This window comes from Chelmon rostratus, chromosome 20 (assembly GCF_017976325.1).
Source record: "Chelmon rostratus isolate fCheRos1 chromosome 20, fCheRos1.pri, whole genome shotgun sequence".
Lineage (NCBI taxonomy): Eukaryota > Metazoa > Chordata > Actinopteri > Chaetodontiformes > Chaetodontidae > Chelmon > Chelmon rostratus.
In genome coordinates this window covers 7,460,555-7,604,733 of record NC_055677.1, presented here as the reverse complement: position 1 = coordinate 7,604,733, position 144,179 = coordinate 7,460,555, and the positions used below count along the sequence as shown (strand labels likewise).

Genomic DNA, 144,179 nt, shown 5'->3' with positions numbered 1-144,179 from the left:
TCCCGTGTGGCTGACCTCCCTGTTCATTTCACTGAGGAAACCTGGGTTTTCCCTTTCCCCCACTTACTAATGGCGATTCATCAGTCAATCAAGACGTCCTATTAATAGATTTTCCTCTCCCTGTGGTGCTGCTGTAAAGAAGTGGGAACACAGTTAAAACACGTGTGGAGGCTACCCTGAAAGCAAGGATGGCTTCTAAGTGTAAATGTAGGTTACACTGGATTTATAGGGTAATTTTGGTTTAGTAGCCACAGCTAGGATCTTGTTTTTAAAGGTTTACTGTTTCTGTTGGTCATAATAACATGGTGGGTAGCATTTAGATGATCATATAGGTTTTAAACAAATCCCCAGGTTAGAGGGCATAAAAGAGAAAGTAATGGTTGAAATTATTACCTTAAGCTACCTAAATATCAATCACAGATGACTTCCTGTTTGACTTTTGTCTTACCGTGCTTACTGGTTATATGAAAGTTTATGTGCTATGAACTAATAAAGTGACTTGCATTATTAGACTAATGTGTTGGCTTGGTTAAAACCACTGTTTGACACCATGGAAAACACTCATATCAGTTTTCTTAAAGTTGGATACCGCTCTAATGTGTGTAAGATACGGTAAATGTGAGCTAATTAGCTTAGCTCATCATAAATCCTGGAAACGAAGAAACAGCTAGCATGGCTCACTGCAGAGGTAACAAAATCCATGTAATAGCATCACTAAAGATCACTAATTAACAGGTTGTATCTCTTTTGTTTTATCTGTACAAACATTTGAAGGTAATCCAAGGTAGACAGATTTCGTAGCTGCTCCTCTGTTTCCAGTTTTTATGCTAGGCGAAGCTAAAGGTCTGCAAACTGTAGCTTCATCTACCATAGCTGACAGAAATTATGGCCAAAACTAATAAAATACCCAAGTTGTAAAACAAACAGTAAACCTCAATTATTACCTGAGGAATAATCAGAAAAACACTTGTGATATTTTCTCATAAAACATGATTTATGGGAATAAAATAACTTTATTTTCATATTTTACATACACATGTACTTTCTTATCATTTAGAAATATGTATAAACCACTTTCTGACAGATGATACATCCTCAAAGGCCTCCTCTAATATTTGATGCCACTGATTTAAAGCCTAACACATTATCCTCGACATTATAATTTTGTATTTCTGTATCCTCTAAGTCGCCTGACTGAAACTACAGCACTATGGATGTTCTCAGGAAAGAGACTGATTATTTTAGTTGTTGCTTCCGTTTTATTGTTGGCTGACCCCTGGCAGCTCGCAAACCCTGAGGTCACCACAACTTGTGGTGAAAAGTTTCCAAACATCCTCATGCTAGCATGACTAAAGGCATATTTAAGATTTGTCTTGGACGCAGTCTTCAGTTTAGTAAAACAGACAGAGAATGAAGACGAGAAGATAAGGCGGATACGCTCATCTCCAAGTTGAGCAGCGCAGACAAACAAGGAATTGTTTTATCGTCAGAACATCTTCATGGGGCGGGGGCAGGATGGTGCTGCAGAGGGGTACAGGGTGAAGATGTCCTCTTCGCTCAACGTGGAATGAACCAGCCAATAAACACAAGAGGGCCGAGCAGATTCCCACCTGATTCCCAGCAGATCCCTGACAGATTAACGCCTCCAGAACAATGAGACCAGAGTGGAGACGGCTTCCTCTGTGTCCCCGTTTGTCTGTAGCAGACAACATCCCAGTGCTGCTCTTTCTGCAGGGTTGCGGTGTGTGTTCCCGGGCAAGGAAACTTTCCCAGCAATCCCCTGGGGGAGGGGGGAGACCATACCATCAATAACACATAAAAACATATGTGTGCGCAGGTGAATGAAAGGCAATGCTATCGACGGCGTGACCTGTTTCTATCATTTTGTATTGTGTCATGTGCAAGAATTTCAAGTCCCCAGTTTCTGTGACCAAAGAGGGGAAAAACATTACCAAACATAGACTCTCATATCCTTTATGTGGACACACTTAAACCACAAACCTGTGGATGATCTCTCATATCTGTAATCTCCCTTATGGGGTGATATACATGTTACTAAAAATCTTGGCTTCTGTACAGTTTTGACTGACAGCTGAAGGCAGAATAGAAACTCCTGTTGAATTTCTGAGCGACATTATTAGTGCTGAAACCTGAAATGTTCCAGCTTCGGGAAAACTGTGTGATTTCTATTTACAGAATCAATCTCAGACAAGACGTTTCTCTCCTCCTTTCTCTTCCGCACACCTGTTATGTGCTCACCTCCTTAACCCCCTCGTTCTCTCAACCTGATGAGCCCCTTCCCCCATCCCGAAACACCTCCCGCTCTCCAGAGCAGGTGTTGGAGGAAGTCATAGTCTAATCAGACAATCTAAACAATCACTATCTCACCACTGATAATGACAAAATGTATACACACTTCAAACTGGGTCCAAGACTGTATAGAACTAAAACCTTTGATGTAGAGCTGCAACTATGATTTTTGCTGCAGATGAATCTATGATATTTATTTTTGTTAACTCTTTAACACCAACCCAAGCTTAACTGTTTTAAAAGTACGAAAATCCTTTAATTTTTAAAGTGGCACTAATCAACATTTTTACATGAACAATGGTTCAAATGTGTAATGTGACAGGGTTGCATGTAGCAATGAAGCTACGCATAATTACCATGCAACTCTGTAGTTTCCCTCAACTGTAAAGCATTTTAGCGTCTTTAATCTCATTGTTTTGGTTGTCGGGCCCACAGTTTTTCTGTTCTTATTCAGTCTCACAGCTCTCATCAAGAGTTATATATATTTCCCTCAGGAGTTGGTGGAGACCAAAAACAGAGCTACAAGGGAGTGAATATTGGATTTACAATCTCCAGAGGGGCAGAGACATGACTCCAAATGAATGGTAATATTGCTCTATGTCAGCTGGATGTGCAAATGGGCAACCGTTTGCTAACACGTTAACCATTATAAGGTGATAATATGTCATTGCTGTTGTTACGGCTTGTTGCTCAGCTCCCAACTGGCCAAAAATATCCATGAATGCAGGTTTATGGTTTCCGTTATATACCAAAAAGACCAGAGTGACCAGAAAACTAGACAAGTCTAATCTATTACAAATGTTTAATTTTTAGAATCATGTAGCATTACATAGCACTAGCAATTCATGACATTACCATATAGTAAATGGTTAATAAGTTAATTTTGTCCAATCCAGCTGTCCACAACCCAAAAAGCTTAAATCAGCAACGACATCAGACATAGAAAAAGAGCAAATCCTCTCATATGAGACAGAGGCAAATGTTTTTTTCATGATAAATGGATTAAATTATTCACTGATTGTCTGTTGATTGTCCACTCCATTAATACACTACACATTCTTGAAGGACGGTAAGATTTCAAGAATACCCAAACATTTGCTACTAATTAGCAGAGTATTGTTTAAAGTCAGAACATTATGACCTTCTGTGTCTTTGTCCAGCTCAGGCCTTCACAGCTCAGGGGATCAGCGCAGAGTGCTAACATATATATACTTTCCGTCCCTGTGATTTAAACTAACACCACTGCCCAGCACTGCTCAGCACAAAGGAGCCAGCAAACACATTGTGCAATTCCCAAGAAAGCCACCCACAGACATTTGTACAGCAAGACTGGCGACCAGCAGCTCAACTGCGTTTCAGAACTCACTTGGAAGGCGGACAGTTTGTGCTGCTACGCCAAGGACAGGAAGTGCTTGCAGAGGGACAGGAAGTGCTCACCGCTGCAGTAGCCGAGGCTGGAACTGAGATAATGCCATTGTGTAAGCAAGCCAAGTGACCTCTCCCTGAGCGCAGAGTCCTGAGGCTGGCGTCGAGAGCCCTGGCCCCCACCCAGCCCCAGACTCCCCAGGCACGGGGTGGGGGACGTGTTGTAGGGACAGGGGGAGGAATGGAGGGAGGGGGGGTGTGAGGCGTGTCAACTCCCCCTTATCCACAACCACCACCACCACCTCCCCTCCACTCCTTTGGGTTGACTCTGAACCTCACCTTGTAGAGGAAATGTGGCTACGACTCCAGACTTTATGACTTCTCCCATCAAAAGCCAGGATTTTTCACTCCCACACAGCAAAAAAAAAAAAGAGAGAGAGGTGGCCAGGACACACTTATACCCACGCCCATGTCAACACACACACACAGTCTCTCTTTCTCCACTCTCTTCGGATCGGAGGGGGAAAACCTTATCAGGTCATCGGCGGTAAAATAGATGATGACAGTATTATAGTCCAGATCCTGTCCCATGCAGCGCTTGCCTGGACCTCCATCCAAAACACCCTCCCACCAACCCCTAGAGGGTCATCCAGCGTGCTCGGGAGTCCCCGCTGGTGTCTGCACGGGGCACAAAAAGGTTGCATAAGCATCCCTCGTATTTCTGTCAGCCGCTTTTGACGTGTCGGAGGGACCCGTAACCCACAACGAGATGGGAACAGTCCGAGAAAAGACGGAGCTGACAGGTTGAGGTCTGCTTGCTCTGATAAGAACCCCTGCAGCCTGTGGGTGATGTTTGGATTTCTGGCCACAAACAGGGGGCTTCATTCTCTGCTACACAAACACTCCAAGTCTGGATGTTTGAGGTGCAACAGGTTGCTTTAACCTTTCCCCCCCTGTGCCACCATCCTGGGCTGGCACAGCTGCTCCAAAAACAAGGAAACACATTCTCACACATTTCTGTAGCTTGCACGCGTGTCACAGAGTTAACAGAGTTTATATTTGACTGCTGGCTGATGTCATCTATTCCATCAAGCATCATGATTGCTGCTCAGTGGTAAAGTTTCACCTCAAACTCAGGGTGACGCGGTGACATGTTGTCAAGTCTGAGGGACGGCTAAATATATTCGTATTTGTCCAATAAGCCTTATTATAACTTTTAAAAACTCAGAGGAGGGTTATAAAGCATACAATGAAGTGAATGAGCATCTAATGAGGTAAAAATAATTTGACTGAGACAGATATTTTAGGGTGAAATGCACCTTAAAGCTTTGTTGAAAGAAGTATAATAGCTGGGAATCAAATCCTGAGCGCATAAAAATAATCAAATACTTTCTGATTCTTTTAAACACCCTGTTTTATTTTTAGTCGCCACAGACTTGGCATTATTCCCACTATGTCCCTGTATTATGTCATTGCGGTAAAAATAAGTTAAGACAAAGGCGTTTGGGCTTTTTTCCAGACATGAGCTGTTCTCTACATAAATGTGATGCTGTTTTACGCTCTCAAACTGTTTGTTTGGGTCATTAACATCCCAGACCGACGTCTGATCGGGCAAAGACACTAAATAAACTGTTTTGACTTTTGAAGGTCACAGCCTGAGACACCAGTATCACCACATTTTACAGTTTTTGTGTGAGAGGCCTCATCGCTTTACAGCTATCTGATGGGAGTTTATTTAAGCTTTCTTCACTCTTACTGATTTCACTTGTCGGGCGTTTAAGTCGAGGATTAACGCCTTTCGTCCAGCGCGTCTCATTTGGCTGCGCTCAAAGAAAGTCTCAGACCAAATGAATCAAATGATCGCGCGTAAAAGTTGCGAATGAGGGAGCCATTAGGTCCACGCGTAAACCTGATATTCAAGATTTTTAACGCCGTTAACCCGCCAATACACAGACCGGCGATCGGGTGCATTGATGTCTGAGTATTAGTGTCGGTCTAATGCGAGGGTGAGAATTAAAACTGCACCACGTGACTGTTTAAATAAACGTTATTGTGGATTAGAGTTCATCAGTTTCACCTCTCTTAAACACACAGGCATTTTAAAACCTGGAGCCTATATCTAAGTGTTTAATCTCACTTTAAATTATTATTATTATTTATTTATTAATGCGCACAGGAGCGCGTATTCTCATCAGTCACAGTTTTGCATCAATTTGAAATCTCTCCGCGTCTTTCCTCAGAGGGTCCCAGCTCTGGAGCGAGGGTCGGAGGCGGGGTACTCGAAACTTTTTTACACCTTTGTAGTAGTGGGCACTCCCACCACATGGTGATTGGCTGCCTGTGAGTTTATAGCGCACCAACCTTCACATCCAGCGCTGAGTAGTCGGAACCGTTCAGTCAGCGGGAGTCCTGGAACTGGCCAATGGATGTGACTAATTATATTCTGTTCCATCTTGAAAGCCAGAACCCTTGTTAAGTTTTTTTTAATATATCTGCAGGCTGTTCTTAGTAGTCGTGCGTTGTCGCCTCTGCGAGCTGTCTGGTGGCTCTCCAAAACCTCCCAGGTGGACAGAGATGAGCAGTCCCGATGCGGGTTACGCCAGCGACGATCAGACCCAGGCAAGGTGTACGATGTCAGTCATGATGCCTGGAATGGGACATTGCCAGTGGGCCGACCCTCTCAGTCCTCTTGGGGACACCAAAGTGAAAAACGAGCCGTGCGCCTCCGGCTCCGGCAGCCAGAATCGCGGGAAGAGCGAGCCGCGGATCCGACGGCCCATGAACGCTTTCATGGTCTGGGCGAAGGATGAGCGCAAGAGACTGGCGCAGCAAAACCCGGACCTGCACAACGCGGAGCTGAGCAAAATGCTGGGTAAGTAATTTTAAGCTTTATTGAATCAACCTCATGCTGCTTGCCTACGAGCCAGAGCGGTGCAGTTTATCACACAGTGATTCTATTATTTTTCTCGCTGTTTCTGAATTTTAGATGCTTATTGTCTTAATTTCATGTTTTTATTCTGCTCAAAAACACATAAATGCTTTTTTCTCAATTGCTGTAGTGGCCGTTTGGGCAGCAGGTCATGTTGCTCAGATATTAAAAGTTACTGTGTCAGAGTTAAGCTGCACATGTAACCTGAAAAACCTGTCCCTGCCCCCTAAAATGCCAACAAGCTATTTTTGTGTGCATCACCAGGCTGCACACAGTATCTGCTGACATATCATTGATGTGCACTCTCCTCTTGACCTGCAGGGAAATCGTGGAAAGCCCTTCCTGTCACAGAAAAGCAGCCCTTTGTGGAGGAGGCCGAGCGGCTGCGGGTTCAGCACATGCAGGATCACCCGAACTACAAGTACAGGCCCCGGCGGCGGAAGCAGGTGAAGAGGATTAAGAGGCTGGACTCTGGTTTTCTAGTCCATGGCGTGTCCGATCACCAGGCCCAGTCCATGTCCGGGGACGGCCGTGTGTGCGTGGAGAGTCTGGGCCTGGGCTACCACGAGCATGGCTTCCAGCTTCCCCCACAGCCGCTCAGCCACTATCGAGATGCTCAGGCTCTTGGGGGCCCCTCTTATGAAACCTACAGCCTCCCTACGCCTGACACCTCTCCTCTGGACGCTGTGGAGTCAGACTCCATGTTCTTCCCTCCACATTCACAAGAGGACTGCCACATGATGCCCGCGTATGCTTGCCACTCCCAGGCGCCAGAGTACCAGCCCCAGGACCCCCTCTCCAACCACCACAGCAACCCCATCCTGCACCGACACCCCACCTCAGCTCCAGAGCAGCCCCCTCAGCCGGCCGCCCTCCCCCCTTCCTACATGGGATGCCCAAACCCTCTGGCCATGTATTACACTCAGCACTGCAGTCCCAGCCACCCCAAGAGGCATCCTGGCGGGGCAGGACAGCTCTCCCCCCCTCCCGACTCCCACCCTCACCCAGACAGCGTGGAGCAGATGCACCACTCTGAGCTGCTGGCCGAGGTGGACCGCAGCGAGTTCGAGCAGTATTTGAGTTCCTCTTCGGCGCGTGCGGACATGACAGGCTTGCCGTACGGGCCACACGAGGCTGGCATGCAAGGACCTGAAAGCCTCATATCATCGGTGCTGTCAGACGCCAGCACAGCTGTGTATTACTGTAGCTACAACAACTCCTAACCTCCTGCCTGGCCTGTCACCCTGCTGCAAGGACACATGATCTGACCTCAAATCTCTGCAGCTAAATTTGAACAAAAATGTTTTTATTTTTTTTAAACCTGTTTTGTCACTGCTAGCACAGGAGGTCCATGAGATTTTGAAATGAAACTTTGGAGAAGACTGTTGTACTGTATCTGTCTACTGTCTATGAACACTGGTTTTAAGTTTTTTCTTCCACCCTTGCAGGGATATGAATTCATTTTGTGATAATAAATATTGTACAGCCACTATTTTAAAGTTTATGTATATACTGAAGGTGTTTTTTTTATACTTTTTGCACTTTTGAGAAATAAATTTTTGCAAATATACTTTTCCTCTCTTGTATTTATTATTCCACATTCTTTTAAATTTCAGTCAGAGTGAAGCTTTCCTTATTATTCTTATTTGTAGGTTAGTTTGACTTTCTAAATCAAAAGCTCTATCACTTAAAGGCAGACTCTGCTGTTGGTCAGTGAGTTTACAATGAAAAAAAGAATCCTGAACAAATTCACTTTTCAGATGTTTTTCCACGTGGAACGACATTACCATTCATTCAGTGCTGGCTCCGTATTACATGGCGCTATCTCTGTTGGTTTTTCCCACTTCCACATGGAGCTGAATGGGCTCCCAGCAGCACCAGTTGCTCACCTGGAAGCAGGGCAGCGACCCGGCTTCCTGGCCCGGACGGAGTGGAGGTAATCTCAGTGTCTGCGTTACACATGGCGCCTTGTTTTCGCAGCATGGGAGCGCAGTTTATGCTCCGGACATCCTGCCTGTAAATGATTTAGTCTCCTCTGATTAATGCTAGGGGCCATTAAAATTCACTGCGGTCTACTTCACCTCTGTCAAACAATGGTGACACTTTATTTTGTGTATTTTCACAGCTGAACTAAGCTGAGGCATAGTTCAATATCCATCCTCCAGCTATGCATAATAACAGCCATGACATCAGGTTTTATTTCTGTGAGTCTGCTGATATACCCTGCGATATATTTATCCACTAACGCCTGTCTGTTGCCTCATCATATATCAAATTTATCAGGTAAAAATCTATAAGAGACCAGACCAAGCCTTGAGGATAATTCCTAGTATTTATAGCCCAGAAAGAGTCCCATTTTATAAATAGAGATCTTCCCGATTTTGAAAGGAAGAGGTTCTTCGCTGCGGGGTCAATCACCCTGACCTTGCGATCCATTTTTAGCACTTCAGAGGAAACATGTTCCAGAAGTGTATATGTTCATGTGCTTTGTTCATGCTGAATGTTTTTAAATATTCTCTTATTTCAGAGAAGTAATGGTGCTCAGGGTAAATACTGCCGCTTCTTCCCACAGTTGTAATAATGATGTCAGCCCTTGTTTGAATCAAGGAAATCTGCAAAACATGGATTACTTTGTCCCATTTATGCCAACAGCTACTTTTTTTTGACTTCGACCTACACCACTGACAATCTGTAATTCTGATATGTGTAAGATGTTACGTCTTCTTACGTCCCTCACACTCAGATTGACTTACGTCCCTCCGGGCCGTGCGGGACAATCCACTGTAAGTAGTGTGAATGTGTTTAAATTCAGTCTGCAGCTGAGTGGCAGGTTTATCCTCCCTGTTGTTACAGCTAATGGGTGCATAACAACAGGCTCAGGCCACGATCCCCGAGGCATCAGCAGAGTGGGTGGGGGTCACCTGTGCAGATTTAGGGAGAGACAGACCCCCCATGTCAGCCGTGATATTATCTCCTCACGCTAATTGATCTGGGCTAATTGACAAGGAAGACCTCACTGAGTGACTTGGGCATTTCAAAGTTTCTAAAGTATGTTGTAAATATTAGTGCAAGACTTCTAATGTTGTGGGAGGGAAATGATTGTTTGGTCTTTTCTTCTCTTGAATTAAGCTGATTTTATCATTTAAATGGAAGTGAATTGACATGAAATTATTTCTCACATAAACAATATGTGCAGATACTCTCAAGGCTAGTTTGGCAAATAAGAATCTGAAAAATGTGCATATGTCACAATTTAGGGAAGACTACGGCGTTACACTTTGTACAAGGATTCACGATGTATCAAAATAAGATAAAAAGTACAATTTTAAAATTCATATATGTTGCAAAGTGCAAAATTGAAGAAAATATGTATAGGAACACACAGTATGAATCTTTTTCTGTTGGTATCATGGCCATTTTCACACAGGTTTTCATGTTACATATACAAAACAATGCTAAATACTATAATGGTTGTTTAGTCTTGTTTGCAAGACTAAACAACCAGTGCGTTTACTAAATTAAATGATATTGTTAATAGTAGTTACCTCGTATATATTCCACGAGAAAGGCCATAATAATGTCAGACAAGCAACACAAACTTGCAAATATTGTATATTTAAACTGTCTATAAAGTATGTTTTACACACTGCTCATTTACCACAATAAAACTCACTTTTCATATAAATCAACACATCTTTTTTTTTCTTTGTCCGTGTTTGAGGCTATTTACAGTATTTACATTTGCGTTACTGTAAGCAGCCCTCAGGTGTTTCCAGGTAAAATACATTCAGCCAGAGCAGAGAGAGCACAGCTCAAAGCTCAGGAAGTCAGGGCTTTCATGGTGTTCCCATCGCTGTGGTTGTGCATGTGTGTGTGTGTTTGTGTGTGTGTGTGTGTGTGTGTGTGTGTGTGTGTGTGTCCCGGGGCCTCGCTGCCAGCAGTCTGCAGAGAGCCACTCAGAGATTACAGCAGGGCGGTCGGCTACATTAACACAGCAGCACTTAATCATGGCACTGCCCTAATCTCATCTCAGGTAGCTGCCTTTCACAAACACAGCTTGATTTACCCACAGAGGCAGCTGCAGTTTATTCCATTCAGCCCCCAATAAACCATCAATATCAGACACAAACACAGTGAAGCTCAGTTGGAGGTTTTATTAGTCGTTATAATGTCATGCTAACTGCAGTTGAATATACTGTACATCATAAATAAACGCTGAACGTCCAGATAAAAACCGCCCTCCTTATGAGCTGACTTCAGGTGCGAGCAATTATGTCTAATTGTTTTCTCTTTCTCTTAACTTTGCACCGTTTAGAAACAAGGCAAGTGAATAAAAACCCTGCATTTTTAAACAGTGATTTTTAATTTTGGAAGCAGTAGAGGTGTGAATTGTTCAAAAACAGTGTTAAAACAAGAATAGTGCAAAAGCAATTACACAATCAAGCAATCAATCAACAGAGGGGAAATTAATTTACTATAATTTTGATAACATATTAATTCTACAGGTTAATTGAGATCTGTTATAAGACATTAATAAGAGCAAATTTTTGGTTGCCAGGCTGTGAAAAATCCCTTTGGACCCTCTGGAAAAGGGCTGCAGAGGATCTGGACTGAAATATATAGCTGCATTATTACCACAAAGGAAGAACAAACACTGATCAATGGGATGTTACGCAATCTGGCAACCACAAATTTGCTTCCATCAATGGCTTATAGCTTATCTAAGTAAATGATTTATTAACCCTGAATAAAACTATTTGTTACAACTTATCCTCATATATCAATTATCACTGTCAGCAAATAAGTCAACATCAAAGGTCACGATATTTAGTGATTGCAACAACAAGACAGGCCTCGTCCGAAGTTACTATGACAATAAAACACGCGTGCCCATCAAACAACCTCAAAATCTCCACGTGCGTTTGAAAAGTGTTTGGTTTCCTCATAAATGCCACCCGGTAATGCACACACATAAATAAAAACGCTGGTTGAGGTGGAGATTCCCCTGTCCACTTTCAGGGACAGACGCAGAGAGGCCGCGAGGGCCCAAACTGATTAAGTCATTGATAGCAGATTGCAAATACAGCATGCGAGACAGCTGCAGGAGAGGGTGTGTCCCTTGTCTAAAGCAGGGCTGGTTGCTCATAATCCCAGGCATATGCTGTCCCTCTCTGGCCTGCTTTTATGGTCCCTGCCTGTCACACCACCGTCCAGTTGTGCCTCCACTATATATAGTGGATCCAGTCAATCTCCACTCAATGCTGCGTCTCAATACTTTACTTTTCTTCTGATTCCAGCTCTGCGGTTGTCACACATTCAGCTATAAATAGCTGATACGTTGAACAGGTACCCCCACCTTTTGTGCCAGGATGTCAGCTGCTGTGTCAGAGTTCACAAGGATTATTCACAAATGGTTTTTGAGGTATTTTTATTGCACAGCAGTTATGGTACAACAACATAAGGCGCAACACGGTTTAACAACTTTGCATCAGAACTTGTTTTTCATTTCTAATGGAAAACTTTATCTTCTACACCCTGAAGACGCTTTGGTGGGTCCATCATGTTGTGAGACAAAGTATTTGGTTTTATTCTCAGTTATTAGTTTGTACGTAAGTTAGCTCTTTTATTTATGGGGTTGTGCACGAAGGAGTTCCCGGGCGATATGGACATTAATTGCAAATGAAGAACTTTTTGTCAATTTACAATGAAATCTGCCAAAAAGGTTCTCTTCCTAAAACAGAACTTAGGTGTTTTATAATCAAGCACCAAAATGTAGCCAAAAATCAAATGTGAGCAATAAAACTTTATCATCAGTCTCATCTGAAGCACATAACAAACAAAGCCTTTTTATTTTTCCATTACAGTCGCTAATGAAACACCTGAGCACAACACATAACACACAAAAATCTTTGGCTTTTGGTTAAAGTCTGTTTCATTTGAGGTTTTATGCTGTAGTTGTCTTTGATGAGAAAATTCATTACGAAGTAAATATTAACAGACTGTCAGATTATTTAATCTGTCTTCTGAAATACAAGGAAAGCTGTTCAAAATGATGTATTACACATCAAGGTTTCTGTTTAATGTAATGTTGCAGCCATAAAAATGACCGATGATGTGTTCATTTTTATATTTCACACAATGGGCCCATGGCCTCAAACATTTAATCTACCTTTGAAGCTATTTAAGGGGAAATTTAAAGGTGACAAATGGGGGGGGGAAAAAACTGAGTTTATGTCTAAAACAGGACTTGATTTAACAGAAAAGGACTTCATAGTGAATTAAAGTATAAAATAACATGCAGATATCATAAACTGTCGCAGCACAAATTAATGTAAGCAGAGAAAGAGAGGCTAGGACTGATTATAAAATGTTTGTCTGGTGCCAGGGAACATTTTTCAAGCTGGCTGGCACATTTGTTTCACAGTCAGGAATTGAGTCAGGGAGCTGAATCAACTCCAGGCCTCTCCTGATCAGCTCAGCGCTCCCTGTTCTTTTGTTTGAATCCCCTTGTGGCATCCAGGACAATTTTTAGCTCGTGTCCAGGCGGGTAGTGAGTATAAGATGACTACCTCAGCAGTCAGTTTCCTCTCCGCTGTGTTTTTCTTTGGGAGGCTGAAAGGTGTTGGCAGAGTACAGCCACATTTCGCTCTTGTGTCCCCTTATTAGAGGATTCCCTGTTGGTTCTGGACCTCCCTTCTTAGGAAACATGTGAGGAAAGTGAGCAATGCTGTCTCATAAGAAAGAACACTATGCACTGTGACTAACTGAACGTCATGCTAAACATCATTAATGACTAACTGAACTTCATAGGCATTGCCAAGGAAAAGGACAGGAAAGGGAGCAATTGTTTATGTTTGAATGAAAACAAAGACATACATCCTATAGAGCTAATGACTGGCCTATATTATTTAACAGTTCATTTATTTCAGTGTGTAGCCTACATGGAAAGACGTGGCATAGCTCAGTTATTTAAAAAAAAAACCCAAAAAAACAGTTTTAATACAAAACATATTGAATATTTGAGCCAGCTGTAACATGTCAGCACAATTGAGAGTGCATCAAAACTTGCTAGCAAGCAAGCAAGCAGAGAAGTTAGCTAAATAAAAGAAATGGAAGAGCAGTTGAAATGGTAGCTAAAATTGTTAGCTAGCTAATGGAAAATGGTGAAAAAGCTAGAATAGAAATGGAATAGTTAGCCAAAAATTGGCCTAATGGACTAACTGCTGAAACAGCTACAAGTGGCTAATGGATAAATGGTGAAATAGCTGAAAGTTATAGAAGGAGTTGAATTAGTCGCTAAGTAATGGATAAACTGTTCAAACAGTGAGCTAATGGATCAGTGGTGAAATAGCCAAAGTGTTTTCATGGATAAACTGTTAAAACAGCAAATTGTAGCTAAATAATATATTTTTGAAAGGTTAGCAAATGGATAAATGATGAAATAGCTAAAAGTAATAGAAAGAGTTGTAATGGTTACCAAAAGTAAAGTGTTGAAATAGTGTGGCTAATGGATAGGCTAAATTGTTGAAATACCATAGATATCTAAGGGATAAATGACATAGCAAAAAGTAGTTAATGGATAAACAGTTAGCCTAAAAGTAATGGACAAATAGCTAGCTAATGGATAAATTGTGAAATCGCTTAAAGTAGGCCAATGGTTGAGTTACATAAAAGTAATAGCTATAGTAAGCTAATGGATAAATGGTTGAGATAGATAGCTAATGAATGTTGCAATACCATTAGCTAAAACAATGGCTAAGCAGTTAATATAGTTAGCTAAATGAAAATAATGTTTGAACCAAATGGCGTTGTGAATCAAGGTATGTCCAACAAAATTGCTGGATTTTATTTTATTAAAAACTGGATGACTAGTGATGAAAGTGAATTAATTTAATGACAGTAAAAATACTCAGAGGCTCGGCCGAGTTGCACTTCACAAGATAAATGTGGACCATTGTCTGTTTGTGTTTTTTTCTTTCTGTGGATCTTTGAATCTTCCAGCGAGCACCTGTCTCCACTTCCTCGTTCCGATGACTCCTGTTTGCTCCATCCATGAAAGATTGGCTGGGAACATCCTCTATCCGACAGGAAGCCACGCTCTGTGAAATTCACACCATTTTGGGAATCACCGGTAGGACTTCCTAAAAAATAGAAATACATAAAAATATATTCTAAATAAAGATGGGAGAGGGCAGAGTGTCATGACCCGGGTCAACTACCCTTTGTTGTCTCATTGTTTCTCAATGAATCTGTATGTGCATGCCTTTGTGTGTGAGCAGGAGACACTTTTTTCGTCCCTTCTTATTGACATTTAATAAAAACACTATACTTGCTGTTTATGTGTTCATTATATACTACATAAATGACACCACATTTGTGTAAACTTCTCTTTGCTGTTGAACTCTCTATTATGTTTAATTTTTGTACACAGTCTCTCCATCTGTCAGGATCCCATGTTGTTTGATAAGGGATCACAGGAAATATGAAAAACTAATCTATTAATATACTGCATTTCTAATAAAATGCTAAATCAAAGCATCAGCTTTAAGTGGCACTTTCATCCTTTTGAAAGTAAGAAACTTGCATGACAACTTCCAAACTCTCAAATTTCTAGTGTTATGAGAATTTTGCCACCAAAAAAATGGGTAAGAAAATGTGAGTAAACTAAGTTCCAGTATCATATATTTAGATAAATGTTTAAGTTGAGTGAACCTACATCCAGAACAATGTCTAGACACTGTTTGGTATTTTTCTGTTTCAATAACACAATCCGTCTGAAACTGTCTCTTACACAGGAAGTGTATTTGTGCTCATGTTATTGGATTATGAACTTCAAACAAATATCAAACACATTTCCACCGAAATAGCAAACAGTCTACTTCCAGTTCCCCAAAAGCTGACAGTGTGTTCCTCCCTCCTGTCTCCTCTCTGTGGGCCTGGTCTGTCAGCAACAGATAACAATCTGTAACACAGTCGTACTCACAAATACTCACACTGCACATGTCTACAAATTTAATGTTCTCTTAATTTAAAAGTGGCTGGACTGTTTCAGTTTTCTACCTGCTAATAAGAAGTCAGTTGCACTGTCCGTTGTTGCCACCAGGGGTCACCTGTGCACAGGAATACATGAAGCTCACTGTGAAATTAAACCTTTACCAGGTGTGGGTTTGTAAAAAGTAATCATGTAATAACTGACAGGTAATGTGATAACTTTTAGAAAAACAATAAAGATATTACTCTAATTAGGCTGACATGTATCATGCAACACTTATTATGTGTTCTATTTACACACTAAAATCCCAGATATATTAAGAACATTATATTAAAAGATTAATTTACATTAATAAATAATAAAGTAAATATAGAATTGTTTGATTGTGCAACAGCAGAGGTTAGTCAATTTTTATTTCATGTTGGCTTATTGATGGAATCAATAATCAATTATGATATGAATTATAATATGATTTGAATTGTAAAAATGCATAAAGCCTTACTTATCAGCTAAAAAGTTTGATTAGATTAACAGACCATTTAAAGGGATATCTTTCTTATGTTGCGACAAATATTATATAACCAGTGATTATGTAATATTCTTTACCTTTCCTGGGAATCAGAAATAAACCTGAACATTTTCTCAGTAAATACCCTGCTTACTTTTGCATAGCCTTTAAAATAAATGTAGTTGTAGTAATAGTTAAATGTATATGACATACATCGGATAACAGGTTTTGGTCATGTGAGCCGGAGCTTCATTTGTTACTTCACTGCTGCTTCAGTTATATGAAGTTATTTCAGTGTTGCCAATGTGTAGATGTATAGAGGTGGACTTAAGTGAAAAGCTGCCACTGACTTTTTAACGCTGGAGCTGCAGAGCGAGGTCAGTCCGGAGTCCTTGGGGGAGAGCAAGAGAGTGAGGGAAGGTGAGAGCACGTGAGCCTGCTGTGAGTCCCATGAATCCAGGTGAGGTGACGTGGCCCTGTAATCCCTGACAGAGGTCCTGCTGTGCAGTCACGCACAGCCACGTTCAAGCTCCAGCTCTGCTGTCATTACTACCATTACTGATGCAGTAACAAGTCACTGACATGCTTGTTATGGTACGCTCGAAGTCTTCATAAACACGAGACAACTAAATCATAATTACATGATAGGTGAATTATAAAATGTCATAATGTGTATTAATTAATTAAGTCATTAAGCAACAAGATGGCAAATGCTGCAAGACACATGTTTGAAATGCATAACTTATAGCAGCCTTACAAGATTATCATAATGTATAATAAGTGTATTATCACATATTCTGATACCGTGCAATGTGCATAACGCCCACCTCTATTATCATGGTCATTGCTATTTATTTTTTTAAAATAGTCTGATGTAACACTGTCTTTTTTAACTACGGATTTTTTCATAGACATGGTTGTAGGATCCCTAACAATTGAATGTTTTCCTATAAAATAATTTTACTGTACATCTAGAGCATTATTGTATTGCTCTGCAGTTAAAATGCTGTATTTCTCATAAGGCTCATGTCACAAATCTGCAATAACCAGTCATTATTTTCAGGTAAAATCTTGCCAAATCAGGTATTAATCAGATCACTAATGCTTGTCTTTGTTTCTGCGTACAGAAGTTCACTCCAGTGTTGCTTCTTTATTAATTTAATATCTGAAATATGGAGAGGTGTGTGTATCTGGTCGGGTGTGTGTACATTCTCTGGCTGTCTCTGATTATTGTCTGATGATACTTGAGCGGCTCGATCTACGGTGAGGACGGTAGGCAATACTGTGTGCCGTTAAAAGTCTGCTTTGATTGAGTTCCTTAACCACATAAAGGGCTAAAAAAAACTCATAGAAATGTGGAGTAAGGTCCTCTGAATATTGTAAAATTTTGTGACATCTGACACCATCAAGCATGTTTCCAGGTTTTGTCCTGTGATTTCCTGAATGTTGTAAAAATCAGAGGGAGGTTGTAACCATAAAATCCATGAACAGATTGTATTGTGTATTGTTAAAATTTTAATCTGCACAGATGATCTGTACAACTTACCATTTCCCTTCATGGCTGTGAAACTATTTCTGTCCATTTTGTTGTGTGAAAATCTGTGCTACTCTCCCAGACTCAATAGTCTTGGTGATTTTTTATTTTAAAGATTCACATTAGCCCAAAATATTTGAGCAAATTCTGCAATAAGAAAAAACAATTCAAGTAATTTATTTTAAATGGCTGTCTGGCAGAGGGGAGATCATCTTTCAGCAGCTCACAATTACCCACAGGGATTAATAAAATGTCACATTACATACAAGTGTCACAAAACAAGATGCAAACTGTTCCCTTGTTAGTTTTCATGTAAATCCTGGGTAAAACAGAAACATTTCTTTCAGTCCACAATTCAACAGCTGAACTGGAAAGAGAAGCTGCATTTTTTTTTTTTTTTGCTCAAGCAGAAGTACTGAACATGATTTAAATACTAGTTAAAGAGTCAAAGCAACAGCTACTTAGTCACAGGTGTTCACTGTGAAAGAGCCACTGTGGCTCACACAGCAACAATAACTACAACAAAGGAAACCAAAGAAAAAGAAGCCAGCACAGGACATCTCAGGGCACGGGAGGAGTGAGGCGTTAATGCACGAATATCACCAATGCAAGTTCATACAAGAGAAGTGGCAGCTGGGCATGTGGCACATTGTATCATGCAAGGGTTTAACATTTGGACGGATTTATAGGACTGAAATTGTGCGATATCTAAATGTGTGAGGCGTAGCAGAAAACAGGCAACAGCTCTCAAGATAATTAATGAATGGGACCAACAGACGCTTTCATATTGTAATTAGCGCTACATGAAAGCACCTACCAACCGATCTCTGTGATTGTCCCCAAATAATGCCCATCTTTTCTTTACAAGAGCTGCCTCATAGATTTCCTTACCTAAAAAAAGTCAGGATTTTGCTATAACTGTCTGTTAATCAGTAGTGGTTGAGTCCAATAATTGATTTTTTTTTTTACTTCAAAACAAATATGAGGGCAAGAAAGAGTAACATAAAGGGAAAATTCCCTCACAGTATATGCATACAACAGACACCATCTCCACTGAAATTGATGGAGGTGGTAACCTGTTTGTGAACCCTGAGCAGCAGGAACACTGATCTTTAACAGCCCACAGAGACAAGTCAAACAGTGGGCGACTCAGATTCACCACATCCTTTTGTTGTCGGGTCGAGCGAATGTCAAGGCCAGCTCAGTAAGTCTTTATCTTGGCTCTGGCGTGTGTGTTTATGTGTGTGTAAGTCAGTTAGCGTATATGAATAAAAGACAGGGGAGAAGCAACGACTACGTGCACAATCCTGTGCCTATGCCCACTTTTAAATGTGTGTGTGAGTGTGTGTGTTCACTGCAGACACACAGCACAGTGCATGTGCTGTTTGCAGCGTCTGGAAAGTCCATTTGTGTGGCGGTCAGGATGCCAGTGTCTCACACGGGGAGGCCGCCTGTCTCGCCCTCTCCACTCCACTCGGCTCTGTCGCTCAGTGACTGACCCTTAATCAGAGGAAGGCTGTCTGATGCGAGCACAGACGGATAAATCACTCCTCACCCCGGGCTGCTATCTGGCTCGCGGGTAGCCAGGTTGTCCCGTCAGCGGACTGGCCCTCCGCCCGGGCCCTCCAAAGCTAACAGCCACGCGGTATTGAGCCCTTTGGTGAGGAGGACCCTGCCTGCCACTGTCCTCTGGAGAATAATAGTCCACATTCTGTGCATATCAGTATTTATATTGCTGCTGAGAGGCTTGATCGTTGATATACTGTAACCTCATTGAAAAGACACTGACATTGCCACACGATTTTTTAAAATCTCATCTTGTATTTTGCCTTTGTTCCCTTCATGTATTTATTTTTTCAGTCCACAGTGTCTCCTGTAGCCTTTATGATGGTGACAGCATGCTGTGGTTATATTGTCTTGAAACTGTGTTGTATTTTGGCCAAGACAAGACTACTGCTTCAGTGTGTCAGCTATTTCAGTTAAGGCTACCCATTAGCTAGCTTATCAATGCTAGTTAAACTTATAACTAAAGTTAACAGTCAACAGAAAATTTCGAGCTCGCTGTAACATGGGTCACCAAGAAGCAAAAGGTGAGGATAATAATGTAAAACTGGCTTCACAAGTACAACATTAAGAAAAATATTTTTTTTTCCGAGAATGTAGACGTAGCTTATTTAGGCCAATGCTAACATCAGCTAACATTAGCTAACATTAGCCATGCTGGTAAGCCAGTGAAGCTGGGTGCTATGTATATCAGCCCTTTACTAATGTTAGCTTACGTAACATTACTCAAAGTCATTGCAATATAAGTGTATTAGGCTAACACTGCTCTAAACAAAACAAACCTCACCAGCAGCATAACGTAAGCATAATAATGTAAAAACAGCTTCACAAGTACAAGATGTATATATATATATATATATATATATATATATATATATATATATATATCTTAATTGGCGATGATTGGTGCTGTTAGCTAAAATTAGCCATGCTGGTAAGCCAATATAGCTAGCTCATTTTACTAGCTAATCTTATATGTGTAACATAGTCAAAATAAATAGTGATTTGACAAACTGCAACTTTTCAGTTAATGTAGCTCAGTTTATGTGAGTGCCTTTTCTTTGTATCAGTGTCTCTTTGTTCTTATTTCTTAGATTCCTGAAGAACTTAACTTTTTTAAGGTACTTTTCTAAAGTATAACTGGGTACTTGATTATGAAGTATAAAGTATTCCCCAATAATATAATAATTCAAGATGTGCTCAGTTACTTTCCCCCATTCACAAAACCGAAAAAAAATCTTAATGTTTGCCATTGAACAATTAAAACAGATGTCAGTAAGAGAAGAAAGGGGCGAAGAAAATCAAAATAATGGGAAAATAGTCGCCAAGCCTCTGTAATTACCGAGAACTGTGGTCAGTTTGAGTGCAGCCTAATTGAATAATGGTCATATCAGTGAACGAGTGGGAGTGTGGAGTGATTTACCGCACAGAGAAGCGTGCTTATCTTTCCCTCTGTCCCATGCAGGAAACACTGGGATGTCACCAGGCAGATTAAAAGCTTGGCACAGCTGATACTGAGTGCTCAAAATGGATGGGGTGGGGACCTCTGACTGCTGTGCGAGGGGTTTTGGCGGGGAGGGGACAGGCGGTGGTGTGACCTTATGAGTCCTGTTTGGCAGGGATTCATTCAAAACCTGGGAATTCCACTGGAAGTTAAGAGGGGAAAAAAGATGTATCATCATGCAACTTGAATGGAATTTTGAATAGTAAGCATATTTTTGGCTCAACGTCTGCCAAGCCACAATTTTTTGATCGCACATTCAAGTGGCCTCAAAGGAAAAATGGAATTTATCAACATTATTGTATGTATTCAAGAATTCTGGAAGAATACAAAGTGATTTGGGGCACAAGAAAAGTTCAAAAGAGGTCATATTTGCAGGATCAGCTGCCTTGATTTTAATTGAGGTGAATATTTAAAACTGCTGTTGGTCACAGTGCAGCTGTATCACTTATAATTGAATTCCTGACAGCTGCAATGCTTGGAATTTTAACCAGTTCTTACAAGGGCTACAGAACAAGCTGGGCATTTTATTTCAAATGACCCTGCAGAGGCTGAACGCGACACAACATCAGAGCGAACTGCTGTTATTTGCTATGTAGCCACCAAATTATTTCTGTCCTTTTAAGCATGAGCCGACTGGGGCTAGCTGAGACTCTTTGCCTCTCGAATTGAGGCAATATGTGCAGACTGAAGAGAGGTGTTTGATGGGAACACAGGCAGACAGATCTGGAGGAGCAGCTGCATAGAGGACGCTGAGCCAAATATAGAAAGGGGACAAGGGCCAAAACATATCACACATTTTTTCCCATTAACAGCATAGGTTTGAATCTAACTTGGCGCCAATTAGTTGAAGTATAGGCGCAAGGACTTAAAAATAGAGCATGGAAGGGGTGACAATACACCCGGAACGCAGAGACAGATATCTCTGTCATGGCGGCGTGTGATTTCACATGTAATCATGTGAAGGAAAAATAACAGTATTCATATCACCAGCTGGTTCGGTATAACTCTGGGACGTGGAAGGTTATGTGACAAATGGAGCTTCAGACATTTGTTGCTATTACCTGTCATGCTACTTTGAGTGCAGAGCTTCAGCTCAGGCCTATTTTCAGTCTGATTCGCGTATGTTTGGCAGGATCTGTGCCGCTGTATCAGTGTGACCAGACGTTTCTACCCGCTTGGTTTCGACATTTGCTTCTCTCTTATCTCTGGAGTAGAGGGCTGGAATGAGGGGCATGCAGGCTTCAGGCCTACCTGTTTACTCTGAGGGCTTCCTCCATTGTTCACCCCCGGCTTCCTTTCAAGGATTTTTCACATTTTTGTGCTCGTTGTTGTTTTGGGAACGGGTCATGGGCTAGGCGCATGGGAGCCTCCTGTGGCATTCCTGAATCTCTGTCGGGTTCAGCTGGAATTCTTTCCTACAGCACATATCGTCCCTCTCGTACACACCTGAGATATTTTTACAGCAGCAAACTAAACAGTATGACAGCGTGTCATCACTTTATCCTTTTATACTGCACTGAAACCTGATAACTTTTGTATATTCCTTTGATTCCTTAACTTCAGCCCCAGGTTTACTGTGGAATGAAGTTATCCCTTGTCGGCTAATCCCTTTCACTACAGAAATAGACTTGGTTTTGGTAACTGTTATGCAACTCGTGATAGTTCATGGTTAAGCGTATACATGACCAGCTAATACCCCCAGTAATACGGTTCAACCTAATCTACTGGACTCCACTACCCTTCTAAACTTAATTGTATTTCTAGAACGAGCTTGTGTGTCTTTGCTATTAAAGGAATGTCCATGTTATTTATAAATGTGTTATTATATTTTATACTAACATGTACTGCATGTTCAGATCACACCGTCTCATCCTCCAAAGACAAAACTAATCTCTGATATACCTTACTTGTTGATAATCTGTCTGATTTCTCTTTATTTCTAGGTGTTAAGGTGAATGTTTACTCCTTTCATTGAAAATAAGTGCTCCTCTCTCAGGGTCCTGCCAATGGAGAGCCCCTTAATCCTTATTATCTGAAGAGTTCGTAAATTAGATTACGACCCTGCATGGATATTAGAGCTGGACTCCATTTTACCATCTGCTGCTCTCATTTTAATTCGTGCTTTGTGCTCTTGTTTAGGTCTCAATTAAAAGCAAACACAAGTGCAGAAAACATTAAAAGATGCTTTGTTATACTGCAATGCAACTGGACCAATTTTTTTAAAAAAATTCTCCATTGTATCTCACAGCAAGAGTGACTTTTTTTATTTTTTGGAAAAATATTAAGTACTTTAGTAAGTTGTAAAAATTGTTTTGGTTCTGCAAAAAAGACCCTATTGCCAATATAGTCCCAGGGAAAAACTTCCCCACAAATGTGTTTCAGGTCTATTTAACATAAAATGTGTAATTAATCAATGTCAGGTCCTTAGTCCACTTCTCTGCCCTGCTATGAGAGCTCTACATGCATCTGTGTGACACACCTTTCTGAAGAGGATTTCCAAGCGCTGCACTTGCAGTGGAGATTAACTTTAAGCAAAGATTAAGCAAATTAACCATGCTGGTGTCTCCCGAAATAAACTGTTGCTGTGCACTTAGTTCAACGGCAGTCATCATGTAGAGCACGGAATAACATTTCATGGATCCTTTCAAAACTGCTGGGAAACTCGTGATGCCGACGTAGGTGAGTCCACTTTGAAATCCTGCAATTTGTGTTGTTTTGCAATTTGTTTGCTCACTGTGTTTAACTTGAATCTTCAGTTATAGTCTGTAGTTATGTGTTACTTTTGCAGCATTAGAAATGCTATGACCATATATTTTAATCAGGCCTGTTGTTTTTTGTTGTTTTGTTTTTTTGCAAGCAACAATTACTTCTAATTTTTTTTATTATTATTTCTATTTCATGTGTCTATTGACAAATAATACTGATAGGGTTAACAAGTAATACTAAATAATACATCTAAAATGTCTTTATCAACTTTTCAAATTAAATACAACATTATTTAAATCACATTTAATAAAATCAGTTATAATTAATAATATTTTATATGAATAACAATTTTTCATGTGAAGTGCACAATAATTCAGAAATTCAGTGTTAAAAAAGTTTTGATTGATTGACTTGAAGTGTTGAGACATCAGTTAGTTATCTGATTCACCAAAGGGTTTCTGTTTTTATAGATCCCATCAATTCCATTCTTGAATATTCTTATATACAATTTCTATATTAAAAGCATAATACTAAAATGTGTTATAAAATAATTCACATAAACTAATAATTATGCTAAAAGAAATACTGGTTGCAGTAAATACTGGTCAAAGAGAAGAATCTGCCAAACAGTTGCGTATCACTTGTTCGCCACAGTGTCGTTAAAACCCAGGTAATCAAATAATTGAAGGTGCAATTCACATGGCAAGGTTCCCAGAAGTGAGGCCACGTTACCTGATGGCCGCACTCGTAAGAAGTAAACAACATATGCTTGCAAGACGTCATTCAGCTGTTTGCACATCATAAATTATTTAAGTTGTCTTGAACGAGGTGTTATGTTCAGCCTGCTTATGTTTGTGTGTTGACCCAGTTACAGAAGTCTTATGAGCACAGATGTCTCAAACCATTTTATTCTTCTCATGGTTATTTGTTACTGCATCACAGGCAGCAATTAGGCTTTAATTATACCCTCTACTTTGTATATTTATAAAATTGGACAAAATAAATGGACAATATCTGTGAGGATTATTGTTTACTGTAAAAAATTGGCAATGCTTTATGTGTAGAAGCAACTTAAGGAACATTTTAGACCTCCTCATTATTGATTCTGTGGAGGAAGCTTTGCTACTGAGGAATCAAAAACATTGTTTTCACCATTTTCTGTGCCACACCATGGAGAACCTTTATGTTTCTACTGAACAGCTAATTCTTGACTTCTCCTTTGCTCCCCTTCCAGCCAATCAACAATGATGAATGAGACGGGGCTTCGGAGGATCCTCCCTGACCAGTCATCAGGGAGTGGGCACTCCTTTGGCACCCCACGCCACCCAAGCATCATTGACCCTATCCTATCCAAGCGGGTCTGCTTTTACAAAAGTGGAGATCCTCAGTTCAGCGGTCTGCGCATGGTCATCAACAACCGCACCTTTAAGACATTTGATGCACTCCTGGACAGTCTCTCTAAAAAGGTTCCCCTGCCGTTTGGGGTGAGGAACATCACCACTCCTCGGGGGGTTCATGCGATCTATACTTTGGATGAACTGGAAGATGGGAAATCCTACATCTGCTCTGACAGCCGTAAGGTAAAACCGATCAACCTGGCACTGGCCAGGAAGAAGCTGCCGCCCTGGTACCATGCCAGGCCTGTTAGCTCCCGCCGCCGGACTGTACAGCAGGCCAGGTTTTTCCCCGGCCAGAACATCCACAAGAAGGAACTGGTGGTTATGCGCACACCAAAAAGGCTACTGGTTTTTCAGAATGGTGACCCCATTGTAAAACACACTGTGGTGCTTAATAAGAGGACTACACCCACTTTTGAGTCCATCCTGGAATATATTTCAGAGCTATTGCAGTTCCATGTGGTGAAATTACACACATCTGATGGCAGACGGGTGAGTGTTCTCCTCTGTCAATACAACACATGCAGCACAATTCATTTCTAAGAAACAGGGTTTTGCAAGCATTTCATACAGAGTAATTTCCCATTATATATACACCCAATCTTCACTTCTAATGCCCAATCTGAAATCTGAAAGCACACTCAAGTATAGCCTCATTTTACAAAACTATGACAATATTATTACATAGTAGTTTTATTTCTTAAGAATATTTTTGACCAGATACATGGTGTGCAATATAGTTTTCAAAGTTAAAGCACTTAAAAATGCATAGACATTGCCCTGAAATGATTATTTTCAAATACAACGCTAATATAGAGGTTTTAGGTTTTAGTAGCTCCATTATTGACCCATGATCGACTGGTTCAAACCTTGCCCGTAAATAACTGTCACATGAGGAGAGAAAGTTTTAAGCTTCTTTAGCAACTCACCTAATACGCAGAAAGGCATTCTGGGACACTTCACTGTCAGGCTTTGGGCCCAGAATATATTGTAAATTCAGCACCTGGCAGGGTGCCATTTTAACAAACAATAATACAGACTTGCCATATATGTGCATGCATGTACTTCTCAATTCTATACATATCTAACAAATGTGGATTCAAGGTTCTATCTGGTGCTAACGCAGTAAAATGCCTTAGGAGGGATAAATCCTTTTATTTTTCTGTCTCCTGCAGGTGGATGGTCTTCCAGGTTTGATATTGTGCTCTGGGATAGTCGTGGCTGCAGGCAGGGAGCCATTCAGGCCTGCAACCTACAATGTACAGAAATCACCAGCTCCAACAATGCTGCCTACCAGTCGAATGCATCTCAGAAGACTAAAGGCTTTCAACCGTAAGTTTCCATAGGAATCTGCTTTTTTGATGGATACCTATGCTATCATTTTTATTTAGTTGATGAGAACATTTATTCTCATTAATAGACCCTTAGTCGACTTACACGTACAGTGTGTCTGCAGTAATCTACCTGCTCTCATGGGATGAAGACTGGCAAAGTGCTGAGGCAATGATATCATGCATAATACCGTAGATGACCTACATACACCGTCTACGTGGCTGTTGGCTATTGTTCTTCATGAGCTGTGACTAGTTGTATTATCTTTGTAACGTTTCTTTCTTCTCTGTCTTCTTCTTTCATGCTTCCTGGGTTTCCACTTCAATTCTTGCCTTAAATCATTGAACATTTCTACTTGAACCTTTTTTGTGCCTCGCTGACTGACTTAAAAGGCAAAAAGAAGTCTCTGTCATATACTTCAAAGTCAAGAAAGTTCTCTCCCTCATCTGAGCGGTACATTGTGAATCGGATCCATGACTCCATCGCAGAAAGTTCATGTGACCTGCCCAGTTACCCCACAAACTCTATGGAGTTGGAGTCAGGTCATATGTTGGAGTCAGTAGCAGAAACAGAGGGTGACATCTGCCTTGGTGATGGAGCTGGAGGGCAGGACTGCTTGCTGCCCACAGAGGACGACATTGAGAAGTCCTTTCGAGTTAACCAAGATGGTAGCATGACAGTGGAGATGAAGGTGCGTCTGACAATTAAGGAAGAGGAAACCATCCATTGGACGACCACTCTGACACGCTCAAGTGTAGCCAATCAGCTTAATGCGACTTGTTTACCACAGCCTGAAGCAGAACAGGAGATCAGCTCACTTAAATCTAATATACTGGATTTACAAAGCCCTGCTGCCTCCATCGACACCATCAACAAGGACAAAACTGAGGATAACAATGATGAGGATCCACCATCACTGGGCAATGGAACTTTCAGTGAGAGTGGTAATGAAGAAGATAATGTCAAAGAACAGACAGTGGTGGTGTCCCCTAAGAGAGCTCCTACACCAGGGCACAAGCAAATTAGAAAAAAGCAAGCATCTGTGGAGAGCATAAAATCACTGACAGCAGAGGGGTTTCAGGAAGGCTACTGCTACAGAGAGCACACAGAACATGGAGCCATGACTGAGCAGTACTGCATGTTCAAACAGAGCAGCACTAAACCAGTGCCCAAACCTAGAAGATTTGGCTCTGTGGATGCCAACAATATAAACTGCAGAAATGTATCCACATTCAAATCAGCAGGGATGACTGAAATCCTACAGACTGAATCCAGCAGAGAGGAGGTCACCGAAACTGTCTTACACATATATGAACAGCAGACCTGTCAGGATAACTTCTTTGCAAACCTTTGTGCACAGGGTGTGTCTGCTCCTGGGATTCCTTTTTGCAGGCCAGCTACCTCTGGAACTGGACAGCTCTCCTCCAATAATGAGTTTGAAGCCGAGGTCTGGAGACCATCGACAGCTTCTGAGTCAATCAGCATCTGGAGAACTGAGAGCATGTCAGTAACATCTGATTTAACATTGCCCCCGCTGAACACCGATGAAATTCAAGCAGCAACTGCTCAGCAACAATTCCCAAAACCCAATGAAAGCAAAGACAAGCATCAACAAAGAGAGGTCAATAAAGATAAGAGGGTATCTTCAAAACCCAAAGTGAGTAACAAACATGGTCGTCGACTTATATCACCAGGGAAAAGACCAAAAACAAATTATGCAGAAGCAACCCAGAAACATAAGAAAGTGAAAACTTTCTCCAGTGCTGGGTTCATCAAGAAAATTTATGGGAGTAAATCAAAATCAGCAAAAAGCACAATGAAGCTGAAAAAGGGACCAACACAAAATGGAGACGGGGGTGTTTCAACAAAGAGCACACAGCAGTCGGATGACACAATGAAATGTATTCTCAAAGACCCAAATATAAAATCAGAATTGAAAGAGAATAAGAGTGAGAGGGGTTCTTTTGAAAAAATCAGGCTGAATGTTGCTCCCAATGAAGTAAGCCAACCACGGGGAATACTGACACGGCAGACATCAATGCACCAGGAGAAAAAGAGCGAAAACGAGTCCTATGATGTCAACGAAAGCATGTCATTGCCTGCTTTTAACTCCTCCAGCTCCGTTACTAATGAATATGTGGAAAACTGGCTGGAGAAAGCCCATCTCAACCCCACAGCCTACCCAGATGAGGAAGGTGAAAAATTACAAGCAGTTACTCTTGTACAAACAGAAAGCAGCATGTGTGGAGAGTCTGAAAATGATAACAGCTTGATGATTGTGGCAGAGGAGGTAAAGTGTTTGGAGGAGACACTGGAAATACAAACATGTCAAACTCTCAAAAGTGACCTTCTGCTTGAGAACGTGCAAGGAGCTTCTGTCAAACAAAGAATCCAGTCATTTGACAACAAATTATCAAGTCCATCAATGAAGAAAACCACAGTCAATCAGCAAATCATTGATCGTCATGAAACTACAACAAACACAGAAAACTACAATAGTTTAGCTCAGAAAAATAAAGAAGAAATAAAGCCTCTCTCACATCATTCCTTTCCTGAAAGTATTCCGCCAACTGATAGACTAATCAAGATCTCATTTCAAAAAGCAACACTTTCCAATTCACTTTCCATGGAGCTACCACCTCCCCCGCCACCTGCTGAAAACACAGACCTATCAAACACTGAATATTGTGTGATGGATGCATCCTCAGCGGTCAGCAGCCCATTATACAGGCTCTCATCAGTGAGCAGTCAAATGTCAGATAATCATCCGTTATCCATCAGTCCTACATCTGACAAGGCCATATCACCCACCGACCACACAATGGAAATGACAACATCGATTCAGACTGACATTCCTGCCACGCCGGGGGAAGCACCATTACCAAGAAGTCAATCTATTAAAAGGGCCCCTTTGGTCAGTAATCTATCTCTTGACAGGAAAATGTCTCTGAGAAAGGCTTGTCTGGATAAATATACTTTATGTAGTGATGCCACTGCAGAGACAACCACATCATCTAGTCCCATCAACATGGGTGATAATGTGCTGCCAAACGGCATCTGTTCAACAGGGACATGGCTGAGTGACACCCCACCAGAAGAGACACAGCAATCAAAGAGCATCTTAGATTTGAAAAATAGTCTGTCGTGTTGTACTTCTACATCTCCTACTAGTTTAACATCTGAAGAGAGAATGTCATCAGGCAGTATTTCATCAAGTGAGGCTCCTCCACCGAGTGAGCTTCCATTTCAAGAGACAAAAATGAATAAAACATCACTTTTAACTCAAAAGGAGGCATCATCACCTAAACCCTTTATGAAAAAAGTAAAGCTTATGAGCAGTCCATCTCCAGAGAGAAAATCCCAAACCAAGAAATTCTCTCCTGAACTTCCTTCTAACTCTCCAAAATTATCATCAATACATAACCATGCTCCAGATAAAACTATGTCACCAAATATTGGGATACGAAAACATGCGACACCAAATGCTAGTCCTTCCACTGAGAGAAAGCAGATGCTTTCTATACCTAAACTACAAAAGAGGCCATCTCCATATTCTCAGTCTCTGGACATGGTGTCACCACCTGTGAGACACAAGTCAAGTAGAAAGTTTCTCTCCAGAAATCTTTCCTCAGACAGTACTTCAGAGCCAACGAATAAGACACAAAGGAAAACATCCGAAAGAAAGAGTCACCAGACACCACAGTCAGTAAAATCAACAGCTGAACTGGACAAAACTCTGACTTCTAACACTCTTACGCCATTGGATGCTGATCAGAGTGATGAAAATAAGGCAAACAAGACAGATGACCTTATAACAGAGAGACCCAAGGCAGAAATACAACTAATGCCACAGCCATTGAACATCGCAAATCAGCCAAACATGAAACCTGTGCTTGAGGAGATTTGCTACTCAATAAAATCAATAAGACAAATGACACAGAACAAACGTCCATCATGCCTGGAAAAATCCAACAGCCTGCCTGACTTCTCCTCTCATGTGGCCTCTACCTTTGGCTCATCATCTAAAGCTCTCCTTGCTTTCTTGTCCGTCATGACTCTAAAGGAAGGCCTGACGACCCGAAATATGGATGAGCTGAACGTAAACAACGTCAGCTGTGCCGAGGCTTTGAAAATGATCAGTTCTCTCAGGGAAATTGCCAGCATTGAGGATTCCCACAAGTTAAAAGTTAGTTTGTCAAATTTGCAGCGGTCAGCTTCAAAGCAGCTCCTGGAAAGCTGGAAGGGCTTTCAGGAGCTCAGCGAAAAATGCAAGAGTCGCAGCTCAACACCAAATGGTTCAGAGCAAGAACTCGCAGACAAAGCTAGCCCTGAAAAGGACTGTGACACGGATGAAAATGGTATTGATGAGATCATGGATAATCTTGACATACCTGTGAAGCTCAAGGAGGAATTGGCCACCCTTTCAGTGGGTGGCAACAGTGGCAATGATGATAAAGAAAAGTTGTCTGCCAGGATTAGCGAAAAACTGGATCTGTCACCAAAAGACTCTCATTTATCCACTGAAGATGTTGCTAATGTTGATGATGCCGCTGAAGATGAGACAGTTAATGTTGATGTAAGGTTCATCATTAAAAAATTTACAGACATTAACCAGCCAAAACAACCCAGTAAGGGTAGTATAAAAGAGAACGCGAAGCACAAACCAGCTGGCCAGGCAACTAAAGACAAGGACAGCAAATATGGGGAGAATGGTGTGGCCAAATGTCCACCAGCTGAACCAAATGATGAACAGACACACGAAGCAAGGAACCTTCACAGTCCAGTACTGCTTGTAAAAAGGAATGAGGAGGGTATGCAGTCTGTATGTATGGATGCAGTAAATCAAGAAAATCAGGGAGAGAAAAGTCAGGAGCAAGGCCATGATGAAGAGTCAAACCAAGAGGAGGCAAACATGAATGGAGTAGTCAACAGCAAGAAAAACCTTGAACAAGACAGTTGTACCTCTGAGGTGGAGGAGAAAGACATTAAGGTAAATGAGCTGCAGGTACACAGTGAGGAGAGCATGAGTGTCCCTGAGAAAGAGCAAACCAATGATGATGAGGCAGGTTCGGAACAGGAAGAGCAGAACATGTTGAATGCCAGTGAAGATTTAGAGCAGAAAGTGAGCTGTGAGCAAAGTGTATCAAGCTCAGAAGCAGGTGAGCAACATAGTTCAGAAGAGGAACCAGAAGTTGAATGTGGGGGATTGGAACAGGAGAGCAGGGAAAGTGACGACTTGTCCCACCCTGAAAGTCACTCTGAGGAGGAAGAGGAGAAGCAACCAAGCTCCAACTACTATGTAGAGCTGAATGTAAGAGGGAAGGGAAGAACATCCAGCCTAACTCGTCAAAGCGAGTCTTTGTCAGAGGAAGAACAACCTGAGGTTGAATGTACGGAGCTGAGCAACAAAGACCCTTTGTCTCACCCTGCAAGTCCATCTAACTCAGACCACGATGAGTTATCCTCAGAGGAAGGAGAGCCTGAGGTTGCATGTAAAGAACTAAAGGTTATCATTGAGGAAAGTTTGTCTAGCAATGAGGAAGAGCAGGAGAGCATGGGGGACGATGGACATGTTAATGATGTTCCACGACAAATAAGAAAGCATACAGAGTTAAAGACTTTGATAGAGGAGGCGGAGGAGGACAGGGTCAGCTCAGATGATGAGGAGCAGCATTCTGATAAAACACAAATTAGTGATCAGATAAAAAGTCAGAACACTGTAGAAGGGGATCTAAGCAATTTGATAGAAAATCAGGATCCATATACCAAAAAAGACAACAGCAGTTTGGTAAAGTCTGATAGTTTAGTCAAGCATGATAGATTTAATGCAGATGAGGATAGTGGGAATGACCACAGCAGCTATGAAGACCATGTAGAGGTAGAGCAACCAAAGGTCGAAGATGAACAAATTAGCAGCTCAAACGAAGAAGAGCTAAGCTACTATGAAAAAGAGTCCAACTCAGAGGAGGAACACGCCAATGTGGACAGATACACAGAGGATTATCAACCATCTTCACTGGTAACACAGTCAGAAGTTAAAAAATATGAAAAGGCTGTAGAACAACTCAAGAATCCACCTGAAGAAATAATATCCCAGTCTATCGCAGAGAGAGTAACTCTTCTGGAAAAGCAAGTTGCAGATGCCCAGAACAGAGACAAATCAGCACTAAGCTCTCACATGAGACGTTTCTCACAAAGAAATGCCCCTCTTGAGTCAGATCTTGAAGATTCACCCCCTGAACTGCCCACATCTGAGTCGTCTCTCGGCACCCGCTCAGCACCTCAGTCATCATTATCTTTCAGCTACGATTCCAGCGGCGTCGTAACCACGGAACCTGAAGGCAACAGGGTCAGATCCATCAGGGAAATGTTCCTGGCAAAGAGTGCAACAGATATCCAGCATGGACACAGACGTTTCCCAAGCCCCAACACATCAGAGCTGTCCGAGCTGAGAACAGAGACCTCAGCTAGCGGTGGGTATCAGTCTCAGACTTCAAGTGAGCTGTCCAGCGGCGAGGATGACTCAGCACGGAAATCCATCACTAAAGGCTTTGTGAGGAGAACAATTGAACGGCTTTATGGCAAGAAAGATGTTAATCCTGATGAGGAAGCAAGTGAAAGGCCTCCATCTGCCCCAAAACAAAAAAAGAAAGACCATTCAAACATTTTCTCTCCCTTCCACATAGCCCGGTCCAAAGCCATGTCTGAGCTGTCTTACTTCAACTCCACTAACGCACTGGACACCCTCAGTGAAGCAACGCGATGTGTTGCTTTTAATGCACAAGTCGGGCCTGGAGACAGCATCTCCACTGATAACGGACAATGGCTCTTTAGAGAGAACACACAGATCAGAAAGTCTGTTTCAGACCCAGTTGGAATAAACAAAACGTTAAGAAACTCTCCTGAAGGCGATGCAACGTGTGAGGATACTGAAGAGAACACACCGTATTCCCTTTTCAGCACAAAGTCTGAAGAACTGGAAGACAAGAAGTCATTTTCAAGGAAGTGCACCTACTTTTCTTTGCCTCATGCCAGCGACTCAGACGCGTGTCAGGATGACCTGAGCACAGTTAGCAAGAGCAGCGTGACTGGCGACAGCATCCTAGATACAAAGGACAATCCAGAGGACACCAAAATGTGGGCAGAGAGGAACGGCACGCTGCCTGGAGTGAGTGTTAGTGACTTCAAGATGATGGATAATAAAGTGCACCCGCTGATAGAGCGTCCACCTGATGGTGAGGTTGTAGTTGCGCAGCCTGGGAGAGGTCAAGGTGTTATGAACAGAAGGCTTCAGGAGCCCGACATGTTGGACTTACTGTACAATTTCTGTGGTCAGAACTGTCCCATCCTGTGAGGACACTTCTTTTAGCTTTTTAACACACAATCACAAAACAAGGACTAAGGCTGTTTTGTCCAAATAACCACAGACTGTTGGGCTGCAGTATGATATATTGTCTTTGGTGCCTAATGTTTGACGTTGCCATAGCCTTGGCATAATACGCGATCATATGTCAGCTCATCTGAGCTAACTCCTGAATGTGGAGCAATGTGTCACAGATGCACAAGCCAATGGATTAACCTTGAATCAACCATCATATTTTACCATGTACGTTAATATTAAGAGCTTGTGATCGATGATTGTCAGTCTGTGCTCCTTGTTTAATGTGAAATTAGTGAATGTGTTTTTGTAACATCTTGATTGTGTATTTGCCATTCAAGCCACTCCAGAGCAGCTCTTTTCTTCTAATAGGTTGCCTGTCAACAGAACAAGTACCGAGAGCATTACTGTAATCTTGTTTTAAAACTCTTAAAACCGATCAAGTCCCCGCAGATGTCAGGCAACAAGGCCAATCCCCCACTGCACTGAATGAACGGGTCAGTTTGTGGTTGCAGCTCAGGTGTGGGCTGGAGTCCAGGCCGAAGTCACGTTGTTTCTTTTCTCACAGTCGAAAAAGCAGCTGAACGTGACACAGTTTGTGTGCAGATTGTAGGAACTGTCAGTGAGTACTCTGTGTGGTGCTTGATTTAATGTCGTTTTGTATATTGGTTATGTAAAGTGTAAATAAGACATTCACTGAGTTTCACTATGTTACCATAGTTTAACACATATTTACAATAACCTGACCTTTAGAATTAGGATAAATGGTTTTCAATGTGGCAGCTGACAATTTTATCTCTTTAAATTGATGTGTAAGAATAAAAGTGGATTTACAAATGCTGGTTTTTACTCTGTGATGACCTTTTTCTGGACTAAATTGTCCAAATCATCACCGTGGATACTGGATTGGGTTAAACAAACTGTGCATTTAGCCTCACAGGGAAAATGAGTTGATCGAGAAGATCCCAGTGTGACTAAAAGTCAAAAGGCCAAGGTGACCGTTGTGTTAAAGATACCTTAGGAAGCTCAGCTCAGTGGTTTTCTCCTGCTGATTAGCATCAGATCTCTGAGGAGCAGCGGAGGCCTCTTGTTTTCTCACTCTCAGCCTGAGGAAGTATCCATGTTGTTCTAAGGTTGTTTTGTTTCTCAGAAGTTGCCACCGAGTAGGCTCGTGTTGTGACAGGAGTGTCGAGGAATGCACTAAGACAGGAGTGTTTACATCTGCACCTACGAGAAAACATGACAGCTGGAAAGGCCCACATTTGACACTTAGCTCAAACATGTGTACACAGTATATATGCCAGCAATAACTACAATTTATTTGTAGCTAACATTCTGGAGATAATAATTTTACATTAAAGAAAGCTTGGTTTAAGTATAACTGAGACACAAATGTTTACAACAGCAATGTCCACTAGATGGCACTGCTGACCAATACACCAATGTAAGACTGAAAAGGGTCATGGGCAGTTAAGGCGTCTGTATTAAGCTTCCAAGCTTAGAGAGCACATAATCACACACTCACATGTTGTTTCTTTCATGAGGAAAAGTGAGCAAGCAATAATGTTTTAAACAGTTTATTATTTAAATAAATATTTACATAACAGCTTCGTATAAATCAAAAGTTCTTCTTCTTACAAGACACGTCTTTCTAAAAGCAACGAGGAGGAGGAGAAAATAAGGGCTGGATTACAATGATACTGTGAATCTGTGTTGAGAGAGGCAAGCCCTCGAGTTGATCGCTGAGCAAATATTCCTGTTTGCAATCATGAAGGTTGAACCAGGATGACACTTACCATCACTCAAATACCATTTAACACCTGAGCCTGACGACCTTGCTCATCTTTCGTTATACATTTTGTTATAGGATGTATAAATCTACATGATGATTTCATATACATTTAAATTTGTTGTTACTAAGAAATAGGACGGTGGTAGTCTACGCTAACTCAATAAAAAGCCATAACGTATGGCCAGGAAAAACAAAGGAAAACAAATCAACATTATTCATTCAGGCACAAACAAAGCAATAGACAGCCTTGGTAAAATTAAAATACATCACTCATACAGTATAGGCTACAATGCCCTGCTAAATGGTGTACAGTATATGGCTCAGCTTGGAAAACTAAACATTTCAGGCAAGGTGATCTAAGAAAGCTAGAGCACACCATTAATGCCCAAGCTACAGTTCTAACCCACATCTGTTCAATATGGTTGTTGAAATGAGTCCCTCTGGTTAAAACACTTGGTTTAGATGATCCGTTTGAAATGTCACGTGACGGTGAAATCAAGGACCCGTGGAAAAAAACATCAACCTTAACCGCCCCATAGGAACCCTTAACGTCGCTGTAACACAATTTGAGACGATGACAGCATCACTGTTAACTGTAAGGAGATGAACATGATGAAAAAAAAAACCCAATGTACACATAGTTTACATGTCAGTAAAAAACATTCAAACCGAATGAGGACAAAAATCTAAAAGAACTGTTATTTAATGTGGTTGGTCGATCTTAGGCTTCTCAGGGATTAAAAGAAAAACAATGAAATTCTCTTTGTTTCCTATTGCTGTCAGGTCATGCATGTAAACTCCATACTTCTAATAAAACCAATTGTTTACTTAAAAATGTATAAAGAAAATACTCTTTTTTTTTCAAAATACTATTCGGGGAGGGGTTAAAGGGTGAATTAATAACATTTTTCAACAACACCTTGTTGTTTTCATCCTGAGATTTAAACCAATGTGTTTCCTCTCCAAGGAGTAATTTTACAGTTTGTTTTTAATCGTTATGCAAATACAGATTCTGCATCAGACACAGTTAAGTGACCATGCGTCCCGTTGATCAGCGAGCGTCTCCGTTAAATCCGCTGTTACCTTTCCTGAAGGCTGTCATACTGCATCAGTTTGGGGCTGGGACGAGCGTGTTCCACTCACAAAGTTATAAACCAAAAACTGAGAAGTGCCAAAGTATCGCGTGGCAAAGAGTTTCCCATCAGGAGTGGGGTCTGAGAAAGCGATCTCGTCTTTGCTCAGGTACGAACCGTATACGAAGTTGTTCCTGCGCAGCAAAACAAAGAAAAAAAAAGTGTTAGTTATGTTCAATTAGTTTGGAGGCGATATAATATTACATCTGGGTATTCTGGCGACACACTGACCTGAGGCACTCGAGCATGCGCGAGGCGATGCCCTGGCGTCGCATCATGCTGACCACCCAGATGCGGCTGATGCCACAGATGGCTGGCTCCGGCGTTGTGGAGCAGCACCAGGCTCTCTGACGTTCAAACATCACCTTCTCTCTCTCTGAACCCTCCGGTACGGGCTCCTCGATCACCCGGTACCCCTGTGAGCATTCACAAGCCTCAGTTTATTAACACAGTGTGTTGTTCGTATTTGTTTTTACAAGATAAACATGCATCTGTGAGGACAAACACTCCTCGGGCTGATACAATACTGCAGTCTCTTACCTCTTGTATGTGCTCCGCTATAAGGCATCCGCCCACCTTCTTGTCATTAGAGATGAAGAGGAAGGTCTTGGTCTGAGAGGGACACTTGGTCTCCACCTGCTGGAAGCCGAGGTCATTGTCCACCACTTCCCTGATCTCCTCAACCTGAGAAACAAACAGTTACTGTGCAAATAATATGCTGCTCCATCCAAAGATGTCACTCACACTTGAGCGCGTTTAAATGTGAATCAGTATCCTGGTCTTGAGCCTTATCTTGTTTTTGATTATATTCAGGATATAGCTTTTGCATGGAACATGAAAACCTGGTTATTCATATTCCTGTAAATATGATCATAACAGTATCCAGGGCACTCCGAAATCCCAATTATAACTTGGATACTAGTGTGCATGTAAACACACTCGCTTTGCATTTATGTGTGAGTTTGCATGCACTCTACCCGGTTTATGATCAGGTTGTACGTGGAGTACTAGAATAAAAACCAGGATACTGTGGCATGTAAACACCTTATCCTGGTTTCTGAACATACTGCAGAGCAGAGTGGTTGAGACGTTGAAAGGGTACTGTGATCATGTATACAGAGATGGAACTAACCAGGTTTTTCAGGTTTCATGTAAAGGCCACATCCCGGATATGATCAAAACAGGCTACGACTCAAAAACTGGATACGTGCGCACATGCAAATGCACTCAGTGATGCATTTATGAATCACAGAACTTCCTGTATTTTCATAAAGTACAGGACACTCGTCTCCATCATGTTGAGTGTTTTCCTGTGCAACTTTAAAGTCCACTAAATTATATTTAAACACCCCAAGATCACCAATTTACAATCGGACTGCATAAAACACCCTCTATCCCTCCACTCCTGCAGAAACAACAACTTTCTTTTAGAGACCGCTGTCAAAGGTGAGTCCCTGTAAACATTCTGTACCTTCTTCAGAGCATATTTGGGATCATCTGGCAGGACGAGAATGATCTTGCCGTCAGGGTACTCGGCCAGAATCCTCTCTTTTTTCCATCCCTGAAAAAAAAAAAAAAAAGGTTGCGTTTATTTGAGAGAATCTTTTTATTGTCCTTAATGGTATTGTCTGAGAGTCAGAAATCTGTGAGGAGGCATCCACTCACACTAATACGTGCAGTGTATGCCACAAACTTCCAGCTGTTTCCTAAACAGGCGCTATTATCCTCTCAGTCTTGAGCCACGTTTCCGCCAAACACTTATGGTATACTACCCTTGAATCCAAATCCATTGTAACCTTACCCACACCCACATGTACATAAACCACAGACGTGTTTTGCATTTCCACTGCAGACAGTACTCGTAAAAACATTGGAGTGGTTGTTGTTACCGGGGCAACATGGCTAACACCCTTCACTTTTCCAGCAGGAAACAACAGGTGAGACTTTTCTTGGTTTTGAGAAGCTGCAGCATTTATCAGCTGACACACTGTCACCTATAGTGTACATTTACTGCCAGGCTGACTGACGTTCTGCTAACCTTTTCCTCTCCTCCGCTCACACTCACTGTCACTTTTCTGCCACCTGCTCAACCACACACTCGCTTTGCACACATAATGCACTGAGCTACAACAACAGGAACACAATGAAGGACAATGAATGTTTTGTGTTCTTTCTTCTCTGGATGTGGTTGTTTATTACAACAAGGAGACAGCTTTGTTTTTAAGAAAAGGCTGCAGGCAGTAAAACAAAATGCTGCTGAAAAAGAAAAAAACAGGAGAGATGGGAAATCCTCCATCAGAGCGCAGACGACAAGATGACTCTGGTTGCTCCAATTCTGCCTGACCAATCAGTGGTCTGCGCTGTTTTAACATCAGCTTAAAGTACCAGATCAGTGTGCAAGGTACCTTAACAGACAGGTGACGAAAAAGAGGGACAGAATTGGGTACTTCTCCAACTTTTGACAACAGAAACGCAAAAATAACTGTTCTAATGTGTAATGAACTGAACTGCTTGGTGGAAACGTGGCTTTAATGTCCAACACTGCAGTCAGACCCGCAGCCTTGGTCAGTTGTTTGGCATGCATCAAAGTTCATGTTCTCACATGTCCGAATGGACTAAACTGAACAAATATTAAGCACTCAAATGTTCAAATAAAGAACTCAACACATGCTCAGTGTGAAGGCTCCCTTTTACAAAAAGCCTTGTGCATGGATGCATCTGTGTACTGCCCCGATGAGTCAGTATTGTGAGACGCCAGGCAAGAGACATAATGGATGTCATTTAAGGAAGCTTCCTCTCACCACGTATTTGACAGCGCTGATGAACTGGTTGTGGAAGAGTAAATGCTGAGACTCATCTTCGGGGTTGGCAGCAGAGTAGAGCATCCCACACACACTGCAGGCCACTGCTCCAAAGTGCTTCTGTCCTGCGTCCTACGAGACGAAGAACACACCAGATCACTTCGAACGTCCAACAAAATATACACTTGAATTTCTTCAGCTATCCTCAGAGATGCTGAATCTCACAAGGCCTCAACTTCTGCAACTTCTTTACATGACCCCTAACCCTAAGTTAAGTCTGACCTGTAGTTTAAAGTTTAAGATAAAATAAGATAGACACTGTAGTACATACTGATACTGCACAAGTGAACATGTCAGTTAACTCATGTGCTATATCGGTGTATACTACTTGCTATACACTGTGGAATAACAGACAGATGCACTAAAATATTAATCATAATCTGAAGGGTTCAGGTGCGCAGGAGTCCTGCAACTTAAAAAGGCGGACAGAGGAATTCACTCACAATAATGGTTTGGGTGCCATCTTTGTCAGCCTCCTTTAGTTTCTTGACTTCTTTTTGCAGAGAAGCATCAGAGAGAGGAGTCCTGCCATCTTGTGGCTTCGCTGCTCTGCTGTGATACAAATACACATCACTTTACTTCAGGTTTCTGCTGCTACAAGGGGAAAACATGCCGGATTTAGACTTGAGAGAAACTTCTTCTCACTCTTGACAAGGTTTTTCCGATGTCTTCTCGGCTGGCTTGACTGCTTCTGTCTTATTCTCTGGAGACGGGTCGACATCAGTCACTGGAGGAAAACGTAAGATTCTTATATAATGGGACAATTTTGTACAAGCAGAAATTAACAGCCGCATTGGTGTAGTCAGACAAAGTGGGATGTTTTTCACATTTCATAATGCAGTGGTATCAGTGCAAATAATAACTGCTTAAGGTGCAAATAAGAATAACTGCTCGCTAAAATATCCTGAAAACTGAATTAGTCCTGTGTTTATGCTGCAACAACATGGCAGAAGTTTAAATAAATCATATGGAAATAAACACATACCTTCATGCTTTTCTTCACACTGCTGAAGGCCATCAGACACGTTTGAGCCCTGTTCAGAGGGAAGGGAAGAGGTGGGAGCTGATGAAAGTGGACTTGCTGTATCCTAAGCCAGAACAAGAGAGTGGATAAGTAACATCTTCATTCAACAATGATGTCTGTGACCCATATTATGGCATAATTTGCTCTCGAGTTACCTTGCATTTGCCATCTTGCGATAAAGTTGGATTTGCAGTTTTCTGAGGCACAACAGGAGAAGCAGATGTGGTTGAACCAGCAGGCTGAGATGCTGTTGAAGTAGACTGCTTCAGCTGCGCTTTGCCTCCGCTACCAGTTGGCTTTAACTGAGGTGCGGCAGAAGCAGCAGGCTTGGACTGACCTGGAGCTGAGACAGCTTTTGTCTGAGGTGTCGTCAAAACGGGAGACTTTAACTGGGCTTTAGCCGAAGGGACAGCTTTTGAAGAGGCTGCTGCAGCTGCTGTGGCCTTTGACTGGGCTGTTGTAGCAACGGCAGGAATTGACTGACCTGAGATCCGTCCAGCAGGTGTGGTCTGAGCTTTGAGTCTCGCCTGGTTGGAGAGCTGTGGAGAAACTGTGGGTTTAAGTTGAGCTGTAGGGTTTGCCTGGACGTTGGGCCGTGTCAGCTGCGTGGGCCTCGACTGAGGGCCGGGCTTCGCTGGAGTTACTGGTAAGGGGTCATCATCTAGTTCGAAGTCGTCAAAGGAATACTTGGGCCTGGGCCTGTATGGCTTGTACTCAACAGGCTTTGGTTTTTGAGCGTTAAGTCCATTAGGCATGGGAGGGGGCACTGCTGGGAGGGTCCTCTTGGATGCTGATCTGGTCACTTTTGGGGCAGGCCCTGGAGAAGGGGTTGCTTTAGGAGTTTGAGCCTTACTTAGCCTAGTAGATACACGGGTTTCAGTCTTAGGAGGCCCAGTTTTAGGGGCTTCAGTTTTGGCAGGTTCTGGTTTAGAGGGTTCAGTTTTGACAGCTTCATTTTTAGCGGGTTCAGTTTTGGAGGTTTCCACCTCAGTGGCCTCAGTTTTACTAGGTTCAGCCTTTGGTGTGTCAACCTTGGGGACTTCGGCTTTTGGCGTTGGAGGCTTGCTGGTTGAGGCAGGACTTGGGAGAGGTGATGTAGATGGACTAGCTGCAGGTGGAGGAGCCGTGGCCACAGGACTTGCTGAAAATGGAGATAATGCAGCCAGGGGTACTTGCCAATCGATGTCTGAAAACATCTGACTTGCCTGGTCAGATTTAAGTTTCTTCACACGTGCCCAAGACATTTTCTCTCGCTGCAGTTCAACCTGTCTTAGTCTTTGATATCTCGTCAGCTTCTTTTTCTCGTGGGCTTTCAGCGGCACTGAAACCTGTGTGATGAAGAAACGCCTCTTTGGAGCCTCTCCGGCAGGCTTAGCCTCAGCAGAGTCAGCTGTCGAGGGCTGGGCTGTAGATTCCTCTTCAGCAGGGGTCACTGAAGCAGAGCACCCTTCTGGTCCAGCAGGAGTCGCAACATTAACGGTGTCTGGCTCCTGTGTGTTAACAGGTGGACTTTCCTTCTTGCATGCTTCGCTGTTGGCTGCTGCTGCCGCTGCTGCTGCTGCTGCTGCTGCCGCTGCCACTGCCGCTTGCTTTTCTTCCTCTATCCTCTTCAACAGCATGCTGTCTGTAGCAATGTCCTCTGCGATTTCCTGACACAGGGCTAAGAGGTTCAGCTGCTGTCTGTTTGCTGTTCTCTTAGACGCTGCAGCCTTTTGCTCAGCCAGAGCTGCCAGCCGGGCTTTGGTTCTGGCCTGCGTGTTCATTTCTTGCTTCTTGGGTTTTCCTGCTTCCTGTCCGCTTTTATCTCCAGTCATTTCAGCCGTACTGTTTTGCTTCAAGTTGGTCCCACAAGTGTCATCTTTATTTTTCTCATTAACCTTTTCCTCTGACTTCTTAGGAGGGACTGCCTCAGGTGTTTCCTGGGGTTTCTCTATTATTTTAATGTCACCATCTTCCTCATTCTCTTCCTCTGCTACTACGATCTCACGACCGATCTCTATATCCTCCAGAATCTGCACTTCTTGTAGATCCAAGTTAGCCTCAGCATTCTCTATCACCATTGCATTACAGTCTTCATTTGTGACTTGAGCATGAGAGCTTGTTACATCAATCTGTGAGATATTAACATCCATCATGTCAACTGTTGGCTGCTGGCAATGGTCACAATTTTGAACACTTTCAACACCTTCCTCAGCTGCGAGCCTGGTCTCCTGTTCAAATACCTCACTCGAGTTGGTCACTCTAGCATCTTTGACATCGCCAGTTGTTTGACATTGCTGCACTTCTGCCTCAGGGAAGACTGTTTGTTGGGAGCCATTTAAAATCCTTTCACTTACCACTTCACCTACCAACGCGCTGTCTGGATTCACCTGCTCTGACAGAGAGACCGATAACCCTGATTCGGCCGCTGCTTGAGTGACAATATCAAAGTGAATTTCACTCTGTGGGACTGGCTCCAAGATCACAAACTCCTCAGATGTACTGTCTGGTATTTCAACTATAGCGGGGGCTGTAGTTGTTGCCACAGTGAGGTCTGTGGCCTCCTGAAGTCCAGTATCGTCCTGCACCTGTTCAGAAAACTCTGTGGCACTGGCGCAGTCTGGGTAGCCATTACTTTCACTTTTTTCTGTTGCATCTTCTGACTGACCATCTGGCGTGCTGATGTCATCGCTCGAGCTGATCACTGCAACTTGTTTCACATCCACACTCACGTTACTCTGGTCCAACTGTGCAGGGACACAACTCTCTGGCACGCCGATGGCTCGTACTTCAGTCTCAACTTCTCTGCTGCCTGAGACACACATTTGTGGAATAATGTCCTCGTTTTCCAGTGGCTGGGTACAAATATCTCTGTTTTCTTCATTAGTCGATGAATCTCCTTCCATCTGCTGGGTGCCTGTGCTCTGTATGTTCAGTAAAGACACAATATCATGGTCCTCTGATGCTGCAGAAATCTCTCTTTCATCATTACTCTCTGGACTACTAATGGGCTCATACACTACCTGGTTTTCATTAACCTCAACCTCTGACTGATTAACTGTCTTCATCTGCTCTTCTGATGCCTGGATTACAACATCAGTGTTGTCAGATTGACCACAAACAAAAACTATTACTTCATTGCCTCCAGTTCCCACTCCGTGTCTCTCAGTATTACTGACTGTTTTGTCAGCCTTATCAGAGGAAATGATTGGAGCCTCTTCTTTGACCTCATTAATCACTTGCCTCCCAGTTTCCTCTTCTAAGGCAGTATCAACTCTTTCTATTGATCCACTTATTAGCTCAATATCAGCTTGGCTGTGCTCAGCACTATGCTCTGTCTGCATGTTTTCGTTACCTTCAGAATTAGCCATAGGAGGTGGTTTATGAATTTCATTTGATAAGGCCATACTGGGTTCATTGGCTTCCACCATCCCCTGACTTTGCTGCTCGGTTGCAGGTGCTGCTTTACAAATCTCCTCTGCCGTTGTTGTAGTTTCCATATTTATTTGAGCCTCTAGAACGTCAACACATTCAGCTGTAAGCTTGTCTTCATCTACCTTACTCTCACAACTTGCAGTCACGGGATCTTTTTGAACTTCTGCGTTGAGTTCACTGACCTCCTGGCTCCCCTGCCTTTGTGTTTCCACTGTAGATGGCAGGTTAGAAATGTCCTCCGGTGTAGCTGCTGCTTGTGCATCCACTTCCATTTGATTCTCAGTAGCATCCACGCATTCTGCGGTGACCTGATCCATGTCATCTTTACTCTCAGTATTGGCAACAAAAAAATCTTTTTGTGCTTCAATGTCTGCAGTGAGTTCACTGACCTCCTGGCCTGCCTGCTTTTGTGTTTCCACTGTAGCTGGTGGATCAGGAATCTCCTCTGGTGTTGCTGTTGCCTGCAAATCAATTTCTCTTCGACTCTCAGTTGCACTGAAGCATTCTGTGATAACCTTGTTTTCATTTCCACTATTCTCACAAGTCTGAATCATTAGGTCTTCTTGAACTATTTCAGATATGTCTGTTGCGGGTTCAGTGACTTCTTGGCTCTTCTGGACTTCTGGTGTTTCTACTGTAGCTGCTATGTTAGAAATCACCTCAGATGCTGTGGCAGCCTGCGTGTCCACCTCAACCCTGCCTTCATCGCCGGCGCTCTGACAATCTGAGGGTGGATGTTTCTGGACTGTACACACTGTAGACATGCCAGTGATGTGTTCACTTGCTTCTGGGCTCTCCTGGCTCTGTACTTCCTCTGTAGACTGAGGATGAGAAATCTCTGATGTCACTGTAGTCTGCCTCTGAGGTCCGCTAGCACTTTCAAAGTGCACCTTGTCTTCATCTTCCATTATTTCAGGATTTTCAATCCTAATATCTTGATGACCGTCAGCAGATATGTCTGTGGTAAGTTTACTGAACTCCTGTCTGTTCTGGCTTTGTTCTCCCACTGTAGGTGCTTCATTAGAGACCTCTGATGTCAACGCAGTCTGCATTTCCATTTTGATTTGACTCTCGGCCTCACTGGTGCATTCAAAGTTCACCTTGTCTTCATTTTCTGTCATGTTAGAATTTACCACATGATCTTCATTAAATTCTGTAGATATGTCTGTAGCACATTCACTGACTTCCTGGCTCTTTTGGCTTTGTATTTCCACTGTAACGGCTTGATTCGGAATCTCCTGCTCTGATGTTGCTGAAGGCTGTGTATCCATTTTGATTTGACTGTTTGGTGCTGTGGCACATTCAAAGTTCATCTTTTCTTTGACTTGAACAGGTGTCTCTGTCGTGTGGTCAGTAACGCTGTGGTTCTCCTGGTTTTGTATATCCTCTTTAAGTGTTGAGTCAGAGCCCTGCTGTGACGTTACTTTCATCTGTATGTCCGTCTGACCCTCTGGGGCTGTAACACCATCGGAGATCACCTCACTTTGATTTTGCTTGTGAACATCCTCACAATCTGGTGTCATTTCAGTACGGCTGTCAGTCGTCTTGTCCATCACCTCTTGGCTCAGATGTAGCTCAGCTAAAGACTCAGAGCCAGCAACAGCCTGAGTCGACAGTAACTCAACTTCTTTACTTTCACCTTCTTCAAGCTTTTCTTCAGACTTGCTGACTATTTTGTTCACACCATCACATGAGTTGGTAATTGTAGCGGGCACTTCATGGCTCACTTGATCCTGCAGGTGTTCAGATTTTGATTCCTCTTTGAAAGTGACTCGAATTTTGAAACTGAGGTCTGTTTGAGTGTCCGGACTGCCAACAGAGTCAACTGTTGTTAGATTTTCCTCAGTTTGACTCTCTGGATTACTGCTTCCTACCAGAATCCCTTCTGCTGCAGAGTTAGATGTGTGTGACAATGCTTTATCTTCTGTACCTACATCACTACAGCCTGCAGAGATACTGCCTGCTTCAATCAGTCCCCGCACTATACGCTCTTCTTCCTTACCTTTACATTCTACATCCAGCCTTATCTCCTCAGAAACAGACTCTGTGGTCTCCTTAGTTTCAATATCACTGCTCACCTCTGTCTGACTCATACGAGCTGAGTCCATCGTTTCATCTGCCTGTCCTTCACCTTCACAGCCTGGATTTTTCTCTATGGTACGAGAACATAGTGTTTCTACTAACGAAGCTAGTGTTTCATTATCTACATCCTTTTGGCTTTTGATGGACTCTGCAAGGTCCTCCTTTTCATTTTCCTCTGCCTCACATGTGACGCAACCCTTATCTGCTGCTGTTGAAGTGGCAGAGTTTGATATTTCTCTACATATTGCTAGTGCTTCATTATCTATGAGCTTCTGGCTTTCTACATTTTTAAATTCCTCATGTTTACTTTCAGCTGTGCATTCAACACTAGCTTTTGCATCCCCTGTTATAGAGACTGAAGTTTCCTTCAACTCTGCTTGTGTTGCATGAACTAAACTTTCTTGGCTCTCTTGGTCAGTGACAGACTCTGCAGATTCATTGTTCTCGTCCTGATTGGCATCACCTAAGGTTTGAATACTTGACGAATCTGAAAATCTACCGTAATTGTGGTCCATCTGAATAGTGTCTGCAGGTGCAGATGGTGACCCTTGGCTTGTGTCCTGTGGGTCAAAAGAAGACTCTTCTGCCCTGCGCTTAGCTTTGACTCGATTTGAATATTTTCTAATGCAGCGGGCCTTGTCGCCATCATCCCTCTCTCTAAAGAGGTCAGTCTTACTACCATCACTACTCAACTCATCTTCTGACTCTGTGGAGGCTGTCCGCTTCAGGGAAGCTTTGGAGTTAGCTTTCAGCGACGGAGCTTCTCCGCAGGAGGCACTTGTGGCTTTCAGGAGCTTGGCTTTTTTGACAGGTGGGCCAGAAATGGGTTTGCTGGAATCCTTGGAAGGGGAACTCTGTTTGGATGATTTGGCTGGTTTATTTCCCCCTTCCACTGAGGCAGACAGTTTTTTCTTAGTCCGTGGGGCTGCTGTCTTGTCTCGCATATTTCCTGTTTTCAGGGACCTATTATTGGTGGCTGGTGCAGTTTTGGAAGGTAGAGCCTCCCCATCCTCCTCAGCCAACTTCTTCATCTTGGGCTGAGAATCATGAGGAGATGATCCTCTCTTTGGGGCTGGCATTCTGTCAAAATATTACACAAAAATAAAGTAATTACAATAAGCATGATAAAGACAGGATAACAGCACAGATTCAATTTTATCCTTAAAATACTGTTTAATAAAATTGGCTAGGAGCAGGGGTAACAATCCTTCCAGCAGTTTCTCTTTCCTTAGGTTGACAAACATTAGTGAAATGTATTGATCATGTATTCAAACGACATGACAGATGTGACTGATCTGTGCCCATATGTAATAAGCACATTAAATACATGTGTTATATTATTACGAACTATAGTACTTTCCCATATGCATCAGCTGTTACCTGCTTTTCCTAACAAGCAACAAGGCTGGCTAACGCTGGACATAAACACTGATAAATCGCAGTTAAACTAGGTGGCTAACGAGTCACGCAATGTACGATCTACATTTACTTACTTATTCGCCATCTACATGAATTATCCTAACGACTGTCTGACAGACCACAGAGATTGCTGTCACCAGGAGTTGTGCAGACACAAACAGAAATGATCAGTTAGCTAGCTAACAGCGGCTAGGGTGCTAGCTGGAAGTGGTGGGAGCTAACGCTAGCAGCAGGCAACTCGCAACAAATGAGCGAAACGAGACTCGCTGCTCAAGTCAGCAAAAACAGCAGCCGGACAGACAGAACAGAGAGTGGAAAGATAAGTTCTTACGATACCAACGTGTGCGAAAAGACAAAGGCAAGACACTCGCCAATGAAACTCACTTTGATGATTTCTTTTTCAACAACAGCTGTTTTTTTTCCTGTGAATAAAAATTAACTGTACTTCCGGAGGGAAACGGCGGATGTGACGTAGCAGCCCTCCAGGCACGCTCAACATCGAGGCGAGTTTAGGTGTTTGAGATTTGGGTGTGTGAGGTATATCACTGCGTTTATTTATCAGAGACAGGCAAAATGGACATCGTTATGATGGAAATGTGATCTTAACAATGTTAAAAGTTAAGAATAAACAGTATAAAGGATAAAAAAGGCAAACCATAGACTGTACGTAAAATACATACATGCCAACATACAGAATATACAGAATTTATACAAGTTTACTGACAGACGGATATAACACTTGTGTTCCATCAACCATACTCATTTTATTTCCAGCAGAATAATCATGATGTCAGGTCTATTGTGGCAAAGTGTTGAGTGTGTGACCTTTCCTTTGCTTATTTTTCTATTTATTTATCTCTTGTATAGCTGGCTGTGGTTTTCTTCAGAGCTTCTCTTATCATGGAAGGAGCAAAACAGTTAAATATTTTAAAAGCTAATAGTGAGTCTGCATATTTCACTGACTTAAAAGATCAGAGCTAAATACCAGAAATGAGTCATCCTTTTAGGTTTGAGGGCAGTTTTGCATGTGTGTGTGTGTGTGTGTGTGTGCATCAATTGTAATATCAGTAATTTGAAGGAGAGATGTGACAAAAGTTGTCTGTATTCGATTATGATGCATGCACAACCTCCTTACATATTTTTATAATTTTTTTTGCAGTTATGACAAACATATTTACAATATGCTGTAATGTTGCAGGTCTTTGCATTTCTTAAAAAAATCCCAGCTTGTTGATGAAGGAAATAATTGTTGACACACTACATTTGATAACTGCCCTCTCTAAAAACACTCTCTGGTTGGACTCATATGACTTAAACAAATGTATTTATTATAACACTGGAAGCAGACTCCACACATCAAATTTATGCTGTCATGTCTTCTCTAAACACCAAAATCCAGTCAGAACCAGTTTCTAACAAGCAACTCTCCAGAAAATGAGATGTGCTCTAATCTTTATGACTAAACAGTCACCCAGTGATTCAGCAATTTTACACAAACATTTTGGCCATTTTTCTTCCACAAACTCTGTGCAGAATTTTAAATCAGTTCTTCTTGTGCATTTCTAATTGATTGACTTCAAGCGGGTTATAGCGAACTCAACCACAAGCAGTGTTTATGTGATTTTATTTTCAGACGTTGCAGACATTTCATCACCAAATCACACAAATGGCACACAGAACAAATACATCACTTTGCATTGATTAGATAAATATACACAGACGATCCAATATGACTGTTTTGCATTTTTGTTAGTGCACAGTTCAGTACTGAGGAAAAGTGATATTCATTGATCATTCATTGACAGCAAAGAGGAAGCAACAGTGGGGAAGATAAAAGCATTAATAATAAGACTGTGAGTGCATAAGTCCATATTACTTTTTCATCTCCAGGATTCCACTTCCGGGTCCGCGCCTCTTCGCACTGCAGATGTTGCAAAACTGCACCCCAGGAATCTGAGCCAGGGAACAGGGAAAAGGTGCAGGAGTCTCAGCACAGGACAGCCAAATCACATACAACTCAACACCAAAGAGATAATGTGATGTGTTCTGTATAGAGTGACAGACGATAGGGAAGCTACTTACTGAAGATGGTAAACATTCCTTGTGGAACATGTGTCTGCAGTGAAACACCACCACACTGAAGGGTTTGGCCATGTCTGAAACACAAGTGAGATTAGCCACAAACAGCATTCAAATGTGACACAACATTAAAACACTTGCATATAAATGCATAAAAAAACCCACCTGAAGGTAATATAGTAGCATGGCACGATTCGCAGATGTTCTCCTCTGAAAAGAAAAGCAACACGTGCATGAGTACAATTTAAAATGACTTCATCTCCACCGCTTCTCATGAACGGCAAAACAAGCGCACCCACCATCGACCCTGACTCCTCTCATCTGTGTTCGGTGCATCTTCTGGAGCAGAGAGAGCGAGTCGGCCACCAGGATCTTCTTGCATCCTTCCCTCAGAAGAATCTTAGAAACGGGAAAACAAAAAGCTGCTTAAGAAACTAAACAAGATGATACAATGTCTTATTAAAGCCTTCTCTAAAAATATATATTCATCCTACTATACTAGTCGACTAAAACAGTAAAAAAAACATTCACTAATTTTTGTGTTTGCAAACAAAAACCCTTTAAATGTCCTGCTCCACTTACATTGAACCTGCAGGATATAAAACAGAACCACTTGATCTTAGTTGATTTTTAAGTATTAATGCCAACCCCAACTGACTGCACTGGTACCTGAGATATTTCATCTTTACTCAGGTGTTTAATCCACTCTTGTGTACTGAATTATTTACTGCTGGTATGATATTTATCTCCTTTTTATCTTTTATTTCAGCCGAATACAAGTTATACTAGTAGTGAAGAACAGTTTCACATCTGTGCTACATTCAATCATCTGTAATCCAAGTAAGAGAAACTGATTTTATTTCCGCAATTTAATCAAAGAGGAATACGTCTAACCTGTAGATTGTAGTCCTGGAGGATTTTGACCAGTGAATCTCTGAGGTTTGGGATCTCCATGCCCTCTTTAATGCGGTGTATGAGCAGGATGGGATCCACATGAGTACCGATGTTATTAAGGAGGCCGGTGATGAACGCTGTGGAGACGATAGCGGACAGATAGAAAGAAAGGAATATTAAGAAAGACAGAATCAAACAAAATGACAGGCAGAGTTTAAGAATGACACGTCAACGGGAGGCTGAATCATACGCGGTTTGTCAATAGAGTAAGAGATGAGATCCTCCCAGAGCTCTGCGTCGTCCTGCTCTTTTGCAAACTCTATGGCCTTGTCCACGTCCTCCAGCTCCTCCATGATCATCTGCAGAGCTCGTCTGCAGTTCCCCATCCGGCCTGGGAGCAAAATTAGCTGGATTAGCTTCCTTTTACTCATTTCAAACACACTGCAAAGCAGGATCTAACACTTACTGAGCAGGAAGACGGTCTCCTCGACAAAGTTCCTCTGCTGGCACACCTCCAGAGCCTGAGAGAAAAAGAAGAGACAACATAATTCATGTCTTGTAGCTTCTGGAAACTGCAGCAGGATGAACCGAAAGAATCGTACCTTTTCGAGCGGGCAGTGCGTGCTGTCTCTCAGGAAAGGTAAGAGGTTTGGCCGGTCATATTCGGCATACAAGCCAATCTGTCTCTCGTGGTATTTCTGGCCTTTGTGGTGGTCCCGCTTGAACAGTTTATGGAGATACTGTGCGGGGGGAAAAAGATAAGTCAAATCAGTTCTGAATTCAATTTTGAGAGCTAATTTGGTTATATTTAAAGTCATACGTATCTTAACTCACCACATGCAGGAGCTCGGGCCTGTCTGCTAGCTCCTCCACCACCCTGTCAGTCTACGAGCACAGAGAAGAGAACAGGATCAGCAGCAGCGGATTTTAATCAAATCCTTACTGAAAAGCTGAGAGAAGCCAGGTACACTTACTGATAACTTGTCTTCATTGTCCAGAAGCATGTCAACAGCTTTCTGACAACGTAAATTTAGAGTACACATCACTCAAATGGAAAAAGATTCAGACACAGTAAGACTGTTTGTGATGACACTGTATGACTGATCACAGATCTTTTGATTTGAAGACAAACATGATAAAGTAAACAAGACAGGCAACTTTGCTTTCACCTCTTTGTCGAAGTCCATGAGGAGAACGATCTTGTCCTCTATGGAGGAGAAAAGGTTGTGTTTGTGGATCAGCTGGTAAACGTCTTTGTGCCTCAGTCTCAAGTAGATCTCTAAGGCTCTGTCGTACCGCTGGTCATATGTGTACCTGCAATAGCATCAAACACCAACAAGCTACTTCATGAAAGCTGTTTTTGTGTGTTTTCTGGTCATTGAAAGTATTATTGCTTCACCCGTTCAGCGAATACACATTTGCAGACAAATACTGTGCAACCACGCAATGTTCAAATACACAGAACTTGATTTGAAACTCCGGACACACATGAGACATACAGATTTATATAAGATGATGCGCAAAATATGAACGTTTTTATTTTGTTGTAATATTAAAAACTGACAACTAATATTCAGCTGTTTAAGTACTTCACGTGTTACGATCACTCACAGTTCAGCCAGCGTGGTGAGCAAAGTTCTGTTAGTGGGGTCCCTCTTCAGGTGGTCGGTGACTGCCTGAACAATGGCCATGTTGTTGTACAGCTCTCCAGGCCATTCACGGATCAGTGTGGCAAAACCCTGTGTGGACAGCACAGGAAGTGGGACAAACCATTAGCTGACGTCCAAACGATGGATTAACACTGGATTTTGTCACAGGATGTCGAGACTACAGTACCTCATAGTCAGTTTTGAGAAATTCATGCAAGATCATCTCATAGATGGCCGGTCTGAGACGCAGATCCCCTCTGGGCAAATACTGACTGATGGCCTGGAATCCGAGAAAGGTGGTGCAATATTGATAACAGACTGATACTGTAAAAAAATAAAAATAAAAAAAGACACAAAACTTCTGAGCCAGAGTCCCTGACCTACCTTCAACTGTCCGATGGTCTTGAACCTGTACACTTCATTCTCCCACAGTTCCATGTTTTTTCCAAGAACCTTTTGACACTTCCTGAATGTAGAAAAAACATTTGAATCATTCAGACAACACAAGAAGAGCCTGTCTTTTTTTTTTTTTACTTTGTTAGCAGTGGGGATGCTTGTGGCTGTAGTAGTGGAACGCTCCAAAAACACCTGTTTGGAACATTCCACAGGTAAACAGGTTGATTGGTAACGGGTGATTTTTGACTTTTTTGCAGTTGGGGTTGCAGATTATCTGAATCTAGCATTTAAAATAGAAAGTCTCTGTAATATGGACCCTGTTTTTCAAATCCCTCTCGCATACTGTACATTTGCAGAACGTCAAACCCACCTCGCAGCACTGTCGTAGTCTCCTTTCTCCACTAAGTGATTGATGTAAGCCATCCCAATTTTCTGGACGTCGTGTCTCTTGATGTTTTTGAAGCTGATCTCTGCAGCCATCAGTGCCTCCTGTCATGGTCAAACCACAGTAACAGGACACACAGTTAAAACTGGCCAACTGCAGACTGTAACCTTTTGCAACGTTCATAAAACCCGACAACACAAACCTCATATTTCTTCTTTTCAAGCAGCCAATCGATGTGGTCATCCTGGTCTCGCTCCTTGGCCACGACGATGTCTTTGGGACTGATGATGTAGAAGAGCGACTCTCCCTCAGAGTGCTCTGTTAATGAAAATACATTTATGCCTCTGCGTATTGTGCATTACAGCTGACATTTGATAGTCGATGCATAATGCAATCAGAGTGCAGTAAAAGGCTGCCTGACATTTCTCTGAGGGCTGTTTTTATAGTCTCACCGAGGCGGTAGTCTCTGCACTCGTTGTCTTGGAAGTTGCGCACAGTCAGCGCATCAGACGAGATCTCCTCACAGCTCTCGGGGAGAGGCTGGATGATGTCGAGACGAGGCCTCGCACGAAACTCCTCGTCCTGCACGCACACATGCACACTGTGAGCAAGAGCTTTAACGCCATATTTAATGTATCTATAAAAGAAGTCATCAATACCATGTGATCGGAGTTCTCCTTCACGAAGTACAGGGTGACGAGCTGATCCGCCAGCGGTGCCAGGCCACTGATGAAAAACTCTGTCTCAAATGCTGACACTGTTCAAAGAAAGACAAGGACGTGGATCAAAGATACTCCAAATATATCTTGTTATAGTGAATTTAACTAGAGCTGCAATGATTAATCAAGTAGTTGCCAACTATAAAATTAATCTCCAACATTTTTTAAGAAAAAGTGTCCAAATTCTTTGTTTGCAGCCTCTGAAATGTGAATATTTTGAATATGTTGCACACTGTTATTTTGCACAAATGCTCTACTGTGTCCATATTTAACTGCTCAGATCTTTATCCTGTATTACAGTTGTTTATGCTGTATAGCGTTTATCCTGGAGAGCTTACTTCTTTATTTATACTTCACTATTTTTTCTTATATTGTTATTTTGTATTGTATTTTTGCCACTTACTTGAAAGTTGTTCTTTACTTGAAAGTTGTTCTTTACTTGAAAGTAGTTCTTGTTCTTATTTTGCATGCCCTAGTGTTTCCACCCTTTGAGCTGCAAATTTCTCTTTGGAGATGAATAAAGTATCTATCTATCCATCTATCCATCCATCTATCCATCTATCTATCTTTTCTAGTTTCTTTACTCCTCTATGGCAGAACAAAACAAGACATCTGAGGTCGACATGTTGGGCTTTGGGAAACACTGATCGACATTTTTCACAATTTTCTGACATTTATAGACCAAATAAGTAATAAATTAATCGGGAAAATAATGGACTGATTAACTGATTAGGAAAATAATTAGTTAGGTAAAATTAAAAGTTAGATTTAGCCCTAATTCAACCCACTTATAAGTTGTGAATGGTAACAAAGTGCTACCATTACAATATTCTACATATCTGTCACTTCATCTTCAAAATATCAGCATTTGTTTTATAGCCTGCACCATTTAAACTTAACACAACCAAAACGTGACTTAATGTTTTACTGTGTCGACTTCTGCTAATATACTTGGTGCTAAATTTTTCCTGCATCATTTCACTTACACAAATAGTGTGCAGTGACCTCGATCATACTTTCCCCTTATTTTTTTGTTAATCTGGCTCCTCTTGTTAGATTTTTCGAAGTCTGCCTCATTCAGTTTTATTCCTGCTTTATTTTGTGTTTCACTTCACTATTGCAGTTGCCTGTTCTGGTGCTCTGTTATGACGCAGTGTGTGACCTTTGGTTTTAAATAAAGTTGATCATTACATAGTTTATCAAAGAGTGCAATGTATTTCACACCTATTTCCACGTAACGGCTGGGCAGATCTCTCATTTCAGTGGGATTTCGCTCTTTCACGACACAAATCTGAGGAGAAATGAGAAAATTACAGACAGTTTGAAAAGTTGGAATGGTGCCTGTAATGAATTTAAGTACAAAAGCAGCAAACCTTAATGGAAGTGCCCCAGCCAACGATGAGAGTGGCGTTGTCTTTCCAACACAGGCTGCATGGGTACATGTCAGGCCTCAGACTGACATTGTCCCGCAGCACATTAGTGATCCGCTGTTTTGTACTGATATCATAGATTTTAACTCCCTAAATGAAAGCAGACTTTTAGTATTTGCACAGTCAATGCAGTTTTTATTGCCGTCTTTGCCTGCTCACTCACCACATTGTTTGCCCAGGCAATGAGGTTCGCTCTCCACTGGATATTGGTGATGGAGCCCTCGCCTTCATGGAGAACAGACGTCTTCCAGCGGTTCAACCAGTTTCTTTCATACAGAAGCAGCTTTGGGAAAGAAAACAGGAAAATATTTAACACTACACAGTTTGCATTTCAAATGAATGGCAACTCAGGGGTGTAGTCGTGCAGTCCGGCCTACAGAGGGCAGTAGATGAACAGCACATTGCACAGCAGCCAGTCAGGAGCTACGTCTACAAAAGGGTGAAACAGCCTTAAAGATTTAACTTAAACTGTCTGGAAGTTTCTCATTCATGCTGCAAATGATGAGGTAAAACCTGATTTTAGTCCTAACATGAAGATCTTAATTCCACTTCAGAGCATTTAGGCACAAAGACAATGAAGACAGATTGCTCATTTAGACTCCATCTGAGTGAGAAGCTTCACATTAGCTTCGCATTCAGTGGTGGGAGAAGTAATTTTACAGTTTCACATGGTCGATGTAATTTGCAAGTAGAAGACTGTGTGAAAGCCATAAAGAAAGGGTTGAAAACTTGATGCATTACAAGCTTGATTTCATACATCCTTCTGAGTCTCATCATAATGGCTACACACCATTTATTTTAGTCACTGTGGGTGGTGTAAAATACAGCAACAAGTATTTAAGCACATTATGTTTTCATGCTCTGTATATTTACAGTCGTGAAGCTCAGTGCGAGTGTGTGTTGTGAGGTTTGCATTTTTAACCACAATGCAATGTGGCATCAAGGTGGCTGCAGAACAATTTAATAAATTGCAGTTTAACGTTCAGGCCTTGTACTGTACATACCATAGAGGACAAAGCCAGTCATTCACATACCCTGCATTGTTGCTGTCCTTACTATATAAACTGACACATAACAGCCCCACAAAAAACTGCATAATATTACCAAGGATGCTGAGCGGAGGTTGTATAGGCTCTTTAATTCAGCAGTTGGGCTATGTTAATAAACAGTTTGCTCTACAAAGAGATGATATGACAAAAGAACTGTGGAGACAAAATTGAATTTCCTTTGACAGGATGTGGCTCCCGTTGAGGCTTATTGATTTTCATCACAGGCACATTGTGGAGGCCTTCACAACTTGGAACTGAGAGGAATCAGCAGCAATTGAAAGAAAATGGCAAAGTAACACTAACAATGGGGTTTCATAAAAAAGTTGTTTTTCCTCACCCGTGTTGTATAAATGTCAGTATACTTTATTTACGGATGGTTTTGCAATGACGCTACTTCCGAGCAGTTTATAGTTGTGTACAGTCATTGGCGTCTGGTAATAGGTTGGTGGTTTTACTTCCAAAAACACAAAATGACAAAGCTAATGTCGAAGATGCTTTTCACCTTCCGTAGTGACATACCTCTCAGAGACAGCTTTCAGGAAAGAGATCACTGTATGCGCCCGGAAATCCTAAGACTATGTACCCTCTTGATAATGACATCTACTTGCTGTGCTTGTGAAGCATTGCCTTTCAAACACTGTTGAGCGAACAGCACTTTGTGAAAATGGGCAGCTCTCCTGAGAGCACTCCAGCAAAGAGACAGGAAAGTAAGAGCCTTTCACACCAGACAAAGGCCGGTGCATTGCCTTCAGCCGAGCCAAAGTGAGGAGGTTTGCAGGATTAGGTTTCACTCGGACACAATCAGGATGAATTATTGTGGAAGGAAATGTCTAAAACTGTACATAATGACTGGCCAAGTAAAAAGTACGACTCAAACTTACCTTGTTGCCTCCAGTGACAAACTGTTTGTAGTTTGATCTGGTGAACAGAGGGTGCAATGCCACCACCTGCAAAACAATACATGACGGGCAGATTAGGCTACATAGGTTTTTCTATTTAGGAGAGTCAAAATAAGATCTTTCATGGTGTTAAATGCAGGTAACGGCAAACAGATGCAGGCTAAGACACAAACAGTAAACTTTTCAACTTCCCCCCTCTAGTGTTTCCAAGTAGTATTATTGTTGGCGCTGCTGTCACAAAGACAACCAGTTAGTCCGGCAGCTACCAACAGCACAGGACACTGCACTTGTTTCCAAATTTCCATGACACCATCAACATCTCTTTGGAAATAAGAGAGAGTTCACTGAAGAGGTGAAGCGAAGGTGTCATAACTTTATGTGGAGTATTGTCTTGTGCAGACAAGTAACTACAGCAGGGGTTGGTGTCAGGGTGGAGGTGGGAGTAGAAGAAGTGACAGTTTATTCATTCATTTACATCCATGACGGAGACATGAAAGCGATGAAAATAGATGAAAATAGCAGACAGTATTTGTGTCTGTTGATTTTCATATGAATGACTGTGTTGACGCACTTCCATCAGGCAGAACTGCACAGTGAAGACGAGGCTTATAGGGACCTGAACGCAGATGGTGTCATTATTCCACAGCCATTACATCGTGCAATCGACATTTACTTCACAATGATACATTAAAGCAAAAAACTTGTACTGCCAAGTTTTCAGAAAATCTGCAGTCAACTTACTTTGATGGGACAGTCAAAGTTCTCGTGGAAGCCCTCTCTTGTATAGAGACCAAACACTTGAACCTGGAACAGAGACGAGACAAGCAAAGGTGAATAACTCAAAATTTCTCATTTAATTGCTGCCTCTGCAACTATCCGAGGCCAGCGGGGGGAATTGTGGCGAGAAAAGACTTTGATTGGCTCCCCGCTCCTCCGCTGGGTCACCAATTAGTGGACAAGTTGATTCTTTGAACCCCGCAGGGTTTAGAAACAGGAGTCCTCGTCTTGGACTTGAACACAGCCTCGGTTGGCTACAACAAACCCTAATGTACCATTAGAGTCCATGACACCCAGTTTCTCTTCATCTGAGGTCCAAAAAGGAAGGCTTTTTTTAAAGTAGGGGAATAATATGAAACTCTGATGCAATCTCCTTTCCGAACCGCACCAGCGATTAAGGATTAAGTTAGATTTTCAAAGGATTAACAGCCAACTGAATTGGTTGAGGGCAAACAATTGCTGTAGCATTGATTTTAATTGTCTGCTCCACTTTTTGTGCGACAAGATCTTGTTTTTGCCACCAGAGTGCTAGAAGGAGGGGGAGGGTGATATCAGAGAGCATATCTTGACTGCGAAATCCATGAAGGATGGTGGTAATGATGAGAAGAGACAAGATAACAGCAAGGTGGAGAACATGGAGAGGGTATCCATAGACGGCTGATGGCTGACTGACAGCTCAACGGATCTGAGCGCAAGCCTTTCCCCTACTCTTCAAAATTGGTACAAGCTTTTTATAAATTCCCGCATCATGAAAAAAATATGGGTTTATGTGTAGATATGGTGGTGATAAAACTTCAGGTTAATGCTCCGACAGTGGAAGAACTGCCTTCTAAAAATTCACTACCAAACACCTCCAGTTCCACAGCATTAGCATAACGCTGAACACTGATAAGATGAGTTTTATATGAATCTGAGGATGAATTATAAAAGATGAAAAACACTGATTGGTGTTTTTTTTTTTTTTTTTTTGCTGCAGGCCCAGGGATCAGTAACCAGCCATGATGAGCAGAGAGATCTCACCTTCCCATCCTCGGAGCAGATGCCCACATGCTCTCCACTTTCATCCAGGCTGATCTGGTTGATCTTCACTGAACTCTGCGGAGACACAATATCAAGGCATCTTTTTTTTAGAGGCAGGCGAATATCTTGGTGGCCGGCCAAATGTTGCTGGCTGACATTTTACCTCGCTAAGTGAAATGCCAGAAAGAGCGAAAGGAAAAAAATTTGAGTATGTAATGGACGCATAGTCCCATATGTGTCAATGTATAGAGCGTGGCATTAACACTGTGAAGGTTGGGGGGTGTCAACTCACTGCTGATGCTTTCATGACACTATAGGGCTCTTTACATAAAAGGATCAACCAAATGGCATAAATCATAGCAAATGTTACTTAAAAAACAGCCTCTGTGTAGACGAGAGCAGAAAAAGTATTTATTTTTTTTTAATTATATATTTACAGTCACTCTAATGCATTAGCCTCACCTGGGTATCTAGTACATATTTAAAATCCCTTTCTGCTTCCCACTGAATTCTGACCAATTCATTTTGAACCCAGCGGTGTTGCTCCTATTCAGGTAAACGCCATTCTTGTTTCCTTCAGGCACTGACTGATAACTGGCAGTAAGTTTCGGTGAGTAGCACTTGAATCAATGTGCTCAGCAGGGACGCCGCAGTTAGAAGCACGAATGCAGGTACATTAATGTAAAACTGCCCCTTTGTGTCGGCCAAATCAGCCTTGATTACTGATTTTTTTTTTTTTTTGACTTGCATATCAAATTATTTTTCAGGACTGATTCCCTCCAGGTCAAGTGAGTTGAAATATGTGGAGAAAGTAAAATAGTGTGAAAAAATCGAATAATTTCTGCTGAGAAATCCAACACATGCAAAGTTTTAAACTGACAATATCAATGCCCCTAATCGTTACACGGTATATGTTAAAGAAACTCCCAGGATTAACATTGTGTTCATTATGGTTTGTGAAAAAAGTGATTCTGCCTTTGAGGCCTAGAAACATGCTTGTTTGCTTTGTTGCAAAGCTTTAGATGAAAAGATTGATACCACTCTCATGTCTGTATGCCACATAAGAAGCTGCAAGCAGCCTGTTAGCTCAGCTTAGCATGAAGCCTGGAAACACGAGGAAAACTAGCACCGCTAAAGCTCACTAAAGCCTCTTCACACTGGACAAAAACCCACACTAACACCCACTAACATCTGGCTTTTGTCTTCAGTGGTACAATCAGCATTCATTCCCAGGTCAAATGACTCCACTGGCGTCGCGGGATTGTATCGGCTCTTGCTCCAATCGGCAGTAATTTTTGGCCTTTTTCTGGTGTGATGGTGACGCATGTTGCAGTTCACCTCGCGACACTCCATTTCCATCTCATCATCATCATTTCATAAAAGATATAAAAGTGTAACCACCATAAAATTGTCACTGGCCTCTATGCAGCTTTCTACTTTACCGTCTACAGTGCGTTCGTGATGTCAAATGTGGCACACCAGAAAAAAAAACGACATCTCATTATCATTTTAGCAGGTTTAACAGCATTAAAAAAAAAACTGCATATACATGCAACTTTTGGTGCAAAAATTGTATAATTAACAGAGCCAGGCCAGCCGTTTCCACGTGTCCAGTCTTTATGCTAAGCTAATCGAGTGGTACACAAAAACTGGAATTCAAGAAAAGGTTTATCATTCTTTTGTCAGGGTAATACAGAAAGACAACTGGCAACTTTAGAAGCTCTGTGAGGCTCGGCGAAGGCATAGCAGTGGATAATGCTAATGCTAGCACGGCAACATGCTCACAATGTTAACATGCTGATATTAAATAGATGAACAATAATAATAATAATTAGTGCTAATATTGTTAAACATGTAGAATATTTAGCATGTTCACCATCTTTGTTTAGCATGTTAGCATGCTAGCATTTAAGATTTAGCATTTAACACAAAGTACAGCAGAGGCTGATGTCATTATTTGGTAATAAACAACAACAATGGACAGATAAAACTTTAGGTGGCACTAGATGAAAGTCCTAGCATTATTTATTGATAGTATCATTAATAACACATCATATAATTAATAATATTTACATTTGTTGTTAGCATAGCTAAAAGGTTTAGCAGTAGGAAAAGGATTTTAATGTACTCACGATTTCAAACTTCTGGGTTACATTTCCTTGAATGTCCAGCAGGAAGACCTTTCCAAAATGAGTACCTAGGGCAAGGAACTGAAAGGGGACAAATGTAATGTAAATCAAACCAGAAGACACTAGAAACAAATTCAAGATTTTGGAAAAAAAAAAATGTTGTGCTGATGAAGGCTGTGGAAGAGGATAAAAAAAAATACTTTGGGGAGCTGGAGCGACATGGGCAGAGTGGGGATTGGGTGGGCTTGGAGGCAAAACTGTGAAATTGCAGGGGGTGGAAAAGCCCTATTTATTAAAGCATACAGTGTGAAATGGCATTTTTTTTCTCAAATTAAAATGCTTAAGCATAATAAATGCACTGTACATCTGACTTCTTCCCGTGCTCCCCATGCAACCCAATCACCTCCCTGCCCAGCGCAGAGCCATTATTTCTGCTGAGCAGCAACCGGTTTCTGTGTTTTGTGCGTCAACAAAAGTGCATGTGTGTATGTGTGTGTGTGTGTGAGTCCGCTGGGACAAAAAAATTATAGAAACCGGGGGCTTTTGGCATTAGATTAAGTGTGTGTTCTTCCACCCCAGCCCCTGCTCCATGCCCTCCTCCTAATCCCCCTCCCTTCTAGACCAGCATGTGGATGTGCGGCGAGCCCACCATGCTTCAGTGCAGTCTATAATGAAATGCTTATATTTACAGGCACAGCTGAGCATGTCAGACAGAGCCCCTGCAATCTCCCCAAATAAAATAACCAAAAATAAATAAATAAAGGGTTCAACCTTGTGAGGCGGAGCGACTTTTAAAGGGATTTATCAGAATGGAATTGTTCAAATGAAATTCCGATTCAGACACTTAAAATATGAGGCAACATAAGGCAATATGTGCTCTCGGTGGCTTTAAGGTTGTGGGAGGTTGCCGTGGCGGAGGGGGCTGGTGTGACCACACAGGTAGCTGGATGGCAGAAGGTACACAGAGCACAGAAATCCCAGGAAGAAAGACAGTCAGATCAAATTGAGAATTTCAGCAAAGCAACGTCTCTCGCTGTGGCACGGTTTCTATTTTGAGGTTGAAAAAAAAAAAAAAAAAAAAGAGGGGGGACCAAATCCTCAAAGTAAAAATAAATAAATGAAAATCAATAGCGGTTAATAAAACATCAGCAGAGGAGACATAACTGGTCATGACTTTTGCTCTGCTCAGGCGTGCATGTGTGCCGCCGGTGCCACAGCGATTAACCATCTGGCTGAGAGTGGCCCTCTTAAAAATATCAACATTTGACAAACAGAGGAGAGGAGCGAGAAAATATGTAAGAGTGGGAATAAAAAGAGGAGAAGACAATGGCGCCTGGTGTCTTCTGATGTGCCTCCCTGAGAGGAACAGCAGGGGAAGGTGAGAAGAGAATGGGCTGCCGTTATAGATTGAACAGAGGGGATGAAAACCAACTTTGAAGAGGACATCTCTCAAATGCATACATAAACAATGTGAAATCTGTACTTGAGATGGCGGACTTGAGACTGAAATGCCCTTGTGGGTGGTGGATTATAACCTCTACCTTGTCATGGACGGTCATGCAGCTGGCGGCATCCTTCTGGAGGATTTCTGTCACCCCATTGGAGAGCCTCTCATACTTCAGCTTGGGCTCCTCCTCGCTGTCCTCCTCCTGGTTGAGAAAGTAGACTTGTAAGATGTGCTCTCACTGTAACATATCCTGAAAGGTGTTCATTACAACCTCTTACAACGTTGTAGTTCACAATGTTCTTTGAAAGCCATAGACAAAAACCCATCATGCAGTAAACTGACATATACAAAATGCCGACTTCAAGTCATTTAATCCTGTGCTCTGTCTTTTTTTGAAAAACAACTGAGAAGTTGCAAGTCACATTAAAGGCACTCTGTGGAGTTTTTGACCACTAGTGGTGCTGTGGAGCAATACTTTTATGTTTCGTCACCTGCTACAAAAGGGTATGAGAGGATGCAGGTATTCTTACTTGTATTTGTTTCGCACTTTTCCACTGATTGACAGTAATGCACCAACAAAGGCAGCGAAGAAGAAAACAGCTAGGTGGTAAACATTAACGTAAACAATTCAGTATTTTAAATACACAGTTTTGATTTTTATGGCTCAACTTCAGTTTGTTTACAACAAAAGTCAACAAGGCACCTTTAAGTCCATTACACTTAACATGAGCCTGGAGTGCGTAGATCACTCAGCCCTTGAGGTAATATACTTTAAGATTTTGTTGCTTACACTACGTTAACTCTTAAAAAGGTGAAATCACATGAGCCATTTTTTTCCTGATCCTGATTTTTGCTGAATCTGGGCAGAAAGTTGAATGCCATTTATTTTTATGTCGACTACTATTAACAACTATTATTATTTTCACTGTTGATTAATTAAAAATCCTCACATTTGACACCCCAAAACCAAAGAACATGTGATGTTTTTGCTTGACTGAAATTTCTTGAAATTATAAACAAATTATGAAAATTGTTATCAAAATAATTAATTTATATATATATATATATACACAGTATATATAACATACAAACACACACACATGTCTGGAAAGGTTCATACTGGTTTTGCATCCACACTTCCCACCATCCCTGCCACAGTGTCACTGAGTGAGACCCTGAACCCAGCAGGATTACACTAATGGCCAAACCATGTATTCTGGCTCCTTGTATCAGGAGATATATGCACAAAGACAAATTTCCATTACCATGCATGAAATAAGGCAAACAGTTATTTTTTCATGAGACCGTTCATCCCCAGTGACATGCATGAATTTAGTCATTTCATAAAGCAAACTTAAGGTCTTCCACAGTCAGCCAACATTTGCGGCCAGTCACAGCCTGAATATTACTCATAATTCAGTTTATAACCAATGCTGCACAGTCTGTGGCTGCCCAGAGGGTGCATCAACTCAAAACATTGTCTGCCATTATGTGCTACTGGGTTGGAGGTGGGGGACAATAGCGTGGAAAAAATGTTATTTTCAAAAACAATCCTTTCCCACTCAACAACGCCATATCTAGGCTATTTCCTGTGTATTCTGGTTGTGAGATTTCTGATGCGAGGGCATTTGTCACGGGTTTCAAAGGTGTATCAAACAACAAAGGCAAACTTCATCCCCAGAGAGAAACTACCCATTTTCAAACTTTTGCCATTTCTTGTGAGTTGCCTTCTGTTTTGTCAACTACTGAGCTTGTCTTTGTGCTGTATTGCGATGTAGCATTTTCGCCACATTCTTGCCTACTGGCAGTTTAACAGGCTTGACCAAACCTTCTATCTCCAATAAGAATAACATTCTGCTTTCAAATACACATTGAAGACCACATTAGTCTGACATTTGGGATGAGAAAGGACGACATGCCCTCTTAAGAGAATAATAAATCATCCTGCCACCCAACCCTCCACTTCTTTCTGTCTCAAACACGTACAGAGGGGTGACAAATAACAGGAAAAAATCTGAATAAATGAGGAGAATCTTGACTGCAGGTGCCTCTTGGCCTTAACACCTGATCTCAACCATATAAACACCTGTGACAGATTTTGGGGAGATATGTGCTCTCCTTTAAACTGTTTCTTAACCAACACTTTGATTTTTTTTTCTTTAATTTGCCACACATATTTTAGGATCATAGTAATTACATGAAAAACATATTTTGTGATGATATGTCTTGTCACTTGTCCTTTGTTTTGTCAACTACTGACCTGGCCTTTATTTTTTTTTTGTCATATTCTTTGCCTTTTGGCAAGTTGAGACACAACAGGCTGAATCATTCCTCGTTTCCATGACGTTCCTCAAATACATAAGGAAGAGGACACTAGTTACAAAAGTACATACAGGTTAAACAGGAAGACAAATCTCCCTAAATAAGTGCGGCCTGCAGGTCAATGGCAGCCCTCAGAAACATTTCATGTGGCTCCCTGAACGCGACATGAAATGCATGCATTATATTTTAAAGGGACATTTAAGATAATGCATTGACCATGGTGTGAGCAATTTCATGTAGGTTACATTCCACAACTGATGGTATTCTTATGTGTCGTTTGCTGCTAAGGGTTTGGTCCACTGTGATAAAATAAAACCTATTCCCTTCAAACAAATACAAAATCAAAACAAGACCAGGCGACAACACTCACAACCAGGCTTATGACTGTATTGTGTCATTAATCAGACTCGCCAAATCACAAAGGCAGTAAACAGCATGTCTCTGACTTGCAAGGCAAATTCTTATCTGGCTCATTTCTTCCGTGAGTAGCAGATTGTAGAGCTCACAGGCCCCCGCTGCCTTTTGAGGCTGCTGTCAACCAGGTAATGGCAGACACAAGGCGAGCTACATTATGTCGCAGCATACTAAGTAAATAATCAGCTTCTTGCCACCACTTGGAGGAGACACAATCTCACAGTCCCTAGTGCTTTTTTTCCCCTGTGAGTGTCAATATCCAACAGCACTGAACACACTGTCCATGGACAGAAAACAGGATGTAAGAGCTTTTTCTATTTACAAGACTGGGATTTTCCCCTTTTCCTTTCGCTCAGTCTTAACTGTTTTCTTCTGAGAGGTGCAAGCGTCCGCTGCAGTCTTTCGCTGATAATTCATCCTATTGTCTGCTTCCTATACAGACAAACTCCTTCCTTCCTGCCAGGCTGATGTGTAAAGCTATATTTTATTTAGCCTACTTGTGATTCTCAGAAGCACAAGTGTACTGTAACATGCACAAGCTCAGTCATAATATTGATGGATCTGGAAAGCTATCTGTAATTCATGAGTGTTTGACACCTCTCAAAACCTGACAAAGATCCTTCTGGGATCGAGCCAGTTTTGATAAAAGCTGGCTATGTATTATAGTCCTTACAGAGGGCAGCGAGCTGTATTTCAGTGCAAAAATCACCGGTGCTTGACAGAAATATGCACACCTCTGTCATCAGCAATATGCTGCTGTTGGTATGTTTCTAAATCGACACACTGGTGCAACTGCAAGACATTTTAAGTGTAACTTTTGAAATTTACCTTTATAAAAACACTCACATCTGCTTGTAGGAGACAGAAAGAGCAGCACAAGGTGAAGTTAATGTGTATCTTACCTCAGACTCATCTGTGAATTCCTCACTTTGTTTTCTGCCCTGAATGAAGAGATATTTTGAATGGATTTCAACAGTCTCTCATTAACTGCCTTAATGTATTTAAGTACTAAAACATACAGAAGTGCCACATTGAAAACTAGAAACTAATTTAATTCAAACACAGACTGTGGAGATTAGCCAGGGCACAAGAGCTACAATATCTAATTAACAAAAGCAAACACATAGATATCAAACAAATCTAAAGCTATTATCACATATGTAACAAATGTACGCTTTCCAAGCCACAGAAACAATTAGATAGCAGGCTAAATCAAATCAAAAGGCAGCTGACAGTGTTCACCGATCACACTTCTTATTTATTTTGATGCACATACGCGTACAACATCAACATTAACGGTTAGCTAACATTAGCATGCATTGCTTACCTGCTCCTCCACTTCCGCCATTATTACTAGCTGTATCCGAAAAGAATAGATTTAATGTCTCAATACGCGTTAACAGAATGCATATTAAAGGTCCACAAACGGCAATTAGGTTTGCTTCATCTTAACTCATCATCCACTATACAACAAAATGATGTTTGTAGTCGAAGCCTGCTCCCTCTGTCATAAGTGAAATCACATGACTGACACATGGCGCGAGGTATTGTGGGTGTTGAAGTCTTTTGTAGAAAAAGTCGACTCCAACCGTGGAAAAGGAGGAGAGGCGACAATTAACGACAAACAGCAGTTGCGATGTTAGCTGTGCTTTTCACCCTGGTATTTGCATTTGTCTAAAGCTTTTCCGCCTTTTAAACTTCTTTCTGCTTGGTTTCAACATTGTTTTTTCACCTTAGTCATATTTGAGAGAGTTAACTCATTAGCAAGTTTCTCGAAAAATGTCCGTTCTTAAAATTCACCTTAACTATAAGTTAAGATAACCGTTAGCCTATTTTTTCTTTAGAATAAAGCTCAAGGTCTACAAATCAAACTATGCCAAGTACAGGTAGGATATTCTCTAAACCACAAATCATGTCTTCACAGAGTTTTTATTACACCAACTTCAACAATTTGAAAAGGTGCCAAGTCCAATAAATTAATGGTAGACAATTAGCAGTTAGCTGATCTTCCAAACTTTTCCCAAGAGGATAAAAGGGTTGATGGCTGCTGTGATGGAAGAAGCACAGAATTCAGGTCCTTCTGTGGTGCAAAAGTTACCAATACTTTTACAGTAAGCTACGCAAATGCAGTTTTTTTAAGTACTTTTGTGGTACTTTACTTGAGTATTTTCATTTTACGGTACTTAATTCTTCTTCTCCATTACATTGCAGTGAGATTCATGCAAAACATCTTAGCTCATGAAATACAATGCATTGTTAGAATGAATTTGCCAGCAGTATATAAAGTAGTTCAAAACAGCACCACCCCAGCCAGTTGCAACATTTAAGTAATGCTTATACATGAATACGTCAGCTATAAAAATAATTTAATTAGACAGTTTTATAGTAAAACATCCTTAGGGGTAATTCTGATGCATAATTAGTACTTTTACTCTTGACACCTCCAATAAATGTTGCTGCTAGTACCTACTTACCTACTTAAGTTAATATTATTAATATTAATATATTGATATAATGTATCAAGCATAAAACTACTCATCATGCAGAATAGCCCCTTGTAGAATATGATATCATTATTGTATTTTTTCATATTTTATTATTACTGACGCATTAACATACATTCAGCATTAACATTGCAGCAGGTAAAGCTTATTTTAACAATCCATCATATTTTATTGAAGCTGATCAGGCTTTGTATGTAAAATCAGATTCTGCAAAGTGGAACTGTCAGATAAAAGTGCACTAAAGCAAGTACAATATTTCACTCTAAAATGAAGGATAAAGTTGCATAAGGTGCAACCTTTACCACAAAATTGTATAGTACAATACTTGAATGAATGTACTTAGTTACTTTCCAGCATTGGATGAAAAAATATAAAAATGAATAAATACAAATTTAAAGTAACATTAAAACGATCTAGAGGGTTGCTTTCATACATGTTACACACAGTCGATAAACTCATCGGTCTTGTATGTTTCTAGACATTCCTGGACTTGGTGGCCAAATGAATCTCTCAGATGTTAGTCGACTCTCCTGGTCCTTCTTCATCCTGCTGACAGCTGCTTGCCAGAGTCCAGATGAATGCCAAAGGTATGATTTGCCTCTTCTTTATTGAGATTGTCTCACACCCCCATCTCGCCTCATCCATCCTCAGGAGAATCCTAATGCACTGATACCAAGGGGGAATAATTTTTTTTTCTTTACAATCTACTTAGCAATGATTTATTGATTGTGGCTTCCACCCTCACAGAGAATTACCGTTCCTTTTTGGGAAATCAGATTTTCACACCTTTCATGAGTGTGTATGTGGCACAGGTCTCCAGAGACAATGTGAAGGGAAGCTGACTTTGAGGAGCAGTGGTGTGTGAATCTCTGTGGTGTCACTACTCTGCTGCCGGTGGTGTGCCCAGTGGATGGCCCTGTGATTCTCTGCTGCTCTCTCTATAGTTTTACATTATTTATTGGTTGATAAATACAGTGTCTGAGCTTGATTTCAATACGTTTTCATTGCCTTTCAAATCTTTAAAACACATGGTTTGCCCACTCTCATATTATAAGCATGCAGGAGCCCCTCTAAGCATTTCATAGAAAAAAGGGAAAATGATAAAAACAACCCTTGCCCTCATAGGAGGAGTCAGATTAGTGTGCTGAAAGCTTTGATGCTCCAGAATGTCAGCTCCATGAATCGATCTAGCAAAAAACACACACACACCTGACCAATCACAGGCGTCTATCTGTTGTGGACCTGCTGGGCACCGTGGTTTACAAGCTTCAAAGAGCTCCTTTTAATACACTGCTTTGATAGCCCTCAGCCTTCACTGACCCGCCAACCATCCACTGGGGAGCATTTTAGCTTTAGTGGAGTAGAGATGAATAACTGCTGATCATATTAATGAGTGTCAAACCCCCCTCCCCAAAACACTCACAACTTAAAATCTTCACTACTTATACAACTTGTCTGCATTTCCAAAAGAGTGTATACAGAAGAAGTAGATTAGCTAGTCAGTTTAAACATACAATAATACAAAGTATTATTATTATGTATTTTTCATGAGTAAATCACAGAAATTATTAATAGCGCTTGTAGACATATGCATGCATAAAGGTTTTTTGGTGAAGTTGTCCAAAAACTACACAAAGATCCATTTACCATGAGAGAGGGGAACAGTTTGGTTAATAACCCTAAGGGGGAGACAAATCATCATCTACCGTACTACATTAGACATTGAGGTCTTGGGATGTTTGCCCAATACAATAGGGAAAAACAACAGAACAGTCAAAATAGGTGCTTGAGAATTATTGGTTATTGTTGACCTTTGACTGATATATTAACACAGAAATATCATTTTCAGTAGAGTTCTTAAAACAAAGTTGAAGTCCTATTTTAATTTTGAGTTGTTGTTTAAATGTGGTCAACTTTGAGAAAGGAAAGATTTTTCTGTAAACATCAGTATGCTGGTCTTATTTTACCATACAAGCTGTCATGCTTATGTCATTGTTTTTGTGTAAAACATTCCTTAAATCCATAGAAATAAATTGGAATACAAATTCAAATTTACTCCAGCAAAACTAAATAAAAAGTGCTACCTCATTAGTTTCTAGCAGAAAAACAAATCATAATGACTGTGTGAATCTCTTCCTTTTTTTTCCAGTAGGCCACATTGATCAGTGATAGTGAGTTTAAAACAAAGCATATAATAATTGATTTGTGTATTGTATTTGTGCTTTTATTTCAGAAAGTCATGTAACCTGACGAGGCAAATGCAGAATTTGACCACGGTATGTTACATTAATGTTTATAAGAACACGTGAAACCTGATAGAGAAGTCTGAGTCTGGGGTATATTTTGGGTAGATTTTAAACCTAATTAATACAGGTGTGATGAGGCCTATCCCAGCATGCACTTGGCACAAGGTAGGAAAACGGACAGGTCACAAGTGTATTAGTGAGATTATAAAACTCATAACATGTGTCCATCAATACTGCATACTAATGATGGTTTACAATATGTAGTGAGTTTCAGTGGAGAAGTTAGAAGAGTGTACACATAAACATCAGTGTGCATAACTACAAAAGGCTTGAATTTTTACTGTGTACTATTCTTCCACAGTCAATGCAGAAAAGAAAAGAAGCAACAGGGGAAATTATTACACTAATTGCACCTGGTGGTGAGAAAGATTGAGGAAGGTATTGGAAAACAAAAAAATGTACTTTTTAAATCTTTTTATTTTTTTGTTTATGAATTTTTATTGTCACTGACATTCCAAAGTCAGTTTGTGTGAGAGAATGTTTCATTTCTGGTATGCAGGACTGTGGCTAGCAATCATTTTTGTTATTGATTAATTAGCCCATTGTTTTGTCAATTAATCAATTAATCTGATTAAACATTTTTACACCTATGAGACACAGACTGTAGTCAGACCTCTCAAAATACTGTCTCTAGGCGTAACATAGTGTTTTTCCTGCATGCCTCTACAACGTGTAACTTTAGACAGCCATTCACCAGCATTGTTAGATCTTGGTACAAGTATGCTACATGCTTATTGGCTCCCTGATGCTGATGAGATTTACTCCTTAGATATCAAAATTTGCTACCAAACAACAAGGCATTTTTCTATACTTGATAGTATCTAAACAGTTCAGCTGGTGTCATAAAAGTATTGAAGATCTGCACCCAACCCTAATCCGTCTACAGAATGTCAGAAAATTGTGAAATTGCCTGTTATAATATCCAACAGCCTAAGGTGGTGTTTCCACCTCACTTGTTTTATTTGACCATCAGTCCAAAACCCAAAGATATCCATTTTACTATCATGCACAAAAAAGAAAAGGATCAAATTCTCATGTTTGGTTGGCTGGAACCAGCAAGTGTCATGTCCTGTTAGTACAAAACAGTGACGTATATTATGTTCAATGTATACTTACTGCACACTTAGTATATACGAAATCAACTGAAGGGTAATCTGAGTGGACAGTCCATGTTGAAAACTTTTATAAATATTAGAGATCATTGTTAATAACATAAAACAATATGATAATAGTAATGATTTTTGAGGCTTTTTTTCTCTGTTCATTAACCAGAGGAGCCTTCGGTGTGTGGAGTGGAGTGTGCCGGTCTCAGGTTGAAACCCCTCACCCACTGTCCCTCATGCTGGCACAGCACTGGTAAGACTGCTAGCTATTAGCATGGATATCTGATGACGCTCGGGACTCTCTGCTAACCACTGATTATTCGGGCACTGGGGATGTTTGGTGAACAGGAGGCAGAAGGGGGATCAAGTGCTTTTTCTTGTTTCTGCAACCTGTTCCTGGGCTGTGGCCAGACTGAGTGAACAGAGAAGAAATGAGACAAACCTCCTTCTTCACGTCTGCTCCCGCCAACCGTCTTAGACACACACAAATGCGCAAACTCACATTACTGCTTTAAAAAATGAAGCTAATCCATTAAACATCCACTACTTAGAATCAGTAATATAATTTGTTATGGTAATTTTTAAATATCCCTTTTTATTACGGATTTTTCCAATAAGATTATAGTTATCCCATAATGTGTAATTGCATTACTCTGTGGCCTTAAATTAATAAACACACCCAATTTGGTGGCATGATTGCAAATAGGCAAAGCTAGCTGTGATGAAGTAATTAACAGCTGCGTAAGATGGTGAGAGATGTGTTGCCCCCTTATCCTCGAGCCTCAGAGGCCAGGGGAAGATTAGAGCTCTGATCTCATTCCCAGCACTTGTTTGGAGTCTGTCAGGAAGAGAAATGCCAGCATTAGAGAGGTACCGCCACACTCCTGATATGATGAAATAAGGAGAAAAGGGGAAAGGGAAAAAGATGGAGGGATGGACAGAAAGGACCCTGCCCTTCTCTGAAGTGTCAGTAGCTTGTTTATTCTATTTTTCATCGTAGCTGCCGGGGCAAAGATTCCCATTTTTCCTTTATTTTTTCCCCCCACCTCGTAACAAAAACCACTGCTCTCATTTTTTATAGGTCTTGCAAACTCTCTTGCCCCAGTGAAAATTACATTGTGAAACGGTAGAAATTTCAGGGCTGCCTGTGCTCTCCCCTGTCCCTCTGAGCTTTCAAACAGTCAACAGACTGTGAAGAATAAATAATAAAAAACTATTGATTATTTTGATGACTGCAAGATTCAATTAGGTATTAATTTTGCCCTCCAGTGGACCTATCAAGCAACTCAAAGGAGAGGAGGTAGGAGGTGGGGGTGGACCCAAATGCATGCAGAGTGTGGCCAGGCTCAGACAGAGGGGAAAATGTGTTTACCTCGGCGGGCAGAGAGGTGCATTGATGCGCAGTGTCCCACATTTAAGTGCCTCACAAATGAAGCCCTGATGACTAGTGACATTGTTACCAGGGATATGAGTATTGACCAGCCGGCTCACGTTTTTAACGACAGCTTAAACTATTTCTATTGATTAACATTTTCATAGATTATCATGTGTCATATCAAAGAGGGCCAAGCACATTAAAAAGGCCCCTCTGGGCAGGAACTCATCGACCACTCTGATAGTGGTGGGGGGATGCGTTGATGGGTGCAGGGGCAAGATAAGACTCACACCTACTTTTTTCCTTTCTGTGCCTGTATACGTGCTGGTCACCTGTCCTTTGCTCAGATATATTTAGGTTGAACTTGATTCATAAATAAGGAAGAAGGCCATAGTCCTGCTGCTGTGTGTCTGTGTCTCAGAGCCTGAGGTGGGGTGAACACTGTCTGAGGAGCTCTCCAGTCAGGGGACACAAGGGGGAAGAGACAGAGGGAGTGAAGGAGGGAGGGAGTATGTGTGAGGGAGAGAGAGAGGGAGGAGGTGACGTCTCCAGTGCCTGTGTTAGGAAGCAACCTCAGGCTTGAACCTGTGGTGGCCATTCAGATACACAAAGGTTGCGCTGGCTTCTTCTGGTTCAGTAGAAAGCATGTACTAGCTGGTCTCTGCGCTGTGGTGGCATGTTTTAGCTGCTGTTTGACTGACTTCAACATTTGGACTTTCTGAAACCTCTTTTTCTTTTTCTTTTTTTTTTTTTTACTCTTTTCTTCTGGAGCTTTGTTAGGTAAGAGCAATTTTCCAGTGGCTATTCAGAAACTTTCCTTTTAATGTTTGTAAAAGTAAAAATATTGCTTGATGTTCCTACAGATAAAATGCCCCGATGGCATTCATAAAAATCTCTTAAACCTGTTTTTTTGTATTTTTAAACTGAGATGTTTCAGTTCTTTTTAATTTTTCACTTTGCTATTCCAAGATGTTCAGACAGATGATACTCTAATCTCTAATGTCTGCTCTAATCATGTAGATGCTGTTCATCCTTGTTTCTAAGTGCAGACAAAAAATGAAAATAATTGGGAGAAAAATTTGGGAACATCAGTGACTTCATCTCTTGTTTAAATCAGGCCTTAAGTTCATGTTGCTTCAGACTCTGCTGCAAGATGTCACCTTTGATCTCATTTTGTGTCCCCAGCTATGTGAAAATTGATATAATCACTGGTGTGTGTTTTCACTCCGATCTTTAGATGTAGAATTATATTTATTTCATTTATTTATCAGCGCACAGCCAATGGACCTCTTTTGTAGACTGCTGTCAGCCTAGTGTTTGGTGAAGATGAGGCACATGTCAGGTAGTAATGAGCCCTTGGAGATGGATGTATCACTGTTTTAGGACTGCAGGGTATAATGGTAAAGCCACGCGATCCGTAACAGTTCTTCACCAGGCAGCAGCCGGCAGTATCAGCAGGGTAGCACCAGCCTCAGATAAAAGAGAGCTGGAGAGGGAGGGAGCAGGAGAGAGAGGGAGAGTGATGAGTGAGCAATAGAAAGGAGAAGCTGGGCAGAGAGAGTAGAGACATAGAGAAGGAGCCGGTGAGGGTGAGACGCCGAAGCACATCTAACCAGGGGTGTTTTCTCTTTTTTTTTCTCCTCCCCATTTCCCACCTGGGCTCCCAGCTCCCTCCAGGATCCGATGATTACAGGGCAGCTGAGCAAGCCGCTGCTCTCCCTGCGCAGCGACATGAGCGCGGCAGAACTCCGGGCGGACGACAAAGCGGCCACCCCAGACAGCGATCTGAACGACGAGCCCCTGCTCCTGCCCTCCGAGGCCACGGACAGAGAGGGCACTCCCAACAAGCTGTATGGTAAGTGGACTCATGCCTCCCATTTGTCCCTTCTCCTTCATAAAGCTGCTGGCTGAGGTCTGTTTCAGACAGCAGTGAGGTGCAAACACAGGGCTTCTAGTGCTGGGACAGGTGTCAGCAGTGTCAGGCAGCAAACTAAGTTTAAGTGCAATGAGCAAGTCAGTGTTTGGCTCATTTAAAGCATGTAGTTATGATGAAGTTGTATTTTATGTCATTTTTGTGTGTTAAGGTGTTTTATGCACCTCCAGACTTTCAGACTTCAGATTTTCTTATAAGATTTTGTAGTCTGGTTAGTTGAAAGTTGATTTACAATACAACAGGTAATTGTGTTGCAGTTCCTTTTGAAGATGCAGCACATTATCCTGGAATTATATGTCTTAAATACTAAACAAAAGCTTTAGTGGATAATTGTGATGCTCTATTGCTGTTGTGTATTTTATGGCAGCTTCTTTGCTTGACTCTCCTTCATATAAAATGTATTAAAAAGTTTAAGTGATCCATAAAAATGTCATTTTGGCTGTCAGCATACTTTGCTTCAACCCGACCTTCACAGCCCTGGTGGTATTTAGTAATATGTACTTTTTCCTAAATTCAGATGGAGAAAATGTTGTATTTGTAATTTTAACATTGTGGCAAACTATGCAGATAATAATAAGATAATAACTTAAATTAAAACCTCTACTTTATGTTAGATATTGTATTTACTATCAGCACATCAGATATAATATTATTATTTCTAGATTATTGCAGAGGCTTATCTCTTGCAGTTATTTATTTTCAGTTTTCAGTTTATTAAGTTATTTTTGGTCTTTTGGTATCTTCAGTTGCAAATTATCTTCAAAATTAGCCAATTTCTATATCAGCATGCCTCATTATTTTTGCAGTTATCGCTTAATTGAGTGTTCACACTCTATTTTGGTAGTTTGCCTAAATCAGTGTGTGTGTGTGTGTGTCTGTGTGTGTGGTTTTTTATTATGAGCTGTTTTAGTCATGTGAACTAATTCAATGGCTGGGCCTCATTACGAATCAATAAGCATAATGACATCAATTACCATAGCAGATTTTCAAATTATTTGTTGTAAAGAGAGGGATAATGTAGCCCTAAAGGTTTTTTTGAGATGCATTTATTTGAGAGATTGTATAATCATTAGAATTGGAAATAACTACAAACTGAATATTTGCATTTACATCAAATTGCAGCGTCCAGTGACTGTAAATTTGACACATTTGTCCTTGTGGAGAGAGCCACAGCATTTAAATTGGTATTTTTAATTTAACAGAAATTCTTAACGTGTGTGAAATTTATTATTCATTAAACAAATTATTTCCAACACTTTGTTTTTATCTGCTTAATTTCAGAAGAAAGCCTCTTAGGAGAAACCATTTGAAATATTGTGCAAAACAAATTTGAAGGACTTCTTATGAAGACCTTATTTGCTTAACATCTCCTCATCATTTACTGTTTTTGTCAAGTTTTAATATTATGATTATAGTTTGTTTATTTATGTGGGTGCAAGTTGACAAAAATCCTTCTCTAATGGCTTTAGATGTTGGTTTCTATTTAAATGTCAAAACTATCTTGTCTGCTCTGCTTGTGAGGGTCTGTTTGTCTGTTTTTCTATTTCTGGTTAAACTGTGTGTTTATTTGTGTATGTGCGTGCCGAAGTGTGTATGTCTGTGAGATTTTGTCAGATAATTGTTTTATTGCTGGTTATCGATTCATACTGCTGTAAACAGTGCATATTTTTTGTTTTTCAAGATTATAATGAGAGTTGTTAATGTAGTGTATCAGTATGTGTGGATCTGTCTCTTTCTGTGTGTGTGTGTGTGTTTGTGCGTGTGTGTGTGGTGTGTGTGTGTGTGTGTGTCTGTTTCCTGGCAAGTGGCAGAGAGTATAGTATGGGGCTCATATACTGAGCTTGCCAAACATTTGTGAATGAAATAAAATAAGAGTTTGGAGGAGGGATAGCCAAATATTACTCTCAAACCTCATCAGTAAGAGTTTAGCTGTCTTTTAGATCCTTATTCAAGAATAAGACGAAGTTAGTCTCCTAAACAAGGACTGTGTACTGCAGGATTTGTCTCAGAAGTGTTGCAATTTGGTTTAATAAGCATCAAGTCTCTCCCTCTTTCTTCGTTTCTGATCATCTATCTGACTCCTCTTCTGCTTCTCACTTGCTACTTTTTGCTTCTCTTTTTGTCTCGTGCTACGTGCACTTGATTTTCATTAAATGCTTTGCTGCTTTTTTTTATATATGAAGCTGTCTCATAAATAATGACAGTTTGTCAATAAGAAATTGCTTAGGAAAAACATGCAATTTTGTAGCATGTTGCTAATTTCTGGAGCCATGAGATTAAGATTTTTAGTGTCTATTTTGGTGTGATCTTGATGGCCTGTCTTCATACTGCATGTGGCTGGTCGGAGCTGCTCCAATGTGACTTGTGAATTTTGGTGGGGGGGTTGGTTTCTCTCTGCCCGGTGGCGAAGCCTTGGGCTGTGCCAGCGGCAGGTTTGGTTTGGGAACCACTGCCCACATGACCTGTCACAGAGAAAGGCAGGGAGTGACGAGGAGACATGGCACAGTCCTGTCTTCTGCTGGGGGAGATAGGAAGGAAGAATAAGACAGAGAGTGTGGAGTCGAAGAAGAGAGACTCAGCATCTTTCTGTATGTTTCTTTAAATGCTACCAGACAGAGGGGAAAGGTGTGGTGATTGTGATTGGTCACTCAATTTTTTTACTCAGTTAAGAATGAGGATGGTTGTCTCTTTGTTGTGAGTGTTTTGTTCGATGTGTTAACATTTTGGAAACTTTGTTTTAACTGTTGAGAGTTGAGTCTGGTCTATAAAGCCCCTCCAAAACCAATTTGGTGTAACACATGTGGCCATAAAGGTAAAAGCAAAAGATAGTTGACATTTTGAGGATATTCAATTTCCACACAATGCAAAGTAATGTAACTGATGGTATTTTGACCAATAGCATAGCTGAACAGTGTATATAAGCAAACATTTTGGACAGTAATTTTTGTTTCGGTACGTCAGTTGGTTTTTATGTCGGATCACATTTGCTTATATTTGTGTTTGCAGGAAAACTCATGTTTGCAAGGTATTATGTTTGCAATTAACATTATGGCCATGAATGCCACTGATATGAAAACAACCCTTACTTGAGCCTACCAGATTCTTCCCTTTTACAAGCAAGAGGTAAGAGAAAACTGGATACCTCGCTGGTAGAATGCTCCAATTTCATGATTGACATTTGCTCACAAACCTGCACGCTTATCAGAGGAACAGAATAACAGCACACACTGGTTTGTTTTCAAGGAAATGCAAATCATGACTTAATTTGCACCCCTAGAATTCAAGTGTTACTGTATGTATTGTGTCGGCAGAATCAAAATGATCTTAAATGCAGAGAAAATTGAGACGTCTTGACTGTGTGTTGAGTAGTTTTACTACATGAACGCATGTATACACAGTGCGTTTCATAACACGGCTAACTGAAAATCTGCACCTCTTGATTCGTTATTGAAACACTTGTGAGTATGTCCTGTAAGTCTTTTGCTGAGGACAACTTAAAGATAAATAGTCAGATACTTCAAGAAAACATCTAGAGTTGAACAAGATCTCTTGTCGCTGGGGCTGTTTGTACATAAGGTGTGATAAATATGGAGCTCAACAGTGAATCATCATTGCTCCAAGATTTTTGGTGTCACTCTATGAACCTTGATATAAAGGCGTGTCTAGTTTGTGCCGCAATTACAATGTGTTTTCGTATTTAGAGAGCCTACCACAAGTTTTCTTCCCTGCAGAGTTGATGTATGACTTTAGTTTGTGCTAGTATGAGAAGAAGAAGTCAGTGGGAGACAATGACAGTAGCGGTCATGTTTGTCTACAGTAAATTGTCCACCTTCTACACCCACCACATGCTTACTGCAGTGGTGAAAGGGTCGTTCTCCTCCTAAAAGCTTGCCTGTGCAAATAGTCTTCCACTTCAGCTAACAGGGGCTACGAGGCACCACAAACATCCTGCCGCCTTGTATTTATTCCAAGTAGAAGTGGACATTAGGTGGGAAAGCTGTGGTTAGTAGGGCAAGCAATTTTTTCAAAGGACGAGATGGTGTTGGATGCGTGCAGTTTCTGTCTTCTCTTCTCAAGCAAATCTCCCCCTTTCAGACATCAACAGACAAGATAATAAGACACTCAGAGCACAATTCCGTATTATATTCAGCAACCAAAGGCTCATCTCTTGTCAGTTTGCATTTACTCTCCCAAGGATGTGACGCTTCTATCATCATGCTGTCAAAGAGAGCCAGGCTGGAACGACAGGAGCACTCATTTCATACACTTACTGTCTACATGAAATGGTCTGCACTTATACGGATTCTGCCAAAATGGTGGAACATTTTCACAAAGGTCACCTAGAGACCCCCCTTCCCCAAAATGAATCTTTCATTGATTCCTGGTATTGGAGGTCATTCAGAACAAAAAGTCCACACCGAATGCCACATCTGCTGTAATGCTGCACTTTCTTTTTGTGTATTTCCACACTTATTAGGCTGCATTTGCAATCAGATTACTGGATTAGTGAACTTAATTAGAGCGTCAGTGTCGCTTACTTACTGTATTTATTTTGGAGAGTACTTTTTTACAGTACCTCTCCTTATATGTAGCTTTAAAGTACTTGTACAATGCTAAAGTCTCATCAACTCTTTCCTTATTTAGTGTGTGTTTAACACAGATTTTCGAGTTTATGTTCCAGTTTCAGAATTCCACCTAGACTATTTCATTTATATGCAACCAAATTCTAGTCAAAGATGTCAGTTTGCATTCTCAGTCTGCTGTATTTTTCAGTGGGCTGTGTTTGACACGTTTTTTCATTGCATTACAATTTCATTACAGAAAATGTAAACTAATAGTGGACTTTGGTGAGACAGTCTCAAGAATAGCTTGCAAACATTTTTCTTTCTCTTTATTAAGTTCCAAAATGTAATTTTTTTGTATAGTAAAATATTTAAGATAGTCAGAGTGTTCCTCATAGTATTGTTATATTGTGTAGATATGGGACAACACTACTGTCTTTCGTGCAAAATTCTCTTTTGCGTTTGCAAATACATACACACAAATACACACACACACACACAAACACACACACACACACTGCTGCAGGCACGAGTTCTTATTATTTTTGTGTAATCATCTTAGCGAGCAGGATGCATGGTGGGATAGGCTGCTTGCTGATGCAAAGAGCCTCGTAATGTTGTGTGGTGAGGTTAAGTAATAAAGTGGCGCAAACCCAGTGCTGAATGGGCCACGCTGAGTAAATAAGAGTGGATAAAGGAGACGGAGGGAGAACAAGTCTCTCCCCAGGAGGTGGATCTCATTATAGGGATTTTAGCTGTCTGTGCAAACTTGAAAACAAGCTTAATGCATGCTTATAAAGCAGGTGTAATACATTTGCTAATGTGCCCGCAGTGCCCATGGCTACAGCAACACAATCACCGCGTGGCAAAGAGGACAGGGGGGATGAACACAAGGCAGACGTCTTGTTTCTGATGCAAACAGCAGCAAAGGTCATCAGGTTTCACGGATGCTTGGTTATGCAGAAGTGACTTTCAGCAACACATAGAACTTCAAAAAAACTGACAATGTAATTCCCCCTGTTGTTTGTATATTTAAAGTTAAGGAGATTATTTGTGCCTTGACTAGAAAGTATTCCAAAGAAAAGCATATTACAAGTTCTGTAGGTGGATTGCTGTGGAGAAAATAAATTGAATTTCAATATGCATTCATTTTAGTTATACACTTTCTTTAAGTTGGGAAATCGTTTTCAAAAAACTTATATGTTGTGTCTCATGCGCTCCATAACAAATATCAATAAGCCTTTCATGTAGAGCTAACAAAGAGGCATCACATCTCCTGGCACGGACACGGTTGGTGTTGTTGAGATGTAATTGAAGCTGCAAGGGTCACATTTTCGGAATAGAAATTACAGTCTTGTCTTTGACTTGTGTGGCGTGAACCAGAGATGCATCCCACAGCCCTTGTGTCCTTCACAAGCCTTTATTATTTATAACGCTCGCTCTTTGAGCAATGACCAGTACTAATGCATAACCTTCTGTCCTTCTGGCTGATTCGCTTCCTTTGAAACCAAAGATTGAGGCAGGAGAAGTGGGTGTATGGTGGATGAGGCAGGGGTGTGGGCGGGCGGAGAGGGGGGGCCAGTATAGGGCAGTAGAGATCCAGGCTATCGAGAAGTTATTATGTTTTTTCCCTTTATATCTGAGGATGTGGAATAACACTGTGATGATTCTTTTCTCCAGAATAGAGTTATGTGCTTCAAAGCAATACTATTTCCTGACGTCCCTCCTTCCACTATTTGTCTGCTCCACAAGAATAATGTGCTGGGAGGGGTGGGTGGGGTGAGTGTCTTTTAGCTACATGATTATTTACTTGTTTCCACCTTTACTCACTCAGTTCCGTAAGCATCACTGCAACAGGGGAACACAGTAGCAACTAATACAGGCCTTTGTTCAGATAAACTCATTTCTGGATCAACTCTGTTAAGCTCAGGTTCAGTGGAGGTAAAGATGTACTCTTCTTCAGCTGGTATCACCTGATGTTATCCTATAGTGATTGAGCCTGTGCTGCAGCACTACTGTGATCCATTGTTATTATAGCCCTATGACAGAAGGAACGGGTGAGGAAGGGGGAGGAGAGGAGGCTTCGAGGGGCAAGGGGTAGAAAGTGGGACATAGGCAGCATTAGTGCCGTATAGCCTGGGGGGCCCAGGCTGATGTGTCAGGCGTGACATGTGGGTGTCTGGCCCCTCCATGCACACACAAACACACACACTGGACTGCCCTCACACCCCACTGGCTGCTTCTAAATGTCCTGCAGTTGACCAGATGCATCGCAAAAAGAAGAAATGTTTTTACAGTGTGAAAGTCAACTGCAGCTTGTGATTTTTTTATTTTCGACTAGTCTTTTAAGTTGTTATGTTCGCAGTTCGTAGTCCTGAATGTTGGAAAAAATCTAAATGTCCAACCCAACTTTCCAGAGCCCAGGTGATATTGCTTTATTTCTACAACAAACAGTACAAAACTAAAATAAATATTAAATGATGTAGAACAGGACAGAAAATCAACAAATGATTATATTTGAAAAGCTGTAACCAGTGAGTGTTTGACATTTTGGCTTCGTAAATAACTTGAAATGACGATTCAATTGAAAAAATTGCTCTGGATTCATCTTGACTAATGGACCAATTGACTTTCAGCACCAGTCATAAAAAATGCAGAAAATATTTCTCACTTGTATTTAGAGTCTGTTACAATAAGATTTTCTTCTTCTTCTTTGAAGTCATTAAGTAAGGCTGCAATCATCATCTTTCTTCTTAATCAATTAAACGTTTGGTCTATAAAACTATAAAATAGTAAAGAATGTACATCACTTTCTGCAAAATCCCAAGGTAGTGTCTTTAGATGTCTTGTTTTGTCCAAAACCCAAATATATTGACATGATATAAAACTAAGAATCGCAGCAGCTGCTCATATTAGACGCACTGGAACCAAAACCTGTTCTATTTTTCCTTGAAAGTGAATTTAATCGGTTATCAAAATTGATTAATTTTCTGTTGAGTTAGTTAATTGATGATCATTTCAACCGTAGTCACAAGAGCCTTTGGTCTATACAGAGACACAGTGTGAGAGGAAGGCCTTTATTCAGCGCATGGTCACAGGCTGCTGGCAGCAGAATCCCATTTAGAGCAAATATCATTTAAGTAATTTAGGAGGAGGAGCAATAGTGAAGCAGGCATCTCCTAAAAGGCTTACAGCTCTCTAAAGCTAGTCTTCATCTCAGCGTCCCTCCTTCGCTGATGGCCATAAAAGGATGAAGAATAATTTGGATTATTATTTGTCTCTTTCAACCCTGAGCTAATCAGGTTGACATTGCTTTGGGAATGAGGAGGACGCACCATAACAGATGTGCTCATGTGCAAAGTGTCCCAAGTCCCCTGTGAGGATGCAACACAAAAGCCCTCTTCTCCTCCCCCTCCCCCTCCTCCATTCCTCTTCCCTTCTCCAGCCACCTCTCTCCATCACACCATCTCTCCTTCTTGACCTTTGAAATGGGCATTGCCTCTTCTCACCAATTTACCTCCCTCTGGTCCCTCTTGTGCTTGTGCTGCTTCCAGCTCCACTCCAGCATCAAGGGAGAGACAGGTAAGAGCTGGAGCAGAGCACTCTCATGTCAAAGAGCCTTTTGGTGAAGACCTGTGGCCACGAGTGAGAGCTTAAGTGTTGGAGCACAGGGTCCTCACTGCTTGAAGCATCGTTTGCATGCAGATTCTCCACCCATTCATCAGAAACTGGGGGGTTACTTCTACAAACTGAAGTGTACTGTTTCCTGTTTATATTGAAAACCTTCAGCCAGTGGAGGCATCTATTACACCGTTGCATCTATTTCCTCTCCGCCTGCCCTTCTTCTTCTCCTTCATCTTCTGTCCTCTGTGTCTACCCTCCTGTGCTTGTGGTTTAAAATCACCTTAGAAATAGTCACAGAACTGCTGAGGTGTAAAATCCTTTCTGTTCAGCACACTCCACGGCACCACCTCCTATGTAATTCCTTAACTCCATAATTCCACTTTGTGCCAGAATAATGAATGAGATAGATTTTTTTTCTCCCCTGTAAGGTCTACGCCCTTGCACGCTTACGAATCAGGCTTTAATGTTAGGGGCTCGGAGAGATCTCCGTGGCCTCTTCTCCCTCTTGCCCTGCGCTGGGCTCTTAATTAAAGAAATGGCAGCCCTCCTAGCAGCAGCAGTAGCCATAATGTAGCTAATAGTGTTACAGGCAGCCACTCAAAAGTCAGTCTCTGGTGATTTTCTATCCCCAGAAACACTATTGAGCTATCCTTAGCAGCTTCTCCACCCCAGCCTCTAAACAGAGTATTACTTCCCTGCCAGCCCAGAGGGAGCCATCTGACTAAGAGCACCTGGAGTTATTGGCAGCAGATTATGCCCTGTGTTATTGTTGAGGGCTTTGGTGGGAGTAATGAAACACTGGGCTAAATCACTGGTGATTTTGGCTCTCTTGCATTCTACACGGAGTTAAGTAAATCACTCTAAAGCCCACATTGCATATTATTTGCTGCTGTCTTCCATACAGTACAGTGTCCTGTATGTACATACGTACGTACGTGCCCTAGTTTGATTTAGTTAAACCCTTATTCTTGTGTTTTTTTTATGTATTTTAATATCAATGATCAATAACAATTTCCTGCCTTATTTTTGTGGCTTCACTGAGGTTGTATTTCTACCTAACAGAAGTCACACAACAACTATGTCCCAAATAAATGAAATAAAAGAGCTCTTACAATACATCCATGGGCTAATTACACAACATCAGCTACTGCGTCTATATTTACTGAGCTACTCACAGCGCAAACACCCACCTTTCACTCATCTACAGTCTCTTGACATTACTTTTCTCATCTTCTTTTTCTTATTTGCTTTCCTCTGGGCTCCGCAAGTCGCTGCTGCTCGCTCATCCTCGCTGCTCGACCACTCGCTCCTCGCTAGCTCCCGCCCCACAGCCAATCACCTACACGCTATTGCATTGATGCGTGATGTAAGTCCCAACAAATGGCCACGTGCAATAATAAAGGGTTTGCATGTTTAGGAAACAATAACCGGAACAGAATTCACATTTTCTTATGGGTAGATGATCCTTGGCATTTTGGATTCAGTTCCCAACTCTGCCTGTGTGCAACATTACTTTTTCAACTTTGTTTCCAGGCTGCTTTAGATAGAAAAATGAAAGTGAAATCATCTGTCACTCGCCATTTCTTTCTATCTCAGCTCTCTCTGCAATGTCACATCAGCTTTCCGAGTGGTATTAACAAAATCAATGGTCAAACAGTCTGGGGCAATTGGTTGTGTATTGATGGAATTAAACCTCATGTATGATGTGGCTTGTTGTTTATCTGGCCCATTCTTTATGCTTCAGCAGCTCACAGATGGCTGTCCAACAAACCCTCTGCATCAACAGCACGACACACATTTGATGATGAAGATTGTATTACTGTGCATGCATGTTTCTTGTGCTATAATTACCTCTGCTTCGATAATTCGGTATATCATAACAACTAAGAATTTAATTAACTTATAATCTTCAGTCTTTTTAAACGTGTTCACATGTGAAATTATTTTCCATGGATTAGATTTCATTGGCAAAATGATTGACAACATCTTAATAGCAAACACATGCACTCAGCCAGACATTTTCAAAAGGACCATTATAAAAATGGGGGTTGGCTGTTCATTCTGAATAGGCTGAATCGTTACCAGGCCTCTCTCGTACATTTGACAACTTACATAATGCATTTCCACTAAAATAGCTTAAGTGTTAAAGCTTCTTTTATGGGCAAAAATTGATTCATGAACGCACTGAGGCGAAAGCTAACATGAACACAAAGCTTTCAATAACACCCATTTTATTCAGACTGTCAATGTATGAAGCGGTTGCATTAGACAAGGTGGCATGCTGATTGCTTTATGAAATCCAGGCTAATTGTTTTGTGGTGTAGTCCTTGGGGCACCCTGCATTAAGACAGGCCGAGTGAAGTCAAATAAATATAGCTCTTTGTGCCCCCTCCCCAAACCACCCAACACACACACACGGCATAGAAAGACCTTGTGCCTTGTGTGGCATTGAAAGTCGCTCTCCAGTGGCCACTTTGGTGATCAATGAATGAGAATTTATATAGTGATGGATATTGTCAGTATTTCCATGACATAAGTCACGGCAAATTGCACTGTGTGCCCTGTAATAAATATTGTTATTTAAAGTGATTTCACTGAAAATATCGTGTCAATGTCAGTATGAGTGTGGAATACGTACGACTTGATTCATCCGATTAAATTCATCCTCTTGCTTCCAGTCAAGGCCATGAAAAGCATACGTGTATTTATATTTAAGGACTGAAGAGTGTTTTTGTTATTCAGAGTGGAGATTTAAGGGCACTTGTACGTTACAACAGCAATTAAACACTTCAGGAAATTCAAAACAGAGATGAAATCTGAATGTCCTAGATAAATGTAAAGCTATGTTGTATGTGTGTCGCTTGTTCATCCGTTTGGCCTCTACTTTCATCTCTCCTCACATCAATACGTCCATTCATTTCATTTTATTCATCGTGTAGCCTGCGTATAATCACAGCATCAAAGGACTTTTTCCTTTTGTTAAAGTTTCTCTTTTTTCCCTGTATATAGTATTAATTTCTGTCTGGAAATCCATTTAAGAATCATTCACACTGGATAAGTACATTTTTTTTTAAAGAAAAGCAAAACATGTACAAAGATTCTAGTAATAAAAAAGAATTGAAGATTGACTCCCTGGATATTTCTCCTGTCAGCTATTTAATTTAGTTAAAGAAATTACACAAATCCTTTGGGGGAAGATGTGCATGTGTATTTATTTATTATCGATTTTTTCCCCTGCGATAAACGTGTTAACGTTACAGATATTTGCAAGGCGATGAAGCTTTCTAAGTTATTGTGAAATGATGCAATGAAAGGGATCAAAGAATCGTTATTCAGAAAGTCTCCCACACTGTTTATCAGATAGAATACATTATTCACAACCAATATCTTAACTGCAGTCATGAGCCATACTGTTTGTGCCTCTTGATGATGTTATAAAGTCTCATGCCTTCATTATAGCTGAATATCTTAATTTAGCTAATTAGCTTTGTTATGACGATAACGAGATAATTCACTGGTGTAAAAGTTCTTCAGCAGCACTGCTGGGTTTGTTATTGTTATCACAGTGTGGCAGCTGCATTTAGAGAATTGGCTTGGAGATGGTGGGAAAGTTTGAGTTGCTGTAAATGAAAATCAGCCTGTTTCAAGTCAGCAGGAAAGAAATTACTTTAATTTAATAACATCCAAATTGAGAATTAAGTGCTTTGAGACAATGCCTCTAATTAAATCCAGTAAGAAATGTATGACCTCATGATGTCTGCTCCCCAAAATAAATGTGAAATTATACAGCAGATTATGATGATAATTTTCTTTATCTGTAGCTTTATATTGACTCTAATACAGCCACAAAATATTTCCTGTATGTTCGCATTGATCTTAATCCCAGATACCGAGTGCACAGGGTGGGGCTGAGCACAGCGTGATCCATAATGGGTGAAATAATTGGTGAAAAGAGACTGGCTTGTCAAAATATCCACAGCGTTGCGAGGCTGATAAGCGAGAGGATGTGGACCTTCATCGAGAAGCAGGGCCAGCCAGCCAGAGGTAGAAACCAGCTAGAAAAGCAGGCGTCCCCTTGGGCTTTCACATCAACCATCAAATGCTTGAGGTTTCTTAGGTCATGCCATTCACCAATTATTTGGATTTTATGTAAAGATGAAATGATTTTAGTTGGCGGAGGGGAGTTTAAAATGTAATGCATAAATATACTTGACAGGCAATGAGATCTGGCTGGCAAAGCTATTCAATAGTACACTTTGTATGAAGCTTTTATAAAAGGACTAGAAACCACTGCATGCCCTGTATGTTTAACAAGAAAAAGCCTATTCATCCTTGAAGAAAAAGACACAATACACCAGGACTTTATTCTTCATTTAAAAGCTGCAATATTCCATTTAAGAAAATCGATCTCACAGTGGAAATGTGATTACATTTTTTAAATTCGTTTCCAACATTGTGCAGTTTAACGAGCTTGTGTGGCCTTCAAACGCGTTTCCACATGGTTTGCTTGACTTCATCTACAAAATCCTCTTTATTCAGGGGAAGAGCTGTTTTATGAAGGAGACAGTACATTGAAAAAGATGTTTTATTCACTTTTTGTATCATACCTTCAAAACAAAGTCATGCTTATTAAATTACAGATACAGGCACATAACCTTTTTGTGAAATGATCACATTGGCGTTTTTGAAATAAATTAACTCTGTATTGTGCTTGTAAATTGACTTAAGAGTTCCAGGCACTCATCTGCACTTAAATAAATTCTTTACATTTCAAGTCTTAATCAAAAATTAGAAGTTTGCTAATGCTTTTTTAAGAGAATTGAACAAAAGAGCGTCATTCACCACATGTTGTGCAATTTCTTAAGAACTCTACAGTACATTTAACACTTGCAGTATATCTACTGGCCCATCTCCACTCTGTGGTTTACATTGCATTTGGATGCAAAAAAAAAAAAAAAATGCAAATATTAATAAGATAACTGGATCTGTGGAGCCTCTGGAAACTTGGTTCGAAAACTTATGCATTTCCCGGAAACATGAAATGTATGTGTCTAAAGAAGCAGCCATCAGTGTCGAAGGTCAGAAAAACCATTTGGGAGAATTTCACTCAAATACTTAAAGCCACCTCACAACACAAGCAAACAACCCACACACATCTTCAGATTTTGATTCAAATGTTGCTGAATCCCGCTGAAAACCAGTGCGAGGAGCACAGACTAAATAAAAAAATACAGAAATCTGAAATAACCAAAATGTTGTGTTCACGTAGGACTCCATCACTTGTTCAAAGAAGCCAAATGAGAAATTAGATTTTTGGGGCTTTTAAGCTAATTATGTAAGGCATTTAACAAAAAAACAACACTTTTAGCCTTCTGTCACTAATTAATACAAACACTATGAGTATGGTGATTGAATTTATACTCTTGCATATTTGTGTTTAGAAATAATCTTATCACAGTGACTGGTTATGATCAGGACAGCAACACTGTGCTTTCTACAGACTCAACACTCAATCAGAGAAAAAAATCCAAGGAAGAAGATTGAACATTGTGGATGGTACTGTGTACAAAATGTCATACAAAGTAAAAATACACAAAAAAGACAACTTGATAAAGAAGCCTCAAATGAAAAGGCTGAATAACTGCTTCAAGGTCGTTCAAGGACTGCTATATTCACCTAGATTGAGGCTAATTTTGTAAAACATGGCAGTAGGCATCAATAAAAGGCTTGAAGTTGTCATTGGCACGGACATGAATGAGCCAGATGAATCAGTGAGTGGATATTATCCACTACATTGACAGGGCGTCAGAAAGGGAACAGGATTTATAACAACACATAGTTTTTGCTACATGCTCACCTTCACCAACTTATTCAGAAGAGATTCATCCTCTAACAGCATCATTTCAACTCTCTTCTTGAAGTCTCCTCAATGTAGGGTTGCCTTGTTTATTGCGCCTTGTTTACAGAGTGTTTGTCAATTTGTTTTGCATGTGGGGAACAATTACAATGTGGGAACAATTACAAAATCAGCCACAAAAATTGCTCTTAGAAAATTTATTTGTCCGGGTTCATAAGACTATTGTCTTGGTTGAAGTTTGTGCGCATTCTTGTTTTAGTAAGATGCAAGTGGCCTTCGCATTAAATTCATCCAGCTTTTAGTTTTCTTGTCTTTTGAATGGATACTCCCAGAAAATAAAATGAAGTAATTTTTAGTCAGGTGGTACTGTATTTTTCTTTGAGACAGTCATTTTGGTGAAGGACATCTAAGCGACATTTCATTTTTCTGACAGTTCTTTCTGCAAGATTTACTCGTCTTTGCACTCCACAAGCCTTTGTGTCAACTGTGAGACATCATGCGATCTCGATATCACCGAGGTCAGAGGGTGAGGGTCAAAGCAGCCTTTCAGACCTTTTAGAGCAGTCCACACTCGGTGCTCTGCCGAGAGATTCTGTGAGATAGGGATTGCTATAATATCCAATCGTCAGTGTCCTTTATTTTCCCTGCAGCCATCAGCAAGCTTATTATCATGTCCCTGTCTGCTCCGCTCCACTCTGCCCTCATAGCAAACAGGTCTAATTGTGTCTCGTAGCTGCAGGCTCAGAGCGGAGGGAGGGAGTGGGTTTAGATGAGTGATACTCAGTGATGTAAATGGCTGAATAATATGGCCCCAGCGTTTGTGGTGGAGCTCTATCTCTCAGCGGTAATCTAGGCCATCGGGGACCCGCCAGTATGCATCATCCCCCATCAATGAGCCTCTCCGCTGGTTGGTAATTTATTCAGTGCTACAGCGGTTATTGATAAAGCACTTAAATACAAATTCCCCCTCTTTCCCAACTGCCCTCCTTTGCACTGTGCGACACTCTGCGCTGTGTTATCACAACGTGGTCTGTGTTGTGTGTTGATCTACTTATATTGTCTGTGTTGATCTAAGGTGGGCTCTTTGTTCTGTCTTTTTCTTTCTACTTTTCTGCCTGTTGCTCTCCCAGGAGCTCGTGATGGTTCGGTCCAGTCTGACGCCAGCAGCAGTCCTTCTGAGCAGAGCCAGCTGGGCCAGTCCCACCCAGGATACCCAATGGGCCCTCAGGTGAGTGAGGGGGTCTGCAACAAACCGTTCATGTTTTGTTTGAGACATTAAAAAAGTTCACAAAAGAGTTATAATTCCCATACTCAGCTATAAACATTGAGTTAGCCTTCTCAAGCTCGCAGAAATCACATAAAATGACTTAAGGACTGACAGTAAACAAAACAACCAACTATCTCTCATCAGATTCAAATATTGCAAAATCCTTCATGTTAGTATGTGACATCACTGTTTTCCAAATGAGCCCCGCCCCCCTTAAATGTGAAATAATGTGTGTGTAGAGAATCCCATTAGTCATAGTGGTCTGTTAGTTGTGCTGACAGTGATCTTATTGCAGTTTTTCCACACTTGTAGTAGATTGATTCATTTTTCATCATCATCAATCATCATCAATCATACTGCATTATACTGTAAATGCCAAGGCAGCCTTTTATTGGCTGTGAGTTTGGAAACACCTGCCTCCTAAAACAGAACTTCTCGTTTGGTTTTCTTTCGTTACCACAAGTTCTTTATTCTCCATACCTACATACCCTATTCTAACTGACTTCTGACCTCCAAAAATTACTGTGAAACACTGAACAGGCTGAGGCAACGAGCTTCCAGCCTCATCAGCTTTAACCACCTGCTCCACCTACAGAAGGCAAGAAGGAAGGGGGCACCAGACACAAAGACACAGCTTTCCAAATCAGGTCCAGCGATAAAACATTTTAGGCTAAGTAGGTCAAAATACATCTGCAAAGTCCTAATGCTTCAATGTCTGGCTGTTTTAATTGTCCCTTCCTCATCTCTTCGTAAATGACCTTTGATTTAAAGTCATGTCGGTTAATGTCTGAACACTGCGGAATGTATGAAATCAAAAATTCACAACTTTGTCAGCACTTTCTGTGTTTCCACTCTGAACAATATCCACTGTTTGGTGTGACTGTAGCAGTGTCACAGCGTAACCAGCAGTGTGACACTATAATGATGATAAATGATTGGACAAACTGGAGGCAGGTGCATGAAAAGTCACAGGAGGACCGAGATCTCTGATTGGCTTAAGCATCCTTCTTTTTGATGAGCGGTCCAGTGTTATCCCCGGTCTCCTCATTGTTTTTGTCACGGGCTCCTTCGCAGTTTATTTGTCTCCCTCCGTAAGCCCCTGAGCTCTCTTTTCACTCAATGACCATTGTCGCACATGTGCAGAACATAAGCGTTTACTGAAGCCAAACGAAGTTCAGTACACCAGGAGTAAAAGAAAGATTGACAATATTTACTCTGATCAAAGCCATAATGAGAGTAAGATTAAGGAGTTTGTCATGATAGTTTCACTAATGAAATCAGTGACTTAGCCTGGGTTACCCTCTCTGTAATCCACACCTTGAATCATTTTCAGCTGTAAATGTGAAATCGTTAAGTATTTTGTCATCACACATCATCTTGAGATGCAAGTCAGTTGTGGCAGTAATGAGCTGACAATACAGGCCTTGTCAAAACAAGCATGGGAGCAAAGAGCCTGAGCCTGCAGCCCTGTTAATAGCTCAATCAGGAATTGTCCTATCTGATTGGATTTATTGGCCTGGTGGCTCTGCGATGTTTAATGAACATCTATCTCATTAGTGCTGCTCAATGTCACCGCTCAACACACACAAGCGCACACAGAGCGTCAGGTTCCCTCCACCCTCTTTAATAAGGCCATTCTCCCTGCACTCAGTGACAGTCAATCCTCATCAGGATAAACAAAAGAGGAAACATGAGAGCAGGAGAGCCGTTCAGGTTTGTAGGGTGAGAAATCCCCAGTGAAAGAGTCAATCTGCAGGAAGTGGAGATAAAGAATGAGCTTAATTAAAAGCACTTTTCTGATTACAGATACCCTCGCCGGTCAAAGCCGCTGTTTTGGTAATAGATAAGAAATAAGCACAAAAAGGAAAGCATCTCGAGCAGGCAGCAGTCAGAGTCTGAGCCTCAGCAGGCGGCTCTCAACAGTCACCATCTAATATATTAATGCTGTCAGTACAGTCTCTGTGAAGCTAACACTTTTCAGAAACAAAGGCGCTCCGCATGCCATACCCAATTCTCTTGTTCCAGGATCAATATGTTTTGATAGATTCTCGCTCCAGAGCCGGATATTGTTCGAACAACCATTATCCGATGGTAGTTTACCCAACATGAATCCACCTTCCTTCTGTTTCCCACTCGCAGTTAGGATGACAAAAGTCTGCTATCTGGGTGATTATGGGCAATTTCTCAGTGCCAGAGCTGCCAAGCAGATAGAAGGGCCTATTCTCCCCTGATGGGCAGAGAGGCTGGGTACCGTATCCAGTCCTGAGTGGGGCTGCTTCCCCATCCAGAGCCAAACACACACCCAGTCTGCGTGTCTGTGTGGCCCCTAGGAGACCGCCTCTCAACATGCGGCTGTCAGGCCTGCCAAGCACTGTAGAGCAGCTTTCCAACAGCACCTATGGAGAGGAAGAGTGAGAGTACCAGGCGAAAAGGCAGAAGGTGAACTGCTTGCAAATCTGGATGAGTGATGCTCGGGATTCTCGTAGTAAAAGCTTGCTGTGTGGCTGCAGAGTTGAGCTAATTATGTTCATGCTCAATTTATTCTTATCTCTGAGTTTGACGTGTACACAGACAGTGTTCTCACCTCAGATGAAGATCATAATCAGTCTTAAACTGGCACAACAAACAGCCTAAAGACTAAGCACTCTTGCATGCTTTAAAAAAAATCTCCAAAGTGCTTTCTCTCTGCGGCTGCCTGTGTGCCTAACAGCTGCCTGTTTCTCCAAAGCTGCCTGTAATGATAAATAAATCAGAGCTACATCTGATAATTGCAGAATTGTCTTTTAATGTTATTCCCTTATATGTGAGGCTGTCTTTGCTGTCAAGCCTGGCAATCTCATTTTGTTTGACTCCGAGATGAAACGTTCAAAGACTGTCTTTGATTATGTGCTGCTTCGACTCAAGATTACATTTAGTTTAAAATGCGAGATTAAACATATGTCACTTGCAGCTAACAAACGGGTTGCCTTTGTTATTGTCCTTTGAGGATTCTTTGAGCTCCCGAATTATTAATTCATTTTTTAAAGTTAATGGCAAATGTCATTTTGAATGCTCTCAGAAGCGTCAGATATTGTCATTTGTTATGCACTGTTGTTGCATTTCAAAGCAAATGTTGAGAAAGAGGAATCATGTACCATGTATGTGATTACTCCTGCCAGCAACGATCACCTCTCTGTGCTTTATTATTCTTTTAGCATCTTAGAAACACAAACAGGTATTCGTTTGTCTCTCAGTGCAGATATTTCGCCCCAAAATCTCTCCGTGCTTTGTGGCTTTAAACCGACATGACCTCGTACCTCTTAAACTGCGATCGCATGTATGTCGGAGTGGGCGCAGGCGTTGCGCACCATGCAGGGTTATCACAGTGACACGCCTGTCAGCAAGGAGCACCAAGCTTGAGAGTACGGTGGGGTCTTCGCACCAGTCAGCCCGCTCTGCATCCTGTGCAAGCTCCAGACACACCATGCAAAACAGAAGCAGATAGCTGACAATTGGAGTTAAAGGCTTGTGAACGAAAGTCACAGTGGAGGAGTCAACACAGTGCAGCCAGGCTCATCTAGCAACGTCTAAAGGCTGCTTTGCTGTGGACGCAACACCAGCTGGCGATGTTCTTTTATTATTTTGCTCCAAACAATTCAATTTAATATTTAAACAGTAGTTTTGTGGGATTTTTAAGCATCTTCAGTATCTTCTGTCTCATACCTCCCGTGCAAATCCAGCTGGACGAGCTCAAACGCTGACGCAATTTGAAAAGGTTTTATCAGAATGAATGAAATGAAAATGCCATTCTCCCTGTACTCAGGGAGATTTCAGCCATGGTACAAATCTTCCCACTTGTGGCTCAAAGCTCTCAATGAAAAATGTGTTGATGTATTTTCAAACCCACTTCCTCGGAAAATACATTTGAAGAGATTTTCTACTGTGTAAAATATCTCAGAGCGATACTTCTGATAACATATCTTTTCCTCTATGGGTATGACTGCACGGATTCCACTTTAACTAATATGAATGAATGGATACATGAAGAGACGAGAGTGATGTGTTATATCCCTCATCAAAAGGGTGAAGTACTGCTACTTTTTTTTTAAAGCACTGTGTATTTCAGGCACATTTCTGGGGTACCAGAGATTTGTTCAATGGGATGAAACATAAATCACTCTGCATCTCTGTGAAAGAAAAATGCTCAGCTCGTTCACAAAGATTGGATTTGATCTCTGTCAGTACCCTGTTTTTTCAGTGTGTTTTGACTGTCAGTCTGTGGCGCAGCAAAGTACAGAATTCATCTGCAAAACAAGTTCATTCATCAAAACACATTGAATGGTCATATGGTCACTTTGGTCACATGTGCTTCAGTGCATGTCTCAATTAAGTATCCCAGGATATGAAATGGTGTATATTCATTAACTAAATGTGATGCACTTACTCTGTTGTTTGCTTCTGCAAAGCAAGTATTTTGCAGCACACACAAGTCAGCCAGTAATTGAGTGTCAGCATTTATACAGAGGAATTATAATGTTGAAATGTTATTGTTCCAGGAGATTCGGCATGAATGATTTTGAAAAATAGCATAATATAACTAGCAAAATACTTAACATTGGATTCAACTACATCATCCAGCATTATGCTGTTGTGCATTCTAAATAGACAAAGATGGTAGTGTAATCCACTACATAAGATAATATTGTATTCATCTCACAGATACTTGTAAAACATTTTAGGATTACGATTAAGAAACACTTTATATTTACATTCAACTTCACAGTGAAACCGAACTCCAGCTTCTGTAACATGACACATTTCTGCATGAAACAGTGTATGTGGTCAGGGTTTAGTTACTACAGGGATTTCAATCAAATCTTTAATTGTGATTACCTTCTAAGAAAATGGGTGTGGCCTCATAAAAAAACAGCTGCACAGTACCGAGCATTGGAGGGAGGGGCTGAGGACTGTTGGCCTCCACATACACCTCCCTCACCAGGAGGGTGACCAGGAGGAGGGGGGTTGAATAAACACGCACACCTCCCATTATATTGCTCCACTAGCTGCCTGCACTAGCTAAGAGTGAACTGCCGTTGTATGGGCAGGTTAGCTTGTTAAAGAGTTGGGGTTTCTGGCACAATATGTAACTGCCCCCTAGTTTAAGATAAAAAAATATGTGCACATTTTATGGGATAAGGGACATTTTAAGAGAAAAACACTCCAATATATATATTTTTTGGATACATATTTAGCATGTAACAGGAGATGAATGAACAATCAACACAAAGTCATAGAATTAGAACTTCGAAAATGTGTTTTTTTTTATTTGACCGTGTCTTTAAAAAGTGGAAGGTTGAGTATCTGTATAAAGTGTGGAACAGTAGAGAATCTACTTTTATATAAATTACTTTTGTGTATGTTTGCCTCAAATTACTTCATCATAATTGAGTTATAATCAGAATTAATCACATTACAGGCAGTGTGTAGTTTCATTTTAATGTAGCTGGCATTACAAAAAGGACATTACATTACACTAAAGTACAGAAATGTCCAGGATGACACCATGATGATATGTTTGATATTTGTTGGGTGTGTCTTCTGCAGTCCCTCCTTGTGGCCCAGCAGTTGGCTAACGCAGTTGGCGGCGTGATGTCCGGGGCAGCGCCAGGCATGAACCAGCCCATCCTCATCCCCTTCAACGCAGGTGGACACCTGGGCGGACAGCAGGGCCTCGTCCTCTCCCTGCCCACAGCCAACATCCAGAGCCTGGTGGCTGCTGCTGCTGCAGGGGGCATCATGACGCTCCCCCTCCAGAACCTGCAAGGTAAGAAACAGGGACAAGTCGAGATACAGCTGTAGAAAAACTCGTTCCTTTGACAAAACAGGGTCAACATGACATCCCAGGAAGAAAGGAGAAAATAGTTCAGGTACTCTTGGAAGCTGGATGTTCTAAATGGTCATGTAACACTAATTATACATGATGATTCATAGACCATGAGACACCAGGAACTATTAGTAATAAATAAAACAAATATTGACCCCAACAAGAGCTTGCTATGCGTCCATTGTATGGCATGGACCAGTCTGGTTTTTTTCTTTAATAAAAATGCTTTACAAAGCTTCTGAGCAGGTAAGAATCCCTCAGGGGTTTGTATCCCAAAAAGCCGCTATCCTCAACTTGCCCAGAGGAACAACCATATTAATTACAGGTCAACGTTTTGCAGTGCAGCGCAAAAGCACTTTATGCCTCTTTCCTCTGCATAAGAGTGCACTGTACTTCACTTTTTTATCTCTTTTCCACCTCATCTGTCCATCCACATGGCTGTACTTATCTCTGCCTTTTAAACTTTAATGCCCAAGTGTTCTCTTTTGATCATAGTTGTAAATGGTTTTCATTTTAATGTTTAAAACATTGTCTCTTTTATACCATTAGATTGAGGGATGGATGGGAAAACTGTTAGTCATGAATCTTGGATGAGAGAGCTCCACTAATGTAAAAAGATGCCAGGCTACATGTAAAGCAGTGTGTTTTTAGGATGGAGATTACAATAATGCCAGGGCAGCACAAAGTGCAGGGACGGCTCCCTTCATGTGGGGAAATGGATGGACAGATGCCCTGAGTGAGGAAATGTGGAGGTAGAAGCCTAATGGACACAAACATGCATAAATAACAGCAGCCATCGCTGTGGGCAGAGCTTTTAATAAACCTGCATCTATCCAGTGAGCCCTTCAATGTATCCATCAGTAGTGGACGATAATGGGCCCAGCAGGCCCGTCTGACTCACACTTCAACAGATCTTCCTCCTGGTGCGTGAGGGACAACCCAGGGGCTTCAGTGATCTGATGAACTGATCAACAAACACATTGTCAGGGTGTCAGAACGCCAAAACAAACACCTCTCAGTCATCCTTATTGTCCACTGCTAAACAAACCAACAGACAGTGTGGTATCCAATGTCCTGATAAAATTCCCTATCCATGAGAGATAGCAAAAAAAACTGTTGTGGAGAAATGCCTCTGTGGCAGATCTTTTTTTAAGCGTGTGGACTGACAGACTGCCTGTTCGCACGTCCTCTTATCTGAAGGGGATGCATTGAAGGGACCTCCATGGAGAGAAAGTGACACAAGTCACGAGTGAAGCTAAATGTCTTGACTGTGTCCAGGCCCCTCTGGCCACGCGGCCCTCCTCCACTCTCCCCTGTCTGAGTGCATCACAGCTCCGCTGAATGAGGCCTGCTGGCACAGCACCTCTGTCAGACAACTGCAACTCTAGCCTCTGCCCCCACGTCCCCCTCGCTTTCCCTCCCTGCCCCTCTGGGTCTCTAGGCCTGATTAATCACACATATAATACAGCGCCGCGCTGTCGCCGGGGAGCAGTCGGCTCATTTCACGACCTCAGGAGCAAGTGTGCTTTACAGCACTCACGCTGCTAGCTAATTAGCGTCAGATCAGACACAAGACAACTGTGAGGCACAGTAATGAGACTCCAGGAGAAGCCCAGCGAATGGCTGTATTTAAATGTAATGAGGCGGCTAATGACCAACTAATAAGGCTGTTTGTCTTGTGGAATGGGTGGTTGAGGGTGGAGGTATTGTGTTGTATAAGACTACAAACCAGCATGCGTGTAATCTCTTAGTCATAGTCTTTGTGAGAGTCCAGTGTTTAATAAGTTATATCGGATCAAAATTTGGCTTTTCAGTCCAGTTTGCTCTTGTATTTCATACATTTTCATATTCAGCATTAATGAAGAAAATGAAATGAAAAGACAAAATCAGAAGAAGCTGTAACAACAGCATGTTTGATCACATGTTTTGATCATGCTAATCAAAGCTGGCTCTGCAAGAATGAATATTGACAGAAGGGAACCGGCTCGACTGCTGTGAGCTTTAGGAGGGCAGCTCTCTCAGACTGTGATGAATAACTATCACTGTAATGGGGTTGTGCTATAAAGTTGGAGCAGTTGCTTAAATAAAACTGAGCAGCATCTTGTGGCAGACTCAGTAAACACAGGCACCAGTGTAACTGGTTATTTGTCAGAATGATTTATGCCTGCAAACATGCAGTAAAAACAAATTCCCAATGAAACTAAACAAGGGAGAAAGTTATCTTTTGTGACAGAGTGCACACAATTCTAGCTGACTTCACAGAGGCAAAAACTAGGTTGGGTCATGCTAGAGGTCTGTAAATATGACGGCTCATAAGAATGAAAAAATCATACACGATTTTCACAATTTCAGATGTAAGTATGTACGACTGATGCAGACAAAACATGCAGATTCTTGTTGTTAGATATGATGCTAACTTTCTGCTGCATTTTTAATAGGTTTACATTTCACATGATTTTATAACAAGCAAAGCATGATTACCATACTTGTAAAACTAGTTGTATCAAAGCACTGTACATGTAATGCCCAATGGGAGGAAGCAGAACAAAGTCTCATCTGTCTACTCCTCTCCTCTATGACTCACTCAAAGGTAATGCAAGAAGCTAGTTTACTGGAGCTCTTTCATATTAATAAGGATATCCCATCTTATTTGCTCTCAGCAGAAAGCCAGGCAGCGCATCACATCAGAGAACCGAGTTCTAATGGTGAGGTGAGAGCATTGTTCCTCTGTACTCGTCCGCAGGAAACACAAAACAGCACTCAAGCTTCCTGATAAAGGTCGACATCCCACTCACCTGCAGTAATGAGACCCGGTGTCAATGCCAATCAAAGACATGTCTGCCGTTTTGATGAAAACGCTCAGCGGTGTCGTTCGCAGGTTGCGGGTGTTGGCATGATACAAATTAGGGAAATCACTGTGCTCATTACACCACCAAAGGGTGGGCTCCTGGGGGAAGAGCCAAATGTTTCCACACTAGTTAGACATGTCAGACTGCATCTCTTCTGCCTCAGCTGACTGCTGCTCCTTTAAGAGGTTAGATCACCGGGCCGGGCTACTGACTTAACCTCTGTCTGCTGTGGGAATGCCTCTGTGTCCCTTTACCCATTATATTATCGGAGCCGGAGAATTTAAAGCATTCTTTTTGGGCTTGTTATAGCAGCACTAGTTGCTCATCATGGGCTCCTTTTTCTCGTGTGTGTGTTTGTTGAATCATTTTGGGATGAGAAAAGAAATAGGCTATTGTTTGTGTCCACATTCAGCCGGTAGATGAGTACATTAAGAGGACCCAGTGCAAGGTCCACATTTCCTCACATCAACATCTGCCATCTTAACACAATAGAGGCCAAACCCATCCCTTCTCCCTCATCGCTGTTTAATTTGAGGTGTTCTCAAGCAGTATGTATTCCACGTCGGCCTTTAATGATTTAACTTTGCTGTGGTTGTAAGATGACTCACAGGGGAGAGAGCTGCATTAAATAAATAACAGTGATAAAATGTAGACCTCATACATTTCAAAGCTAATGCAACTAGCGGTGCAATAGGAGCAGCTGCACACAGTCCTGGAGCGGTAATTTGATTGATTTGTTGTGACAGCAGCCAAATAATTGAGAGTGAGAGGTGCTGCTGGAGATGAAGCGCAGGCAGAGGCAGGTTCGCCAGGCAGTCCCAGCAGATATGGCACCCGGGTTCTCATCTCTGCCATTGATATCTGCCAGTGGTTTATTGTTTGTCTTCAATAAGCAGCTTGGAAACGTGTGGGGTTACTGCCTTTGTGACAGTTTGGCGACGGAAAAGAAGAAAAAAAATCACCAATCAAAATGTACAGAGGAGCGATGAGAGGGTTAGAATCAAACACAGATTTACACTCAGGCTGATGCGCAGGTTTACTGTACATGCACATATGAACACACAGACTCTCCCATGAGACTCATGATTTATACTGTGATGTCTTTTTTTGAAGCTGAGATGTAAGTAAATTTTACCCCCTGGTGTTTTACTTGTTGCAGACATGCTGATGATTTGTTCTGAATTCAAGTTACACATATTTCATAATTGCACAAAAATAACAGTACAAATGATCCGCGGTGTACTTGAATATACAGTATAATTTTTAAATGTATGTATCCCAAGATATTTTCATGTTTCCTGTCTGGTAAGATACTGTAGTACTGTTTGTCTTCAGCTTTTGGCTCTTGACTCGCGGTTTGTTTCTGTGGATGGTGGCAGTGTCACTCTGGCTCAGCCGTGCCACAGGACAGCACGCTGCCAGAGCCTGAAATAGAAAGAAAGAAAAGAAAAAAAGGAGTGGAGGATGAGTCTTTATGGCGGTGCGGAGGAGGACAATAATATTGTTAATCAGATGTGGCTGCGTCTGCTCCTGCACAGCAAACCCTGACATCTGCCCTCGCTGGTAAATACTGACGGAGGTTTTTTGCAAACCTCCTGCCATAAACACGCATACAAGACATTCTCTCGACATTACACACTGTGTCTGTCTGCACTGTGTATGCAAAGAGTATAATGCATTTATTTAAATGGATTTTGTAGAAGTGTTGTAGGAGAGAATAGGTTTCTGAATTAGCAGTCTGAATGTCATAGTGACAAATTTTCGAATTAGCTTCTAATTACATGAATGATTAAGAACTTGCAAAATTATTCCATTTTAATCCAGCTGTTTTCTGTTCCCTTAGCTCCTGAGCTATAACAGATTACCTTCTCCCTGGTGTAATTACTGAAAAAACATGCACACTGTTGTGTCTGTTCAACCAAATTAACAGTTCAGTTTAAGAGTATTACAGGTTGGATGTGGGTATTTTTTACTAAAACCTCAATTATCTTTTCCAAAAATCGTTTGCACACAGATATCCATAATAAATAATCAGTATTTCTGTTGCATGCATTGATTAGCTATCTCCAACAATTGTGCACAATCAATAGAGTTAATCTTTTCATCATCACATAATCAGCCTATTGCTCCCGTTGAGTAAACCAGTCAATCTCAAGTCTGAGGAAGTACAGAATCTGATATAAATTACAATACATAGTGTATTGTTTTCATGGTATTTCAACACTTGTAAAATGCTTCCAGGAAATGCCTTGACCACTTGGCCCTGGAGTTGTTTTGTAGAAATTACATCTCACTTTTTTTGCTCCCTTTTCCGACCAGACTGTTTCCGAAAGATTTGCTAAAGGTCTGCCATACTGCTGAGGCGCAATTCAGAAGCTTTCAGCAACAATCTGTAGTCAAGCATTTTAAATGAAAATTGATTTGTGATTTACATGGTCAGTGAGGGGAAAATGAACTTATGAAATGTTGTAAATGAAATATTAGACAAGGTGCAGTGGGAGAGAGCAGACAGAGATGGTAATCTTGTGGAACTGGAATTCCCGCCTGGCAGAACTGGGTGACATTTTACATTTATCTGTGTTCTGCATGAGTTGTAATGTTAATGGTAATTTTATGGGACTGAACCGGAATGAAAATGGTGTTATCACCGATTGCTTCAAATGTGGAATTGTGTAAAGTAGCACAGCTGCATCCTTTATTTCCCATTCCCCAGTAATGTGAGTTATTGCATGATCTGTTCTCTAAGGTTGAATGTGTGTATTCAGCCTGTTTTTATCAGTCTGTTCTACTCACAGCGCTTTATATCACACACCTTTGCCACAGGATGAAATATACAAACTGCTGTATTTTGATATTAGTACAAATGCCACATTTGTATGTGAATGTTTCTCACATTTATTCTGTAGGTCTTTTGTTGGCGATTCCCTGTGGATTTACATCACAAGTACAATAAAAAAAAAGATTTAATTGGATATTAATGGCCTGTCCTGTCCTTATGTCCTGATATAAACAATTTATAAATCAGCTTACAGTAAGAATATTTTATCTGTGAATATTTGTTTAAAATAGCTACTTACATCAACATTTTGATATATCCTCACTTTCAATTTAACTTTATATAACATTATAATGTAAACCAACATATTATCAATGTGGATCTATCATGGACTTAATAATACAAGCAAGTCAATGTAGCATTACGCTCTAATCAATACTACTTACACTCAGACCAGATGTTCTAATTTTGATCGATACCTTGTGCAGTGAATGTTTCCTATTCCCACTCTGGCCATGTGCAGCACATATGGATTTTCAAAGAGCTCGGTCTTCCACGTTTGAAAGAGAAAAGGACCAAAGCAAGAACAAACAAAGTGATCCTGCAGCAGCAGAAGCTGTGGGAGCCTGGGAGCCAGCCTGGATCACACAGAGGTCATTTTTAAACACGGCTCTCCAGTTCCCCGTCTGTGAAACCAAAGAGTCCGTGGTGACATTTGTCAGCAGATGGTGTGGAACCAAACCCCTCACCAGCAGGGACTTCTCAGCCGCTGCTAAAAGCTATCTGTGGTTACTAATTGCTGACCAGGGCCTAATTACCTTAATTAATGGCCGAGGTATCTGGGGGCCAGATTTGTGGGGGCTTTTATCAGTATCAGTGTAGCTTAAAAGGTCCCGTAGGAGGCCTGAGGAGCATGTAAGTCCTGTGGGTGCTATTTCTGGACTAACTGCAGACACATCACAGATGGATCCTGTGGCATCAGTACAGGACGGCGTGTTTGGAGAGAGATATGTGTTACTTACAGATCACAAGTAAACCTCACCAAGAACATCTCAGGCGATGAGGGAAAAAAGGCTTTTCATGCCTCCCTCTCTGAATATATTTTCTACTTTTCTCTCTCACACACACGAGCCCGTTTCCTGAATTACACTGCCGTAATTCACAATGACAAAGTAGACTTAGCACCTTTTCCCACAGACCGTAGGGGGTTTTGTTCAGTGAGCTCTCACTGTGAAATTAGCCCTGGTACTTTCATTTTCCAGCTGCAGTGAAATGGTTAAAAGACACAGATCAGCCAGTATGAAAATAGAACTGATTCAACAAAATCTGCTGCTTCCCCTTGCTTGCTCCTCACCCATCCAGCAACAAAACCCTCCCCTCTACTCCCCCCCCCCCCCCTTTCATTTTTTTTTCCTGCTATCCCATCCTCACCCCCTCCCCCAACCCCGTCAGGCACCTTGTCCGCATCTGGAGAAGGCTTGTAAGTTTCGGGTGCATACATTTCTTTTGATGATATATTGTCCCGGTGTGGAATTTCATTTACTGCCGCTGCCCTTTGCTGAACCTGTTGCTAGTCAGTGAGCACGATAAGCGTATAAGTAGCATGCTACTTCATTCATCATACATCGTTCTGGGCTCTCAAATATCTCATATGTGATTCAGGAAGAAACTACTAAACCGGCACAAAGGATCCCACCAGGATCAGCTGAAGTTCCATTAAACACTGTGTACAAAATAGAGCACACTTGGTAGTTATTATCAAGTACACATTTCCAGCGTTGCATCTACAAAACATTAGGCCTCATTTCATGGTGTACACGTTGTTTATGTAGCATGGGCGAGAAGTATCTCAAGTGCAGTGCTCGTGTAGTACATAATTCCATTCACATTGCATTTTGAATGCATGCATTTTGAAATCTGTTTTTTCCCTCAATCATAGTGGCTGCTCTGTGTTGTATTAAACAGCATTAATAATCACAAGAGGCTCAGTGTCACTCAGAAGTCTCCACATCACTAAGGCAGACAGTGTTGTGCTGCTGGGCATGTTGTGCTGTGTGAAAGTGCTTACACGCTCCCTCAGACAACCAAAGGGAATAATTAAAGACAGAAGATGGAGGCAGAAGAATGGAAAGCAAATCCCATTGTTTGGGGTTATTTCATCCCACTGAATTTCTTTTTCTCACTTTCTTTCGTTCTCTTCTCACATTCCTCCCCAAATGTACTGTGGGTATGTGGCACGCTATCAAAAGCATATGTAAGCGAAGCAGCGCAGAACAAAGGCCCTATGATGTCCTCCTCATACCCACATTGTCTTTTGATTATTCTACAATCATTTTAAATCTGTGTAAGTTGGAAAGGAAGGGAAGGCTTAATAACCCCATAATATACAATACTTTAGCTGCTCAGAAACCGCAATGCAAGATGTGTTTCAAATGATTTGAAAACAACTTGCTTATTCTTGATTTGTTCTCATATTCTCTAATGGCGTGATTTCTTCAAGCCCTCAGTATGCAAGTTGTTACCAAAATAAGCCACAATGAAATTTTTTTTAAAATCTAATTTAAGGTGAACTAGACTATTAGGCCAACTCTACTCCACTCCATTTCTAGAGCAGTAAATGTAGCCCCTCAATCTCTCCCAGCTTTTACTGTCAGTCAGAGAGCACTCAGTCATCTCCGTGCATCAGGCCCGCAATATTGATTTTTCCACCCACTGAAACAGCCGCATGAACATAAATTTTGCATGAGGCTTTTACTCGCGGCCTCCGCTTTGGTCTGACGACACATGATGGGACCATGAACACGCTGTAATAACCCAGTCTGTCCTGCCTGGCAGACAGGCTCTTTTTTCTTAAGGGGGGGGTGAGTCCAGCAGCATCTGGACTCCGAAGGACAAAAGCGAGGGACCCCTTATTTAGCAACCTAGAATTACACACTGTCCATGTAGTATTTGAAATGAGAGTAAAACCAAAAATGAGGAAATCTCTCAATGTAAAAATCAAACATTAAGCCTACAAATATCACTGATTTGAAATATTTTGTCAAAGTAACTTCTGCAGTCGTTAGTTGGAAAGAAAACATGCACGCTTTTAGCCTCATTAGCACACAGTTTGATAGGAAAGCCAGTATTAAAAGGCAGAAAAAGTTCCAATGTACTACGGTCTTTATATATTCCCTCTCAGGAAGGAAATCTTTCTTTGTTTGGGACCCCCTGGAACTCTCTCAAGGGCCCCTAGAGGTCCCTGGACCACACTTTGGAAATCAATAACCTAGCGTAAGCAACACCAAAAGGGCAACATTATCGAGCACACAGGGATTTTCTTGTATGTGTAACATCTCCATGGAGAGGATTTGATTCTTTGAAATGCTTCCCCCAGAGTGAGAATTCTACAACACAGCTTGATATTGCCTTGCATCACAAAGTGAAAGCATTATCTCTGGATCCCTACAAGCGATGTGGTTTACTCTCCAAAACCCTGTGGCTCCGCGACTCTGCTCAAATCTTAACTGCCTATATTTTTTTGTAGTCGCTGAGTTCCTCCTGCAGCCGGACTGAAACAGTGATATTGCCTGCTGTGGCTCTGAGTAATGTTTTTATTCAGTAGTTCACTAGTTCCTTTAACGTTTCATTTTCTCCATGTTTATTCCAGCCATCGCCAAGGCAGGAATCTATTTTCCATTCCTTTAACATGATTACCAATTTGTACGGACTCGTTGGTAAAAGCAGTGTAACACCAATTTGTGTTCCAGGTTGTGTGAAGCAAAACTGTGATAAGAACATTTTTGTTCCTTTTTAGTTTGTTTTCCTGCGTTTTCGTCAGACACGATGTTCCAGCTATATATTTTAAAATACGCTACACTATAAACAAATATGTGATCAACTAACTAATGATGAAGTGATTTACTCAGGTCCTGTATGCGAGTACACATTTAAGATACTTGTACTTGAGTATTTCCATTTCATGCCACTTTATACTGCGTCACTAGGTTTCAAAGAGAAATGCTCTGCTTTTTTTCTCCAGATTACAAATGTTCCAGATTAAGATTTTTCATCCAAAGCATAGAACAAGTTAACTTAATATGATGTTTAGACATTAAACTACTCATTATTATATAAAAATAATTAAAAGAAGTATAACAGTGAAACACTACTTACACATTAATGCATCAGTAACATTCATCCAACATACAGTAATATTATAACACTCAGGGGCCTTTTTTGCAGTATGAGTGCCTTTATTTTTAATACTGTAAGTAAATTTTCAATGGACGACTGTTACTTGAACTAAGTGATGAGCCATTGAATGAACTGAAGTTGCTAAACACACTTTCAAATGACATTCTGATAATTGATTTATTGTTTCTCAACACTTTTCTTTATTTTTCATGCCTGTTTTTTTTAAAATGCATTTTGAGTTGCATGTAAAGGTTTGTAGACTGAACAGTTGATTGAAAAGACATAACTGACCATGTGATCATTAATGACAACAATGGACGTTTTGTTACATGGATGAGCGTCGTCTCTGTGACACAAAGTGACCCTCACTGATAAAAGTTCACAGTGGAAGTAAAGGAACGAGTGCAGAAACAGTGATGTTATTCCCTTCATCAGTGCTCCGATCTAATCCACAGAGTAAAAATGACCTTCCTTTGACCACCTTTGTAATTACCAGATCTCATAGAGTCTAAATCTCCTTACCTCCAGTGGAGTAATTATCAGTGTGACTCACTGAAAAGGCAATTGAGACAGTGGTTTATGGACTCCCATAGTGGAACGTGAGGCAGAGCAGTAATGGGGAACTTGTTTGTCCCCTCTCACCTCTCTTGTTAGAGAATGACAGCTGTGTTTAGACTGGAGCAGTTCCTAAAAATACAAGATGGCTCACGTTGGACAATTTCATTAACTGCTGACAGGCTCCTCCGCAGCCTCTGATAAGCTCTTAATTTACAGCGCTCCTAAATGATGCCAAAGACATTCAGACGGTACAGCAGCAGTTAGGGGTGATGTGAGTTGACGTTCTTCCGTTCTCAGGAGGATATTGTACACGATAAAGTCAGTATCATTTAATATGGTGAGAAAAAAATATTCATATCGTGATAATGGCAGTATTCTGACTTCTTGGCGTAATGACATCATGCCGTTACGAGCATGGCAGCGAGTACAGTAGTGTGGAAGGGGTTTGGTTACAAGAGATCAGATGTACAACAAACCCCAGTAATATTTTAGAAGTGCAGACTGTAACAACAAACAGAGGCTATGCAATGAACTTATTTCACCCAGTTGAGAACGAGGAGAGCTCTGCAGCTATTGTGAGTTCTAAACCAAGCAGACAGACTACATTGCCTCAGCATTGCTGAATGTTTGGCTAGTTGTATTTATATTTTGTCGTATCGCCAAGAATATCATTGTCACGGAAATACCATGTAATATTGTGATATTATTTTAGGGCCAAATTGCCCGTCCCTAGTTCTCAATTTAATTTTGTATCTGAGCTGAGTAGAAGAGGCGAAGCACATATGCCAACCACGAGAACTTCTTCAAAAGCAACAATCATGACTTTAAGAAAAGCATACCGTGCACACATAATTTACTGGTTTTATACAAAAGCCACTATAGATTTTATTCACTCTTGTGAACTCGCAACTCACATTCTTTTCAAGGTTTGTGAGCTATATTTTCCTTTTTGATGGCCGGAAAACTTGAATTCCTCTGACATGAGATGAGATCGCCATCTTCCTTGAAAGACAGTGAAAGTGAAAGACAGTCAAAGTCCTTTTGTGTAGACATGATTACTGTTACACTGCTGTCATTCTTCATGTTGGCCTTGACTGGCCCTTTTCTAAGGGCTATAATATGATGAGCACCTATTGACATATGCTTTCTAGAAAGCGTAAATGCATCAATAGGTGTTTTTGTATTTCTTTTAATTTGATACAGTAACAGAGGCAGTTAGTATGACATGAGTCAGGTATGTCATGTAGTGTGCATCTTCAGTGTAACTACAACTGGTACCAAAATGTAATTCATTTTCACACACACAGTGATGTGATTTATGGCAGTTTTCCAACATTAATGTCCTGCATGTTCCTCAAAATTCACCTTTAGGTTGAGGATCAACATGTGAAAAGTTTGGCGTCTGCCCTGATCACACCTGTACACAAACATGCACTCACACAAACGATATATAAGATAACACACAGGGGAGAGTTGTGAACGTAGGTGTTGTGCATTGAGAGGAAAACAAGGAGTTGAGCTTGAATCAGCCCCAGAGAGAAAAGTGCCGTAATAGGGGGGTTGGCAGGGACTACTGAGATAGCGCTGGTAATGAGAGAGCAGGCTGCTCCCCTCCCCCCTCCCCCCTTTACTCCTCAACCGCACAGGAAACAAAAATAGCATTTTGTCTGAAGAATGAGCCGGCTTTGACCTAGCCTTTCGACCTCTGACAATCAGTCTCGCTTCGTCCTCCAGTACTTCAGAAGCCGGGGCCGGGACAGTCAAAGATAACAGTTGATTTCTACTGTGGCACTAAAGCAAAAAAAAAAAAAAAAGCTCTGAAAGAGAGATGGCAGACAGTTCTTCAAAGCGCTGAGGTTGGAGGCCTTAGACTTCTCAGTGCTGGTTTTTCACAGTCCCAAATGAATGTTGTTAAATGTTTAAATGGAGCACAAAATGCCACAGTTCAGCTTGTATCTGGTCACTTAGCCGTATGACTCTCCTCTATGATCTGGCTCATTCCTCATTATAAACATTAGCATAGGCGAGTTGTGACAGCAGTGAAAGTGGGACCCGTGCTCTCACACCCCTCGGGCGTGATGACTAAGTGGGAGCGCTGCTTGCTTCGCAGTCGGAGAACTAGTGAATATGAAACACAACAAAGAGACAGTGGGAGATATAATGAGCACTATAGGATCCCGGCACCCTTTTGCCCTCTCTCCATCATAAGTGAAGCTCCCACTCTCATCCTCGGCCCTGTGTCTGCTGGAGGAAGGAGTGCAAACAATTAGCTGAGACAAGCCGTTTGGATTATGTGCTCAACCAAAGCAATCAGACAGCTGTGGTTAAAAGAATGAGCTTCAAAATGCCAGTTGCCCAGTTAGAGGGGAAGGGAGGGTCAGTGGTCCTGACAGTCTTAACAAGATGACAGAATTTATAAAGCACTGCTGTTAAAGAATATAGTACCTGCGGTGTAGCCCTTATAATAAGGCCACATGGGGCTTCTTCCATATTCCCTCTGTATTTGTTTTCTTTTGCCTCATATTTTTTGTTGTACCTCTTGTTCCTCGGCGTAATGGTTGGCGCTGGAGGAAATTCTCCAATCGTCTTTGATCTTTTCTGGTTTCGATAATTTTCTGACAGAAATCTCATTTTAGCCCCCTTTTGTTTTCTCGGTCTTTGTTCCCTCTTATTCCATCTTTAAATAGGGCTCAACATTTTGTCGTTGCGGAGTTGCAAAGGAAAAGAGCCGGTCCTGTCAGGGGCTCGGCGCATGCTAGACAACTTGCCCCAACATTTCAAGTGAGAATTGGACTCTTGCCGTTTGCACAGATGATATATAATTCATGGTGGGGGTGTGAGAGAGGTGTCAATGTGTCAGGAGGTAGAAGAAATGTAAAAGTGCACTGTTTACTGGCTTTCTTTGGCTGTGCTTCTGCAGAGAGAGGAAAGAGGAGGATGATCTGATCTTCATCAAATGTTCATCTGTGCCCGTCCTGGAGTCCTAGTGACCACACTAATCAAAGACTTGTCTGCACTGATGTTTTATTCATCTTTTATGAGGCAACTATACTTAAATTATTTAAGTGCATTGATTCTGTATGTATACAAGCTTCGCCTGTGTTCACAATTGCTCGGCTGCGTTATCAATAGATGTTTCACTCTTTTGAACCAGCGTTTGTTATTCAGTCCTTTGTGTTTTAAGTCATTTTAATCGTAAACTATGTAGTACTTTCTCGTAATGCTGTCGATATAAGGTTGAAGTGAGGCATCTTTCATCATATACACATTATGCGCTGTAATTAGGGTGTTTGAGTGGTGGTAGAGACATTGTTTCTTTTATTTATATCATTGAGAATTGGAGAGAAAATCAGTTTCTTTAAATTAGTTTTAGAGAGTAGAGTAGTTTCTTTTGTGCACTTTAATCAGTTCTAATTTTAACTCCAGTCTAGATGACTCTCAACCAATGACACAATTAACTTCTTTTTCATAAAGCAAGATTGATTAATTTAACTCTTTTAGACAGAGTGTGTACATTGTGCTTTATTTTGCAAATCTATCTTGATTTTTAGTCATAAGAACAAGACTTTTTTCACTTTTTTAGACTTTCCCATCATTAGTTATAGGAGTTATCTTAACCTCACCAGGCCTCAGTTGAAGACAAAGTTCAGTCAAATATCAACATAGAGATCAACTTGTGTTATCTTTTAATCTACTGAAAAACATGTTGGCCATGGTCATCTGTTGTATTCATCCTTTTGTTTTCTATACAAAGCTCAGAGCTCAGAGTCAAAGGCAGCAGCACAAATTCACTTTAACTCTGGAAGTCATTGTAGGACAAATATATTCTAAAGTTTAAAGTCGCTGGTGTTTGTTTATTGTATGCCTTTTACATTTAGCATGACCCCTGAATAACCTTTTTGTGTCACTGCACACATACGACTATTTTGCTATATAGAAAATAGTTTCTTTTAAGGATTTTCTGGTGTGTTTGACTGAAAAAAAGGCTGTCAAGAGCTTTCAAAATGTGAGCACAGGTATAAAAAACATATCTACCCATCATATCTGTATGGAAACTTGTCCTTTTTTCTATTTAAGGAGCTGTGAAGGTCATCTTAGATTTTGCTTTTTAACCCAATTCTCCACATATAGTATTACGGTTGACACCTTTAATAGACATATTTTGTTGTCTATGCTGTGGTATGGATTTCTTTTCACATTAACACAATGTGTGTGTGTGTGTGTGTGTGTGCGTGTGTGTGTGTGCGTGTGTGTGTGTGTGTGTGTTTGTGTGTGTGTGTGTGTGTGTGTGTGTGTGTGGGTGACTGATAAAAGATGCACCAAATTCTGCATTCAGATGTTTTTAGTTCACTTCCATAAAAAAATGACCATGAAGCTGTGTGTTCACACCAAGATATTTTTACATTTATTTTATATTATATTTGAGATGGACATTGTGAGTCCATGGGAGTATTTGCATGCTGGTGTAGCTACAGCCTGGCTCAGCCTGAGTGTTAAGATTTTTTTTTTTAAACAGCATAAAAATTTAAATGTAGAAATTAGGTTCTAATGGCGTGCCATTATTGGATCCAATTAGTTAATGGGTTTATTTCTGAAGTCTTCCAGTGAAGATGGATGTCTCTTTCCTATGAGATTTTAAGCCATTAAACCAAAGATTCTGACATTCTCCAAGTGACAATGAAGGCTTTTGGCTCCAGAGAGAGCAATTATATCAGTCAGGCTTGATAGCTTTGTCCTCCAGCTAGCTAAATTAAATTCACTCACTCTATCATGCAGGGTAAAAACCCTGGAGGACCTTGTTGTGGCTCCATGCTATTTACATGTCTCTCACTATTTACCTTATGCATCCCACACCTCCATGTGTGCATTTCTATCTGAGGTGTGAGCAGTGTGGTGTGGTGTGGAGAGTTCAGGTCTCAAACACAACGAGGAATTAAACAGCTCGCCGTCTTTTCATCAACAGCTACCTCATCACTGAACTCCCAGCTTCAACACCTGCAGCAGCTCCAACAGATGCAGCAGCACCACCAGCAGCAGCAACAGCAGCAACATCAGCAGCAACAGCAGCAGCACCATCACCAACAGACCCACTCTCACACCCAGAACCAGCTGTCATCCCAGCATCACATGACCCCTCCCAGCCAGCAGCAGACCTCCGTCCCATCTCCAGGCTCTGCCTGTTCCTCCACCTCTGGACAGCCCCAGCAGTCTCCGCCGCACCGGCCCAACCAGTCACCGGCCCGCAGCCTCCCTTCACCCGTCACCCCGCCCATGCCTTTGCCGGTGAGTCTGCACCGATCAAACGTTTTCTCTCTCTGAAAGTGATGCTGAATGAAAGCATGGAATTTGCCTCAAACTGATCTGATGCAGATTCTCTTTTACTTTGTTGTTGTTTTTCAATTTAAAGCAACATAATGCAAGAATTGATTTTTTTTTTTTTTTAATGCAGTTAAAAAAAGTTTCTTACTGCAATTCGCTCATACACCACTGTCATAAATATGGCCTGAAAACCTCATCCCCCCCAGCAGTTCAAACCTTCTGTGCCGGTGGTGTAAACACCAATACTCTTCCAGTGTTTTTGAGCTCCCAGTCTGGTCCAGGAACTGTCAGCTAGCCACACGGCTAACTAAGATAACTAACTGCTAACAGTTACAGTTAGCAGCAGTTAGCGATGACTTTAGCAACAAGTAAAGCTATCTGTCCACCAGGAAACTCTATAAATCACAGCGATGTGAGGCAGAGCAGCCGGAGGACATCAGAGAGAAAACCAGAAAACATTTTCTCCATAAAATATGATCCAATTTCACCAACGTAGTTTGATGTTGTGTGACATAGTGCTGTTACCCAAGGAGATACCAGCTCACCCAACTTACATCGTGCAGGCTTTCAGAGCGCACAGTTGGAATGACAGGGGCACCCTTGCCCTTATTAGAAGTCCATGTACCATTGAAATGTTGTACAATGTTGCTTTAGAATTTGTATGTCTCACTGAATGCAACTGATAGGGATCTTTTTTTGTGTAAAGTAGCATGAGGCTGTAACTTCCTCCTTTAAGCTATAATTGGAGATATTCAAACTCTCTTTTCGGGCTTACAGAAATGTTACGTTTTTCTAGTAGATGTATAAAGTTGTGTTTTTACAGATTTTTAACAAGAAGTGGTATTTAATGGGGACTGGTTACTTCTGATTTCATGAATCCAGTCTGTCCAGTCAGTATCAGCAGCAATGCTGATCCACCATCTAAGATTTGTGCATCACTTTTTGCACTATATTTAGTTGTTAATGGCCGCAACACCAGCAGTTGTACGCAGATATAAGGCTCTTTACCTTCAGCTCATTCATATCATCATGAAATACACAGCTAATTAGTGTGAATGTATTACTCATGTACATGCCATTATCAAGAACAAATTAGATTTGTAATTCCTGTAATTCCTCACTTAAATAACTGAAGTGTGCATCTTGAATGGTATCATTGATGATGGTATGATTTTGGCCAGATCAACCTTGAGACAACACCATGTTTAAGCAGGATACACAATTTTTGATTCCCTGTCAGCACTTGATCTTTATCAAGTTGCAGTATTTGAATGGGGGTTGGCAGCTCTTCTGTCTATGTGGAGCTATTAGAATATGCATCTTGTTGCTGAAGTCTTGACGCACTTGAGCACATCAAAACCTCGCAACCAGGCGAGAAGCACGATTCACATCCTGCCACGGCAGAGAGGGATTCTGAGGTTGTCTAACCTTAGGCTTTCCGGCCATAATCAGCCCCTTAATCTTTGCTGCTCTTCCTACTCAACCTCCTTTTTAGTCACTTTGTCTGTCCATCCATCTCTGCCCTTCTGTCCGTCTGGCTGTCACTGTGTGACGATAATAACCTATTTTATATCCCTGTGGTTTCATTTCTGGCGGAGACTGGCCAGGGTCGCCTTTCTGTCCCTGGTCACATTCATCAGCGTCAGACCCTTATTGGGTTGTGGTGCAACCTTCTTTATGGCCAGGATGAGTTGGGCTATTTGTTTCCCCCCTTGCAGCCCTCTCCGGCCCTGTCACGGCCTAGTGAGACTCAGCAGGAAAAACAGCCTCTGGATTTAATGGGCTCCAAAGGCTAGCCGCTACATCGCACCAAGCACACTGTCCAGTCTGACTGTGAATACAAGGGCTACTGACCAACATACAGATTCACACATTAAGCTTGCATCAACATACAAAAGCCTTGGGTAACAGATATTCTACAATCAGACTATCCCACTTATGTATAAGTCTCTGCATTTCTAGGACCACTACTTTGTTAAATTTCTTAAAATCTGTAATTCAAAGACAAAGACGGCAGAAGCAGGGTTGTTTTAGAGTGTTGATAAGATGAGACCCTTGGCTTTATATAGATTGTCTTCTCTAAAAGAAGCGACAAGGCTGATTATGATGACTGAGGACAGACCTCCCTTGAGGGGGGCCAAAGGGGCCACATCAGGTATCATTAAGATATTGCCTCATCAAATAGGATTATGGAATGTGTGTGTGTGTGTGTGTGTGTGGGTGTGTGTGTGTGTGTGTGTGTGTGTGTGTGTGTGTTGGAGAAGCAGAATGGCCGTAAAAGGTTTAGTTTCTCTGGGTCAGTGCTGGTGTTTTCAAAGAGTGCATCACCCTGCGAGGGGCTCGCCCAAGGACAGGCCGCAGCCTCAGCGCCCACTCAATGCTGCAATGGGATTTAAACAGCGGCTCCGCCTCTCTCCACTGCCTGGGTCAGTGATTGGATTTCCAAGCCCCAAATCACTGACCACCTCACAGGTTAATTGACATAAGTTTTTAATTCAGGGATTCTCCCTGAGCAGAGACTTTCTCGCAAACACAGTGATGTGATCGGTCTTTTGTGTGTTTTAATTGAAGGCACAGAAGGGCATTTCTGGCATTTCCACGCTTTACTCAGAGGAACTGGTCTGTGCAGTAAAGTCAAGTCATAATTACCGTAATACAATCAGCATTACATAGATAACACCCCTATTTCCTTCTGTCATTATTCAGACGCGCAGAATCATCCAGCCATTCAACTATTTGGTGAAAGTACAGCGCAGAGCTGCAGAGAGACAAACACTCATTATGTTCCAATTAATGTCCCATTGTAATTCTCTTCTCATGGGAGGTGTGTGATATTCTCTGTAAACTCCTAGTGAGGAAATCCTGAGCTTTCATTACATCCCTAGTGTTTTTAGTGTTTGGTGTTTTTAATTTCTGAGACAAAATGCATTAATTGGCTCATTAATATCCCTATTAGAATACAAATCGCACCGCAACAGACTATGTCCCCTTGAGTCAATGGTCTAAAGTCAGATTACTGCAGCTAATTTGGTTAAATGGAGTGAGAATTTACCTTTCTACCCCGCCCACACCCTCTCTGCTCTCCAACATGTAGAGTACAGTGAGATGCAGCCTGTGGCTCCCTGAAATAGCCACCACAGTGATGACAAATAGACGGGGAGATTATAAAATTTGCTTAAGTGTGTTAATGGGCTGATTGTGGGAGCCTGCTGGATTTTGCTGGAAGTTGATTGATTAGAGCTGCGGGTTTTCTCCACGCCCGGAGAGCTCAGGGATTTGACGGGGTAAAGGCGCTCGCCAAGTCTGTTACACCGGAATTGATCTTAATTAGATCTGAAAGACCTGCCACAGCAGAATGGTCGCGGCGATTAAAATGAAAAACAGGAGAAATTACTGATCAAATTAATCATAATGTCGGGCTACAGCTGTAGGTCTGGTGTAATTTGCCACTCCAGTGAGTTACATCAGCCCAGGCAGGGAGAGGAGAAGCAGTACATACTGATCCGTGGCAGCGGGAAGCTTAGGCCAGCCTATCAACTCTCTTATTCCAGTTCGTATGCCCCAGACCGTCCTGACCCAGCTGCGCCATCCAGTGGAGCTTCAGCTTCTCTCCCTCTCTGTGGCTCTCATCTAATTAGCTGCTTTTTTATTGCCCCCTTTTTTTTTTTTTGCCAAATCCCTCTACATTATGTCTTCCTTCATCCGGGAGCTGCATCTTCAAGAACGCTGCACTGTCTCTCTGCTGCTCTTGTCATGGCTGTCTTGTCACCAGCATGTTGTGTGTTAGCTAATAGCCTCTGACCTTGGTCCAGTGTCTGGCTGGCTGGTTTTGCGGGGGGCCTGGCGGAGATGGACGCATCCTGTCTTCCTCCTCCGCCAGACTCCTGCTGTCTGTCTGTGTGTCTGTCTCTACTCCCTTTCACAGTCGTCTCCTTGATCGCTGTCAGAGCCCCACACTGGGCCTGTCCACTCTCCATCCACACACTCATAGGGGTAATTACAGCCTAGGGGCCTGCCTCCTATCCCCGTGCTCCACAATTTACCACCAAAGCGTCCACAGACATCTCTCTTCTTCCCCGCTGCACCCCGACATCACAGGACCGCAGGGCCTCAGACCCACAAGTGCTGCAATTACCTGAGCCTCTCCTCTATCCTTTTCTCTCTCCCTCCCTTCTCTCTTCTCACTCCCTCTTGCTCTCTCTCCTCCCTCCCCTCCAGCTCCCCCTTGGCTCCCTCACTATTCCCTGGCAATCAGCCTTCATTAGAAGCCTCTGGTGAAAACCCATCGTCACCAAGGTCAGCGGCTGCCAACCACAACGGCCTTTCAGAGGCCCGGCTGTCTGCACTCTCCATCTCTCCTCACCTCCTTGCCATTCTCTGCTCCTCCTCCCCCTCCCACTCGCTCCACCATCCTCCTCAAGTCTTGGGCCCATCTCTGCTGCTTTTGTCTCCAGCTGAGGCCCCTTCAGACACTCATGTCACTGTTTTCCGCTGCAGTGCACTTTTACTTATGTCAACCGCTGTTAAAATCACCACTGTCCAATTTGCTCCAAATGTCTCTTTTTTTATGTCTCTCCCATTATATTAACATGTGTATTAAATGAGCCTTGCACATCGATTAATTGATTTTCCAGATCAGCCCCACGTCTATTCAATTTAGCGAAACGGGCCACCATCATTCCACGGGGTATTAAATCAAAATTAAAATGACATGCTCAAATGTGGACCCAATGGCTCATACTGTGGCTTGTCGATGAAACTGGCAATGCTTAAGTTGAGGAAAGAGTCCATTATCTATCTTATGTCTCATAACTCAACTGCAATGTCACAGAGTTTTTTAATAGAAATACAGATATTTTTCAACAGACTTCTTGCAGGAAACCACCATGTGCATATAATTGTTTGTTTGTTTGTTTGTTTGTTCACTGTGCTCGTGGCAGCCAATCAAATTCATGTTAGTCAGAATTTAAATTTAAGATAGCAAAATTACCTGTTTATTCCATGTTGTTCGCTCACAAATGTAATTTTTGGCCTTACTTATTATCTTATAATTATCTTATTAACTTTAACAGTTTTGGGGCAAAAAATGCACATTAAATAAGTGGCTTTAATATTTCTCAAAGTTTTAGTAAAGCATTCAGACCATCATGTTGAGAGATTAATTGTCAGAAAACATAATTAATCAGATAAATAAGGGTGAGTTAATAAATGCAGACGGTTGCAAAAAAAAAGTTGCAAAAAATTTGCAACTCTAAACATTCTCACATCCGACCATTACCCATGATAACGCCTGTTTTAAAATGACAATTTTCTAATAAAACTTTTAAAGTGTACAGTAAAAATGTGGTGCCAAACTGTGTGTTTAAATGGCTGTGCTGCTAGTTTTGGCTGTGTGGTTTAGAGCATGAACAGGCCCTCAGCTCTCCAGCAGCTCAGCCTAGCCTCTTATTAATGCACAGGAGATCCGGCTCTTAAGAAGGCAGAAAATTGCCTTACATAACAAGCGCTCCACAATTTAGAAATACAAATGTGCACTGTTGACTGAAGCAGAAAATAAGACTGTTGCCCATCAACAGAACCACATTTCATATGAATAATTATAAAGCATGGGAGCTAGATGAGGAAAACAACCTGACCATGACAGCTCTACTACTTTTATTTACTTCAAATGAGGGATTAGGCAGGAAGAAAATCTACAGACTTAAGGACCAACGATGAGCCCTGAATTTATAAATATGGAGAAACTTAAATTTATCATATTTCAGAGGCACCATTTGCAAAACTGTGAAGGCACTTTCACTTTTAAAATCACACCTACAGCCTGCCTTGCACTTGCTTTTTGGCTTTTCTGGTTTTGTTGGGGTTTCAGACCTCACCAAGTTGATATTTTCTTCGCTTTTTGAAGTCTGTGATTCTTCCAAACCTGGCCCCGTTACTCTCGTGGTGGGCAGAGGGCTTCCAGCTCAGACACCCAGCAGAAAGGCACAGCTCTCTGATCAGCCCACATGCACATTGGGGGCAACACGCATTAGACGCCCACAGGGGAGCCCTCAGATGGAGCACCAAGCTAGGGCTCACCTAACAGTGGATAAGGAATAGGGTTTCTTTAATTATGAGGCAGGGCTATGACATTGAGTTCCCCCCTTCCTCCTCCAGCAGGCTCCCAGACACTGTCTAAGTGCTCCGCTCCGCTGAGGAGGCCAGTCCCCCCGCGGGGCGCGATTCTACTGCCTGTAATTTCTGATGCCCATTAGTGACCGCAAACAGAGCACCGGGTTCACACAAGGAATACAGCCGCACAGCGCTGCCACGCTGTAAAAAGACCCTTCTAATGCAATGTTATTGCATTATGCCCTCCTCATAGACCAAGTCAAAAGTCCCATTTGTGGTCCCGGCAGAATATTATCAGAAATTTTTCTCCACAGTATTTTCGTGGTTTGCGGCGACTAGATTTGGTACATCTTTTTCAATGTACGTATAGTGGGCTGTGTGAGTTGAAATTCCTCTGAACTGTACCCCTTGAACTCTATGAGGAGAATTATTTTTTTTCCTGGTGGGTGATTTTATGCCCTTTTTCATTAGGAGTGGGAATGTGCAATTGATGGTTTTGTAAATAGACTCAACTAGAATGCAAGAACAGTGCATTTTCTTAAGTCAGCTCCTCTAAGAGGGGAGCCTGAGAAGTCAAAACTCGAGTAATCAATACAAATACGGCTGTAAATGTCATCAATTCATCTCTCCACTTATGCTGATTTAGCTTGTGCCAACGCTTGTGTATATTTGGGAGAAAAAGTGAGAGAGAGACAGTGAAGCAGAGACATAGAGGGAGGGGAGGAGGAGGGGGGCAGATTTATCGATCAAGGGTGACCACATCTTAGCCACAGAGCCCCTCTCTTGTGATTAATCTTAGGGCTTAGGGTTGGCCAATGACACATGACAGGCCTCCCCCTCAAACTCCTCCATTTCTCTTCATTACTGGCCGTATTTTTGGACACCACAGTGGAGAGTAATCATTTACCTTTATTGTGTTTATAAAGCTGCGGCATGGATGACCCTTCCTATATTGAATTGAGGACATCAAAAGATCACTGGACATTGATTAGGAGGATATTAAAGTCATTCAAATGCTATATTTATATGTCAAACAACAGCAGAGTGAAAAGAGACGGCATTTCCACCTAAACGAAAACGAATGGGATGTAGTCGGTGCAATGGAAATACAACTCCTAAAATCAAGAGATATGTTTTATTACATATTGAATATTTGAGGTAATTGCAGGCGAGAGTCTTCAATAATACAGCAACATAATAGTGCTGGTAATTTCTTCATAGTCTGATCTCCTGACTCCAGTTATTTTATTTTTCATTTTCTCACAGCAACCAAAAACATAGCCAGGAATCCACTTTAAAGTCATAGCCGGAGCCGCAGCAGATTTACTGCAACACCAGTTTAACGCTGCTATGATTTCCAACCCAACACTTGTATGGTACAGAAATAACTGCACCAAATATGTCACATCACGAGCTGAAACGGTCAGCACTTTCCCGTAGATACTTAATCACCAAGTAGTTTCAAATTTAATACATCTGGAAACAGCTAAATATTATAGATCATTCCTCAGGAAGAGAAATTGTGTAAGAGGAAAGTAGTATTACTTATATTTTTACTTGCAGAGTGTCTCCTAACCAGAGGAAATATACTGCTGCTGTGATTGATGAAAGAGAACCCACTCTGAACCTCTGCGCCTCACAATTATCAACAAATGGGCTGGAGCAGATTTTATGTAATGATTAAAGCTGCTGTTAATTTCACATGAAGGTAATGAGTGGGGAGATTGACGGCCACTGTCCGACACTCCATCATCCCTTTATAGTTAGTTTAAACGTTTTCACGACTCTTTTCCTCCTTCATTTGCATTTCGCCTCATTAGATATGGCCATTTCTGGGGCTGTCCGCGGTATCCATTTCCTGGAGTTAATGCATTTTATTTGATCAGCCAAACCTCCTCAGTTAACTAGCTGTCATTCCGGCGTTTCATATGACATCACTCCATTAGCACCCAGCATGCCACCTCAGTCACCTCCACATCGACACCCGCTGCCACCACCATCCCTCCACTGCCTTAAGCAATTACAATGTCCGACCGTCACCGGATGCAGCGTTATTGTATTTTGCTGGGTGTTATCTGCCCCACTTGTTCTATCCGTCTTTCACTTCCCAATATTTTTCCTCAAGAATGGCTCTTTTTGGGGTTTATTTTTCACAACGGCTGCAGCAGAGGCCCAGTGGTGAGCAATAGTCGGCGCTCAGAGGGCTCAGAGTGCACGACCACGGCGCAAGGCCCCGCTAACCAAGGGACCAGAGGTGTTTTGGAGGGCCTAATGGCATTTTGATGTTCATAAGCACAGCGGATGTGAGGGAGGGGAGACAGGGAGGTGGGGGACAGGCCGTTTTGGGGGAGGAATAGGGGGAGAGTCAGCAGAGGACTGTCAGCGGAAGCCTAGCAGAGTCCTGACAGACAGAGAACGTGTTTTCTCATGTCACAGCTGATTACATTCACTCCGGAGTGGGAAAAGAGCAGGAGGAGACAGAGATGTGGGGATGAATGAGGGAAACTTCCTTGTTGTTCCACAGATAAAGGACATTCTTCTCAGAAACAATACTGCTATTGACTGTTGATTTACACTTTGACGCACTTTTGGCGTAATGGTAGCGAACATGACGCCTTTGACACAGCTCATGTCAGCTTCTATCATACTTACTTCCACCTGTAATCAGTCTGAACTGAGGAAAAGGAATCTTTTTTTATGTGGAAAAGATTTTTAGCCAAAAGTTTACATACGACTGCTCTCATTGTCAATTAAAAATATTACTGACCACTAATTTGCTAAATCTCTGTGGTCTTTTATTGTCTTTGTGGTTTTCTCTGATATATTAGATAAATGTTTGATTGTGTTGCTGAATCATAGATGAGCAGTGTTTTACAGTTTTACACGCCGCTGAAGCCCGAGCGTAGACAAATCAGCCCGCCTGCTGGTGTCTGCACCACTTTGTCCATTTATCTTTGCTCTTTTTTTGTCCTGTGCAGGCCCAGAACAAAAAAAGCAATTAAGTTTCAAACGGGCCACATGAAAAGAGCAAAACCAAGAATAAACTCCAGTTAGTTTGTGTCAGACAATTTTGGTTTCCAGGGGTCTCTCCACGGTTTGCGGGGACGCTATTTTTCCCTCTATTCCTGAGATTACACGGGTTGCTGCACCAAGTGACCCTCATGGTCAAACAGGCAATGGAGAGCGTGGTGGAGTTTAGATTCCCTCTCCTTTATGCCGTACAGAGAAAAGATGCATTTTTAACAATTTGCAAGCTTTTTTCCCTCAGAAGCATTTATTCTGTGTTTGTTGATCCCTGTGTTGCCCTGTATATTTGGCTATATTAAACTGTGATAGTGCAGAGAGTGATAGCAGTTGTGGTGACTTAAAGGTGACAAGATGATGTCACATGGTATAATGGAGGCAGTGCAAAGTTTTGCTGCTGCACAACATGAAAAATGTGTGGACATTTCTCCATTTCTCCATGAATTTGACGTCAACATCTCAAACATTCTTGGTCTTTTTGCTGCTGCAAATCCTCTTGATGCCCTTTTCACAGGGAATGAAAAGAATGAAACAATGGTTAACATGCAGGCTCTGCAAACTGGAAGATCACTGTTTATCTCCTCCAACACATGCAATCAGTACAAATGCTGGGCCAGGTCTGTCATTTTGTGCCTCCCGCCGAGGTGTTGAGAGGAGTCACCGTGGCGGAAAATCACCTGTTTAGGTGTTGAACACAGCCTCGCCTCTCCTTATTCCTGGCTCTCCTTTCAACTGCTATCCATATTACCCAGTGCCAGGAGATGCAGCAATAAAGTCTGCTCTCTTTTCACCTAGATTTACCAGAATAACATAGCATCTGAAAGGGCTATCATCGAATGAAACACAATGATAATATTTCAAATAAATCTGAAAGCTTCTTCAGCAACCTATCACTCACAATGACACCAAGCACAGCAGATTCTCAGGGAGACTGGATGTGCTCGCCCGAGCAGATCACATTATCTGTGTGTTGATCTGCAGCCTCTGTTTAACTCTGCTTAACTGGCCGTGTAGGCTTTTCTCTGTGTTCCCATTCACTATCACAACACCCTTAATGCTGTGTTTTCACCAGCATGGATTAAAGGCCCCTTTTATCAACACTTATTTTATATTCACAAAACATAAACTACCACAGCAGCTGGTCCAGGTTGTATTTCTTCTTCTCAACCACGACTTCATAAGTATGATAATCTGCTAAGTACCAGTTACAGTCTGATAGCAACATTCAGCAATGTCACCCCATATTAAATATGTTATTATATTAGACAAGAGGTGTTCATGTGCATTATAATGCTGGACGGTAAAGACTCCATCTTGGTACATGACTTTGAAAACAATTTAAACAACACAAAATTCTTCCGATTTAAAACATATTTTAACAACTCAGAAAATGAAAAAGATGAAAAAGATCTTTCCCCTAGCCTTAGACATTCTCAACGGAAAAAGTTTGTCTTTGAGTGAAGAAAAAGTCAGAAACAGTTGTTTCTTTTTCTGCGTCTTGCTACGAAATATTGCTTTTGCCATTTTTCACCATAATAAGCATATTGATTACCGCAGTGTGTGCACATTTGTGGCTTTTCTGATAATGACAGCAATAAAAAAATAAGACTGCAATATAACCATTTGTGCGTTCTTCAAAATATTTAAGTTATGTCAGTTAAGGCTACGTGACAGGGTTGAATTTACTGTGAATTTATTTTTAAAGATATTTTTCAAAACTGATAAATATCACAATGGGGTAAATGTTTGCAAATTATACGTAAAATAATGAAAACAACGTTCAAAGAAATGAATTGTGTTTCGTGGTTATTACATGAGATTTGATCCTGCTAAAAGGTGACTGCTTTATCAGCCAGATTAGCCAACATGTTCTCCCATAGTACACACTGTATAAGTTTGAGGAACTTCTTATCAAACGTTGCACGTTTAATTCCAGCCTGACCAAAGTTATGTTATCATGTTACTTTTGCATGTGAAGTCAGAATCGAGCTTTTCTCACATTCGAGACGTCGAGATTTCCGAAGGACAGCTGCTGGACACATAAAAGACAATCTTGCGATTATCGAGGAAAAACTGGATGACTTTCAGACGAGAGGAGGCAATATCAATCACGGCCAATTTGAGGCCACCAACATGAAATATGATTTCATAAGACAAATGCAGTGTCATTCTTAATGTGCTTAACCTTTACTGTCAATGAAAAAGTATTGATCGCTCTGTGGCATTTTTTCATCATTTGATTTCAGAAAGTGTAATAATATATGGTGGTGGGGTACCATAAAAGATGAATGGCAACTGAATGATCTCAGATGAACAAAGCTGAATTCCCTGCAGATGTACAGAGTGTGTGGAAACAATTTCTTTTCCAGCACATTGTATTTGACATAAACTTAACAATATATGAAACACATGCAATACTTTATGTTATTTTAAGCCTTTTATATAAACTCTACTTTTAATTTCAGCGGTTTGTTTGAATGTAGCAAACCAGTATTAACAGCAGGGAGCAGGCAGCCTGCTCCAAAGCAGTGTTTCTATTATTTCTCTATTCTGTTGAGTAATTGGGAGGTCTCCTATCTCTTCTTGGTCTTTGATCTACTTACTCAACCTAATAAGACTTTGCTCTGCTGCACTACAACCAAATCAGCAGTGCATTTTCAGCCCCCTAATAAGTGGTTAGCTTGATTTATATGGGTAATCTTGTCGATGTGGCGGGGCTCTACAACCTCTCCCCGACGCAAGGAGCCTCTTTTCACAACCGCAGGCCAGACCAGATGAGTCCATTACAGCCGGGGTAAAGATGGTCATTTTAACCCTCCTCTCCTTCAAAAGTAACTGTGTGCTAGTGCATTATGACGCAGGAGGAATTCTTAGTCGAAGCGTATTGAAGGGGTTGACGATACAGTGATGCATGGCCACACTGCGCGGCTCTATTGTGAGAGCAGGATGCTGTTGGGCCATTGCTGCGGGTAAGGAGACTTGGCTCGGCCCGTGGGGAACCCCGGGGGCCAGAGGAAGCACTTAGAGTGGTAAAATGGCCACTTATTCACAGCCACCCTCCTGTTCTCACTGCTCCTCCCTACCCTCCAGCCTCCCGCTGGGTTCAGGAGCACAGACCTCTGGGAACTGTATGATGGACTGCATAGCCCTCTCTACTGGACTATACAGACATCACTGCAGTTAGCCTCTTCCGGCCTGAGCCATGCTGAATCCGCTCTGTTAAAAATTTGCATTATACTAGTATACATCTGCACAAGTGACATAAACAGATGCAATTCTGGAGTGCAACAATAGATTATCTGGTAGAATGCGCCCCGTGTACTAAGGCTGTGTCCTTACAGCAACATCCCTCTTTCGATTTCAACCCAGAACACTTTGTTGCATGTCATCCCCACTTTCTTTCCCCATCCTGTCTCTCTCCAGCTGCCCTATCAGATACAGGCAAAAAGCCAAAACAAGAAAACAGATGTAGTTTTGACGAATCATTTCTGTGCCCTCTTCAGCTGAATCCACTGGCCAGCCAGGTAGCAGCGGCAGCGGCCATGGGATCCATCGCCGGTTCTCAGGTGTTTGGAAACACCCTGTCAAACCTGCAAGGAGCCACTGGACAGCTGGTCACCAACGCACAAGGACAGGTGAGTGCTGTGTGCTGGGAGATAAAAAACTTTCTGAATGATCAGTTATACATAAAACTAACTAAATACTGCAGAGAGAAAACCGTTTCCTCGGTAACAGATCTGTAAGAGATGCTGCAACACCATCTGTCATGTATGCATGTGCAGTTCCAAATAAAACATTTGTATAGTATTTCTGATCTTTCCTCATAGATTTCTAGTGGTGGGTCTGTGTGTTGTGTTGGTGCTGTTTGCCTATCGTAGCCACCCCACCATATATTAAGCTTTTTGGGAATAAACAAATCCCTTCTTTCTCTTATCCGCATGCGCCTGTCGCAGTAAAACGCTGACCTTGTCATATTTACAGGGTGGCTGCAGAATTGTTCCATCAGTAGCCAGAGGCTTGAACGATGATGCTTGTCATTGTGGGACCCTATCTAATGAATCATCTTATCGCAGGTGCACACAGCACATATTAAAGGAAAATTGTATGGACAATGTGCCCTTTCATGCCACTCTGTGTTATTTACCTTAACCTCTGTTTCATCTTTCAACACTTGCACTGTCCTTAGTGTAAACTTGACAGAAACATGGTGAAACCAAAGCAGTAAGCAACATTTCTCAGCATTAGAAAACAGGCAAAAACAGTTGATTTTTAGTGTTAGATTTGACATTTAGCCTATTGTAGTTAAGTTTCAGTACCACCAGTGTGACCATGCCTCATTGTTTACAGTAAAGTGTTGTCTGAGTGCTTGATGCTAAACGTCGCTAATGAGACAGTATGGACTTCCCTGGCTCACAAGGTGCCTGGAGCACTGGGGACAGATCAGTGTGGATATGGACTTGATGGGATGCTCTGTGCTTTTGTAGTGTCTTGGCGGTTGACAGCCCCTGACATAATCAGGTCACAGAGACGGTCAAAGCCCTGGGCTACAGCCTTTGCTCCCCACCTCATTATTCCATAGCATTATTCAGACGGAGAGCTCTGAAACATGCACTACCCTATCAGAAGGTCCTGCCCCCCTTCCCCCCTTTACTGAGAAGATTATACAGGCTACTACATACCACACAAAAGGCTGGAGGTCCACCAGACACACGCTCCGAGAACTTATGTCAGCACAGAAAAGCTAGAAAACGGAAGAGAGTACAGCAGCTTTTCTCAAGTTTGTTTGTGTTTACCAGAGAGCTGCTTCTTTCTGTTCAGGGTGGTGTTTAATTGGGATTTATTGTTATTAATCTGTATCTCTACTGTTCTGCATGAGTAAAAAGTCACCTTTCCTTGAATGTAAAACATAGTATACTGTCTTTAACCTCGTAATTTACTTCTACAACTCCGTCAAAAGACCTTTTTATAAATGAGAGCTCTGGGGACCTTGAAAAGTGTCAGGTTTGATGAACGTTTGGAGTTCAATATGTTTTTAAACCTTAATTATATTGGCCCCAGCCTTTTTATTCTCCAAGGAGAATCAATGAGGCTCTTTTGTCCTCGCTGCCTCTACAACAGTGATTAAGGTTGTGGATAAAAGCCAGAATATTGTTATCTCACCGCTGAGATGGGTTTTTTTTCCCCTTGATGAATCTGTGGCATTTTTGAAAACATCTTTTATTCAGTGCAAATTCTCATTTTTCCTGCAGTTTTAATATGACAGTAAAAATATGTTGGGAAATGAGGACAGTAAGCACTGTTTCATGTCCCATATTGCACGTCCCGAAAGGCGTAGAAACCGCTGAAATGGTTTGTGTGTGTGGCAAATCCCAGGTTGGTAATACTCTCGTGTCTTAGCTTTGTGTAGGAAACCCTTTTCTTCCTGAATTTGGGCTGTCAGGCCGTCCATCCTTTCCCAGCATTCCCATCGCTTGGTGAGAGCTTTGGTCAGGAACACACGCATGGTTAACCTGCAAAGCAAGTTAGCCTGTAAAGTGAGCAAGGCTGAACCAAAACACAAGTGCTCCCTCAGTATTGATGGAAGCTTCCAGGCTTAGATCACATGTACCTTCAGTGTAAACTGCTATTGAGCTTGTAGTTGTAAATCTACTGTAGGGCTGCAACTATTGATTATTTTCAGTATCAATTAATCTGTCAATGCCCTCCATCATCCACTACAAAACTAAAGTCATTGCATTTATTATGACATAAAACACAGTAAAGTAGTAAATTCTCTAATTTGTTCAACATTTGTGTTGGATAAATGGTTCAATTAATTAATCATTGATAAATTATCACAGTTGTTGTAGACAAAGTTTTAGTTTATATCAGTTCTGTTATTCCTGTTGAACATCTAATTGGCACTGCACTCATTTACTGTATCCGTAGTCTTTGGTATTTACGAAAATAAAATAAATGCTGGTAAATGAATCACCCTACCCAGGAAATGTCTGTGCACCTTTATTAGTCTGCTGTTTTAGGCTTTGATTTGCTCTGAATGTTAACTTTTTCTGGACTTTGGATCTAACTTCCCAAACATTTTCCCTCTTGGGTCTCAATTCACCGCATGAACAGCGGAGAAGAGAAAATGGGCAGAGATATTGCCTGGCGACCATGGCTAAAGACACAGATTGCCCTGGCTGGAGAGATGAGATGACATTTCTGTGGAAACAAGAGCAGCATAATCTTAATGAGTTCTGCTGGGTGTAGAGAGGCACGTTACTCACATGTCATACGAACTGGAGCGGGAAGCAAACACAGGAAGCCAAATGGAGAAGAAACTGAAAGATAGCTGAGGAGAGGGGCTTGGTCGTGTATGAGAGAGGGTCCTGAAGGTTGCTTATTTATGGAATGGTGTTACGATGAAATTTCACCTTAAGAATGAGAAATAATTTTAATTAATTTCCTGCAGGTTGATTTGGAGTACTGCAGGTTTGGAAGCACACAATCACCAAATGTGAGCTGTGCAACCTTCTTACGAGTCACTTCATTGGTTTATGTTAGCAGTAAAAATATGAGGAATTAATAGCAAGACCTGGTGTGTTTCATCACTGAAATGACATTTGCAATGGAAAGTGCTCCTCTCAGTTACTTACTTTGAGATTTAAACACTACAGAAATGTTACATGAGGTTGCACTTCTTTAGAAAAGCTGTTTTGAAGCATTTTATATGAATCAAACACAAGCACACAGTGGGAGTCTTAATATGTGTGGAGTTGGATATTTTTTTATGATACCTGAGTTTTGGTACTAATATTAAAACAGTGCTTATTTTGATTCTTATTTTGGGGATTATAAATTTATCACTAAAATGAACTGAACTTTGCCTTAATAAAACATAAGCTAAATTTAAAAAAATAAAATGTTTCTTGGTTCAGATCTCGGAATTTCTACTAAAAGAAAAATTGTCATCAGTCAGTCATTCCAAAATTGGCTCTTTTCGATGCTAAAAACGTGATTCTGTTTATACTCAAAAAGTACTGAGTTTTGATCCCCGACCTTAATTATCTTTAACTATAAAAACCTAAAGGCCTGAATTCACTACTTCCCATGAGGAAAATGTAAAACAAAATTTCACCTGTCTGTAAATTGACACTCAAACAGTTGATGACTCTGCACACTCTACCCTCCCAGCCCCAGAGGAGCTTCGAGAGACTGCCAGGAAACATCTGCCTCAGATAGTCAGAAGCAGAAGCATTGCATGGAGGGACAGGGACGAGAGCTAAGCTGTCACTTGCCTGCTCTTTTATTATGCTTATAGAACAACCACTTAGTCCAATGACGATGAATAATTGAGCGGAACAAGTTCCCTGCCACGGTGGCATGCAAAGCGGGATCAGTAGGGCTCGGGAGACAAGAGCGTCAGGCAGGGCAATAAAATATGCTAAGTGGCAGGAGAGCATTACAGGGAATTTGTAAAGCCGGTGCGAAGAGAGAGATAAATTATCTCTCCCCTAATGCGAAGCAACGTAAGCAAATGAGCCATGGCAGGGATGAATTACAGATTGTCGGCCCACCTTTCTCTCACTGATCCCTCCCTATTATGTCAAAGAGACGGGGGTAGAGAGGAGGGGGAGGGCAAGCCACGCGCTGAAACACATCAGCAGTGGTGGTGATAGAGACTGTAGGAGCCAGAGTATGATTTGCTAATGCAATGTGGAAGCTGTGTGGATGTTCTGTGTTGCTTCGGGTTGAGGTGTTGGAGATAAAATCTAAACTTAGAGAAGAAGAAGAGCGCAATTTTTGCAAAAGTCCCTCTGCCCAGTAACAGAATTTAGAGTGATGGGCGTCTCATCCATGTTGAGCTGCTCTCTGGTGTAATGAGGCTTGGTGGAGGAGCGATGTCAGCGGGGGGGCCGGGGCGACGGCTGCTCAGGAGCTGCTCAGAACCAGTCCCCAGATGACATTAACCTTCATCATGGTGAAGAGGCGCTAAGACCCCCCTAAAGCGCCACTCTTGGCCACACTCTGGCAGCTCTGAGAGCTAAAATGCTGCAGTGACACTCTGCCGCCCCCTTTGATCTGCCCTTCCTGATTACAGCCACAGAGGAGAGGAAAGCAGGGACTGGAGGGGGGCGGAGGAGGGGTGAAGTACCCCTGGGACCCTGAGAGTTGAATTAGAAACACAGGGTCCTGTCTCACTCTCTGAGGCTCCTCTTTTCTGCCTCTTATTGTTTCTTTTCTTGCTCTTTCTTTCCACTTCTTCCTTTCTGCCTGTGTGTGTGTGTGAGAGAGAGAGGGTGAAATGGGGGTCTCTGTCTCTCAGCAGCCTCACTCCTTCTCACCAGAGACAGACAAAGACACTTAAGCACAAACACACTCAGACACACACAGTCACACATACACACACACACACACACACATCCTGGTCTTGGCCTGGTGATGGATAATACAGTCAGTGGTGTGCACCATCACACACACAGGTATTCAGCATTGACCTTTGCAGTGTGCTCCCAGCAGTCTTCTTTGGCTTCACTTGTTCTGGCCTGTAAAACCACCTCAGTGACAGATCAGTGGACACTTGTGCATGTTTCTCTCTCAGAATCACACGCAGACCAACTGGAAGCTGAGTGCTATGATTAGCCTCATAACATGGCAAAATGACCGGCTCGTGCTCGCTTTCCGATCGCACGCAAAAAGCCAAAAAAAGACTCACAGCGGCAGAGATCATTAAGACCGATACCTCCAGTAGCGTTTACCCTCTCTGCTCCATCTTCTTTTTAAAACCGCCCAGCTGATTTTGTCTCTTCTCTACCCCCTTTGTAGATAATTGGAACAATCCCACTGATGCCCAACTCTGCAGGGCCCTCCAGCCAATCAGGGGGTGGCAACCCAGCACTGCAGGTACAGCCAATTACACCTCAGCTTCTGACCAACGCTCAAGGCCAGATCATCGCCACGGTGATCGGCAATCAGATCCTGCCTGTCATCAACACCCAGGGAATCACGCTGTCACCAATCAAGCCTGGACAGCAGGTAACATATACACCGATGCGCACACACACACACACAAACACACACAGAGGAAGATATTGTAGAGCAGCTTATTATATACTTAAACTGATGTTTCAACAATGATCAAAAACTGTTGAATGAGCAACACCTAGTGGAGTCAGACCAGAGCTCTTTTTACTCACGAAAGCAATATTCCAGCTAGTCAGGTCTGCTTTATGCTAAACACCTCATATTTTTCCTGCTTCAGCACTCATAGCCTTCATTTGCATCATTCCACTTGGAAAATTGCAGCTTTTGGTACGATTGTTCACAATGTGTGTGTGTGTGTATGTGTGTGTGTGTGTGCATGTGTGTGCCTGTGCATGCTTGGAAGGCACTTGTCAGCCAACCTTTCAGACTGCTGCGCCCTGCAGAGCCCAAACCAAAAAAAAAAAAACAACAAAACAAAACAAAGCAACACTTTTCATCACCCCACTTAAAACTCAAACACTCCTGCCTCTGTTCTCCACCTCTCTCCATTTTCACTCTCCCTCCCTGCATCCCTCCTTCCTCAATCACACTCTCCAGCCTTATGATTTGTCCTCTCTGACCTGAACAAGAAGGATTTTGTTTTGATTTAAAGGAATAAGACGCACAAGTTCAAGTCATTTTTTTTCACACTAGGTTTGAGTTCATACTCGAGCTCAAACAATTTGAGGATCTATACGGTGCACGGGTGCGAAGTCTCATGCATGTACACAACAATGAAAGCGTTATTGACTTGATAATGGCAATGTCAGTGCTGAATTACAGGGTAAAAGTTCACATTGAAGGCCTGTACAGTACAGTATGGATGAACTCTCAGCAGATGGACAGCTAATTGTGGCGCCCCTGAAAACACCAGATCATACTCTTGAATGAATTAATGCATTTGTAATAATGTTTATGCTTTTGTCTCCACTTCAAAGCCCGCATGTACACATTGTTCCACGGGCATAATTTACGGTTGTCAGAGCCTGCAGTCTAGAATATTTCCAGTGAAGCTAGATAATTCTCCGAGCCTGTCAACAGTCCTGACAGTGTGTGCATCGCTGTTGACACCCCCCACCATCCAAACAAACACATGCCACGGAGAAAATAATTAATTGCAAAGAAGGAGAGGAGAAGCCGGCCTAGCTTAAAGCGGAGACAGCTTTTCACGTTAAAAGTGAAGACGTACCATCTTGATCTTGTAAAAGCAATTCAAATGTGCATAAAACATGAAAATACATCGTTTTTTTTCGCCATCAGAGCACATAGCTTGGGGATCATGAATTATGTTTGATATGGAGACTGCTGTGTCCATATGTTTTTGGGTTTGTTTTTTTTTCACATTCAGGCTGCCATTATTAGCATCCTCTCCGGTCTGGTGACGAGAGAGAAGACTCTAATTGTCACAAGCAGTTTTCTTGTTTTTTTTAACTCCGTTGATTTTCTGCACAGAAGCAGTTGTAAAGCCCACAGAGACAGTGGAGTACCTGAGTTGACTCTCACTGTCTCCTGCAGTAGTGAATCACTCCTGTAGTGCTGTAGTATTGAGCAGACTATTGACACTATATTCTGCTCTGTCAGTCTAAATACTGCAGGCGGTAATTAATCCAGTCATCATCCAGTGCAGGGTAAATCCCATTATGTAGAGCCTCTAAGTGGTTAATTTAATAGCTGTTGATTGGTTGATTAGATTTCATATTATAGCCCAATCATCATAATGACATGATTACTGTAAGTGATGATTATTGTGACGATGTGATGGGGATAATGGATATTTTGCTGTACTGCATGCTGTCAGTATATTATATCTGTGTGTGTGTGTGTGTGTTCGCATGTCCAGCAGCAGGGTCAGACAGGCTCCGCATCGTCTCAGCCCAACTTGCTCCACATGCCCCACAGACAGAGTCCTCTCCACCAGGCCTCTTCCTCCTCCTCCACCTCCTCCTCTTCCTCAGCTCTCAGCGTGGGGCAGCTGGTCAGCAGTAAGTGTCCGACACAGCTCACAAAAAACACAACAGGCCCTCAAATACACGGAATAAATTCCACTGATTCCTGTAGCCTTGTTATGCATTAAACAGTAAGATCAAAGGTAGTTTCCTAGAACAGCAGGGAACTGTAGCTGTTAGCAAAGATAATCAAAACAGAAGGAAATAATGTATTTGTGGGGACTATTTTCAGCAGTGGATTGATACACATTTGGTGCTTGAGTGAGTATTGACACCAGGATGGTGTCCGTCAGATGTTTGGACAACAATGGGGCTATGTGGCACAGAGGAATAAGCTATGGCAAGAAATGGCTACTACTTGTTAGTATGTTCAGTTCATTGTTGATTTTAGACTTTTCATGGGATTTGTCAACAACACAAAAATACATAATATCATCAGACTTGCCCTTTAAAACAAATGAAAAAATGCCAAGAGAGAATATTTCATGTTCCAATGCAAAACTTTTTTTTAAGAAAGCAATTTCTAAAATCAAGCTAAATTTTTCTTTACGTTATAGCAGAAAATTCTTAGAATAAGTTGCATTTTATTGGAAATTGGTTCAAACGTCAATAATCAATGAAATGGCAGGTAAAAATCTATTATCCATCTATTATCTGGTTATTCAACATACAGATTTTTGTAAATGTTTTGAGCACCGCAAATTAAATTCAGTTTATCTCCATTTTGAGGTGGCAAATAAAACCCAAAGCATCTGCATGGCTAGTTACAGCTAGATTATAAGAACATCTAAAGATTCAACATGGCGGACCTCAGGATCGACATTACTCTCCGTGTGGACAGCTTTTGAATGATCCCAGCCTACTACGATTGTTTTATTTTTTCCTGACTGTCAATTCTTTGGTTTATTAGACGATCCAAAGTGGCGCGTGTTATGTATAATGAACATAACTTTCATTCTCCCAATGCAGGGGCCTTTGGCAGAGCCATATAAATCACTGGGCCACAGCCTGTCAGCATGCAGCTATAGCCTTTAAAAACTCTGTTTTATTCAGATAAATTTCATTTGTCAGAGTCAATTCCCCTAAACTCCATGTAAACTCATTTCAAAGACAGCTACAATGCCACTGAATTTAATAAAAGCAAGACGCCATTGATCAACTTGTTGTAGACACTGTGTTTAGTTTGCGTTTACTTGTAGCTTGGAAAATATCTAATAAACCATTTTTGAGTCTGCACAAAATCATTGGTTCAGTTCTGCAGTAAATAGAATTAATGCTTTATGCTGAGCATGAGTCATATCATTTCCTTTCAGTATCACTTACAGCATACATACACGAAGCAAAATCCCATGACAGAATCAGAGTGGGCTGCAGAGGAGAGAAGACGAAATGTCATTGCATTCACTGGCCACAAACAAAGTGCCAGAAACAGATTAAAATGCTGAGAATGTCTGTTACTGTTATTTGAAGTAATCAGATGGGGAAATGTCAATCAGAAAGAGGAATGTCAGCAATATTTCACCTTGAAGTTGTTTTTATTTAAACGTTTATTTATTCAGAGAAAGTCAGCTGAGCAGCACCCTACTTAGAATTCATTTCACCATTACAACCAGTCTTCTGTTGGTTGCCAGTGAGCCACTGCACTGGAATAAAATAGAGGTGAAAGTGTCTTGCTCAATGGCACTTACTTATTTACACCTGGCAATAACATGGAATCTGTATCTGGATATCCTGTCAGGATAGAAAAACACATGTTAATGCTGGTGTTGGAGTCATGTTTCTGGCTTCCTGGCAAATGTAAGACCAATATTACTGCTCACTTTAAGCTCTGTTTTTGGTCTCTACCTGCTCATAAGAAAAATATCTGGCTCTTTTACTGCTAAATGATCCATGATGTTCACCAGCAGTGTCTGGTGGTAGTGTAAAAATGATGCCAAACCGTGAAGAAACTCACTGTAAAGCTCCTTAAAGCTGAGGGAGCTGCAGATTCACATGATTCTCTGTAGGCCAGCTAATTGATATCTGATCACAGTGCAGGCAGAATCGCCTGCTCATTAATACCAGATCTAAATGCAAACAGATCCAGGTATAGATCACACATTCATGCCACGTGTCAATAAACGTGCTGTGGATGAGGGGCAGGAGAGCATCACTTATTTACTTTTCTCAGTCACATTTTCTAACTGGTGGGTCACAAGTACAAACTTCACCGTCATTTGATCTACTTCAGGTGGATTATGAGCATTTCAGCAAAAAGAAAAACAGTTTTTTTTACCTTAAATGGAGGACAGACAAAAATCTGGACTGTATTGTGAGCCATAATGCCAGGGCATAATAGACAGGTCTTGTCTGTAATTTATGAAGATTTCTTGTTTGCCTTTTCAGCAGAGAAATTGAGCGTTTAACTTCTTATTGTCCTGCTGTAATTATTAAGATTATTAGTGTATTATCGCTGTAAAGAACAGTAGCTTTTGGGCACAGAAATTGATTGTCTCCATTGTTTCAGTGTTTTTAATTTGGCTTTTAAATCATTATATTAAGTCTTCTGTTTGTTTTGTTAAAGCTTTACTCCACTGTTCATTATTGCAAAATAAATTTGAAGGGTTTAAATCTTAAACCATGCTTGGGTTGTGACTTAATGTCTGAAGACAAATATGGATCCAGAGTTTGGACCATCTGAGCACTGCCGCTCCAGAGTACGATTAGTCTTTGAAACCACTGAGTAAATAGACTCTGTTGGGAATGATGAAGAGATGCTCATCAATGTGGAGATGATGGGACCCAAAGCTGTGAGTGCTCATCCCTCCCATTTAGTCGGAGTTTCTAGTCCCTCATCTTCCAAGTGTTCACACGTCTGGAGCGCGCCGCACACGCCACGCGTCACTTATGAGGCACAACGAGATGGCAGCCCCATAGATTTTTGCTTAAATACGCTTGGAGGATTCCTTTAATAATTCATTGATAATGACCAAGATGAATAATTCAGAGGCACAAACTTTGCTTTAGTAAGCAGGATGCCAGGGCACCTGACATTGATGTACAATGTGAAATCACTTTTTATTAGCAGAGAAATTCTTCAAAATGGCTCAGTGAAGTTTTTCAGATCTGCTCAAATGCGGAGATTCACAAACAGCATTTCTTTGTATAAAGAGTGCTCTCTGTTGGACTGCAGCTGGCTCTCATCTGTGCAGTTTGAAGGTGGTTTGAAGGTCTGAACTGTCTTCACTAAGGGTTAAAAGGATGAAATAATGTCTATATACATTATTTAATGTTTATTTGGGACTGCTGGCTTTAGAATATGTGTACTCATACAGGAAATTAGAGTAGATAAAAGAAAAAGACCTGCAGTATGTGCCTGCTGAAGATCTGTCCATCTATTGAATTAACAAGCCCTGTGTCATATGGTTTTGTCCATATTGCTTTTGTATGTAAGATTAAAGATTTACACTTGCAAGGCAGAGCCATGACTTGCCTGCATTCACAGCTCAGATGAATTTATTCTTCAAAACATATCTCAGATGCATGCAGTTTATGGCACAAGTGCAAAGAGAAATAATAAATTCTGACCCTGAGCAGGACTATTTTTTTAAATTGTTTAGAGACGATCATGATCACATATGTCTGGATGTTTGCTTCTTTCACTCTGAAAAATGAGTGAAGCAGCGGGGGAGCAGAGGCCTAATAAAATGAGATGTGTGTGTTGTATTGTAGACCCGCAGACCGCCCCCAGCGAGGTGGATGGGGTCAACCTGGAGGAGATTCGTGAATTCGCCAAAGCATTCAAGATCCGCCGGCTGTCCCTGGGCCTGACACAGACTCAGGTGGGCCAGGCGCTCAGCGCCGCTGAGGGGCCGGCGTACAGCCAGTCTGCCATCTGCAGGTAAGAACAAAGACAGAGGGCGAAACGCTAACAATAAAGGCCTCATTATTTCTGATCAATACGTCCTAATTCTGTCAAAGGAAAGCAGATAAAGTCTTGCAGCCTCACTGAGTTGTCTGGTGCTCATAACTGCCATCTATTTTTCATTCCATGTTTTAACAGGCACTATTAAGATATTAAAATACATAATTGACTATCACCACCCTGACAAATGAAGCTCTCACGTCTGTACTTACTCTTCTTCCTCTCTGTTCCCTCTCACCCGCTGACATGACAGCCGCGCGTTACTTATGCAAAATACATACGCAAGTATTACACGAAGCACTTAAAGCATTTAATAATTACTAAGGCCTCCGCCTGAACATGAGAGAGCTTGACGGCGATGATCTGTTAATAAGATTGCCATGTTTTACTGCTGCCACGAGGATAGTTTAGTCATAAATGGTATATTATATATTCATGAGACAATCAGACAATCAGTGTTTCATCCCTCCTGTTGTTCCACTTGACTTCCTAACATTTTGCCTGAGGATGCCAAATGAGCCATATTTCCCTTTCAAGTCAGAATAATTGGGCTACATCAAGCCCAAATATGACTTTTTCAAGAGAAACAAATAGTAATATAATTTATTCTACTATATAAAAAAGAGTTTCAAGTGTAAGATTAATTAAAGAAGTTTACAAAAGGAAGTTAATTCTAATTAAATAACTTTTCTCTGCTAGAACCACAGAGAACTTAATATAATTAAAGGCTGATTTGAATTACTTGTACTTTGGCATGTATTCTCCTCTGTTTCCTGTGAAATTCCAGCTCTTATTCCCATATTAATTTTAATGTCCCTCTGCAATGCATGCGCTTTGCTGATGACCTGTACTGTTTATGTGACACGCCGCTGCCACGCACTTTTAAAAATTTCATCACATCAACATCAAACGGGCGATAAAATGTGAAGCGGTACAGGGGCCGGGGTTCTTATGAGGCCCAGCCATCTCTGACTAATGTTTAAAGTCTTAAAATCACACATGAAATATTTACAGCCAGGAATAATTCAAATATTTATAACATACATTAAAAGCCATTAGCTTCAAAAATAAACACTCTGTGGGCTGTTATTCATGCCGTTAAGACAATTTTTTTGTTTGTATGACATTGGACATGACATCCTGATGTTTTAAGTAGAGGGGCAAACTTCACATGCTTTAGTTTAGTTAACATCAACATAGACATGAAGTTTGAGGAGGAACAGGACGTCACGGTAGCTCTGGGGCGCCGGCTCTGAACCCAGACAGTGAACAGACACTGACAGATGCTTCCATCTTGTCTCCTTTCATTGCTCAGTATGTTTCCAGGGACTTTATTAGTTTATCTAAACAGGCACAGGCATTACATGAGGGCATCATCAAACCAATGATGTACCAGCGTGTCCTCTTTTTGCTCAAATTTGGTTTAGTTTGGCAAATATGAATGTTAAAAAAAAAGGTACTGATAAAAAAGCTTTTCACGCATTTCTCATTTTAATAATGGATAATAAGTGTTTTTCTTTAAAATCTTTTTACTGTTAAACAAAAGAAGCCAACCGTCTAAATGGATCATTGTTTAATTTTTCCCAACATGAAGTGGCCATATAAGAACTTCTAATAAATAAAATACAGTCTAAGATTAATGAGTTTCATATCTCCTCTCAGTACAGTTGTTTTGAGCAACAGGGATAAATACTCTATTACTGAATATGTAGATTTCAGTTACATCATTATATCAACATGTTTGGAAAATAAGTTGAGAAATTGTTACTGGATGAAGTGAGCAGACATGAATCTCTCTTTGACTAATCCAGTTACAGTTAAAAGTGCTTGATGTATCACCTTGACTTCAGAGTCATATAAAAAAGATTTTGCTATAAAAACATCCTGTTCGGTGATTTTCAACATAGCAACAACAGTAGTCTGAAGATACTAGTAGGATTGATCCATAACACGATCAGTTAAAATGACGTTGATGTCTATAAACAGATAATAATTTATGAACCAATGATTTCATACTAAAAATTCAACCAACCAATCAGCACTTCAGTATCGTTAACTGGTCAGACTGTAATTAGTACAAGCATGTGATAGTAAACCAGCAAGAGAAAGGAGATGCGTGTGCTGATGTCTAAACAATAATTCAGTACGGTAGTCATGTGTATTATTTATTATGGAGGTAAATCTGATCATTGATCTTCATATACTGCAGCTTTTAGGCCATACAAGCTCTGATTTTAAGCATATACCTCTCACACAGCTCTCTCTGGTTCATGACTGTGAGACCTCAGGGAAACTGTAAGCCTAAACACACAGCATGTCTGAGCAGCCTCCTAAGGTACTTTTAAGAAGAGCCCGAGAGGCTGGAGGTGCATTCAGGGCCATTTCTCCCTCGTGCTGATGCACTCGTGGAGGGAGTGCATACCCCAGCTGAGCAGCTCTCAACTCATTTTAGTATCTGCGCTTCCTGTTGATCCATGAAATGTCCTGTCTCTGGTGACTCCTCATATTTACTAATGTATTCCCCACAGTATGGAGCCCTCCTCTCTCCACTGTTTAGGAGGAGGGTTATAAATAATACCGCCTGTCGACAAAGAGGAAAGCACCAACAAGGTGTAGAAACAGAGGAAGTTCATGCATGCATGGGCATCTCGCCCTCGCTGCTGTTGTCTGCGGCTGCTCACCTCGCCATTAAAAATGTCTTGTGTGCATTGTTTGTTCCACAGAGAGCAGAGACTCCTGGCAGATCTCGGCTGTCTTTCCATCACAGCTGTCAGCTCACGAGTTATTTCACTAAAAGCATTCGCACAAGTCGCACTTACGTTTGTCCCAGAAACACAGAACATTTCCTCTACACATGATGCTAAAAGACGATTTCAGTGTCTGTAGTTAAATTTAAGGTTCATTAGTTCATTTTTTTCACTTAGCGTATATCTTGATAGCTGTGTAAGCTGGGTGTTAGACAGTGACCATGTAGCTTTAATGTCCTGGTTTGAGTCCAGCTTCAACTTCAAGAGTCAGTAATAGACCAACGTTAATTGTCAGAGTTGTGTCTGAGCTCTTTTCCACTTCTTCTTGACTCATGAATCACCATATATACAAAATATCTATAACAATATTACAATTTTTTTTCAAAATACAATACTTTTCCAGAAGAGTCTGTCTTAAAGGGTCCATATTAAAAATATGTGTTGATATGACATGTGGTTAAAAAACAATTTCCTCAGAAATCCACTATTGGTCAGGTCAGTAACAGTGAATGAAATCATTAATTTCCATTAGTTCCAATTATTTTCAACACTTTGTCATCACTTTATCACTTCATCGCTTTATCTGTTGCCATAAAAACATCAAAGCAAAATTAAGATAACATGGTCTCCTGAGTCAGCAAATCACACAAACATTTCAGGCTTGAGAGGAATCATTTTAAGATCATCTTCATCACGTCTGATTCTAATCCCACACACGGTATCTTTTAATGCCACAGGAAAAAGCACCTGACAGAGTCACTGAGCTGCCAGCTCGCAGTGTTTCTAGGAAAAGCTTCATTCTGCATTCTTACTGTGACTTGTGAAAATGCAGAGTCTATGTGAAGTCAGAATTATGTGTCACGCAGCCGTAAAGTTGCAGGAACTTTCAGGATTAGAGTGTGCAAATGTATTCTTATTAAATATGAAATGAGACGTTGTTAGAAGATGAAAGAAAGTTTGAAAAATGTATTGAATGTACATTTTGGTTAATAATTCATGCTCTTTTTGTAAATAAATGATGGTGCCATATTTATCTGCATGCATTAGTGGATTTTTGGTTTTTAGCACCTGAGGGAAAGAAATGGGATATTTGGGAGTAATTCCTGTTTGTTTTTCTGTTGATTTATGAGAATTTTTTGAAGTACAGTATTTAAAACATTTAGGTAGATGTTTGGTATGTTGTTGGTTCAGCTGGACCTGTTTTTAGCCATTGGCAGTATCTCCTTGCTCCACTATTGCCAATTTGGGACAGAGAACCACAGCCTCCTCCAGAAAATTAACACACTACTGGCAACTGTCACCTCCAGCTGCTGCAGCTGAGGTGTCTCCAGGTGCAGAATACAGAGGAGTTTGGCTCGGATGTGTACCTGGTGCTAGTCTCAGTCCCTGTGGCATTCTGGTAGAGGAGAGTAAAAGGCAGGCAGCTTATCCCTTGTTCTGGCAGGGCACCTAAGTAAGATTCTTTTTTCTCAATTCTCCCCAGACACACCATCCTGAGAAGCCACTTTTTCCTACCACAGGAAGCCCAAGAGAACACTATAGGTAGCAGTCTGACAGGCAAACTGAACCCTGGCCTTTTATATCCTGCCAGGTTTGAGAAGTTGGACATCACCCCTAAAAGCGCCCAGAAGATTAAGCCCGTTCTGGAGCGCTGGATGGCCGAGGCTGAAGCCCGCCACCGATCCGGCATGCAGAACCTGACTGAGTTTATCGGCAGCGAGCCTTCCAAAAAACGCAAGCGGAGGACCTCTTTCACCCCGCAGGCGCTCGAGATCCTCAACAGCCACTTTGAGAAGAACACACACCCCTCCGGACAGGAAATGACGGAAATAGCGGAGAAACTGAACTATGACAGGGAGGTGGTGCGCGTCTGGTTCTGCAACAAGAGGCAAGCCTTGAAAAACACAATAAAGCGTTTGAAACAGCCCGACCTCGGCCCGGCTGCACCAATGGACCCTCTCACCGATTCTCTAGAGGAGCTCCCAAAATGAACGAGCTCGCCGACTGGAAGAGCGGAGTGGAAAAGTGGCAGCCATTAAAAACAACAAAGGTGGACGAACTCATCTTGAAATGAGAACTGAAAAATGCTCCCGAGTCACCTGGATGGACAGTCATGAGTTTGCAAACAAAAACTATGTGTTGTCAGTGTGATTACCACAGCTATGTAAATGACCTTGGCGAAACCAAAAACATGAAAAAAGAGATTAATATCTGAGAATTATGTAAAAACATACGGTGTGCTGTTTCAAAGAGTTTTAGATTCTGGCCTTACGGACCAGACTATCGCCCAAATTTTGGTTCCCACGAGGGGGGATTTAGTAAAGAGATCATACCAAATCAAAACACTATTTACCAAAGTCTGTTGCATCTGAGTACTAAGAATAATTTTGTAATGTAAATGTGCTCTAAATTTTTACATTTGTACTGGCAAATCTAAGCTATATGTGTGAGGTTGAGTATACATTTTATCTTTGTCTCGCTTACTTTTTCCTTCATTGTTTGTATGTAAATATCTTTAAAAAAAAAAGAAAAACGCTGTCTTCGAATTGAAATCACACTGATAAAGTTCTCTTTTGGACAAGAAAAAAAAATTTACCTTTGCTGTTAAACAATTGCATAACAATGTTGTTTGCCTCTGATTTGTGTTTCATCTGCAAATATTTTCAGTCACAGTGTAACTTTGTACAACTTTTACAGGTATTTATTAATAATCTCATGAGATTGTTTCAGAGGACGGACGGATGGAGGGAGAGTAAACTAAGGACTTTCACATGATGATGATGATGAGGAGGAGGAGGAGGAGGGGTTTCAGTGTCTGTCAAGTCGACTGCAGCTTTGTTTTGAGCTACTGTGTCATTCTGTTGCCAAAGCCTGATAGCCAAAGAACACATAAATTTCAGCTCAAGGACTGGTGAAGATTTTACCTTTTTATTTACTCGTTCACACGGCTTTCTCCCCCCTTTTTCTAAAGTGTTTCACTCTGTGTCGAGTCTCTGTCGAGTTTAACAACAAAAAAGAAAAAAAAAACACCATCGTGTCAAACCGCTGCAACAGTGTCTGCTGTAATTCCTCCACGGCAACAGAGAAAATGTGCCGGACGAATTTTCTTTTGAGCTAATTTCCCTCTGCATGCCTCAACTCAAACCACATGAAGAAGAATTACAAAGATAAATTTCACCAGGCAAGCCAAAATTAACATCATTACCTGAATTTTGCTAATATCACTGAAAAATAACACATTAATTTACACGATAAACCCTTTAATTCAGCCCTAAAATGAAGAAAACGTGTGTGGTTTAAGCCTGTTTGTTGCCTGTTGACCAAACTGCTGAGCTCATTCCAGTTCAGCTGTTTTTATAACCTGAATATTTCAACTCAAATACGCTTTTCTGCAAAGATAAATGTTGTTTCCTTTATATTCTGTATCTCACACAGTTAGGTGAAGGTTTACAGATGTTACAATCAACCATTTAATTTGATTTCTATTACAGTAAAATGCTTGGAAAGGTTCATTTCAGCAGATTGTATTCAAGATCTCATGGATTTGTGGTTATTTGCTATTGAAAACTTCATGGTAGAAATTAATTTCAGTCCCCTGATATGTTGATTAATTGACCCTCCATCACTATGTCGCTTCGTGTCACTAAACTGTTCATTTTGCGTCGTATTAGCGTGTGAGAAATGTCAATATGTTGGACAAAAACCTCCCAGGCGTCACTGCAAATATTAGGATTTCACAAAAACCCTCACAGGAAAAGAAGAAAAAAAAAAGAGGTGAATGTTGAGAATAAGTGTCACATGTCAGAACGAGTGAACTTAATTTGAAGTGAGGTGAAATTTGATGCAATTTATTCAGAATCATGTGTCTGCTCGATATCTGTCCTTCCATGTCACATTGGCTATCTCAGTCTTTCAGTCCCCCCGTGCACTGCTGTGTTCTTCTTCACTGCCTGTAAAACACACACACACACACACACACACACACACACACACACACACTCGGTAAATATTAGAAAACACATGAAGAAGCTTTACATGTCTGTGTTTTAAAAGAAGAAAGTGAGTTTTACAGGAAAGGCAACTCTCATTTCCTTTGGTTGACAGAGACTTTATATTTGAGTATTTAAGCAAAATGTTCATCTGCACGTCTGGAGCAACAAAAAGTCTTTCCACCTTAAATCACATTTATGCGTTTTGTTTTTTTTTTAAGTGGCTTACAATATCCCATTCAGGCAAATCTTTGGCCAAGAAACTACATGTCTGCATCCACCCACCAGGCAAACACATGGTAAAGCAGCAGGCTCCTGCAGGTAGAATATGGATCTGTTCTGAGGCTTAACAATAAAGCTGTAACCAAAACCAAAAAAAAAAAAAAAAATCAAAAGAAGACACAGAAAGGAGTCATGCCTTCGCTCAACTTTTCAATGCTGGACCAAAGCTCTATAGTTATGCACATTGTACAGAGAAATAGATTCATGATGTTGACAATCTTTAAAATCTGAGATAAAAGAATTGAAGAGTAGAAATGTACAGTAGTTCATCCAAGGTTTACCTCAGTACTGTTCTTGTGAGAATCATACAAATGCCATACAAGCAGCAGCAGGTCAGTAGAAGAGACAGACGATTACTCTGCACTGTGTGTGTGTGGACGTTCACTTCAATGTGGAGGGAGAGGCTTGTGTTTTATCTGTTATTACGTGACACATGATTGTTTTATTTTCGTGAAGTGGTTTCCTGAGCCACATGTGACTCGCCGGCCATCTCTTTTTTATTATTGTTGCATTATTTCTCATTCGTTGTGGCGCTCACCTCTCAGTTTTCACGGACCCGTAGACCCGCGTAGAGGAAAAGGAGATTACAGCAATGTTGCTCTTAACCCAATTAGGATGATTTGTGAATCACCTTTAAATGCTTTTGTGAAATTTTACTAACACAAACAAACCAGTTTGATGTTTTGTTAATAGTGGAAGAACTCGAAACCAAAGCTGAAGAGCCTGCAGAGGTTGGTTTTCATTTTTTTATAGACTGAAAACTGTACTTAATCTATAGAGCAATATCTGTTTGGTCAGTTAAGCAGCACTTTGTGTATTTCCAAAAAAAAGCTTCAAGTATGTCACATTGATTTGTACCATAATTAGTAATAAACAATTGTTTGACATGATTTGTGTGTCCTGTTTTCAGTGAAATTGAGTTTTTATGTAGATAAATAGATTTTGTCTACAAAGCCAAAACACAGAAAACACATATTTACTCAGAAACTGAATTTAGGCAGAAATCCGTCTTAACATATTTAGATATATTTTAGATTAATTTGTTATTGATTTCAATCATACTCTGTTTCTTATTCCACAGAACTGAATGAGGCAGAAGCTAAATTCAATCATGATGGAAATAAATGAACCACTGTTGAAGCTAACTAGCTTAGCAGGGTATCAGTAACTGCCATCTCAGCTTTTGACTCAAGTGGAATTCATGATTTGATGCAGTTAAGCTACCTTTAAATCACATATTTAAATATGTGATAAATATGTGAAAGAAACTGTAGATTTCCATTGCTTTAAATGTCAGCAATTCAGTTTGTCATTTTACCTAACTAAACGAGGCAGATTAATCCAACCATGATTAAGGAACAAAGCAAGCTAGACTCCTGCTCACAAAACTAGCTTAGCAGAGTAGCAGTTAACTGCTATCTCTTAGCTTTTGAATTCACAGTATTTGGCGTGGTTAGCTGCCTCTAAATCACACATTTAAATGGACTGAATTGTAGATTAATTCTTTATTGATTGCATTCTTGGAAATCCAGTTTATTACAGATGACTGACTGAGCCAGCAGTTAAATTCAGAACAAAACTCAGCTTGGTTAAGACCTTGCTAACATTGCTAGCTAAGCAGAGTAGCAGCTATCTTAGCTTTTGACTCTATAGTAAAATTCACATAATTTGGTGTGGTTAAACTTTAAATTACATACTTAAATGTACCAGGTTGTAGATGAATTCATTATTGATCACAAGTTCGGAAATCCAATTTGCCATTACTGCTAAATAGCCATTGGCTAAACTCCAGCTAACGGCACTAGCTAAGCAGAGCAGCAGCCATCTTAGCTTTTGAATTAATTTGGTGTGGTTAAACTTTAAATCACGTATTTAGATGTGTTCCATTTTACATTAATTGATCGTTGATTTCAATGCACTAAACACATAAATATTAACAGAGGTCACCAGTACAAAACAGTATATATAAATAAATATATATATATAATGTTTGATTGATTTACGATCAAGAAAAACTGAGTTCATATTTTGGATTTCATTTTAAAAAGAAACACAGGCGCCGCTCGCTGTAAAGTTCAAAGATTTCAGCAACATACAAATATTCTAAAAACATCACTGACTCCTCTTTTCATCTCTTTCAGCTCGACACATAAACACGGTTATTGAAAGCGTCAAATAAAACCCAACTTGTCCCGACTCTCTCTCTCTCTCTCTCTCTCTCTCTCTCTCTTTCTCTGCGAGGTCATGGT

The 144,179-nt window shown here is 41.3% G+C and overlaps 5 protein-coding genes across 6 annotated transcripts; 3 read left to right on the top strand and 2 right to left on the bottom strand.

Moving 5' to 3' along the window:
• The first annotated feature begins 6,067 nt into the window (after positions 1-6,067).
• On the top strand, positions 6,068-8,165 carry sox17 (SRY-box transcription factor 17). Its single transcript, XM_041961442.1, has 2 exons — positions 6,068-6,547; positions 6,926-8,165. The coding sequence occupies exons 1-2, from the start codon at positions 6,250-6,252 to the stop codon at positions 7,825-7,827; spliced, it is 1,200 nt and encodes a 399-aa protein (XP_041817376.1). The 5' UTR covers positions 6,068-6,249; the 3' UTR covers positions 7,828-8,165.
• Positions 8,166-23,304: 15,139 nt separating this feature from the next.
• LOC121624271 (oxygen-regulated protein 1-like) lies at positions 23,305-34,294 on the top strand. Its single transcript, XM_041961925.1, has 5 exons — positions 23,305-23,384; positions 24,646-25,300; positions 25,984-26,140; positions 26,533-27,362; positions 30,204-34,294. Exons 2-5 carry the CDS (start codon positions 24,656-24,658, stop codon positions 33,492-33,494), a joined length of 4,923 nt encoding a protein of 1,640 aa, XP_041817859.1. The 5' UTR covers positions 23,305-23,384; positions 24,646-24,655; the 3' UTR covers positions 33,495-34,294.
• A 795-nt stretch (positions 34,295-35,089) lies between these two features.
• LOC121624017 (pneumococcal serine-rich repeat protein-like) lies at positions 35,090-47,658 on the bottom strand. The gene is made up of 10 exons (XM_041961604.1): positions 47,628-47,658; positions 40,484-46,904; positions 40,290-40,338; positions 39,950-40,031; positions 39,748-39,856; positions 39,245-39,376; positions 37,915-38,004; positions 36,984-37,127; positions 36,675-36,859; positions 35,090-36,577 (listed from the first exon to the last, which is right to left on the bottom strand). Exons 2-10 carry the CDS (start codon positions 46,901-46,903, stop codon positions 36,409-36,411), a joined length of 7,380 nt encoding a protein of 2,459 aa, XP_041817538.1. The 5' UTR covers position 46,904; positions 47,628-47,658; the 3' UTR covers positions 35,090-36,408.
• A 1,193-nt stretch (positions 47,659-48,851) lies between these two features.
• vps41 (VPS41 subunit of HOPS complex) lies at positions 48,852-66,370 on the bottom strand. 2 transcript variants are annotated; one of them, XM_041961281.1, is made up of 28 exons: positions 66,180-66,370; positions 65,755-65,793; positions 62,211-62,318; positions 60,673-60,750; positions 58,541-58,615; positions 57,485-57,547; positions 56,726-56,791; positions 54,959-55,078; positions 54,739-54,885; positions 54,590-54,656; positions 53,306-53,403; positions 53,099-53,228; positions 52,849-52,964; positions 52,632-52,750; positions 52,250-52,331; positions 52,053-52,145; positions 51,828-51,955; positions 51,386-51,530; positions 51,191-51,232; positions 51,051-51,101; positions 50,819-50,956; positions 50,683-50,737; positions 50,467-50,607; positions 50,217-50,353; positions 49,622-49,721; positions 49,488-49,532; positions 49,326-49,399; positions 48,852-49,196 (listed from the first exon to the last, which is right to left on the bottom strand). In XM_041961281.1, the coding sequence occupies exons 1-28, from the start codon at positions 66,198-66,200 to the stop codon at positions 49,116-49,118; spliced, it is 2,559 nt and encodes an 852-aa protein (XP_041817215.1). In that variant the 5' UTR covers positions 66,201-66,370; the 3' UTR covers positions 48,852-49,115. The 2 variants fall into 2 exon arrangements, with proteins under 2 accessions (XP_041817215.1, XP_041817216.1); XM_041961282.1 differs by lacking the exon at positions 65,755-65,793.
• Positions 66,371-67,857: 1,487 nt separating this feature from the next.
• Positions 67,858-139,650, top strand: pou6f2 (POU class 6 homeobox 2). Its single transcript, XM_041961844.1, has 10 exons — positions 67,858-67,943; positions 73,808-73,995; positions 89,247-89,344; positions 94,967-95,186; positions 110,569-110,888; positions 123,563-123,694; positions 128,865-129,074; positions 130,903-131,044; positions 134,720-134,888; positions 139,143-139,650. Exons 1-10 carry the CDS (start codon positions 67,858-67,860, stop codon positions 139,648-139,650), a joined length of 2,073 nt encoding a protein of 690 aa, XP_041817778.1.
• Positions 139,651-144,179: the final 4,529 nt, after the last annotated feature.

What these genes read in the sequence shown, in the direction of transcription:
- sox17 (XM_041961442.1), top strand. Translation starts at nt 6,250, where the DNA reads ATGAGCAGTCCCGATGCGGGTTACGCCAGCGACGATCAGACCCAGGCA. An exon ending in GGAGCTGAGCAAAATGCTGG is followed by an intron (nt 6,548 to 6,925) that starts GTAAGTAATTTT and finishes CTTGACCTGCAG; the next exon opens with GGAAATCGTGGAAAGCCCTT.
- LOC121624271 (XM_041961925.1), top strand. Translation starts at nt 24,656, where the DNA reads ATGATGAATGAGACGGGGCTTCGGAGGATCCTCCCTGACCAGTCATCA. An exon ending in ACACATCTGATGGCAGACGG is followed by an intron (nt 25,301 to 25,983) that starts GTGAGTGTTCTC and finishes TGTCTCCTGCAG; the next exon opens with GTGGATGGTCTTCCAGGTTT. An exon ending in AAGACTAAAGGCTTTCAACC is followed by an intron (nt 26,141 to 26,532) that starts GTAAGTTTCCAT and finishes CTGACTTAAAAG; the next exon opens with GCAAAAAGAAGTCTCTGTCA.
- LOC121624017 (XM_041961604.1), bottom strand. Translation starts at nt 46,903, where the DNA reads ATGCCAGCCCCAAAGAGAGGATCATCTCCTCATGATTCTCAGCCCAAG. An exon ending in TCGGAAAAACCTTGTCAAGA is followed by an intron (nt 39,857 to 39,949) that starts GTGAGAAGAAGT and finishes TTTGTATCACAG; the next exon opens with CAGAGCAGCGAAGCCACAAG. An exon ending in ATGGCACCCAAACCATTATT is followed by an intron (nt 39,377 to 39,747) that starts GTGAGTGAATTC and finishes TTCGTCTCGTAG; the next exon opens with GACGCAGGACAGAAGCACTT.
- vps41 (XM_041961281.1), bottom strand. Translation starts at nt 66,200, where the DNA reads ATGGCGGAAGTGGAGGAGCAG. An exon ending in CTCACCACGCTGGCTGAACT is followed by an intron (nt 51,531 to 51,827) that starts GTGAGTGATCGT and finishes ATGCTATTGCAG; the next exon opens with GTACACATATGACCAGCGGT. An exon ending in TGCTACTATATTACCTTCAG is followed by an intron (nt 49,400 to 49,487) that starts GTGGGTTTTTTT and finishes CTTGTGTTTCAG; the next exon opens with ACATGGCCAAACCCTTCAGT.
- pou6f2 (XM_041961844.1), top strand. Translation starts at nt 67,858, where the DNA reads ATGAATCTCTCAGATGTTAGTCGACTCTCCTGGTCCTTCTTCATCCTG. An exon ending in CCCCCTCCAGAACCTGCAAG is followed by an intron (nt 95,187 to 110,568) that starts GTAAGAAACAGG and finishes TTTCATCAACAG; the next exon opens with CTACCTCATCACTGAACTCC. An exon ending in AGCCAGTCTGCCATCTGCAG is followed by an intron (nt 134,889 to 139,142) that starts GTAAGAACAAAG and finishes AATTCTCCCCAG; the next exon opens with ACACACCATCCTGAGAAGCC.